At 42.5% G+C, this 144,179-nt stretch overlaps 1 protein-coding gene across 4 annotated transcripts; it reads left to right on the top strand.

The window, feature by feature from the left end:
- Positions 1–53,960: 53,960 nt before the first annotated feature.
- LOC135883017 (core histone macro-H2A.1) lies at positions 53,961–126,730 on the top strand. Of its 4 annotated transcripts, none has more exons than XM_065410052.1 (9): positions 53,961–54,074; positions 68,825–69,025; positions 92,955–93,061; positions 94,998–95,195; positions 97,927–98,034; positions 113,043–113,133; positions 116,966–117,055; positions 120,315–120,489; positions 125,992–126,730. In XM_065410052.1, exons 2-9 carry the CDS (start codon positions 68,854–68,856, stop codon positions 126,155–126,157), a joined length of 1,107 nt encoding a protein of 368 aa, XP_065266124.1. In that variant the 5' UTR covers positions 53,961–54,074; positions 68,825–68,853; the 3' UTR covers positions 126,158–126,730. The 4 variants fall into 4 exon arrangements, with proteins under 4 accessions (XP_065266124.1, XP_065266122.1, XP_065266123.1 ...); XM_065410050.1 differs by lacking the exon at positions 113,043–113,133 and adding an exon at positions 111,368–111,467; XM_065410051.1 differs by having other exon boundaries at positions 97,924–98,034.
- The last annotated feature ends 17,449 nt before the right edge of the window (positions 126,731–144,179 follow it).

Here is a 144,179-nt window from a genome sequence, read left to right as displayed (position 1 = left end):
ATCTCATTAAGGCATAGAAAAAAACCTAGAGCTTTGGAAAAGATCAAGGAAACATGGGAATTCCCACACTGGGTCAGATCCAAGCTTCATCTAGTCCAGGGGTCGGCAACCTCTCAGAAGTGGTGTGTAGAGTCTTCATTTATTCGCTCTAATTTAAAGTTTCGCGTGCCAGTAATACATTTTAACGTTTTTAGAAGGTCTCTTTCTATAAGTCTATAATATATAACTAAACTATTGTTGTATGTAAAGAAAATAAGGTTTTTAAAATGTTTAAGAAGCTTCATTTAAAATTAAATTAAAACGCAGAGGCCCCCCAACTGGTGGCCAGGACCCGGGCAGTGTGAGTGCCACTGAAAATCAGCTCACGTGCCGCCTTTGGCACGCATGCCATAGGTTGCTTACCCCAATCTACTCTAATATCCTATCTCTGAGAGTGGCCAGATGCTTCAGAGGAAAGTGTAAGGAAGAACTAGGGAGGAATAGTTGTGCATGCTGTTCTGTTGTAAGACCTCTAAAGCAGTGGTTCTCAAACTAGGGCCGCCGCTTGTTCAGGGAAAGCCCCTGGCGGGCCAGGCTGGTTTGTTTACCTGCCGCGTCCACAGGTTTGGCCGATCGTGGCTCCCACTGGCCGTGGTTCACCGCTCCAGGCCAATAGGGGCTGCAGAAAGGCGACCAGCACGTCCCTTGGCCCGCGCCACTTCCTGCAGCCCCCATTGGCCTGGAACGGCGAACTGCGGCCAGTGGGAGCCGCAATCGGCCAAACCTGCGGACGCGGTAGGTAAACAAACCGGCCCGGCCCACCAGGGGCTTTCCCTGAACAAGTGGTGGCCCTAGTTTGAGAACCACTGCTTTAAAGTACTGGGCATCTCTGATGGAATGGAGGTCTGGCTGTCACACAAAACAAACTGGAGGTCTTCTCTATATGATGCAGTAATGCACACTCCGGGAGGCAGGAGTGATTTCTAAAGCGCCCTAACGTGTGGTGCATTAATTGGTCCGTGTAGACCTTGCTGGTGTGCATTAAAGACTCCTTAGCGAGCTTCAGCATAGTGCTGTTTGAAATAAATTTCTTCACATTTACCTGAGATCCATTAAGTTACAAGTATCAGGGGGTAGCCGTGTTAGTCTGTATCTACAAAAACAACAAGGAGTCTGGTGGCACCTTAAAGACTAACAGATTTATTTGGGCATAAGCTTTCGTGGGTAAAAACCTCACTTCTTCGGATGCATAGTTACAGCTGAACTTCCATGACAACCACAGCCATGTGCAAACACTGGTACCAAGTGAATGCCCTGCTTTGAGTGCGTAGGCACCTCCCAAAGGAGTAGCCAAACTTTGAGACAGATACTTGAGACTGAAGTATTATTTCCAAATATTAGGTACTGCATCCATCGCCACAGCACCTAACAACAACAGATTGCTTCCACAGAACCCTGAAGACAAACACATGAAAAATGATTTGGCTGGAATGATCTGCACACGTACAGGTTTGCCAAAAGTCAGCAAGAGTAACAATAGCTATGGCTGATTAGCCTCAGGCAAGAAAAACCCAAACTTCCTGAAGTCTCACTTCACACAAATATTTCAACACGGAACAATGCAACGCTTGTCTATCAGCAGCCAGGCAGAGATCGAGAGAGACAAATGGCGCAGAGATCAACTGACACTTAGCAAAACAGTAGGTCTTAAAACTTAAAAAGGTCCCTTGGAAGTACTGTGAGCCGTTTTACATGGTTGCTGCTTTGGCTATTCTCAAAACAAGCACGCATATATATGCATGCACACGCACAGATGCGCACACACTCCCACATTTATATTTATAATAGTGCAGAGCACTGGTTTAGAAACAAATTATTATGAGGACAACAAAAAAAGCAAAGAGGTAAAAGAAGGACAATATGAACAAAATGTTTAAGGACCAGATTGTGATATTCTTACTCACACTGAGTAGCACCTTCCTCCATTGTTTTCTATGGGATTTCTCTTGGTGTATATTACCATTCAGTGGGAGTAAAGATATCACAAGCTGGTCTTAAATGAGTTGAGTATGGGCCTGATTCTCCTTTCACTTACACCAGTTTAGCGCTGCTAACTTCACTGGAGCAAACCCTGACTTGCCTGCATGATTCAAAGAGGAATTGGGGGGGGTTGGCCCAATTTTCAAGAGCACTCAGAACTCTGCTCTTCAGCATCGCTATTAACAGGAAAATACAGGGGATAAATCTAGAAAATTAAATATACATTAGCTGCTTCAAAACTATTTGCTAATAGCTGAATGGTATTTTCAGGGTGAGCAGGGAGTAAGAAAGCGTGACCTGTAGGTATCTTGGCTTTTATTTTGTATTCTCACCAGACCTGGAGAAGGCCCTGGAAGAATGGGATAACACACGCACACTTGACGCTGTGATGGGACGTGAGGGATTGTTTTGGCTGGAGTTAAGGGCTTGAATTGAAGGGAAGTTGTAGGGGAAATGCTGTTCCCCTTGTGAGAATGAAATCACTATCTAAGAACTATAGGAGAGATGCAGGCGAAGAGGAGCTTTCCTTATTAGACAGGAAGGACAAATGGGTCCACGTAAAATAACCCAACTTTTCGCCCCCAAACGCAGACAGTTCAGATTAAATTTGTTTCCTCCCACCCATAGGCATAGTTTGACTTCTGTATTTGGGGAGGCAGTTCCAGGCAGGCCAATGAGGCTGCACATGGGGGGACAAATACCACACCTGCCTGAGGCTTGCAGTTTGGGGGGGCAATGCCCCCCATCTCCCCAAACTACACCCATGCGCCCATCCTCACCAAATGTCCACATGTCTCAACACGACCTGCTTTTAGGTGGAATTAGAAGCAGAAACACTGATATACCATAAGAAAGGCCATTCCTGCAGTAGTCTGACCTGACCAAGTACTGAAAAACTCAGGAGAATGCCTGTTATGATAAGATTCCCAGTTCAAAGAGGGTTTGGATAAGTTTTTGCAGGGATCCACACTTCTAGTGCTTCCAAACCTTCAGAGAGTACTAAACTTCACACAACAAGGCAGCCTTGGCTAGAATTCAAGGGAGAGAGTAGCCTAGTCTGTGAAGAAGGGAACTTCTCAATGGCTGCTAATCTAGATTAACACATTACGTGTGTCAGATAGGCTGGTTTAGTAGCCTAAATATCATCTGTACAATCTCTAGTTCTGCAGGTTCAAATCTTGCTAGGGTTATCCTCCATCGGTAGATAAATTGACCTCCATGTCATTTATGATTTCAGGGTCTTCCAGAGGACACCTTAAAAGCAAAGATCCTGTCCACACTGCATGGACATAGTCAATCGCCCAGGCCATATCCAAAAATGTGTGTTGGATGTCTATCCACCTGTGGCCCTCTACCACAAAAGTGATTACTTCATCACACTTCACAAACTACATAGAAACAAAGTGCAAGATATTATGGAAAATATCATTCTTTAACCTGTCCTGATCTTTCCTTGTGACGTCTCCTTTTCATGGAGAATTGTTATTGTATTACATGTTCTGTCAGTATTATAGTCAATGAAGATTGGAACCAGGTAGGGAATTAATCATCTTCATCTGGCATCTCCACCCTGTCACTATTGAGTAGTGCTCCTATTCTTTTTCACAAGCATTACAGCCATTCTAACAACAAAATACCCACTAGGTTTTTTCTACCTATCGCTGCCACTACACAATACGCAGTGCAGTTTTAATTCTGAATCATCTTTTTGGGGGGGTGGGAAGGGGATTTCACACTTTTGCCCATTACGTATGCACACTGAGTTATCAGAAGGAGGTTTAACATTCTTCCAGCGTTGGGAAGGGGGAGCCAGCCTGTGGATTTATATCTCTGAATTTCAGTGGATGTGAAGGGTCTGAAATCCCACTCATGTTTCCTTTTATTGATTGCTCCCCAGGTGAAGGAGTGGGAGTTTGGGTAAATTTATAACTAGCTAGTGAAATAAACCTCACATCTACTGAAGATATTGCATTGAACAGGAAACAAGCCCACAGAAATTCATTATGTTCCCAGAATTAAATGAAAACAATATAGTTTATGGACCATAGAAGGCAGTTAAAGTTAAAATGAAACAAAAACTCCCTGGCTGCAAAGGAACTTCTTGCTGAGTCCTGGATCTCTTAGAGCAAGCACATTTCAGTTGGCAGTTTTGTGTCATCGCTTCAGCATTCAAGATCTTTGAACTGCATACTGTAAATTGCAGCAGAAAAATACAGATACACTACTGTGCCCTTATGCTCCCAACAAACACCAAGTGATACTCTGGAAAACTAGCAACGGTGTAATGTCAGACAACACAAGAAATACAACATGCATATCAGCCTGAAGTATAGTGCCATTTGGATTCGTGATCTAGCCAAGTGGTCAGGCAAAAGAAGTCATTGCTTGAGAGTCATTGTCCCTTGACAGCAAAAATATTTAGAATGAAAAGGACATGACCCAGAGCTTTTTCAGCTAGCATCAGAAGTGAGCTCCTTACAGAAAGGTCCTAAATATCCTATGAAAACTCTCTTCAACCTTCAAACATTTTTTTTAAATCCCCCCACCCAAAGGGAATTCACCCAGAAGGCAATGAAAGATGTGTGTTGGAGTAAACACCACGGAATATTTGTAATAAAACAAATCTACCAAATAATCTAAATAGTACTTACAACGGAAGTTGTATATACACCTAGTATTTGTTGGCTCCAGATTTATCCCAATAGAACAGGTATGTCTGTGTCATACCGTAGGATAGGATCTAGCACTTTTGACTGCCATTTTGCCAGTGGAAATAATTAACTTCTGATGACTGGGGCCAGCAGGAGAGTCAGTATAAAATCACAAGCGACAAAGGGAAAAGTAATCTAAATGAGCCTGGATTATTACCAGTTGTACATCCCTTTCTCCATAGTAAAGGGATGGGCATTAGAATGATCATATTAAAATCCATTTCACTTGGAGCAGTTAGGAAAAGAAACTAGAACCTGGGGCAGAGGGCGAAATAGAGAAAAACGTTAGCCTCTGCCACAAATTAGGTTCCCTAGGAAAGAATATTTGAAGATCTCAGTCTAGGAGGCCAGTAAGAGCTAGGGCTCTAAATGGATAAATCACACCCTTAGAGAATATTGAACATGAACTACAGATCTCCTGCAACTCAAGTATCATTGATATAAAAAAGCACAGAAGGGGTTGCAGAACATGATCTTAGGAGTAACGCTTGCTTGAAGTACCAGAGATTTATTACAGGGACAGTGTACTGTGGAAATGATAAACAGTGTTTCTGTACCACAGGCAGATGCTGGGATATAAAAGAGTAACTACAGGTTTGAATATGTATTGAAAAATTAGCTTTAAAAAGTGACTGGTTCAACCAGTCACATGAATGTGTAACTATTTAGCGAGACTGCACATTCCAACAAGTCAGTGACCTAATCAGAATCATCCTGACTGAAAATATACATAACTGAGCCCACAAGGGGGGGGAGGGGAAATCACGGCTAAGGATTGTATTCCATGTAATGCTGCTGACTTCCGTCCACTCACACCTTCTTGGCTATTTGTTTTTGTCTTGCCCCTGTTTGTCTCCTCCTAATGCATTCAGCTACCATAGAGAGGGGTCGAGTACTGTGTAGATACCTTTCTTCCTATACTGCACTAAACTAAGATTTCAATCTTGCTCCCTGTGAAGTGAATGGCAAAACTCCCACTGAAATCAATGGAATACATTTCCCTTTCCCCCTGCTAGTCAAGGGACAGCCCAATGAGATGTTAATGCTTGGGAGGCCCTCAACCATCTGAGTAGACACCCCTGTCATCTTCTCAACAGCTGAGTATGATGCTTTGCCAGGGAAGGGTAGGGACATGAAAGAAATCCAGCCCCTGGGTACTCTGCATACTGGTGCAGGTAGGAATAGAGAGGAGAGAGTGGTGCTGGGGAAACCCACAGTAGTTCTCTGAAATTTTAGAGCAGCACGTTTGCCCCTTTGGAACTTACTGACATAAGTTTCCCCAGCATTTAATGCCACTCCTCCCCGGATTCAGGGACTCAATACTCTGCTTTTGCCCTCGGTGCTTCTGTTTCTCTTTTTCCGTTCAAAATGTGCTCCTGAGAACTCTAATGCATGATTGCATCATGCATCAAAGAGTTATTTGGCGAATAGGCTCTTTGTATGTGGAAAGGTGTCTTTCTTGCTTTGATGAGAGAGGTTCACAAGCATACAAACAGGATAAACAAATCTAATCGTTAAATTTGCTTTGAATGTACGTCATTTTAGCCCTGTTTTGCAGACTTGAGAGTGTGAATAACATTGAAATATCTTATGAGTACTATTAGTTACCAAAATTTGTATTTTTTCCATTAACTACAAACACCAGAAGCTAGGAAGTGCTCAACGAGACCTTTTCATCCACTTCCTCTCTGCTGTAGTGCCCACTACCGATAGGCAAGGTTTCTTCCTGACCCCAGATAACTACCAGTTGGTTTCTAACCGGAAATGGGAAAGTTTGTCTAGTATACATTTTAAATCTTAGGTAATTGTAGGTGTTCATATACACATGAATGTATGCGCTTTTGAATCACGCTCAGCTCTTTGCTGCCTTGCAGCAGCGAGTTCCACCAGTTAATTATACATCGTGTAAAAAGTTATTTCTTTTTATCGATTTTAAATTTGTTGCTTTTCAACTTCTTGGGGCACCCCCTTGGATAACCATAAGTGCCTGATGTACCTTTTTCCCCCTCTTTTGGGAGGCAGTGTGACCTAGTGGATAAAGCACTAGGTGGGGATTCAGGAGACCTGGATTCTATTTCTAGCTCTGCTCGTTGTTTGCTGGGAGCCCCTGAGCAAATCACTTCACTTCAGTTTCCCCATATGTAACATGGGGATAAAGATAATTACTGCTTTTGTAATGGCCTTTGAGCTCTAGGGCTCAAAGGAGCTAGGTATTATTATTTCTGTTTACTATTTGTTGCTTTATACAACTATATCACACCCATTTTTCCTATATGCCTCCTCTCTAAGCTAAATAGTCCTTTTCATTCTCTTTTCATATGGACATATTTCCAGGTCCCTAATTATTATTGTCACCTGTCTCTGCACTCCTTCTGTTTCTGCTATATATATTTTTGAATTGGGATGACCAGAATTGCATGCAGTGTTCTCAGAGAGGGTGCCCCTTCTATCTATATAATGGCATTGCAATATTTAAATAGTGTATAGAATATATTTTTATAGGTGTACAAAGATATTTTCTTTTGTTATTTGACCAGCTCTTGTAAGTATCCAAAATGAACCCAAACCATGAAACCTTTGTGCTTCACTCATTTTTAGTATATACCAAGACTGGGCTCTTCCTTTTCCTTGCACTTCGGGTGTTCAGCAAGACACTGGCTCTATAGTACAATGCTCTCAAACCTGTGCCCACCCCCAGTCTGCACTTGAATGGCAACTGCTCCAAGAGTGACTTATGGAGCTGAGCTGCTGAGGCCAGGCAGTGGCAGGAAACACATGTTAGAAATTAGTGTGTGTCTGGTACTGTCTCCTTTCTCTGTTTCTCCAGGTGGCTGAGCAAGAATGAGAGCAAGAACATTTTCTGAGGCTGACCCTGGTTAATGTGAGCATAAATACAGGGTTAATGCCCAAAGGATGGCTGATGAAGAAAAGTAACCACGATGCGGAAAGTAATTCAAACAATTCCCTGAAAAATGTGCACCTTTGGCTTGTGTTCTGACAACAAAGAGCAAGGATTACTGTGAAATAGGAGACGAGCATGTGTTATGTTACTTATTCCTCAGGAAGTAAGTCAGCACCATCAAGATGTTAAAACTCTTAGTGAAACTAACTCTGTCACTATTTTTAATCATACATGATGCCCAGCGTAAAAGATGGTGTGTCCAGTCCCCTCTGTTTGAGTACAAATGGCTTTCCTGAGTGGACAGATAATGTTTTCTTGAATGCTTACAGTCAGACATATCCTTAGGGCTTTCTAAACCTGCTGGAGTGGAACAGAGATCCTGCTGCTAGATGTTTCTTCATAGTCAACTGCATAGTCATTGTGCCTCCATCTTTGGCCTTTCAGTAAGAGTGCTCTCTCTCCTCCACGTGAAAGCCTTCCAGTTACAGTATATTGAACCCAATTCTTCCACGTCCAACATACATCACATCCGACTGCATTTATGCCCTTTAGGATCCAATTTTAACTTCTATGCTGGACAACAGGACTCCACTTCAGTCACCACAGAACCACTGGTAGCAGCCCACAGTGTGGGCACAGTCACTATATAACCATGAATAAAGGCTCATCTAGTCATTGGTATAATAGCATTGCGAAACGCTGGCCACTAAACATACTCTCTCCAGTGTTCCATCCACAGCACATGGGACAGCCCCTGTATGTAGCCAGATTCATCCCTGTTGTTACTCCAGTGGTGTAATGTTACTGGAGTTGAATTAGGGACGATTTTGGCCTAGAAACTAAATTTGTTTCCCAGATAGAGCTGCTGTTATCTAACTTTGTATTACCATTGATTAGTGGTATAAGCAATGATCAACTGTGAGACAGTGACTATGGGATGTTTATGTAAGTCAAAGTAATTATCCATCGTTTCAGTTTGAAAGACCAATGTCCCGCACTTATGAGCTTGTACCATTGGGACCAGATTGTACATTCATATCAACATACAAATGCATTTATTTGAACATGTCATTAAGAGGTAAGGATTATACATTCACATAAAGGCACCAATGCCTTTTTATTTTTTTAAAAAAAGGAAACTAAGAGCCTGACCCAACTCTCACTGAAGTCAATGGAGAGCCTCCTACAATAGGACCTGCTCCAGCTCCCAGATGCAGTAAAATAATATATTAGTATAACATTAAGATGTCATTGATAAAGGGAGGTGAGACAGAGTTCTAGCAACAAGTTAATAGATACTATGTTATGGCAAATATGGTGTATGCCTCCTTATATCTGTGATTACCAATGTCCTGTTATAAAAGCTCTCATTATGAAGAAGTGGCCATTGTATGGGCATATAGATTGTGGACACCTGTAGAGCAGAAAGAATGTAGAACTGTTTCTTTCCATCGGTGGGGCACATGATATTGTGTGGGTACAAGTTGCAGATTGGCAGCTAGGCCCTTTCCACAAACATTTGATTTCAGGTATTTCTCTTGAGCTATTCCTTAGACAGCTGGTAGTCCTTATTAGGATGGAAATAGCCTAGAGGATCTGGTGCACTGTAACTTTCTATCACAGCTCTTTTGACTTGTGAGCAGGACTTGTGAGCAGAGCACAGTCATGTCTCCTCTTTAATTTACTGCCTGTTTCACTTTTGTGGGAAACAACGGATTAAACCTGCTCTTCAAACAAATAATGACATGATCAATTAAATGCTGATACTATCAGTCCATGTGCCCATATTTGCTAAGCTTTCAGCTGCAGGCAGTGACACATAGGAGTTTGCACACTGTGAGTGCCCAGTAGAATTTATTAAAAAACAAACAAACAAAAAACTATGGGCCATACATTGGCACCTTTACTCACATTGAGTAGTACCTTACTCTACAGGTGGGATTCACAAAGAGAATTTAATGGGAGCTAGGTACTTAAGTACCTTGTGAATCCCACTCTACAAGAAGCTCACTAAAGTCAAGGGGACTGGTCTTAGAGGAAGGTGCTATTCAACACCAGTAAGGCAAAGTAAGGAACATGGGGGTGGGACACAGAATCTAGTCCTCAATGGTTTGAGTTTTAGTGATAAGAGTAGCCGCTAATAATGAAAAGAAACATTCACATAACATTTGGCCAAACATAGGGAAAAAGCTGAGTTCATATTCATTCTGGCACCAGTTGTACATGACAGATTTACAGCACTGTATGTGGATGAGCATTAGGAAATGAAATCCTTTCTCCGCACAGGCGCTTTCAGCATGAACAATAGGCAAGGATATGAATACTCCTAACATTGCCTATAAATCCTGATTGAAGGTGTACCAGGCAGAGTTAAGAGAGTGCTTGCTTGGTTACTACAATAGATTTCAATTCATTTCAGGTGAAATGAAATGGAAACTAATACAACATAGGTTTCTAACCAGTCTATAATGGAATATTCTCTCTCAGCAAACACAAAAATATATCCAATACAGCTCCGCTGTCATCTTCAGAGTGCTTTAAATGGAAATACATCGGAAAGTCTTAATGTTTTAGCGTTCCTTTGAGCAACTTACATCTCCCCTCTTTCTGCCCTGGCCATTCTCCCATTTTAGTGTTATGTCATCAGAGTGTGATCACCAGTAGAGATGGGATTCAAAGCCAAAAAAGCATCCGGGCTATGGAGACATGTACCCTTACTGTTGGCCAGTTGTTGTGTCGAGCTTCTGCTATCCTGTGCTCCATGGGATTCTGGCAGCTCTGTGCTGCATGAGCAGATTTAGATACATGAAATCCTACTAGTAGACACCGACGTACTGCTCTGACTGTCCTAAATGATACTTAGAGATTGTAGATGAAGGGATCGATTTCAATCTAGAGCACCTAAAATTACACACCCCTCTGTTATCCCCTTAAACTGGGGTAGGAGACCCCCCCCCCACTCCCCATCTACCTAATATCCCTAGAAAACACATGGGCTTTGCAGCATGCCTGGGAGTTGAATAAATCTGATGGTCCAAATGAGGGGAAACACACTTCGTAAACAGGGGGCTTTGATGAGAACGCCCGGCCGCCACTTCCCCCCTGTTTATTATGAATTCCAGCTTAAGCCCGTCTGACGATCACAAGTGCAGCAGTACGGCACTAGCAGAGCGGGAGTCTCTCAGCTAGTCAGGTCACACAAATCATTTAAGACTGCACAGGCTACAGCCAAGGCCTTGAATTCCACCCAGAAACATCTTGGCAGCCCGTGCAGATCCCAGCGCTCTGCTGTAACGTGCTCCTGGTGTGAAACGACACTTAACAAGTGGGCAGCTGCACTCAGTTTCCAAGCAGTCTCACGAAGCAGCCCCATGTTACAGTAATCCAGTCCGGAGATGACAGATGCATGAAAAGAGGTAGCCTCATGCACATCGGAAACAAATGGCCACATTCATATTGCCAAGCACAGATGGGAAGAAGTGATCTTGGTGATGGCTGATATATTGGCATCTAATAGCAGCCTTGTGCCTAAAAAGCACATGACAGTTCCAAATGTTTAAGCATATTTCTGGACAATAAAAATAACTTGCAGGAAATGTATGTAATTTTCTTGCTTAGATTCTCTCCCAGGAGAAAAGGAAAGGGGATTCTGTTGCCCTCCCAGGAGATGAGCAGTCCCTCTTTCCAGTATCTGTGGGCGAGACATACTATAAATGTCTAACTGTCCACACAATACCATTGATGAGCCGCAAAAACCAATGATGGTAACAAGTGCCTTCCTTAAAAGCAGAAGGTGGAGCATGGTTGTTTCAGACATTAGGCTTTGAGCCTAACCAATATTGTGACACAGGGCAATGACTAAGCGTTGTTTGGATTTGGATCAAATCTATGGGATGTGTTTGGATATGGGTTTTGGTTCAGACTCATACCTTCTAATAATACCCAGCTTTTATGGAGCACTTTTCATCAGTACATTTCAAAGTGCTTTATCCCCATTTCACAGATGGAGAAACTGAGACAAAGAGATGAAATGATTTGCTTAAGGTCATCCAGCAGGCCAATGGCAATGCCAGGAATAGAGCCTAACTCTCCTGAGTCCCCATTTAGTGCTCTAGCCAGGCCACCCTGCTCCTTGAACAGACTATAGATATTGGAGTTGGCTGAAAAATGGGGGAGTAAATCCAGGATTTTTTTTTTAAATTTGCCATCCAGCTCTAATGAACATATATACACAGGGCCCACTTTAATAATGTGGGACCCACTTTCTGGTGCTCCAGTTTAATACTATGATGTGCTCACTTCAGGTGTCTCAGTAGCCATCTGACCCTTCAAATATTGGACAAGGATGTCTTATCAAATGCCCATGTTTTAAAATTGGGTTGCCCATATTTAATGTTCAGGAACATTAAATATCAACAAAGCTCACTTTCCTCTTTCAATCTGAAGGAGTCAAAGGAAGAAATAACCCATCCCAGTTACCATGCTTTACTGAGTTTGGCACCCTTATTTGAACACTGGAATATTTGAAGACATTCCTCAACAGCTGTATTACAGTGTTAACAATCTATTAATTGAAAGAGCACATAGATTCAGGCTTCACAGACTTTCTAATCGTCCTGTATGCCCTGAACCATACTTGAATGAGGATAACCTTTTCCTGACGTTCTGCCTCAGGAACCGAAACAAGGGAAGTCATCTATATAAATAGAACAGATTGCTCTGATAGCAGCTAACAGACCCGTGCTTGTGGAAACCATGTGCATTGCAGATAGAACTGGATGGTTCCATAAAGGAGTCTGCACACCTCATTACTGTAAATGAGGAATAAGCGGCTAGGAGGTATTACTGCTGAAAAGGATCTGGGGATTATAGAGGATCACAAATTGAATATGAGCCAACAAGGTAGTGCTGCTGTGAAAAAGGTTAATATCATTCTGGGGTGTGTTAACAGGAGTGTCATATGTAAGACACGGGAGGCAGAGGTGCCAGAACAAGGGGGAGGGGCAAGGCCCTCCCACTTTTGAAAATGGCCCTGCCCCTCCTCTTCCCACCGGGCCCCCCGCAGCCAGGCCAGAAGCTGGAGCCCGTCCCGGCCCAGGTAAGAGTGGCCGGGGAGCTTGGGCAGCTGTGGGGAGCCGTGGACCCTCCACCTGCCCTGGGCAACGGGCCTGGGGAGTGGAGAGATGGGCTGGGGGCTGCTCTCAGGGCCCCCACCCTGGCTCCAGCTTCCCATGAAGAGGAGGGGCCGGGTCAGGGCCACGGAGTGGGTGGGGCCTCATGGGCCCCCCACTTTTAGGAAGAATTCATCACCCCTGATGGGAGGTAATTGTCCCACTCTGCTCGGCCCTAGTGAGACCTCTGCTGGAGTACTGTGTCCAATTCTGGGTGCCATACTTTAGGAAAGATGTGGATAAATTGATGAGAGGAGAGCAACAAAAATAATAAAAGGTTTAGAAAACCTGACCTATGAGGAAAAGTTAAAAAGACTGAGCATGTTTAGTTTTGAGAAAAGACTGAGACAGGACCAGATAATAGTTTTCAAATATGTTAAGGGCTGTTAAAGAGGACTATGATAAATTGTTCTCCCTGTCCACAGAAGGTAGGACAAGAAGGGAGATTTAGATTAGATATTAGGAAAAGCTTTCTAACTATAGGGTAGTTAAACTCTGGAATAGGCTTCCAAGGGAGGTTGTGGAATCCCCATCACTGGAAGTTTTTAAGAACAGGTTGGACAAACACCTGCCAGGGATGGTCTAGATTTACTTGGTCCAACCCCAGCACAGGGGGCTGGACTTGATGACTTTAAGGTCCCTTCCAGCCCCATATTTTCATGATTTGTCACTGATTCTTGTAGTTAAAGCAGAGGAGATTCATGTGCAAGACAATCGTTATAAGCAGAGCTGTGAGAACCACCAATTTTTGGTTTGCTGGCTGTTCTGAACTGATTTTTTTCCCCTTCAGATCAAACCAAAACCAAAATGTTCGGCAAATCTAAAAAGTCAGAAAAATTTCATTTCGGGCAAAACAAAATATTTTATTCTGATTTGGGGGCATTTTAACTTTTATTTATTAAAGCAAAGGAAAGGAAGGGCTAAATTCAAAAATCCAAGGGAGGAAGAGGTGCCCTCCCTCAGACTTATAACCAACAGCGTAGCAGGGAGGACACTCCCCTGAGTGGGACTTGAACGCAACTCTCTCCTTTCCCCGATAAATGCCCTAATGACAAAGCTATAGGACAGGGATCGGCAACCTTTGGCATGCGGCCCATCAGGGAAATCTGCTGGCGGGCTGGGATGGTTTGTTTACCTGCAGCGTCCGCAGGTTTGGCCAATTGCAGCTCCCACTGGCCGCAGTTCGCCATTCCAGGCTAATGGGGGCTGCAGGAAGTGGCGTGAACCGACGGATGTGCTGGGAAATACCCAGCCCAGAATCTCTCCTGTTGAAGCTGTTCCATTTTGTATAAACTACGTAAATAGTCACTGAGAGAGAGGAGAGAGAGAGAGAGAGAGAGAATGAGAATGACTCTATAACCCAATGGTTATAAGGAGGCAGCAGCTCCTCCTTCTCGGTTTTATGAATAGCATCTAAATCCCCTTGTAAATCTAGCCCCCCTTCCCTGCCAGAATAAATCAAACTGTTTCTTTTCATTTCAAGTGAAACAATTTGTGGAAATTCACATGAAACCGCAAAATGGTTTTGGTCAAATGAATCTGCAAATTTCAACAACAAAATATTTTTGGCTGAAAAATTTCGCCCAGCTCTAGTGATAATTCGGAATTAAAAATGGAAAACAAGAGCTAACTTAGCTTTCTGCAATGTCTGGATTCTGCATTTTCTCTGGACTCAAAGTTCTTTTGAATCAGTGGTCAACTCTCCAGACTAAAGCAATGGAGAAAAATATAGCTACGGTTGCAAAAACTAGAAGGTACAGGAAAGGTTCATGGTTTCAACGCATTCAAGTTTTAATAGCGGAAGCTGGTGTAAAGATGACTCTGCTAATATACAGGTTTACTGAAAAAGTTTGTTTTCAGTAAACTAAACTTATTTTCTGAAAATTACTAGAAAAATGCTTTTTATATAAGAATAAATTAGATTAAACCAAAGGCTCCGCATTTCGAAGTATGTAACGTGAGCTTGTCAGAGAGCACCTGTGATTTAGATGTAAATATTTCAGTTTGAAATAATTATGGAGTATTGACACAGAGAATTAGAAGTGCAATTCAGCTTGGATGAGTGCCCATCACTGAAGTCATCACTAAACACTGAGGGACTGATCCAACTAAATTAGTATCTGAGACTGCTGGTCCAGAGAAACTCCACAGGACTGTACTGCTATTTAATAGTACAGGACATTACTTTAAACCAGGGGTATCATTTCCTATACGGGAAAGGGGCAGTTGCCTCCCCACAGACCTTGGTTTGCCCCCCTTCCCGACTTTTCATAGGTTTATATGTTCCCCTGACTTTGCAGGATATAATAATTTCTAAGTGAGATTTTATTTAGAAATTTAAGGTAATTAGAGTAAAAAGTATTTATATGCAAAAGGTGAAAATCTAAATGAAAAGTTTTTGGATTTTTTTTTCTTGTCAAAAAGAACAGGGGTACTTGTGGCACCTTAGAGACCAACACATTTATTAGAGCATAAGCTTTCGTGGGCTACAGCCCACTTCTTCGGATGCTGTAGCCCACGAAAGCTTATGCTCTAATAAATGTGTTAGTCTCTAAGGTGCCACAAGTACTCCTGTTCTTTTTGCGGATACAGACTAACACGGCTGCTACTCTGAAACCTACCATTTTTCTTGTCAGTTCATGAAATTTTTTGAGATTTACTTTTCATCCCATTTCAGGACAAGCAAATTTTTTGAATTGCGTCAATTTTCCTGGGGTGAGAAAAGGATACAGCTGGGCAGCAATGGTTAAGTACAGGGGTTCTCAAACTTCCTTGCACCGTGACCCCCTTCTGACCACAAAAATCACTACACAACCCCAGGAGGAGGGATGAATCTTGAACCCGCTTGAGCCCCAGGGAGTGGGGAACCGAAGCCCAAGGGCTTCAGCCCCAGACAAGGAGCTTGTAACCTGATCCCCACCGCCCAGGGCTTCAGCAAGTCTAAGCCAGCCCTAGCAACCCCATTAAAACAGGGTCACAACCCACTTTGGGGTCTCGACCCACAGTTTGAGAACCGCTGGTTAAGTATAATAAATTCTGTTAACAGAGGCTTTTTCTTGGGAGCTGGATGCAATTTGTATTCTTTTTAATTCACGTTCATTAACTGAAAATGTACACTTTGAATTTGAAAAGTGGCCCATTTTACTTATATCACATCTTGAATTATTTGTAATTAATTTTGGAATGTCATTCATTTTTAAACAGAAAACCACCAGCTTTTTGAGGAAAGGGAAATTTGTTTCATTTGGTGCCATTTTCACTTCATTATTTTATCTTTATGTAGCTACAATGTAGAGAAAAGAAAGGAATTAAAATACCTGTGCCTGAGAAAGATTGACCTAGGGAGGTTTTAGGAACATTTAATGTTTTGAATGGTCCAGAATGTGTGAAATTCAGCCTGGTCAACTTATGGCCCTGTTTCAGCAACGTACTTAAACACATGCCTACCTTTAAGCATTGAGTAGTGGTGTTGACCTCAGTGGAACTACTCAGGGGTTTAAAGCTCGGCATATGGTTAGGTAACTATGTAAACTGGGGCTTAAGTGGGACTTATATGGTGTCTAGACCTTGTGTGAGCCATACCATTGCTTTGATTTGCACCAAATATTCTTATAACCAACCAATAGCATCTCTCAACTTAAAGAGAAATACACTTAAAGGCAATAGATGAAAAGTTATTGTTGCGAGATTAATTTCCTTTTCCCCTTAAAAGGAGCAGAATGCTATCTGTGAATTTTGGATACTTTCGGACAAGGGTTTGGATATGAACACTGCCACTTGCAGTGAAAATTGTACAACAAACAAAAGCTTATGGAGCTCAGTTCTGCAAAGCACTTAAGCCTGGGCTCAATTTAAGTACATGAATCATTCCACTTTCTTGGTGGAAGCCCCTTTGCAGAGTTCATTTAAAATGGCGCCTGGTCAAAGGACTAAGAAGTCTACAATAAAGAGCAATCCCTGCCATGGCAGGGAGATGGACAAGCTGATCTAATAGGCCTTTTCCATTTTTAATATTCTGTGGAGAGACTGAAGCCGTGCAGCAAGGACCTAACTTGGAGAAAGCGGAGATTTGAATTGGAATCCAGTGCTGAATTTGCTGGCTCAAAGCCATCTCAAAGGTCTGTGTTTTTGGGGGGTGGTAGGTAGTTCTCATTTTGATGTAGTGGCTTCCAGCAGATAACTCACCAAAAGGGGAAAAAAAGTGACAAATGTTAAAGCATCAGTTTAAAACTGTATTTTTCTACTCAAGCCCTATTGCTTCGCTTTCTATTTTCCTTGATGTACCAATACAGTAATTTCATGGTTCATATTGCCCTCATAAGTACTCTGCAAGCCTTTGTACAAAACTAGAGTCAGTGCTTCTTCCAAAGGAGTTGTAGAATTTAATTAACTCTGCTCCATGTTTGCAGTCCTGTGATTTCTCTTACCTTTAACGTGAACTCACATACGGATTAAAGTGAAATAAAACCTACAATTTGAGTTCAATTCAAAGCTGATTGGAAACATGTATTACCTTTCCTTGACCCGGCAGTGAGAAGGGAAGCTATTATAGTTCTTTAGTGAGCTTGTAAACTCTTTAGTGCTGTGGCAGTTTTAATCCTGCTGAGAGAAAATTTGATCTGGAGAATAAATTGCTTCCACTTTATTTTTGTTTTTTTACAATCACAGTTTAGATAGCAAATAAGCAGCCGGTTAGTTTGGAATCAACGAACAAGAACATTGCAGAATCCAGACGGTGCTTTCAGTTTGAATACTAAATAACTATAATTAATAAATAAATGCCCCAGATCATTCAAATTACAACATACAAACATGGGCTAGAAAAACTGAGACATTAAGGGCTCAGTTACATAGTGACCATGTGGCTGTTTGTCCAGGAAAAAAAACTAACTTAGAAATGGACAAAACTTCCAATTATCACTTTCTAATATTGTTCAAACTGCAGCTGGAATTTTTCATGCATTCTTTGGAAGTTTGCACACATTTTAGTGTCAGGAAAAAGAAAAGAAACTGGCCACAAACATTGGAAGTCAAAACTTTACTGTGGAGTCAGTGAAATCCTGGCTCTACTGAAGCTAGTGGCACAATCCCTATTGACTATAATGGGGTTCACCTAGAAAGTCTGAGTCAGACTAAATATATTTAGATAGAATGTCTCATTACATGTAACAATGTCATCACACACTCTACTGTAATAGGGTGACGAGAGAGCAAGTGTGAAAAATCGGGATGGGGGTAGGAGGTATATGATTCCGATATAAGACAAAGCCCCAAATATCAGAACTGTCCCTATAAAAATTGGGACATCTGGTCACCCTATACTGTGATGACCCACTGGAGCACCACTGGCTGCTGCAGCTTGTCCTCACATTGGTACCCAGACCCCAGGATGGCAGCTATACCGACCAGCACATACCAGTCTTGCATGATCTCATACATTACAGAGCTTGGACTGCTCCATTGATCAATATATTAGTGTTTGTAGGCCACGATCAGCTGCTAGTGGGGCTTAAGAACAGTGTGGGAAAGTTCTTCTATGAAGCTGTGATAATTTACACCATTTGAGGATCTGACCATATCCTGTTAAAACGAAGCAGATGGTCCACTGATTAAGGTACTGGACTTGGTGTTAAGAGGTGGGTTCTGTTCCCAACTCTACTTTTGACATGCTAAGTGTCCTGGACAAATCACTGAAAACCAGATTTGTAAAGGTATTTAGGTGCTTAAATACCTTTACAAACCTGGCAATTGGTCTCTGGGTGCCTCAGTTTTCTTATCTGTAAAAGGGAGCTAAAGTGCTTTACAGTAAGTAATACTGAGACACATGCATGAAAAGTCTTATTAGTGAGTTTCAGTCTTACAAAATAGGGATAATCTATAATGTTTCCTTTCATTCAAAATAGATTTATTGTGCTACAAAATGGAAACACAAAGTACTTCATAGGAAGAACATAATTGTATGATGCATTTTAGTATGGAGGAGAAGGAAAATATTGGCATCTAAGTCAGATCAGACTGGAGATGATTCTATGTAAATAGAGCACTCAGAGAGAACTACCTGGATATGTTTTCATCTCTAACATCTGTTCCTTCTGACATGTACAGACTTCAAGGAATAATCTGCTGTCTTGGGTGCATAAAGCTCTGATAATGAAATTATAATACCAATATAAAAAATATCAGTACTTAGTACTTTACAGAGGTTAGCTTACTAATCTGTGAGGTAGGGAGTATAATGAGCTATGTGCCTCACAGAAAAATTTGTGTGGGCAGGTGGGGAATGAAGACACCAGGAAGAGTTTTCCATTGGAGAGGCTGAGCAGGGGGGTAGGGTGGAAGTAGGTTGCCACTCTTAGAATGGGCAAGGGATTTGACCCCCAGAGATTTCATGGAGTCTACAGGAAGCCACAGCAGTTATGTTGCGTCTCAATGCCAGTGAGCTGGCGCCAAGACGCTTTGGTTCCCTCCAGATGGGAGCATGTCACCAGGAAATTCACTGCCTCCTGCCACTCCTACAATGTTTCTCAGTGCAAAAGTGGTAAAGCAGAAGAGTTAAAACAGACTCAGGCAGATTCATCCCTGGTTGCCAACAGGCAACAACGTGTTTTCTCCAACCAACCCTCCTGCCCTCGCCTCACGTACAGATGGCTTTCTGTGGGGCTAGAGCTGCGTCCCTCAGGGCAGGCAAGCTAACTCAGCATTATTCCTCTCATCTTCTAAATGGAGAAACAGAAACACAGAAAGGATAAGTGACTCACCACAAACCGTTAACCCAGAAAGCGCTGTAAAGGCTAAAGCAGATTTCAATGACCGTGACTACAGTGCATGATAAACTTGATATGGTGGAGCAGTCCCACAAAACAACATCAGCCCCAGGTTGTCCCAAAAATAGATTATTGTAAATGGGGAGGGACAAATCTTTGCCTAATGAGCAATGATAATGCTCCGGCCTTTGAGAGGCATTCATCCAAGAAGCTCATAGTGGTTTACAGACATTAAATTTCACCAAACCCTGTGAGCTTGGTAAATATTACACTCGCTTAAAAGAAAGGGAAACCGAGGCACACAGCATAATGACTGGACCAAGGTCACAGCAGCAAACATAGGAACAGAACACAGGATTCCAGGCTCCTGATCTCATTTTCTAACCACTTGGTAATATCCCTTCCAATGTATTCGTGTACAATAACTTGCCAATAATCATTATTAAATGGCCTTTTCATCCATCAAATCTCAAACCATTTTAGAAGGGAGGGAGGGATCATTCTCCCCATTTATACAGGCATGCAAAAGGAGGACCAGAGAGATTAACCTGTGACTCACTGAAGGTCAAACAGAAGAACTCAGAAGTCCTGAATCCCATGTCTGATCTATTCCAGCACGCTGCCTTCCTAGATGAAGGTTCTGGAATAGGAATCTGCAAATGTTGATGATTCTAAAGTCCTGCCCCAGATGACTCCAAAATTTGCCAGTTGATCCAGAAACTATCACCTGGATTTTCTCACTATTCATACCAGATAAAACACAGCTGTTGTTCTACAACGTGCCAAGTTGTTTTGTAATTGATTCTGGATCCCCATTATGCCCCCACCCCCAGGTCATGCACCGGGGTCTCATCAGTGTGAGAAAAAAGTTCTAAAGACAAAACTTCAAATTTTCCCCCACTATATCTGCACCATTCCTAGAAGAGGATAAGGCCCAATACAGATCCTGAAGGAACTCAATTCACAGTCTTTATAGAACAGGGTTTATTGATGCAAAGTATCTCAGGTACTGATGTTACCAGCTAACTACACTCCCACTGGCCCCAATTTTGCTTTAAATCATTAAACAAGGTCTGGCCCAGAATTCCTAACCCCTTTGATAGGTGAACGTAAACTACACCAGTCCAAAGCCCCTGATCCACAGCCAAAGCTAACTCATTAGTACCAAAGAAACAGCAGTTGTAACACCAGTGTTTTTCTTGAAATGCTGACTGCAGTGGGGATATTATATGAGGAATGTTTAACTGGAATATAATTTTTACTTGGTAGGTAATAAGCCTATGAGGTCTATAATTGCTTGGGTCTTACAGATGGCAAGTTATTCAAATGCACTTATTAATTTTGCATACCTACCACTGCCTGGTGGCCATGCAATTCTCAGAGAGACAAAGGGAACATTTCTGTGAGTGAGAGACAAATCAAAAGTGCAGCCTAGATATGCAGAATGGAATGAGTAGGTCTGTGCTCATGTTATGGACTGAAGCGCTGACAGAACAATCCCTGCTGTGTCTCATCCTTACCCTGCAAAGAGAAGGATACCTCCCCCTCTCCTCAGCTAGCTCCATGCAACCCTCCCATCCCCAGAACCTGCCTGGTTCACCTCAAGACTGTTCTGTCTTTTTGTACCTTTATCAGCTGCCATCTCACAAGTGGGCTCTGCCTTTTCTCTCCCAGTTGGAAACATGGGGGGAGGGGAAGAGTCATTTGTTGTAGATTTAAAGTTTTAAAAGAATGGATTTTAAAGCAGGTGAGGATCATATGCTGACAGCATCTTCCCTGTCATGATTTCAGTTACGTTTAAAAAGCATCTCTTTAGAGAGGAATTGGGAAAGCACACTGTTAACTTGCTCCATATTATCGACACCCAGCCAAAAGACATGGAAGGCCAGGCTAGCACCAGCCCTGGGTCCTGAACACACTTTGTTCAGGAAATAGAAAGTGGCCAACACTGTGAGTTGAAGTGGAAGAGTCCACCTGATCATTAAAGTGCTCCCCTGCTTTGCTTGTTGCTACAGCCTTTGGTCCAGATTGCATGCAGCCCACACATAATTTCATAGGGCTGGAAGGGTGAACCAAGACACACCCCACCCTGCTCATTGCTTGCAGTTAAATGCCACAGTCTAGCCCTTAATGTTACTAACCCCCACCCCCAAAGAAGGGTCCATTAATTTAGTGATCATGAAAGTGAGAAGCTAATAGCACCGGCTAGAGCTAATGCTGCACTCTGAACAGAAGGGAAGGTTGGGAGGAATACACAAGTGTGGGAACATGGAGGTCACTCCAAGTGTAGGAACACTGCTAATTCAGGCCTTGGCCTTGCCCACATAGGATGCAACATCAGTATGTGGGAGACGGGTGGAATTAATTGTCATACCCAGTGAACATAAAGGAATGAAGTTAACAATGGCACTTCAACCGGGGCAATTGGATAGGCTGATTGCCATGGTACCCAGCATTAAGGTAACCTGCGGCCGCGGGCTACATGCGGCCCGTCAGGGTAATCTGACTGCAGGCCACAAGACATTTTGCTGACGTTGAACATCCGCAGGCACCGCCCCCCGTAGCTCTCAGTGGCCGTGGTTCTCTTTTCCCGGCCAATGGGAGCTGTGGGAAGCAGCGGACAGCACGTCCCTGTGGCCTGCCGCTTCCCACAGCTCCCATTGGCTGGGAACAGCGAACCGCAGCCACTGGAAGCTGCGGAGGGCCATGCCTGCGGACAGTCAATGACAGCAAAATGTCTCGCAGCCCACAATCAGATTACCCTGATGGGCCGCATGCGGCCCGTGGGCTGCAGGTTGCCCACCACTGAGCTAGAGTGGCAGGCTATGAATACTGTGTGATATGTCAAGTTTTAACAAGACGTTGTCTTGGCCTAGGGACACCTTTGTACCTCTGGACACCTCCACTAGCTTCTTAATTTACATTTCTTTTCTGACCCTGCTCTTTTTCCCTTAGGATAATCATTAGAACTGTGAAATACTTTCTGGAACATTAGAAACAGACCTGATTCTTGATGTGCATGTTTCTTTGAAGGAGGATATCTGGTTCCCATTTGTACCCTCTGTGTGCAGGGATATGGGTATGGATAATATGCTGTCTAGCGATTGCAGATTGAAGTAAATAACTCTGTGATACACAGAAAATACACTGAATTCCTGCTGCATATAAGGCACATTTCATGCCTAAAATTTAGAAATGCCCCATTATTTGCTGATTGCTCTCCTATTGGATGTGAACATCTCTTGGCTGGATAAACAACTGACGTGAAAAAAGCAGATTGAAGAATGCCTCATTTGACAAAGAAATGAGACCTGCATTTTGTGCCTTTGTTACCTAATATAGAAATACAACTAAACCTGCTGAAAGATTCAGCTCCAAGTTGAGATGATTACTCTTTGGTTCCCTTCTTCTCACTACTATCTTAAAACACACACAAACACACACACACACAAAAGTCAGTGTGGCAGACATGACTACAGTTAGGGACTTTCTCCCATGACTATTGCACATTGCAACCTCCCCCTGATGTATCCATGTCATATTTATTCACAAGGCTCGTATTCTGCACTGCATTTTTTGGATGGCCAAGGTTCATGCTACAGATGGCCCAAAACCAGAACCTTGAATCTGAACCCCTTTGGATTTCCAGGGGATTGTATTAGAATCCTCAGATCCAAGCTCACTCCCACCCACACTTGGCTCTGAGCTGGAGCTAAACCACAAGTGGCCTGTTGCCACTTCCCTCTTCACATGCAGCAAAAATTAGTGAGAATGGCTCAAAAGATGTTTGGTGTCATTGAATAAAACTCAATTCTCCAAAGGCTAGCTTGAACCTCATCCAGAACTGGAATCTTACTCCAGTTCTTCAGCCCATGTCTAACCCAGTTCTATCACATAACTTACATAATAACAGGATCAATTCTGGGCAAGAAATATCACAGCTTTTTAATCACACAGAGGAAAAGGTGCATCTAAAAAACCCACTATCTTCTTTTACCCCTGGACAGAGAAGAATTCTCTCCCTCTCACAGAGTATAACCTGGGTGAGGGGGACACTTAAGCCAAGCTATTACAGCTTCTTCCAAAATTGTCATCTGCCCTCCAACTGAGTAATTTCATTCCCCAACAAAGTTCTATCTATGCATGTCTTTTATGAACCAGTTGGCACTGCCACTTATCCACCTCCTCCTCACAAACCCTGCACTTAGTAGTTAACAAACAGGAGTCTGTCCACCTATCAATCAATATGCTTTTCCAGCCCCCTGCCCCCATCAATAGAGACTCTACTGCCCACTGCAACAGAGACTAGAGCCTTTATACAAAATATAAAAGGAATGCATCCTCACCTCTAGGGCACCTCCTCATGCCTGGATGCAGCATTGCAGGGGACTTCATCTCTCAGACCCGGCCTCCAGTAGCCACTTCCATCATCCCAATGGCCAGGCCCAGCTGGTGTCTTCTCCCAGCTCCCTCTCTGGGTTTTCTGTGGCTCAGACCTCCAGCCTTCCAGAGTACAAAAGGTCCAACTTCAAGTCTAAATCAAACACTTAAACCAATAGTCCTTCAGCTCCACTCAGGCTCCACTGAAGTCTTCTGCTTCTCAGCCCCCTGCTGAGATGCTCCTCTCTTGCTTCTTCCCCAGCAGGATACCCCTATTGCTTCCCTTCACCAGGGATCCTAGCAGTTTACCTCTGAAGATCTCACTGCTCCTTTTAGCCCCTACAACAGGTTGCCCAGCCCCAGGAATCTACTGTGCTCCCTGTGGGTCTCTTTCGCCTGCTGCAGGCCCTAACTCAAGGCCTGACCCTGCAGGAAACCTACCCTGTTTCCTATGGGTACCTCACCCTGACTTACTGAGGCTCTTCTCCAAAGGGAACTTCCCTTGTTCCTCCCTCTGCTTCATTCCCAGCCCTAATTAAGCAACGCTGTCCTGTCCCTGCTTCACCACCACTGCTGGAGTCAGCCTTTCTAATTAAGCCCCGTTACAGCCAGCTGGGGTCACTAATTAGCCCTTATGTTCCCAGCTCATCAGTGAGGCTGAAAGAGCCCTGCAGATTCTTGGGCAAGGCAAAACCCAGCTTTCCACAGAGGGCCAGCCAGCCCATGACATCAAATTTATTGCAAATCATCTGATATGCCAGTCAGTCGTGCAGTTCTCATGTTATAAACAGAGCATGGTCAAGGATCTGTTTAACAAAACCAACTAAATATACACACACAGATGGACTCCGACAGGGAAAAGTGTATTTAATTATGGGGCATTCCTCAGTTTTTAGGCCTAATAATTGAGTGCTCCTGGAAAGAGCTAAAATATGTAAAATAGATAGAATATGTTGTTTTATGTTAAAACGCACAGAGATGGAGTGCCCTTCCTTGCATGCTGATCCAAGCGTGGTCTTCCGCACCTCAGTTTCCTGGCGGGCAGAGAGTGACACCGGGCAATATGTTTCTTTCTAGCAGGTCAGTGACTAACCTTAGAAGAGCTCCAGGGCAGTTTCAGCCTCCACCTGCATCATGTGTGTCACACACCCCTCTCCATCCTTTGTAGTTTAAAGAAATCCTATTTTATAGCTATCTGAAGTGTAATTTTGCTCATGTCCTACAATCTCGCCATTCGGTTTGAGTTAAATATCAAACAGATGTACGTCCATTTTAAAAAAATGTTTAATATTCGAGAGTCTGGCCTCATAGACCAGGAATCAGAGGGGTAGCCGTGTTAGTCTGGATCTGTAAAAAGCAACAAAGAGTCCTGTGGCACCTCATAGACTAACAGATGTATTGGAGCATAAGCTTTCGTGGGTGAATACCCACTTCGTCAGACGTCTGACGAAGTGGATATTCACCCATGAAAGCTTATGCTCCAATACATCTGTTAGTCTATAAGATGCCACAGGACTCTTTGTTGCTTTTTATAGACCAGGAAAGCCTTCAAGAAATAGATTAAAAGGTATATTAGTACATTTTAAGGTGATTTTAACTGTACATTGTTCAGCATTAAAGGAAACAGATCCAGCAAGCCCTAAAGTGACAAGCGGGGGTTGGGGGAAGATATACTGTATTAGTTTGACATGGAAATTAGACCTGGGACAGGGTGGAAAAAAATCCACCTGGCAAGATTTTTTAAAAGGCTATTCAGATTCACAGGTCCAGGGATAGATCGATTGAAGTAACTGAAGAAACAGGCAAGAATAAAAGGCACGTAGGTGTGTGTGCTCTCTCTCTCTAAGACAAACCACTGATTACCAAATATCTTCATGGAGAGAGTGACAGCTTTCAGGCTAGTTTTATATCCCATGACTAATGAGAAAACTGCAGAGCATTCAGGTTTTTCAAAGCCAGTTCTTGGCATTTGAATAACTCATTGTGGCTCCAATGAAAGTATCAATCAATCCAGTAAAAACTTCACCTCAGCTCTCTTCCTGGCTCTGAATATAAGGCTGATGGAGAAGAACTGCATTAAACATTCCAATCCTCCTAATATTTCTTGATATTGCTCACGTTTAACGTTCAAGATTAAGTTACCCGACTCCCATAATCTATAACAGCCATCTCCTCTGTTGGTTAAGGCTGAAATTAAAGTATTTCCATGTGTCTAGTTGAATTTCTTCACATGTAGTAAAGAACATTCTTCACTGACACAGGACTTCAAATTACATTTACATTCCCAAAGGCGGTTTGCATAGCATTATTTTGAGGCTGTGTCATTTGAAGTCTGTGGCACTGGGGAAGAGAGCTGACACTGTTCGGGAGCCGCAGTGCCACTGGTCCTTTACAAAACTGGGATTGTCTGCTTGTGCAGTCCATGGAGATGTAGCTAGCTATCACTCCATTGGACTGCAGCAGCAGCAGCACCTGAAACGGGGAATCATCTGAAGTCGTTTTACTTCATGAGTGCTTAAAGGAAATTATCATGATCCTATCCAATTCATTTTGATAGTTCAACCAAGCAGAATCTGTATGAATAAGAGATCTGAGAGGATCTTGCTGTGTAACTCTGGGCAAGCCACTTGGCCACAGTCCAGCCCTATACAAAATACAAACAAGGGTTCACTGGCACAGCAGAGGCTCAGGTCAACTTTGCCCTTCCCAGATTATGTGCTGCTCCAGAGGGCACGGCATGGCCCCAGCACAAGTTACAGAGCTGGTACCTATGGGTTATTCTGCTTTGTATGCTGCCCACTACCACTGCCATCCCCAACATGCCTCTCCAACTAGAGCAGGGCACAATGTGGGACAGGGGAGGGCTGCCTGATTTGGTCCTGCATCACCCATGCATTGAGGGAATTCCTCTGGGGGGCATTATGGTGTTCAGAGGCTGGAATCCAACCTAAGGCCTTTACATGGCATTTGTGTGCCTTTTAGTAGTGGTCAGCACAAGAGTTGGCTTCCGCTCCACTTTTGGTCAGAGCCTAGTAAATGGACTTTAACGGTGTTTCTCATTTAAACAGGAGACTCCACCATGCATTGTGAGCTTCATTTTGAGAGAGAGTCTTTGCCAACAGACCAGTGGAATCACATACATCAGCTTCAGGCATGAACACAGCTTCATTATTAGCATTAAAATATTGTCACTCATTCATTTACAGTCAATACATCCCACAAAACAATAAAACAGTAGGACGAACGCTGAAGGCCCGATACTTTTTTCCTGTCTGTGTAATAAATTATTAAGCTGTTAAGGCTACTTATGTGGATACATCCGCAGGAACCACAAAAATCTGGGTGCACCCATTCTATATCAGTGTGCCCCAATGGGTATCTGTCCACACAGTGGGGTGAACCATCCATGCAGTGAGTAGTTGGGGATTCAGTTGTCTAATTTGCATGCTCAGCTCTGGTTACAGCTGGTGCACACGCATTTTTGTAGCTGTAACCATTACGCATTCTTTCAAAACAATAAAACTTTGCCATGCGTTTAAGAGGGTTTTAATGAGTTTTCAAATATAATTTGAGGGAAGTTTACCTTTTAAAAAAACTCTTCCTAAAGCAATACAACAAAACATGTAATATGTGAACTACTTCAGTGGGGAATCAGGTGGTTTTAATTCTTCGTGAGAGTGTTGGTAAGCTTTTGGGGGGCACAGATTATGATGGATTTGGAACTGCTCTGTAACAATTTATGAAAACTGTATGTAGGCCTAGGTATTGGGATGTTTACTCTATAAATACACTGCTTACTGCAATACGGAGTCTGTCTGGAAAAACAGGCAGGAAGCAAAAGGATGGCCCAAAGTCAGCCACCCCTCAGGAAACAGTTACGGGCTATTAAGGGACAAAGCCAGAAGCATTGGCTCTCGGGACTCTGGTTTGATCTGCTCCTAAGCCTACAGGACTGGTTTGGACCTGAAGGGTCACAGCATGGGAACAGAGAAACCAAAAGAACCATAGTGGGCTTTCAAAAGGGACCCTCTCTCAAGAGACAGATCGTAGTTGTTCGGGGAAACCAGACTGAGACACAGTCACTGTCAGGGGGTTTCTGAAGAAGTTAGGCCTGCCTTGGTTACCATGGGGGTATGGTAAACCTTTAGGTATGAATGACATGTGTGTAGATTGTTTGTTTTTTTGAAATCCTTTTTTCCTCTAATGTTTTGTCCTGATTACCAAGTGCACTGATCACAGATTCCAAAAAGAAAAATCACAGGTGCCCAAACATGGTCAGACCTGCAGGAGAAGAACAGTGGACACACAGGAGATGTACATACCCCAGAGCCTAGTCTAAGAGTGGGAGAAATTCCACCTGAGGACAAGGAAGGGGATGAGGCCTAACATCTGAGGAGGTGCACTCAGAAAGACCAGAGAGGGGACAGAGGGCAGCTAGCCCTGTAACTGTGACAATACTTGTATTCTGTTCAGTATAGAGCCCATTATTGGCACTTAGCAATAAATAATAACTGCATTTATCTCTGTTTTCCAGCAAAAGAGTGAGAGAATAGATATATCTATATGTCTTCTGCTTTGCTTTCTCTCTGATAGATGTTAAAGGATATTTCAGAATTATCAAGTTATGTATGTGTTAGCTAAAAGTCTAGCTAGCTAGCTATTTATACCATGCTCAACACCTTGGTATCGGAGAATCTGCATTCACTGAGCCATACATTGCACCACTCTTGATCTCCACACACCATCTCTGTTGAAGTTAATATGAATTTCCAGTGGTAATCAAGATGCCCCAGTGTAAATGTGTATACTTAGATCCATAGATTTTAAAGCCAGCAGGAACCATTATGATCAAGGAACACTTGTTTCCTTGTTGATATGTTTAGTACAAATATACTTATCGAAGCACTGGCGGTATCCACTCCATATTATCCAGTGTGGGATCTTCAGTCATTATATTACTATTGTTTTTGGATATCTTCGCTTGCATAAGACCAGCTCAGCTCTTTGAAGGTCGTCTCACCCCTTTATTAGAACCCAATCCAATTCCCATTGAACAGGGTGACCAGACAGTAAGTGTGAAAAATCGGGACAGAGGGTGGGAGATAATAGGAGCCTATATAAGAAAAAGACCCAAAAATCGGGACTGTCTCTATAAAATCAGGACATCTGGTCACCCTACCAGTGAATAACCTAGAGTTAGATCGGACCCTTGGATATTAGGCTTGGATGTTAGCCAAAGTCAAGCAGGAAAACAGAAGAAGTGCAGTAGAGTATGCAGCCAAGTAGGGAAGCCAAAAATACAATCCACCAGGATCTAATGGTGGTTTCTAAATTCAGTTCATTAAATCAGGAGGATCCCATAAAACTAGCTTTTCACCCTTTCCCCTAACTATTGAAATAAAACAATGAAATTATCGCTGCTCGCTGTACCTGTTACTTAGCTCAGTAGGATTTTCCCATCCTCTGCCAAGAACAAACATAACAGCTGCCAGAATGTCAATGTGTGGTACTGAGCCATGAGCAATCATTGATTCCAAACCATCTCATCATAATCCTTGCCTCCCCACTAGAGGAGTTATTCATCGGATAACCAGAAACACCTGGGTACAAGGAATTTCCTGTTGCAATTCAGCCTTAATTTCCTCAGATAGTAAAATCCTAAGGCTCGCAAAGGTGAAAGAAACCAGCAGTCAATCAAAGTAATCACACCACCATCACCACAGCAGTGACAGTACATTCTAAATTAAATTTTAATTCCCACCTGATGGTTCACTATGAGTTACTTTTATTCAAACCATTCATCTGACCCACCTCTGTATTTCAGATGATTTGTTGGGGTCCCTTTAGTTATTAACACCATTCCAAGTACCAGAACCGCCGTCTCTGTATTTGTGATCAGAATTGAAGTGGGAACCAAAGAAGAAAATTTACGTAGACATTAGCCCTGCAGCTACGATAAGACTACACTGACAATCTAACAATGTGGAGCAAGGAACAACAAACTATTCTTGGGCACTAAGTGGGCAGAAAAAACCATATCACCAAGATACAAAGGTCAATCCTCCATTTAAAACATGAAATACATTGAGATAAAAATGAGAACATTTGTTTAAGTCTGGAGAAATGAGCTCCAGTCCTGAGTTAGATCATGAATGAAAATTAGTTTGGTCACATTATTCCTGTCGCTGGTAGGGTACACCATGAGAACAATCCCCTAGTTTGGCACAATTCCACTTGACTTAGTCTCTGCTTAAATGAATATCAGGATCAGGTTTGAGGTGTGTTGGCAAAGCTATCTGGAGGAACTTTGTGTAGTGCTTGTTTCAAACCAGTGGGTTTATCCTCTCATCACTTTAATAAGTAGTATAATGACTCGGACGTCTTAAAGGCCATATTGTCAAGGGGATCTCAATGTGACTTCTTGTTGTGTATGCTCATAACTGCGTGCATAATCATTCACATGCACAGAATTAGAAGCTGTGTTCGGAAATTTTGTCCCTAAGAAAGTTGAAGAGAACAAAAACAAAACACTTTCAATAGGTCCGCAGGAATTCTTGAACCAAAAATTTCTATCTCTGTTTTTTATTTGACGAAAATGCGAATCTATATAGTTACAAAGTCTATCGAAAATAGATTATTTAGCCTACAAGATGCTTGCTAGCAGACTATGCTTTCACCATGCAAAATTTGCAGTTTTGAAAATAATTAAATCTTTTTCCTTCAATATAATTATGGAAAATGGTACAGCTGCCGACAAATTCTGATACCTTCACAGAGATACAAGGCAATAACCCTGTCTAGCATATTAATAGATAGCTGCCAATTATTCATCAAGACAGTGAAACACCTACTCATTTTAAAGATATTCCTAGGTCTGATATGTAGCACCGAAAGAACAAACATTTTAACAAAATATATTGCAGTGCCAGCATACCCACAGATCAATTTAACGTGGCCTTTCTGGTACTGCTTTCGTGCTTATTGGGTAGAAGGCAGGTACATAAATCTTTTAACCCTATTAAAATCACATTGGACCAAAAGATGCTTGACAAGTTAGTAGCCTGCATGTGGTACTTAAAAAAAAATCTCTTAAGAAATATTACAGTGACAAGCTTTGAAGAAAAGTGTTTTAAAGGAGCCAATATATTTACATTTGAAAATCAACTGCTGAGTAGATGGAATAGCAATTTTCAATCACTGGTTTGATAGCTAAATTGACTTTATATCACTTGAATGTGTCTTAGTGGTGTTAGTGTAAGGCAACTGAGATAATATCCACGTATCAAGACAAAGCAATGAGAAAGGGTGCGTATGGAGACAAGAAACGCAGCATCATCCGAAAATATGATGTCTATCAAAATCAATGGAGAGAATGTCTGAAACCAAGACAGAGGAATCAGCAACCTAAAGAAATAGCTTAAAATATTTTGCCAACAGTAAAGTTATGTTCAGAAATTAAATGAAATTCACATTGGAAAATGGAATCTGAAGCATATAGAGAAAAAGCGATCCAATACGTAGACACAGGTCTTTTCCACTTCTGATTTCTATTGGTTAGTGCAAATTAAAAATATAGGAAAGAGAGATTCTCAGGGCCATTGTGATATAAAATATGTATCCACAGGAAATCTGCCAACCCACTATACAGGGAGGGAGAGAGAAGTGTGTCATAGGTTGTGTGTCCTATGCCCATTTTTGCACTTTGAAGGTCTGATTTTCCATGGCCGTGCACCTTGTGCAGTCATTTACACTAGTGCACAGTGAGTGCTAACCAGACAGAATGGGAGCATTTTAAACCTACTTAGCACACATCACTATTGGAACAAAACACATAGGAATGTTGGCTGGGTCAAGATCTGCAAAAAAAGATTTTCCTTGAAAACAAGTGCATTTCCCACAGGCAACACGTGCAACCTATATGTCAGTGATAACATGCTGATTGCAGGGGATGTGCTTGATGGGCTGTACTGCATATATACAACGGTGCCTTTTGTGCATTTAGCTATTTTTTCTTATTGGTGCAGTGATATGCAGTATCAGTAGGTGAGCATCTTCACCAAACAGAATGTAAAAGGGGAAAGCTTAACAGAGGGTACGAGTTGGCAAAACAAGGAGCAACGTGGTAGGAATGCTAAGCACAGCCGTATGGAAATAGTTAGGGCCTTTTTAAAGGTCAGGAGATCTTTCTCCTTTCCTCAAGCTTCTCCTCCACGTCTGTTTACGTAATAAGGCTGAGGGGCTTTTTAAAGAAAAAATTAATGATTCTCTGGGTGGGTTTTTCCAAGCTTCTGGATGTTTGCAGCACACTAGGTTTGCCTCCTGGCCTATTTGAGAAATGTTTATCACTCACTATTCTAAACAAATTTCAAAGCATGTGTGAGTTGCCAAGCAACAAAAGAAAGTTGGCTGCCGTTTCTTGAGTATGAGCACAGCAAATTGGGTGTCACTCTACTTACTGATAATTTGATTAATTACCTTCAAGGAAATGTCTGACGCTAAGACCACAACAATCACTTCTGCTTCCACAATACAGGATCCGACCATGGTTCCTTTCTTTTCTTCTTTCTTCCTCTCCCTCCCTGCTACCTCCTTTGTCAACCACTGTAAACAACACCAGCCTCCTGCCTGTCACTCAGGCCTGTAACCTGGGCATCACCTTTGGATATGTCTACACTGCAATTAGACACCTGCGGTGTTTAGCAGTGGTGTAGACATTCAGGTTGTAGAGTCCAGGCACCAGCCTGAGCTCAAACGTCTACACCGGGATTAAACAGCCCCTTAGGACAAGCCCTGTGAGCCCAAGTCAGCCAGCACAGGCCAGCCACGTGTTTTTAATTGCAGTGTAGACACAATTTGCTCAGACCTCTCTCTAGGTCCTCACATCCAGGTTATGTCTAAGTCTTGCTGATTTTTCCTTTATAACAGTGGTTCTCAAAGTCAGTCTGCCGCTTGTTCAGGGAAAGCCCCTGGTGGGCTGAGCTGGTTTGTTTTCCTGCCGCGTCCACAGGTTCGGCCGATCGCGGCTCCCACTGGCCTCAGTTTGCCGCTCCAGGCAATGGGGGCTGCGGGAAGGGCGGTCAGCACATCCCTCGGCCCACGCCGCTTCCCACAGTCCCCATTGGCCTGGAGCGATGAACTGCAGCTAGTGGGAGCCGCGATCAGCCAAACCTGCTGACGCGGCAGGTAAACAAACCGGCCCAGCCCGCCAGGGGCTTTCCCTGAACAAGCAGGGGACTGACTTTGAGAACCACTGCTTTATAACATCTCTAAGATCTGGCCTTTCCTATCCAGCCACACAGCTAAAACTCTCATCCAGGCTCTCACCATCTCTTGTCTTGACTACTGCAACATCCTTCTCTCTGGCCTTGACAAATGCAATTTTGCCCTGCTCATATCTATCCAGAATGCTGTTGCAAAGACCATTTCCTAGCCTGTCCCTTTAACGTCACCTCTCTCTTTGCATCCCTTTCCACCCTATCATCTCTCACTCACTATCGGGTTGTCGACTCCTGCCTCTGATTGGCCCATGATGCAGCCTCCATTGCCCACTTGTTACATTTTCAGTCACACACTTCCATGCTTTTTCCCATGCTGCCCCTCATGCTCAGGAGGTACTTTCCGTAAACATCCTCAAAGCGGATTGTTCTCCTTCAAATCCCTCCTTAAAACTCTCCTTCACCATGATGCCTAAACAAACCAGACAACAGTTAGGTTGCTGGGGTGCTGAGATCATTGCCTGCCATGCTGACCAACAGAGTCTCATTGTTTTCTCATACCCCCCCGCCATCGGTCTGTATCCATCTTATACTGGCTTATACTTAGATTCTAAGCTCTTTGGGGCAGTGTCCATCTTTTTGTTGTGTGTTTGTACAGCGCCTAGCACAATGGGGTTCTGGTCCATAAGTAGGGCTCCTAGGTGCTGTGGGAATAATAATAATAATGTGTACCTCTAGCCAGGGGTGAAAGTAACTTAAGGGACTTACCTGTACGCAGGGCTGGGGTCCTGAGCAAGGTGTGTGTGTGGGGGGGGGGCCTTGGGGAAAGGGGGGGGGCCTTTAAATCTCCAGGCCCTTTAAATCACCGCCATAGACCTGGAGCTCCTGGCCGCCGCTGCTACCCCGGGACTCTGGTGGCAATTTAAAGGGCCTGGGGCTCTGGCTGCGGTAGCGGCGGCCGGGAGCCCCGGGCCCTTTAAATCACCGTTGGAGCCCCATGGTAGCAGTAGCTGCAGCGGCGGCTGGGAGCCCAAGGCCCTTTTAAATTGCCAGCCTGGGGAAGTTGCCCAGTGCCAGTACGGTCAGCTGTGTACCGGCTCTTGCCAGTATGCCGTACCAGACTGTACTGGCTTACTTTCACCTCTGCATATAGCATCTAGTGCAATGTAGCCCCCGATCACAGTGGGGATCTCTAGGCACTACTGTAATACAAATAATAAATAGTTTAATTAACTGGGTGATGCACAGGACTCATGGGAGCTGGAGTCAGGATGCCCACACTCAGATACCACTAGAATAAACATGAGAAAACTACACAGAGCGATGCCAATTAGGTCACCTGCCTTACCCACCACACACATCCTCACTATATATTAGTGTTGCTAATTATTAGTATTACTGTAACACCCAGAGGCTCTAACTGAGATCAGCTCACACAAGGAGTCTGTGCTAAAGCTGGAAATTGAACCCACATCTCCTGAAGCCCAGCCCAGTGCCTTAACCACACATCCGTCCTTCCTCTTACTACAAGGACCTTTTGGAACAATTTTCTTTTGGTCTTATTGTTATGCTCTGTCTCCAGCAGTATGGGAGCTAAACCACTCAGCCTCACTTTAAGTTCCTGCGTAGCCAGCCTACTCACCAGATGGCACATCATTAATGGCATTCTAGGCCACACACCCCCGCAATGGTCCTCTTAGTTTTAATTCAAGTGGATGAATTGTGAAGTGTCATGCATGCTATTGGTGTAACACACATTAATAATAACTATTGTTGCCTCACACGGCTTGTCCCTGCTGATAGTCCTGATGCAACCATTTCCTATGCGCTAAAGGTGGCTACTTTTGTGTCCTCCATTACCCATTGTAGAGAGGTGAAGTCAGGGGCATCCAGGACTGCTTGAAACCTTTATAAAATTCAAAAAATTAATTTTAATCCCCACTAGAGGGTGCAGAGAGTCAATAAAAGTCAACCACTCTCTACCTTATCTCTGGTCTCATCTTGAAAGGCATTCTCCAAAAACAGCACGGTCCAAACTGCCTAGCTTTCCTCCTGCAAATCCCTTCTTCACAGACATGTCTCTTGTAAAGCCCTACATAGAACTCCAAGGTTTACTCTCTGTATTTGGGTTTGTACTATCGCCCAGTATATTAACAAGGCCTGAACTGTTTTCTCTGTGCCTCAAGTAGATTTAAAACTTTCTTAGGCAGAGACCATCTCTTCCTATATGTCTGTTACAGCACGGAGCAGAGGCAACACTAGAATGACATTAATAATGCCCTTATGGAAAGGTCCGACATGATTTAACAGACATTTCCTTTCTATAGGTGTCTGGAAACATGGAATTTAATAGGACATCACATCCTTTCTATATGATAGGATGGTTCAAAAACTGTATAGAAAAGAGATAATTCTCACTTCAATTTTGTTGTTTTTTAGAGTAATTTCTGCTTTGCATACCCCCCATTTCAGGTTTCTGAACCTCTGACCATAAACTAGGAGTCTCCCATTACTATGGATCAAATATCCAGTGTCAGTGAGCAAATTATTTAAAAGAGGGTATGAAGCACATGCAGCCTTGATTTCTCTAACATAAACACGACAGCATGTAAATTTAAAAACAAAACCCTACCAAAACAACACCCTCTATTGCACAATTCTCTCCCTGGGGAAAGGATGAGACAGAATGAATCATAAATGATTCATGTTTAGTCACATAGCTTGATGCAGTACTGAAGGCATTCAAATGCTACAGTCATGAGGGTGGTATAAGATCCTAGACAGAACAGAATGCAATTCACCCAGGAAGCTTGCAAGAAAATCAGGAGTGCAGTAACCTATTAGTGAAAAGAGTCCTAACTTGTCAGTCAGAAAACAGTGCTCCAGAATATCTACATCTAAACAGTTCTGAAGAGTTTCCAGCTCTCTAAACACAAATCAGATCCAAATAGGGATGATGAACCAAACAGCAGCATTCATTATTTTTTATGTTGTCATTTATTCTGAGACATGTAATGAATGTAATAATAATAAATAATAATAATTATATATATATATATATATAATTATGTATACACCTCTACCCCGATATAACGCGACCCGATATAACACAAATTCAGATGTAACGCGGTAAAGCAGCGCTCGGGGGTAGGGGGGGCTGTGCACTCCGGTGGATCAAAGCAAGTTCGATATAACGTGGTTTCACCTATAATGCGGTAAGATTTTTTGGCTCCCGAGAACAGCGTTATATCAGGGTAGAGGTGTATATATATATATATATATATATATATATATATACACACACACACACACACACAGACACACACACACACACATATACATACACACACACACATTTTCAATAAAGATTTCAAATTACCACAATCAAAGATCATATTATCTTATTTTCACCAAGAAACGTACCTGAATTCAATTTTTTTTAAAAGGATCTAGATTTATTCTAGATATAAATTTAGTGCAGGCAGCAATACTGAGAGAGGTTAAATGGTAAAGAAAACTAATCTTTTAAGGTAATATGAATCATAGAAAAAGAGGTAGTGGTACAGTGATAAAAATCACAGCTGTAATTTTCCCCCTCACAGAACTGATGCCTACGGGCTAATCTACACCACTGTTGGTGCCTCAATATTACAGTGATGGACATGTTATAACTGTGATTGAGTTGGAGCCTGCAATTTCTATAGGTCTTGCTTGTGAAATGAAGATGAGAGAGAATGCAATCTGCTCCACAGTAAGCAGTTTGGTATGGCCCTTGAGCTACTGCCAATAGGCTTACAGCCCGAAAGTGACACCCTCCAAGTAAAAATCACAGGCCAAATTGCCTACTGGTGTAAACTGGAGCAGCTCCATTATAGGTGGTGCTCCAGGGCCGGCTCCAGGCACCAGCACAGCAAGCTGGTGCTTGGGGTGGCCCCTGGAAAGGGGCGGCATGTCCATGTCTTCGGTGGCAATTCGGCGGCGGGTTCCTCAGTCCCTCTTGGATGAATGAAGTGGCGCGGGAGAGCAGCCGACGAAGTGCCGCCGATTGCGGCTTTCCCCCCCCCCGCCGCTTGGGGCAGCAAAAAAGCTAGAGCCGGCCCTGTATTCAATAAACACATTTGCTTACCTATGTTTCTAAGATCACCTTAGATTAATATAGTTGAAATAATTTTAAAAATCTAATTAAACTGTAGCTATTTCTATTTATTGTATGCATTTCTGTCAGCTTGGAAAATAGTAATAGAGCAATCATATCATTTTTATTTGTAGCCAGTTGCCAGTAAACCAATCTCCTGATGCCAAATGTGAGGTGTTCAAAAGCTAGATCCAAAATGTGGGGGCTCCATCCCCTCTATATAGTTCCTGGTCACTGTGACATTCAGATTCTTATGCTTTCGTATAAGACTGCATGCATCTGACGAAGTGGGCATTCACCCACGAAAGCTTATGCTCCAATACTTCTGTTAGTCTATAAGGTGCCACAGGACTGTTTGTCGCTTTTTTATAAGACTGCAGTATTTCCGTTGCAAACACTTATAGGAGACCATTTGCTTCTTTAAAAAGCTGTTTCCACTGGAGTTTTTTTCAATGGTGTAAATATTAGTCTTAAGTTTTGTAAGAGCCAGATTTTAGGGTCAAATTTGAGCTGAAAAATATATTAGAAAATTACTAGTTTGCAAAAACTCAAATGCTCATTCTCATGCAAGATATATATAATGACAATTAAACCACTGTGGCTCATTTAAGCACAGGACGTTTTTAATCTGAATGTCTTCAAATCTATTTTAGGTACTTACTTGGCCCTCATTACCACAGCATCTGAGCAATTCGCAATCTTTTATGTACTCACCCTCACCTTCACCCCCTCACTGCTACCAACACAGCACCATGATTTTTGTTTGATAACTGTTGTGCCTTAAACTCACTTGCAATGCATGTGGAGTTTTCAACACTTTCATTATGTGGTATTGCCAGTGAGTCCTTCTCAGTCTTTTCTTTTCTCTGGTAGGTAACCCTTTTAGGAACTAACAAGAAAACTTGCAATCAATAAGTTAGTTCAGCAGAATCAATAAGTGCTTTTTCCCCTTTTATCTGTTCGCAGAACTATATTAATTGACCGCTTACTTTCTTTTTCATTTAGGAATACAGACAATTATTTAACCCTTCCACATGTGTCGATATGAGTGAGATTAATAAACTATACATGCCACCCTTTGAAACAGCCTATCAGGCTTACAGCTAATGGAATGTAAAGTGATCTTAGGGTTCTTAAGAACTTTCAACATTTCTAAGCCATAGGAGGTACTTTTCATGATAAAATTCTGAACAAGGGCTAAAGAATATGCATGGCTCTCTCTCTCTCCTGTTTTACTGTACTCCATTTAGACTCCACCTGCTGGTTGAAACTGTTAACTTCATTTCTTTACATTAAGCAAGGACATTAGCAGAAAGAAAGGAAACTATTTCCCCTCAGTAGTCCCAAAGGGTGGCTTTGTAACACATCTCATCTAAAATATATAGATCAAGATTTTATAAAGTGACTAGTGATTTTAGGTACCCAACTTGTGACACCTTAGAGGGACCCAATTTTCAAAACCAATAGTCACTTTTGAAAATCTTGGCCACACTATCCAGGAATATTCTGAAAATTCCATGGTGCTGAGGAGGAGGAAGATAGTTATGAAAATAATCATGAATTTGCTAATGAAGTTGTGAGCTACTAGTTTGAATAACTAGGTATTTGTATCCAAAAAACAGAATGCCATCTCTTGCCAAGTACATTTTCCCCAAATGTATTACATATAATTTCTTACTGATGTATATATATCAGATACATACATACAGAACACATGATATATACATATGTTAGTGATGGTAGCATGTTTATTTCAGGGTGTTGACACAAAGCTATATATATTTGGGGTTCAACACACCTGCATTTTTTACAAGATCACACATTGAAATTAATTTGTTTGCATTCAAGATCAATTTGGATTTTCTAAAATCTTTTTTTTCCTTTCAAAAAAGGAAGTTCAGTGGAAAAATAATCTATATCAAAGTTTAAAAAATGTTAGGCATCCAAAATGCAGAAGTAGGTGAATTTGTTTGCACAAATAAGCAATTTGCATGTGCAATTATGGTATTTTAGCATCCAATTGCACACCTCTCATTTCTGAAAACTGGCCCTATGTTAGAAGAACATTATCGTGCTAATGAGATATACAAGACTGACAACTTGAAACACACAAGTGTCAGGAAATTTAGAAGTTGATTTAAAGGTATTTACCAGAGCTATAGGAACTACACACAGTGAATAATTTAATTTAGTTCTTTTTTCTTTTCAAAAAAATAGACTTAGATTTTAGTGTTACATACTCAGTTATTCAATGAACAGTTTATGTGAACATTTTTCAACCTATGCATCGTTTGCAAACTATCTGCCATCATTATTACTTTGAGTATTTATTTGTTTTTCATAATTCAAACTGTGGGATTGGTCACCACAATCACATGGGATTGTTTCTACTGTCTGCTTGATTGATTTTCAAACCCTGAGAGAGCCTTCAAGATGGCCATATGACATGTGAGATGGCCATGTGAGATAAATTGAGATACATGGTTGTTCTCATTGATATTCACATCACTTTCTGAAAATATTCTTACAAACAAAATATTCTTACAAACAAAAACTTGATCACATGCATTTGCAGAAAGCAAATAGGAGAGGCCGTATATCCCAAAGTGAATGTGAGGGGTTAATTCAAACAAGCAATCACAAATACTTTGCTACTGCATTAACCTAGCTCTTGTATTTACACTATGTATGACATACGCCTACTCGTCCCTAATGTGCCAAAGCCATGTGATAATAAGATGTAAATTGAAAAAATATTTCTCCATCTGTCCTCAATAGCTGTTTGCACAGATTCACCATGGTGACATTCCCCTGTCTTTGTAACAGGTAGGACAGCATAGGAGTAAGTCATGTAGGATGGTAGGGTCAAAACATAGGACAACGGGCAACTTTCCTCGATGATGGACAACAAAAAAAACTTTTGAAGTGATAATCGAGATGACCCATAGAAGGTGTGAGGAGAACTTATCATGGGGAAATAGATTCAATTAGTGTAATGACCCAACCATTCCCAGTCTCTGTTTAAACCTAAGTTAATTGTATCTAATTTACATATTAATTCAAGTTCAGCAGTCTCTCTTTGGAGTCTGTTTTTGAGACTGGGAATGGTTGGGTCATCACACTAATTGAATCTATTTCCCCATGTTAAGTTCTCCTGACACCTTCTATGGGTCATCTCGATTATCACTTCAAAAGTTTTTTTTCTCCTGCTGATGACAGCTCATCTCAATTGATTGGCCTCTTACAGTTGGCATGACTACTTCCACCTTTTCATGTTCTCTGTATGTATAAATTTCTTCTTTCTGTGTGTTCCATTCTATGCATCCGAAGAAGTGGGCTGTAGCCCACGAAAGCTTATGCTCAAATAAATTTGTTAGTCTCTAAGGTGCAGGGCCGGCTCTAACTTTTTTGCCGCCCCAGGCAAAAAAGAAGAGCGCCGCCCCGCCGTCCCCATCCCCCCCGCGAGCGCCGTGCAGCCGAACCCCCCCCCCAGCACCACGCCGCTGAAATCTCCGCCCTCCCGAGCACCACGCCGCCCGAAGCCCCACCCCCGAGTGCCACGCAAGCCCCCACCCCCCCAGCGCCGCGCCGCCCAAAGCCCCGCCCCCTCCAAGCACCACGCCGCGCCAGCTCCCGCCCCCCCGAGCGCCGTGTCGCGCCAGCCCCCCATCCGAGCGCCACCCCCCCATCCGAGCACCGCGCCAAGCCCCCGCCCCCCCTCCGAGTGCCGCGCCAACCCCCGCCCCCTCCGAGTGCCGTGCCGCGCCAATCCCCGCCCCCCCATCCCAGTGCCGCACCAGCCCCCCCCCCATCTGAGCGCCGCGCCGCCCGAAGCCCCACCCTCCGAGCGCCGGGCCGCGGAAACAAAAAAACCCTCCAGCACTGCCCCTACGAACCAAAAATAAATAAATAAATAAATAAAAACCTGAGCGCCGCCCCGTCCCAAGGTGCCGCCCCAGGCACGTGCTTGGTGGGCTGGTGCCTGGAGCCGGCCCTGCTAAGGTGCCACAAGTACTCCTGTTCTTTTAACAAACATACTGCGTTGCTGAAGTGTAGCACTCTGGCTATCCCACCCAAAGCAGGACATATAAATACACTACTATCAATAAACCTGTGGGAGAATTAAAACAGTCGTTGGATAGCTCCATGAGTGTAAACTCTTTTAAAACACAAGTTCTGAACAGGTAACAAGGCACCAAGGCTTTTATTCAGAAATAACTGGTTGTGATTCGTACCCTGAGCCATCTGTTCGCTGTCAGCCCACACAGCATATTTTGAATTAACAGTGCAATTTACTGGGACCTGCTGACCAGTTAATCAGCATTGCTAGAAGTTTTAGCTGGCAAGAGAGGTTGGGCAGTGCAGCACAAGTGAATTACTCAGGTAAGAGATATTTCAACCCCTGCTTCCTTTTTTTTTTTTTTTTTATTAAACTTTTCTCGTTTCCATATAATTTGGGGGGGGGGGAGGGAGGAATCTGCAATCAGGGGACAGACATTTCATCCAGATTTTTGGAGACAGGCCAAGAACAGCACCAGAGCTTTTCATATAGATCACATCATCTCATTTATATTCATTAATGCAGCTCTTTCCAGTCTTTTAATATGAAGTCTTTATATAGATTTTTAGCCCCACGTATAAGACATCTACATAGAGGGTGACACTGTGGATATCACTTGCACAGCTATACGAAGGTAACAGGAGTGTACAGTACTGTGATGACCTCGGGTTTCTTTTGACCCAGTTTCGAATACCTGCTGCCACCACCAAGCTTCTCACTTGGAAATTTTATCTCAGGGCACTTCTCCCTCTTCTCCTTTGTTACAAGAACTCCGTCGCCAGAAGCAGGAGTCCTCTGATAGGCATGGTAGGTGTTCGAAGGCCACTGAAGAGATCCCCATTCACTCCAGCTCCACTCCAGACTGAATTAACTAACTTGTAATTTATTATTTACGATTTACAGTTATTTACAAACCTACGAATGAACTCTGGTACTGACCATCTGGTAGTGCCCACTGGCCTTTTCAAGCCCCAGAAAGTCCCATTTCATACCTCAAGTTCAGGCTTCCCTTTCATATACAACAGAGTCCGATGTTCTCCCTACCTGGTCTCACCACTGCCATCTCCACTATTCCTCCACTCCTCAACCCCCCAATACCATTTCCAGGAAGCATCTTCCTAAATGGTGGGGTGGCAGCTGTGCCCCCCTGAGGCAGCATGGCTCAGCACTGCTGTCAACCTGAACCTGTGTCTAACGGGCACAATTGGGACCACAATCCTTATCTCCCCATCACAAACAAGTTCACACCCCATTAAATTAATTCTTTCCATGCCCCTTCCGCTCTCCAAAGAAAAAAATACATCAAAAGAATCCTCTAGGATTTGATGAATCTATGGCACTGTGTCTAATCCCAGTACATTAGCCTTCAATAAACTCTGTGTCCTTCGTTTTCTGTGCCAGTTAGTGACATTCATGTCTGCAAGAAAGGTCTTGCCTCGTTTCAAGACTGGTTTGCTAAATTCATGGGATGAATGTGAAAACCTTCCAGTTTCATTGCTAGCACTTTGTTGTGGCTTACTGCAATTATCTTGACTCTCTCATGAGTTATGTTCTATCAAATATCTGATGTCCAGCATGGATGGGTTTTTTTAAATTTACTATTGCTGAGAAAGGTGATCTGATTTTGCTCTTGCAGGCAAATAAATGAGTCAGTTTTAAACAATACTTTTTTATTTGAAATGAAGTAACTCAGAGCTCACTGTGCCTTCACTAAGCTCAGGGGTTCTCAAAATATTTCATATCAGGAACCACATTTTAATACACATTGTCTCCTGGGTGCCTCCCTTTGCATTTGCAATCACTGAGACTCTCTCCTCTCATTTGGAATCAGGTAAAATCCCTGTGTCAACTTCAGCTATTGCTTACATGGAAAATTAATGTCAGGAAAGTAATATATGTTAATAGGATTTAGCAGCTGAAATAAGAAGTATCAGCTAGTACCATGTGACCATTCAGCTTTCCACAGACTACCCCCAAGTGTTTGGCAGGCCACCATGGATCCATGGGCCACAATTTGGGAACCTCTGACTTAAATTATTATTAAATGCTGGCTCTTACATTCTATACATTTTTAGCACAACATTGGAATAGTAATGAACTTTTCCCTGCCACTTTACATTCAAAAATATTTGTATAAAGAACTGATTTTCAATACATGCCAGCACACAAATCTCTCTGCTATATGTGAAACCTGATTCAGGTCACGTATGTGTGACTGAACATAAGAATGATAAATATGATGAGAGACAATTCTTTATTTTTTGTGCTCCGATCTCAGTAAGAACAGGCCTCTTTTGCATTGGCGATGAGGCCAGCAATTAGACTTCCTGGTGCCAGAGTGTCAAACCCATTGTAATATTGCCACACAGTCAGGGCCGCCCAGGGAGGGGGCAAGTGGGGCAATTTGCCCCAGGCCCTGGGCCCCGCAGGGGCCCCCACGAGAGCTTTTTGGGGCCCCTGGAGCGGGGTCCTTCACTCGCTCCAGGGGCCCCGGAAAACTCTCGTGGGGCCCGGGCCCCCGGAGCGTCTTCCGCTCCGGGTCTTCGGCGGCAATTCGGCGGCGGGGGGTCCTTTCGCTCCGGGACCCGCCGCCGAAGTGCCCTGAAAACCCGCAGCGGGGGGTCCTTCCGCCCCGGGACCCGCCGCCGAAGTGCTGGGTCTTCGGTGGCAATTCGGCGGCGGGGGCCCCCCGCCGCCGAAGACCCCAGGCCCCCTGAATCCTCTGGGCGGCCCTGCACACAGTTGTATAAGAACATAAGAATGGCCCTATTGGGTAAGACCAACGGTCCATCTAGACCAGTATCCTGTCTTCCGACAGTGGCCAATGCCAAGTGCTTCAGAGGGAATGAACAGAACAGGTAGTCATCAAGTGATCCATCCCCTGTTGCGCATTCCCAACTTCTGGCAAACAGAAGAAATAGCTACCATTGAATTTTCCACCTTACTATTAATAATAATAAAACCTAGCTCTTATCTAGAGCTTTTCATCAGTCGACTTCAAAGCACTTTACAAAAGAGATCAGTATCATTATTTCCATTTTATAGATTTATTGCCATTCTACAGAGATCTTATTGCCATGTACGGCATTCAAAGCACCCATCAACTGCACAAGATACCTCACTGACCTTTTTTTAAATGTGTGAAATATGTCACCATTGTTTCCAATTTTCAGGATTCAAAATGGACCCACTTTTCATTTCTGCAAAATATTTTGATTGAAAATGTTTATAAAAGGTGTTATCCAAGTGGTTATCAACACTGTTCATTTTACAAAAAAACATGGTCTTGATAGACAAAAAATACTGATAATTATTTTGATAGCTTATTCCAGAAAATTTTCAATAAAAAGTCATGAAAATTTTCAAATAAAAATTGTATGCCAAATATTTCATTTGGGTGTGTGCGGGGGGAAGAGTCCCTTTTCCAATAGAAAAACTTACCGTAGTTCAAATTTTTTTGTTTAGTTCTACTCATAACTATGTCTATCTACCAGGCTGTCAGAATGAATGGGGATAGAAAAGAAAGCTGAATAAAGGTCCACAACAGTAAAGTATCTGACTTTGCTGCACCCAACCAAAGAGTGAGAACTGTGTTTTTCTCCGACAGAAGGTAATCCTCAGTGGGGAATAAGAAGGCAACAAAATAAATGTCCTCTATCACAAACTGCATCTGAACTAAATACAATATGGCAGCTGCCTCCAGCAACAGCAGGCTACTAGAAATGTAAAGTGGACAGCACTGTAAACCTAATCGTTGCACTTAGAGATTCATAGATTTTAAGGCCAGAAGTGACCATTAAGATGACCTAGTCCAGGGGTTTCCAAACTTGGTTCATGGCTTGTTCAGGGTAAGCCCCTGGCAGGCCGCGAGATGCTTTGTTTACCTGAGCATCCGCAGGTACGGCCGCTCGCAGCTCCCAGTGGCCACGGTTCACCGTTCCCGCCCAATGGGAGCTGCGGCTCTGAACATTGTATTTTGTGATGGCATTTGCACATTGCATTGAGGGCATTTGTACATGATATTTCAGCAGATTGTTGCAATGTAATAAAATCATATCAAAAACTCCTGCATTAGTATAACAAACATACACAAAAATCCAATGATGACAAAATCCCTAAAGTTCAGAATCTGGATAAATATCCTAAAATGCAGATCCTTATCTAAGCCTAGGGGAGCTTCCACCATACACAGCCCTTCCCCCCACTACAACCATACATCCACTGCCTTTTCTATCCCAGAGTAATGTTCCCATTTCTATCTCCCCATACGGTGTTAAAGGGCTAGTTGCCAATACCCTCAATTCAGGCTGAATAGCACTTTATTCCACAAATAGTCCCACTGAAGTCAACAGGAGTATTTATGGAGTACTGATGCTAAACTATTCATGGAGTAAAAGTTGGCGGTATGAGAGACTGTAGATTATAGACACTTTAAATTTATGTTGATGGATCTTAGAGCTCTGGATAGATGCTTTTTAGCAATATAAATCTAAATAAATACACAGCAAAATAAGCAGAGGGAATAAAACCGGTTAAGCCCTATATTTGGTTGATACTTGAGGCATTGTAGTGTTTCCCAAATTTTTGAAAGCTGCGTTTAGCCTCCCCCCACTCCCTGCCCTTCAGGCAAATTAAACCCATTGTGCCCTTCATGTGTTGTTAAAAGAAATCCAAAATGAATGGTCACTTAAGTAGATTGGGTAGACCTTCAGAATACGATGATTTGTGTTTTGATGAGATAGTTAATGCTGACATTTAAATGAATATCAGTGGCCTTTGAGTTGCCATTGAAATAAATGGGGAAATTCATAACTCAGTGCTACTGTTTCAGGCTCTCTGCAAACTCAGGAAGATGTCACTGCATCAGTTACACTCAGGTTATGTTTTAAAGGTTTTCTTCACACCCATAACAGCTAGAGACTCCCTTTAAGAAAACTGAAAGATGAAAACCTACAGAACAACTGAGATGCCCATCTGCAACATCCTCCAAGCTTTGTAAAATGCTGTTGGATTGCTATCAACTCCCAACAGAAAGTCATTGCTCTGCTTTTTAAACATTGGCAATATTAGTACTGTATAACGACCTCCCAATAGCAATTTTTTACTTATTTTTTTAAACTAAAAGTTGTGGGTCACAACAGCAGGTTGGGATGGGCAGAGAGAGGTACTGGGAGCATGAATTCTGTTCTGTGCGAGGGAGGAGATGCTGCCTGGGTAGCATTATCAGTAACAAGGGGGATGAGATAGGTTCTGGGGTAGATAAGATGAGGGGATGGGAGGGAGGTGGTGGATGTGGATTACAGTTAGGGCAAAGTATGCTGTATTCTTGGCCATATCTGCAAAAGCACTACAGACAGTCTAGGGGTGTATCTGTGTCCTTATGGAAGTTAGGACACTGAATACCTTTGTGAATCTGGGCCAACGTGCTTGGCTATGCACGATCGTGATATTTTCTTTAGCAGGGAGTCTTTGTCAAGAAAGACCGAATGTATCCTTAGTGTTTGATTTACAGTAGCAGTCAGAAAGTGCAGTCGTATCAGGGTCTCGTTTGGCTGTGTTGTACATATACGCTAGAGTAGTTAATCTGTGGAACTCATTGCCACACGTTACCATTGGAGGCCAAGCGCTTAGCAGGATTCAAAGAAGGACTGAATATTTATATGAGACCATCCAGAGTTATAATAGTAAAGTTTTTAAAACTCCAACAGTTTGGAAAGGATATAAACCCATACGCTTCAGGGCATAAACCAATCTTTAACTGTTGAGGGTTAGGAAGAAATTTTCTCTATGGGCAGCTATTAAGTGCCTTCTGCAGGGTTTCTTATACATTTGGTGCTGGCTAGTGTTGGATAAAGGACACTGGATTAGATGGACCATGAGTTGAAACCGGTATGAATGTTCTTGTGTGTCCTGGACCAAAGAGCTTTCTGTTGGCTGGCAGGTGGCATGTCTCTTATATGAGTCACTGAACTTTGCAGCTAGCAGTGTCTGCCTCACCTTAGTCCAGCCCCCACACCGCAGGACCATGGAGAGAAGGTGGGAGGGCTGCCTGCTCCTGCTCTCACAGAAGGCAGTAGGCATTTCGATGCAAGAGAGAGGAAATGCTCTGGTAAGATAGGTTTCAGAGTAGCAGCCGTGTTAGTCTGTATCCGCAAAAATAACAGGAGTACTTGTGGCACCTTAGAGACTAACAAATTTATTAGAGCATAAGCTTTCGTGGGCTACAGCCCACTTCTTCGGATGCATGCATCCGAAGAAGTGGGCTGTAGCCCACGAAAGCTTATGCTCTAATAAATTTGTTAGTCTCTAAGGTGCCACAAGTACTCCTGTTATTTTTTCTGGTAAGATAGTGGCAGCAGCAGGAGGGTAAACTGTCTCAGCAGGCTGTCAAGTGTTGGGTATCTCATGTGACGGTCAAGGGGCTCCAACTCTCCTCACCTTAAAATCGCCATTGAGGTGCCTGCTGAGCCAGCAGCCTCTTTGCTCCCTGATCCCCATACAGCAGCAATCAGGGTGTGGGAGGGAGCACGGACAGGAGGAGGCAGCAAACATGGGCCCCCAGGTGCATTCAGCTCAATGCCCAGCAGCCCCAGTGCCTCCCCCAGGGATGCAGCCTATTAACTCCTGCAGCCATGAAGTTATTGCTCCATCAGGGTAGCATGCGGGCCTGGCAGTGCACGGAGGGGGCAGGTCCTTTTGGGAGGCCTGTGCAAGGAAGGGGGAAGTGGGTTCCTTGTATATGGCCCCCTCCCACTGCATAAAGACCTGTCACACGCTGGAAGGGGGGTAGGTAGCAGCAGCGGGGGCTGGGCAGTAGAGGGGCAGGTGGCATTGGGAGGGGTGCATGTCACAGGCACAGACAGGAGGGAGCTTTGCCTGAGCAGTAGGGCACAACTGCAGCCCTTGTAATCACACACACACACACACTCTCTCTCTCCCCCCCCCCCCCCCCCCGAAGTGCAGCACTTCCTAGACTTCAGGACATCAGGCAGAGAATGAGACAGAGCCACAGCCCTACCTGCCTCTCTGTGCTGACCAGTTGGTGATGCAGTAGGGAGCAGGCTGCACCCCAGGAAGAAGAGCAGCAGCAGGCACGCTCCTCTTGCATGATGACAAGGTACACGCAGACGTGTTTGCATCTCTAACACAGAATTCCTCTTGGGAGCTGTGTGAGGAGGCAGGGGGAGCGGGGCACTGTGGGTGGCCATAGCTGCCCCGGGTGAGGGTGTGTGTATCATGTGACTGTGTGGGAGAGAATTAGAGACACTTTCTTCTAACACTGAACAAGGAACTTTATTCAAATACGGAAACGTTTTCCCTCAGCTTCACTACAGCCTTCTGCTTCCAATCTCCCCAGCCTCTTTAGTAAGGAAGCCAGACAAGATTTAAAGAAACCGAGCACACTGTGCTGCAGCACAAGGCGTGGGTAGTGGCAGGGAAGAGGGAGAGAGCCAGTCTTGTGGGGAGTGGTGCTGAGGCACCTTGCTGCGTGCTCCACACCATATTAGTGGGGGAATTCCTCTGCTGTGCTGACTGCCTGGCTCTAAGTGGGAGAGGTAATGAGGTGTTGTCATGAGGACTAGATTGTGCACTACATACTTTTTCAGATGATGGAGGGGAAGAGGCAGGGAGGGAACAGGGTGCTGGGCAATGCATGCTGAGTCGGTCACAGCAGGAGGAGAATCCCTGCAAAGGGAAGCACGAGGTGCTGAGTTAGGCCCTGCGCCAGGGGAAGGGGTATATAGGACCGGTCTGTATTGTAGGGAGCAGCAAGTGCTGCTGTGCTCGCCCCCCTGCGTGAGAAGCAGCAGGAGATGGCACTGGGGCTCTGTGTTTTGCCCGCAGTGTGGGTGGCAGGCAGGAAGAGAAGCAGCTGGAGAGGGTGTTGGGCTCTGCGGTGTGCTGCTGCACATTCTGTGGGTAGGGGAGCTGTGGGGGAGGGAGGGAGAGAAAAGGGGGGTTGGGGCCTCTAGGGTTTTGCAGTGTGGGTAGGGGAGCTGCAGGGGGAGAGGGAACAGGGCTATTCCATGAATGTGATGGCTGTGCATAGGGTGTGGGGCGATGCAGGGGCAGGGGGCTCTGTGCACAGGGTGGGTGAAAAAGGAGGGTCCGGGACTCTGTGCACAGGAGGAGTGGGAGGGGGGCTGGGTGTTCTGTGCACAGGGTGGGGGGTAGAATTGGAGCAGGGGGCTCTGTGCACTGGGGGGTGAAACAGGGGGGCTCTATGCACAGGGTGGAAGGGGAGAAGCGGGGGGCTCTGTGCACAGGGTGGGGGGAGAAGCAGGGGGCTCTGTGCACAGGATGGGAAGGGAGAAGCAGGGGGTCTCTGGGGGAGGCGGGGGTCTCTGTGCACAGGGTGGGGGGGAGAAGCAAGGGGGCTCTGTGCACCAGGGGAAGGGGCAGGGGGCTCTGTGCACAAGGTGGGAGGGGGAGAAGCAGGGGGCTCTGTGCACAGGATGGGAGGGGAGAAGCTGGGGGTCTCTGGGGGAGGCGGGGGTCTCTGTGCACAGGGTGGGGGGGAGAAGCAGGGGGACTCTGTGCACTAGGGAAGGGGTGGGGGGCTCTGTGCAAAAGGTGGGGGGAGAAGCAGAGGGGCTCTGTGCACAGGATGGGGAGGGGAGAAGCAGGGGGGCTCTGTGCACCGGGGGAAGGGGTGGGGGGCTCTGTGCACAGGGTAGGGGGAGAAGCGGGGGGCTCTGTGCACTGGGGGGAGGGGACAGGGGCTCTGTGCAGTGGGAAGGGACAGGGGGCTCTGTGCACAGGGTGGGGAGGAAAGTGGGGGACTCTGTGCACAGGATGGGAGGGGAGAAGCAGGGGGTCTCTGTGGGAGGCAGGGGTCTCTGTGCACAGGGGGAAGGAGTCGGGGGGGCTCTGTGCACAGGGTACGGGGAGAAGCAGGGAGGCTCTGCACTGGGGGAGGGGCGGGTGGCTCTGTGCACAGGGTAGGGGGAGAAGCGGGGGCTCTGTGCACTGGGGGAAAGGGGGTTCTGTGCACAGGGTAGGGGGAGAAGCAGGGGGCTCTGTGCACAGGATGGGAGGGGGAAACAGGGAGTCTCTGGGGGAGGCGGGGGTCTCTGTGCACAGGGTGGGGTGGAGAAGCAGGGGGACTCTGTGCACTAGGGAAGGGGTGGGGGGCTCTGTGCAAAAGGTGGGGGGGAGAAGCAGAGGGGCTCTGTGCACAGGATGGGGAGGGGAGAAGCAGGGGGGCTCTGTGCACCGGGGGAAGGGGTGGGGGGCTCTGTGCACAGGGTAGGGGGAGAAGCGGGGGGCTCTGTGCACTGGGGGGAGGGGACAGGGGCTCTGTGCAGTGGGAAGGGACAGGGGGCTCTGTGCACAGGGTGGGGAGGAAAGTGGGGGACTCTGTGCACAGGATGGGAGGGGAGAAGCAGGGGGTCTCTGTGGGAGGCAGGGGTCTCTGTGCACAGGGGGAAGGAGTCGGGGGGGCTCTGTGCACAGGGTAGGGGGAGAAGCAGGGAGGCTCTGCACTGGGGGAGGGGCGGGTGGCTCTGTGCACAGGGTAGGGGGAGAAGCGGGGGCTCTGTGCACTGGGGGAAAGGGGGTTCTGTGCACAGGGTGAAGGGGAGAAGCGGGGGGCTCTGTGCACTGGGGAGAGGCAGGGGGCTCTGTGCACAGGGTGGGGGAGAGAAGCGGGGGGCTCTGCGCACTGGGGGAACAGGCAGGGGGCTCTGTGCACAGGGTGGGGGGAGAAGCGGGGGGCTCTGCGCACTGGGGAAGGGGCGGGGGGCTCTGTGCACAGGGTGGGGGGAGAAGCGGGGGGCTCTGCGCACTGGGGAAGGGGCGGGGGGCTCTGTGCACAGGGTGGGGGGAGAAGCGGGGGCTCTGCGCACTGGGGAAGGGGCAGGGGGCTCTGTGCACAGGGTGGGGGGAGAAGCGGGGGGCTCTGCGCACTGGGGGAGCGGGCGGGGGGCTCTGTGCACAGGGTGGGGGGAGAAGCGGGGGGCTCTGTGCACAGGGTGAAGGGGAGAAGCGGGGGGCTCTGTGCACTGGGGGAACGGGCAGGGGGCTCTGTGCACAGGGTGGGGGGAGAAGCGGGGGGCTCTGTGCACTGGGGGAGCGGGCGGGGGGCTCTGTGCACAGGGTGGGGGAGCGGGCGGGGGGCTCTGTGCACAGGGTGGGGGGAGAAGCGGGGGGCTCTGCGCACTGGGGGAGCGGGCGGGGGCTCTGTGCACAGGGTGGGGGAGAAGCGGGGGGCTCTGCGCACTGGGGGAGCGGGCGGGGGCTCTGTGCACAGGGTGGGGGGAGAAGCGGGGGGCTCTGTGCACTGGGGGAGCGGGCGGGGGGCTCTGTGCACAGGGTGGGGGGAGAAGCGGGGGGCTCTGCGCACTGGGGAAGGGGCGGGGGGCTCTGTGCACAGGGTGGGGGGAGAAGCGGGGGGCTCTGCGCACTGGGGAAGGGGCGGGGGGCTCTGTGCACAGGGTGGGGGGAGAAGCGGGGGGCTCTGCGCACTGGGGGAGCGGGCGGGGGGCTCTGTGCACAGGGTGGGGGGAGAAGCGGGGGGCTCTGTGCACAGGGTGAAGGGGAGAAGCGGGGGGCTCTGTGCACTGGGGGAACGGGCAGGGGGCTCTGTGCACAGGGTGGGGGGAGAAGCGGGGGGCTCTGTGCACTGGGGGAGCGGGCGGGGGGCTCTGTGCACAGGGTGGGGGGAGAAGCGGGGGGCTCTGCGCACTGGGGAACGGGCAGGGGGCTCTGTGCACAGGGTGGGGGGAGAAGCGGGGGGCTCTGCGCACTGGGGAAGGGGCGGGGGGCTCTGTGCACAGGGTGGGGGGAGAAGCGGGGGGCTCTGCGCACTGGGGGAGCGGGCGGGGGGCTCTGTGCACAGGGTGGGGGGAGAAGCGGGGGGCTCTGCGCACTGGGGAAGGGGTGGGGGGCTCTGTGCACAGGGTGGGGGAGAAGGGGGGGGCTCTGCGCACTGGGGGAGCGGGCGGGGGCTCTGTGCACAGGGTGGGGGGAGAAGCGGGGGGCTCTGTGCACTGGGGGAGCGGGCGGGGGGCTCTGTGCACAGGGTGGGGGGAGAAGCGGGGGGCTCTGCGCACTGGGGAAGGGGCGGGGGGCTCTGTGCACAGGGTGGGGGGAGAAGCGGGGGGCTCTGCGCACTGGGGAAGGGGCGGGGGGCTCTGTGCACAGGGTGGGGGGAGAAGCGGGGGGCTCTGCGCACTGGGGGAGCGGGCGGGGGGCTCTGTGCACAGGGTGGGGGGAGAAGCGGGGGGCTCTGTGCACAGGGTGAAGGGGAGAAGCGGGGGGCTCTGTGCACTGGGGGAACGGGCAGGGGGCTCTGTGCACAGGGTGGGGGTAGAAGCGGGGGGCTCTGTGCACTGGGGGAGCGGGCGGGGGGCTCTGTGCACAGGGTGGGGGGAGAAGCGGGGGGCTCTGCGCACTGGGGAACGGGCAGGGGGCTCTGTGCACAGGGTGGGGGGAGAAGCGGGGGGCTCTGCGCACTGGGGAAGGGGCGGGGGGCTCTGTGCACAGGGTGGGGGGAGAAGCGGGGGGCTCTGCGCACTGGGGGAGCGGGCGGGGGGCTCTGTGCACAGGGTGGGGGGAGAAGCGGGGGGCTCTGCGCACTGGGGAACGGGCGGGGGGCTCTGTGCACAGGGTGGGGGGAGAAGCGGGGGGCTCTGCGCACTGGGGAAGGGGCGGGGGGCTCTGTGCACAGGGTGGGGGGAGAAGCGGGGGGCTCTGCGCACTGGGGGAGCGGGCGGGGGCTCTGTGCACAGGGTAGGGGGAGAAGCGGGGGGCTCTGTGCACTGGGGGAGCGGGCGGGGGGCTCTGTGCACAGGGTGGGGGGAGAAGCGGGGGGCTCTGCGCACTGGGGAAGGGGCGGGGGCTCTGTGCACAGGGTGGGGGGAGAAGCGGGGGGCTCTGCGCACTGGGGAAGGGGCGGGGGGCTCTGTGCACAGGGTGGGGGAGAGAAGCGGGGGGCTCTGTGCACTGGGGGAGGGGCGGGGGGCTCTGTGCACAGGGTGGGGGGAGAAGCGGGGGGCTCTGCGCACTGGGGAGCGGGCGGGGGCTCTGTGCACAGGGTGGGGGGAGAAGCGGGGGGCTCTGCGCACTGGGGAAGGGGCGGGGGGCTCTGTGCACAGGGTGGGGGGAGAAGCGGGGGGCTCTGCGCACTGGGGGAGCGGGCGGGGGCTCTGTGCACAGGGTAGGGGGAGAAGCGGGGGGCTCTGTGCACTGGGGGAGCGGGCGGGGGGCTCTGTGCACAGGGTGGGGGGAGAAGCGGGGGGCTCTGCGCACTGGGGAAGGGGCGGGGGCTCTGTGCACAGGGTGGGGGGAGAAGCGGGGGGCTCTGCGCACTGGGGAAGGGGCGGGGGGCTCTGTGCACAGGGTGGGGGAGAGAAGCGGGGGGCTCTGTGCACTGGGGGAGGGGCGGGGGGCTCTGTGCACAGGGTGGGGGGAGCAGCAGGGGAGGCAGGAGAAGCCGCGAAAGGGGGGGCCGCGGCCCGGCAGCGAATAGGGAGGGGCGGCGGCTCCGCACACTGTGGGCAGCGGGCAGTAGGCGGCGGCAGCAGCACCAGACCAGCCTGCCCGGCCTGGCACAGGCGGGGGAGGGGATGTGACGAGGCGCTCGCGGTGCATTGTGGGAATCCACCCCGGCGCTCTGGGGTCGACTTGTTCCAGTTCACACGGCGTCGGGCTGAGCCCAGGGAGCGGGGCGGACCCAGGGACCGGAGACATATCGCTGCGGCGGGGAGCTGCCCTGTAAGTCCCGGGCGGGTTCGCTCCCAGGCTCCGGCCGGTTACCTGGCCCGGGGGCGGGGGGCGGTTGCTCTGTAACGTTCCCGTTTTGCCCCAATTGCCGCCGCCGGACGGGCTCGCCCCGCACCTGGGCAGCGGGGATCTGCCCCGCGCTCTCGGGTTCAGCTCCTGGCGGCTCAGAGCGGGGGAGTCCCTGAGCCCGTTGGCAGCTGGCGCTCAGGGGAAGAGCAAAGAGCTTCTTGGACCCCGTCCTGGGAGTCAATGGAGGGGTTCCTGGCTAAAGCCAACACGCCCTTCTTCCTGGGCTGCCTTTCCTAAAACCAGGAAATCCACCCCGTTCTCCCCAGGGTGGTGGCAGTGGGATTGGCTCCCAAGCAGGGGGATGGGAGGAAGGTTGGAAGGAGTCCAGTTAACACCCGGAATTATAGTATGTTGCACAGTGATTTCAATGAATGTGTATATGTTGAAACAAGCTCTTCCCCCAGTTTCCTCCTTCTCCTTCCCACCGGGTCATTGGACAGGAGAAGATTAATGTGCAGCGACTGCCAAAAAGAATGGCAGAAGAACAGTGGGAAGACATTTTTGGTACATTTCACTTCAGCCCGAGGAGACAATGGCACAAAGTTGTTTATGATCGCAAAATGGGAAGGGTGTCGCCTAAAAAGAACTAGCTGACATTTTAAAAAGATAGAGGAACCTCGAAGTGGAAGAAGTAAATATTGTACAAGGAATGGATACTGCACACATTATTTTAGGACTGTCACTTCTTTTAAAGCCTGTGCAGATCTTCCCGGCAAACACCTCACAATCCATGCACTGTGCGCCTGGGTGTGGGTGTTTCTCACATGGGCTGCACCCTAACCATGTTCTGTATTGCATGCTGCAGGTGAATACAGGTTTCTCAGTCTCGGGAATAAGGCATAAGACAATGTACATGGATTTAACTGGAAAACTGAATGCTATGCATGCATGTGTGTGAAGAAGAAAATAGGAGGAACAAATGCACACAAATTCTGTGTATTTAATCTCACAGTCGTCTTTTTGTTTGCAATGCAGTCTTTAAAAGTAACTTTTAGAATTCCCCCATGTATAGTTGTAGCAGAGATTTGGGGCCAGATTTTGTTGAGTTAAACTGGTGTAAATCTGAAGTGACTCCATTTTTTTGAGTTATGTTTGAATGGTAGCACCTTATGATTTCATATTTTGACCATTAGAATGAGTGTAGCAATTTTTCCTAAGATTATAGTATGGCTGTCATGTAGCAACAGGTGTGTAAGGAACTTTACAGCTGAGGCACCTCCCGCATTCCTAAAGGTTTGATAGAAATAAATGAGCCAAATAGCAAGTTAGTCGGTAATTAGAGAATCAACAACTGGGTTCTTATGCACAGAATGGAAATAAGAGATTTAGGCATAAACACAGCAATTACAATTTCTCTGACAAGCCCATTTATGTTATTTTAAATGCTTGTTGGTTACTGGGAGAATTTATACTGAGTAGACATTAGACAGCATATGTAGTCAATTACAGGACAATTTCCCTAGACTGTTGGTGTTTTTATTTTGATTTTTTAAGCAGTTGAAGGAATTACCTTTAAATATTTTAGGGCCAAATTTTAATTCCAGGGCACTTTGTTGTTATGATATAACATGGCAAAAACAATGTAAAAAAAGTGAAACCTTTTAGGCCACTTGAACTCCTAAGTGAAAACTTCATTTTAAATAAAATATGCTTTTGTCCGTTGAGTTGAATGCAAACTATACACACCAAACCAAATTCTGCTCCAGCTTTACAGTGGTGTAACAGAGGAGAACTTGACCAACTGACATAAACACTGAAAGGTACTCTCAGGTGTTCCTGATTTTTGCTTAGTGTTAGCAAAATTATAACTGCTACAAACATCAGTGTTTAGAAATCAAACATTCAAACATTTATATAAAGTGAAAATAAAATTCTATTGGTGCTGCAGGGCAAATTCCACTGAATAACAGGTTGCTCCTTAAAAAGACCCTTTCGCTGCTGGACAGTTGGAATATTAACACTCCAGAACAGTAGTTTGGATCGAAATTTCCCTCTCACACAATAAGGAAAAGGTGATGTATAGTTCACCCTACCATTTAAAGGCCCCAGTCAGTCCCCCTGCTCTGGGAGGAAAGGAGAAGAAGGCCTCAGAATTTTAAGAGCTTCTGTTGAGAAGAGAGGCACTGGCCCAGTCAGAAATCTGGGCAGCATTATGCTTGAAAGCAGGCACAGTGCTTTCCAGAGGTCTAAGCTGGGGAATGGGAGCATAGCTCCTCCTCCTCTTTACCCGACCATCCCTACTGGATGTTGCTGGGGTAGAATAGGAGGGAGGGATGGTCCATGGTTCCATCTCCTTCTCCCTTCCCAGCCCACACTGGTGAGACTAACGCCAGCATTCGCCTTATATATGTAGTTCTTAACAGTCAAAGGAGTTAAGTGTGAGGATCACATTGTGCCTGGCATCTACTCAGGGGCAGGTCCTTGTACCCTCTCCTCCATTTGTGCACAGGGCCAGGCAGTATTCGTGTCTATTTTAAAACTTATTCTACCTCAGGATTTTGGCTGAGAGACATCCACATCAACTGTTTATTGCATTTTTGCCTGCTTCCAACACAGTGGTTGTGGTGAAGGAGTTTCAGAAAAATTCTTTACCTGAAACACATTGTCTTTCTGGACATATATCCCCAGTTCTTAATTGGTTCAATGATTTAAAGTCCTCTCTGTCTTAATTTTATGCCTGCTCATGTACATACAGCATTTCTCTTCCAAGAGGCTTCTTTTTTCCCCAGTGTCAGCACTTCCAAGAGTGGTCAACAGAGACAACAGTATATTTACATTAGTCTAATTATTTGCAGCAAGAAATGCCCAGCTAGGAATCATAGCAGGCTGTTAATGCCATTCACAAAGCCTTATTTATTTATTAAAAAGGGAGCAGTTGCCTAAATATCTTGCAGCTCTGTAAAAAGCCCTTTTGTCAATATGCTAAAATTGTGTAACTATTTTCATTCTTGCACACAAACTTAGTGGAAATAAAATGACCATTAGCGTAAAAAAAAAAAAAGTAAGTTACCTTTGTTAGAAATACTTACACTTTCATTTGTTATGGAACCTCAATAAAATGGACAACCATGGAGCACTGTAGTTGAGGAGAATTTGTCTTGATAGAGTTCTTCTATAGATAAATCAATTTTGAACTGTATATTTTGGTGTAATGTTTTTAGATTAGAAATTAATGTAGTAGTAGTAGTGTATGGGGTTTGTGCCCATTCTTATCACTTGATTCTTCCATCCTGATTGCTGCCTCTTCATAGGCCAAAAATAAAAAAGTTACTGCCTCACTAGAGCACTTAGTTTCATGTGAAATCACATTGTTATATCAAACCATTGCTTGCTTACTTGCTGATATAACCCTATTTATTATTTGTATTACTGTAGGTCCTAGAAGTCTTAGTTAGGGACCAAGAATCCTATTGTACTAGGCTCACATATTAGAGACCATTTTATTCATGCTTTTAGACACTGTGTTTTATAAAGTATTCCTAACTAGCTTCTGATTAGCTGAAGCACAGAGCAAATCTGCTATCAAAGATTATCAGAATGCAGCTTTTCAAGAGTAGTACAGTGAGCAATATATGGTACATCAGATGAAATGACAGCATGTACATTGTTACTCATTTGGGATGATGGAAAGAAAATGAATAGTATTGCAACAGAATTAATCTCTGCTGGAGCAAAAAAACAAACATCTCTCTTTTGCCTTGATGGTGAGAGAAGGAAGGTGGGGAAGGCAAATGCCCCTGCTTCATCTTGATATGTATCCAGTTGCAGGAGAACATTATCCTGTGATAAACATTCCCCTTGATATGCTTATATAAGAGCTAATGAAATCTGTCATCTTTGTTTGGTGAATGCAATTAACATGTGGATGTAAGCATCTAATCATACTAGTTACTGTCTCTGACCTGATTAGTATGAATGCTACTGGCTTGACTAAAATAGTCACTTAAGAGTCAGCACTTGATGACTATCAGGGCTGGCCTTATCATGAGGCGAACTGAGGCGGCTGCCTCAGGTGCCAGACTGGGGGGGGTGCCACCAGGACCCAGAGTGTAGAAAATTGTGTCTGCTGCTGGTGCATATGTATTCTCTCTGCTCTAGATGCTCAGAGATGGTGGAGTGCTGTGCTGGAGGAAGGAGGGCACAAGAGACATAACAGGCAGGCAGGAGAAAAGGTGAGGATGTGAGTGGTGAGGAAATGCCTGATCTTCCAGTTAGTCAGAGTGAAGGTGACCTGGCAGCTACTGCAGCATCCATATCTCCATCTCAAATGGAAGTAACCATGCACATTCCCGAAGAAAAGTGTAGATCAGAGAAGAGTGTGGTGGCGGCGCAAGAAACAGCTGCTGCTGAGTTTAGTTCCTTAAGTCTGGATGATCCAGGACTGTGGACCCACTTGAGCAGTAGCTTGAGGGACTTCCTTGTACTGCATGGGCCACAGCAAGTGAAAAACTTCATGTTCCCCAAAGACAATGAAAATAGAAGTTTCCATCCAACACATTACTGGCGTGAAATCCCCAATGGTGACAAAGTGGAGAGGCCATGGCTTATGTACTCAAAAACCCAGAATGCTGCATACTGTTTTTGTTGCAAACTCTTCCAGTCTAATGTTCCAGCCACATTGGGTTCTACAGGAACAAAGGACTGGAAAAATCTGGCTAGAAATCTGGCATGCCATGAGAAGGCAGCAAATCACCAGAGAGCATTCCATAGGTGGAAAGAGCTTGAGATGAGACTAAGGTTAAAGGCCACCATAGATGATCAGCATCAAGATAAGATTGCATCACAGTCTCTTTACTGGCAAAATGTTCTGAAAAGGCTCATTGCCATAGTGAGAATGCTTGCTACCCAAAACCTAGCACTGCGTGGCACTTCATATCAGCTGCATGTGCCAAACCATGGAAACGTCCTTAAAATTGTGGCGCTGATGGCTGAGTTTGATGCTATACTCCAGGAGCATCTAAGAAGAGTCACCACCCAAGAAATGTACACACACCACTACCTTGGCAAAACAATTCAAAATGAGCTCATACAGTTACTGGCAACAAAAGTAAAACAGAAGACTGTCGGAGAACATTTTCTAGAATTTATTGACATTGATGATACTACAGGAGCTGGTATGACAAATGTGATTCTTAAAAAGCTGGAAGATACAGGAATTGCGATAGCTGACATGAGAGGCCAGGGGTACGATAATGGTGCCAACATGAGAGGAAAGAACAGAGGAGTGCAGACACGGATCCGAGAGTTAAACCCTCGAGCTTTTTTTGCCCCATGCAGTTCTCATTCATTGAACTTGGTGGTCAGTGATGCAGCATCAGCTTCTAGTGATGCTGCTGAATTTTTTAATGTAATTCAAAGCATCTATGTATTTTTCTCTGCATCAACTCATCGATGGCAAATTTTGAAGCAACATCTGGGACCATCCTCTCTGACACTGAAACCACTGAGTGCCACACAATGGGAAAGTCGAGTGGAGGCGATAAAGCCTATCAAACACCAAATTGGGAAGATAGATGATGCCATAGTTGCCATTATGGAGGATAATGCTATGACAGGATCTGTTTATGGGAGAACAGTGGCAGAGGGAAATGGAATCACCAGAAACATACATAACTTCAAATTTTTGTGTGGCTTAGTGTTGTGGCATGACATATTGTTTGACATAAATGTTGTAAGCAAGAGACTTCAAGGTGTTGACCTTAATATATCTGGAGCAATGGAACAACTGGACAAAGCAAAGTCATACCTGCAGTCTTACCAGTCAGATGAGGGATTTCATAACGTTCTGAAGACTGCACAGAAGTTGGCAGAGGAACTTCACACTGAAGCTATTTTCCCACCCATTCAAGAATACAAGAGTCACCGAAGAAGAAGACATTTTGATTACGAGGCATGGGAAAATCCCATAAGAGACCCCAAACAACAATTCAAAGTTGAATTCTTTAACCAGGTGCTAGATTGTACAATACAGTCAGCTGAAGAACGTTTCATGCAGCTCAAGGAACACAGCAGTATATTTAGGATGTTGTATGATATTCCAAAACTCCTCACTATACCTGAAGAAGACCTACACCAGAAATGCAGGGCACTAGAGACAGTTGACACATGATAACATGCACGATATTGATGCGAGTGATTTAGGTGATGAACTGAAAGCCCTTTCAAGATACATTTCAGCAGGATCAACTCCAAAGGCTGTTCTGGAATATACGTGCACAAATAAGTTGACCACCCTCTTTCTAAATGCTTTTGTTGCTCTGTGCATACTTCTAACACTTCCTGTAACAGTTGCCAGTGGAGAATGCAGCTTCTCCAAGCTGAAATTAATAAAAACACATCTGTGCTCCACAATGACACAGGAGAGGCTGGTCGGCCTTGCAACCATCTCAATAGAGCATGAGCTGGCCCAGACTGTGGACCTTCAGCAGGAAGCAGTTCAAATCTTTGCAACCAAGAAGACACAGAAAGTACCACTTTGATTATTCAAACAGATAAAAATGCCAGTGTTTACTATGCAGACAAGAAAAGTTAACTTTCAAACACCTGAACAGCAAATGTAAGTGTTACTTAAAATTTTTGAACAAGGCATTTAAAGTTGTTAGTTCTCCTTTATTGGGGTAGGTAGCAGAGCAGTACCATGAGAGGAGTAGAACAGGAAGAAGGCAGAATTGAAACCTTTCAGAGTTTTGGCCCAAGCGAAGGGGCATGGGGGCGTCATTTGAGCTCCCCGCCTCAGGTGCCAAAATGTTGTGGGCCGGCCCTGATGACTATTAATAGCAAGTTATCAGCTTGACCCTCTTACCAGACATTAAGTTAGTATTGGCTAAACTAATGTCAAATGCAGGGTATGACAGCCACCTGTTGTTGTTATGTACCTTTTTACGAAGATGCGCAATGTGTAATATGATTTGTATGAAGCTTAAGCTTTCAAACAAGGAAGACATCAGTGTGCATCTAGAGTGTGTATTAAAAGTGTGCCTTTGATGGCAATGTATACATTCTTCACATGCAGTGTTGAATTCAACCAAGAATATCCTAGACCGTTTCAAGCAGGAATTAAAGAAGTAGAGCTGAATTATCCTGACTTGCATAGGTACAGCTGAGCATTGAGCCTATTGACCTCAGTGAACTTAAAGCTGATTCACACTGGTGTAGGTCAGAGAAGAGTAAAGGCCATCGCTTGTGTTGTTCTTTTCTTTCTTATTAGTTATTTTGATGGGGTGATGGAATCCTCCTTTAAGAGCTTGATCCACTGAAGTCAATGGAAGTCTCACTATTGCCTTTGATGGTTATTGGTGTAAACATTAAGCTTTAAGAAAATTCATGGCTGAACCACTGTCTGGTACATTATTAGGGATCTAACTCTTCTAGTCTGTCTTTATCCTTGATCCAGAAGTATCTGTAATATAAATCACATACTTTTGCTCTATGTCAGTGTGTCACAGTCAGAATAGAGAGTTGTATTCCCTACACATTTGGGGAAGTTTGCCAAATATTGCAATGGAAATGCAGTGGAGAAAGAAGAGGAATGAGCCTATTACATGTATTCTCTGAATTTTTTTTTCAAATCTTGTAACAACTGTTGAGTGCACTATGAAGTTCCTTTTGGTTAGCTTTACCTTGTGTGACCACTGACTAGCAGTGACTCAGCAAACTGCTATAGGTTTCATGAAAGTTGGCAGCATTTCAGAGATTGTAGTTTTACAGTCAAACTGTTTGTGAGCACCATGTAAAGTAAAATAGAATTTTCTTCAGCATCAGACCTACGGTCATTCTCTTTACATCTGTATTTTCAATAAGTATGTTTATTTTGGCCATTGCAAGTTAAATCCGTCCTCTGCCTCCCGCCCTCCAGCCTCTTCCAATCATGTACAAGCTATACAACCTGATTAGCACAAATCCATAGTTAGAATGGAAGGGATCTTTTAAAACTTTCTTATTTTTATTCCTTTTATGTTAAGCAGATGCCAGAATAAAGGAGGGTATTAGAGCTTTAACTAGGAATTCCCTAAAACTTTTTTGCATTTACAAATTGAGTAATTCCATGTATCCATAAAACAAATAAACTCTTCCTCTCTGGCTTGCACTATATTTTTCTGATTAGGTAATCAGTGGTTGTCTGATCACCTCACTGTACACTTATTTTTTGATTCTCAGTGTAGGTCCATGGTTACCATTAATGTTATCAGGAGCTACTTGTGTTCATGCAGAAGTAGTGTTAAAGCAAGCGTAGCATGGAAAAAATACTACCCATTGTGTATATATCACTAGTAGCTATATCACTAGTAGCTAAGATCCCATGCTGTCACATGGATGTGGCAGTTGGGTCAAGTAATCCACCATCTGTGCATTCTCCCTCATACAGCCAATGAAACTGTTGCATGCAGACTAGCTGTAGAGTAATGGTGGTGGTTGGTTGAGTTATCTCTGATATCACAATGGTCTAGCACTCTTGGCATGGCCCAGATACTCATCTTGCACAGGTTTACATCAAAGTTAAAATGGATGAGAATTTAAAAATTGAATGGTAACAGACCACAGATCCCAGTGATGATCGAACTTGGTGATATACTGAACAAAGAGAGCTCTCAACCATGCTTGTAGCCGTTTTCATCACTTCACACTGACTCAGACATTTTAGGCTTCAGGGTGACAATCCTAGACTCAGTCTTGTTGTACACATTGCATCTTGAAGGTGCTTACTACTAGCACAGAAGCCTTGAATATAGTACATTAATGGGAAGATTATTCCACTGAGCAAGAACTACAAGATGGGTTGGAAAGCACCAGCCAGGCTCTTTCCTGCTGCCTTTGCTCAAGCCCGATAATGGAAGTTGAATTGATAACTTACTGCCAGTTGTCATCAATCGTTAACTACAACCTTAGCATCACTCAAATAGACTCTCTATATCCACAATGACATAGGTACAATCTGTTTCCACATATGAAGGAACTACTTTCATAACTCACATCTCCATCTCTCATGAGTTGAGTCATTTTCTTGGTGGTAGAAATAAGAGTGTAATGCCATGTGGTCCCATTGTACTATACTTCGCGGCTCTCTACCACGACAGTCCGTGTAGGTCTTCAGTTTGTATTTTTAAAAATCAGATACGCTGTATGTAACGCCAATTCAGTCAAAACGTCAGAAAAATTCTGTTTTGCTACACACTTTACTCTTATGAATTGGGCTCCAAGTGTTAACCACTCAGGGCTAGATCAACCCCCATTCCCCCACTCCCAGTAAAATCCACAGGGGCACTAAGGGAAGGAAAATTGAGACTCTTTCAGATTCCCCTCCAACCATTCCGAAGGAGAGACTGCCCCATGGAGTAAGTTGCCAGATTGCATAAATCCAGAGATCGGAGCCACCTGCAGAGAGGCTTTCTGGGAACTCTGGCATCTATTTCAGTGAAGCCACATTGCCAGAGAATGGGAGCCAAGCTACCAGGGTTTCCATGGGCACAACTGTCCCAACATCTCCTACATGGGGGAGTTTCTCAGCTCAGACAGGACACAAAATATAACCTGAAGTGGTGTTGGGTTTTCCTAAGAAACTCCAGGGGGCTGCTGGGAAGATGTGCTCCCCTGTCCAATACCTCATTGCTGCTCACTGACCTATCCTGTTCCATGTGGTAGGGGTGAGACATGCACAGAGGTCCTACTCAAATTCTTCTGCCCATTCTCTGGGTGTCAGAGCTATAGGAACAAATATACAGACACAACCATTTGGATTGTATATTTTTCAAAAGTTTCTAGAGGTCAGAAAATAGTGTTTGAAATTAACTGTTTGGCCAAGTATAAAAATCTCCCATATGCCAGCCTTTAGAGAGGTATAGCATACTTCAAACCATAAGTAATGCCACTCTAAATTTCACTAATGACTAAAAGGTCCATTGCAGGTTGGAGTTTTTCAAATTGATGAACAAGAGGGAAACCTTAACCTGCTAAGCCAGACTGGGCACTAAAGAGATAAAGCCCTTGGAGCCGCTCCTCGTAAACTGTTGTGGAGTAGATTGGCAGAATAAACTTCAGCCCAATGGGTGAAGTAGACTCCATGGAACATTCATATACCCCTGCCAATTGGAGGGTGAGTGGAAAGGAGAATTTATTCAGCCCCAGCATTTTTGCAGAACTGGGAAGTTCTGCTTCACAGGGGTCCTCTATATAGCTGTGGAGGAGCCTAGATTTGCCTCTAAATAATCACCATTTAGAAGCAAGGATAATGCATCACAAGATGCATTTTTTCACTTACCATGACAGTTAATGTTCAGTTTTCATTTATGACCATGCTTCATTATTAAATGTTCACTTCACTAGTAAATGTTCTGTTGTAGAGTTGGAAAAATGAAGTCCTGGTAGTATGGCACCTCACTACAGCCTCAGCTAAGAAATCCTTGCTGAGAGACTGTCAGATGTTTGCATATTTTAAATTGTGTGAATCAGCAAAGTTTACCTGTATTTATAAAATAGCTGGTATTTTGTTTTCCACCAATAGCTTTGTTTGAAAACTATTTACTGAAGATTCCAGCATAGAATAGCACGTGCATAAATGTTGCTTTAATTGAATTAGAAGTACTTCAGAACATGCCATATACTTCTGGGATTTCTTATTCATAGAATCATAGGACTGGAAAGGACCTTGAGAGGTCATCTAGTCCAGTCCCCTGCACTCATGGCAGGACTAAGTATTATCTAGACCATCCCTGACAAGTGTTTGTCTAACCTGCTCTTAAAAATCTCCAATGATGGAGATTCCACAACCTCCCTAGGCAATTTATTCCAGTGCTTAACCACCCTGACAGTTAGGAAGTTTTTGCTAATGTCCAGCCTAAACCTCCCTTGCTCCAATTTAAGCCCATTGCTTCTTGTCCTATCCTCAGAGGTTCAGAAGAACAATTTTTCTCCCTCTTCCTTGTAACAACCTTTTACATACTTGAAAACTGTTATGTCCCCTCTCAGTCTTCTCTTTTCCGGACTAAACAAACCCAGTTTTTTCACTCTTCCCTCATAGGTCATGTTTTCTAGACTTTTAATCATTTTTGTTGCTCTTCTCTGGACTTTCTCCAATTTGTCCACATCCTTCCTGAAATGTGGCACCCAGGACTGGACACAATACTCCAGTTAAGGCCTAATCAGCGTGGAGTAGAGAGGAAGAATTACTTCTCGTGTCTTGCTTACAACACTCCTGCTAATACATCCCAGAATGATGTTCGCTTTTTTGCAACAGCGTTACACTGTTGACTCATATTTAGCTTGTGGTCCACTATGACCCCCAGATCCCTTTCCGCAGTACTCCTTCCTAGCCAGTCATTTCCCATTTTGTATGTGTGCAACTGATTGTTCCTTCCTAAGTGGAGTACTTTGCATTTGTCCTTATTGAATTTCATCTTATTTACTCCAGACCATTTCTCCAGTTTGTCCAGATCATTTTGAATTATAATCCTGGCCTTCAAAGCACTTGCAACCTCTCCCAGCTTGGTATCATCCGCAAACTTTATAAGTGTACTCTGTATTCCATTATCCAAATCATTGATGAAGGTACTGAACAGAACTGGACCCAGAACTGATCCCTGCGGGACCCCACTCATTATGCCCTTCAAGCATGACTGTGAACCACTGATAACGACTCTCTGGGAATGGTTTTCCAACCAGTTATGCACCCACCTTATAGTAGCTCCATCTAGGTAGCATTTCCCTAGTTTGTTTATGAGTATGTCTGTTATGTTTATTCCTTGCTTTCAATAAAGGCCATCTTTTTTACACACCATAATTAGCCAGCTGGCAATGGAGACCACCTACTTCCACACACAAAAGGGCCCCTGTGGGGAAGAAAAATTATATTTCTCTACTTCTGCTTTTCAATTAGAAAATGAGAGAAACCAAAACCCACACAGCTTTTTTTTCAACTTCCTCCCCTGCGTTTCCAATGCTTTGGTTTAGTAAAAACATGGATAATATTTTGTTAAAAGTTTGATGGAGTTAGCATCTGTAGAATTGATGGAAACCCAAATTGAGACTATTGACTGTAAAAAATATTTGATAATAGGGCTATAGTAGGTAGAAAAATGTTTATACAATTCCAACTTGGAGCCGACAAAGAAACCACACCATTTTGCTAAGCGCATGCAACGAGACAGCACTTAGTAGATGGTACTGTTTTAAATCCGATTTTGAAGTTGATGTTTTAAAAGGGGATGTAAACTAATTTGGGCAGTTTCCCCAAAGCAACAAGGCCAGCTTTTGCTGTCATATTCACTGAAGAGCTGTTATGGCAACTGGCTTCGTTAGGTGGGAGCTAGCAGAAGTGGTTTGATATTTTTTCCCCTTCAAGGTTGTCTGACTTTGTTTTTGAACAAAGTCAGTTTCATAACGCTAATATAACCTGTGTCCAAGTGAATAGTCTAGAGCTAGATTTTGTTTGCCTTCAGCATGAAACACTCATTGATTTCACACAGTCTTTCATGCAGGTATTGAATTGTTGAGTAATAGAGCCCTCTGTGAAAGGGGGAGGGAAAGGGAATGCTCATTAGGTGTTTAAAATAAGGTCTTAGTCATAAGAAGTAATCCTGACTTGAGACTGATGCAATCTGGAGCTCAGTGACTAGTTGAGATGTGAAAGTCTGCAAGGTATGTCAGCACACATCAGAAGTCATATAGCCAAAGTTGCAGAATTTAAAAATATGGTTGGGTGAACCTATTTTGCCTAATTTTGAACTCAGTCATTGTGTGTTCACAAGTTTGACACACATGTTATTAGGTTTGTGTTCCACTGTAAAGAGATTGCACAGAAATAAATAATCCAGTAGATGAACAGAATGAAAAATGGAGCAGAGAATTGGCAGAGTGAAAAATAAACTCAAACTGTGAAAAAAGGAGAGAAAAAAATTGCACTGAAAAACCTGTCTAAAGGGTGCTCATTTGTGCCAGACTGGATTTGGGGCAGCAGATGGAAGGACTAGGGGCTCTATTGCTAATACACCATTGGTTTCCCTTTGTCTAATAAAATATTTTTTTTAAACTGAATCTCCTTTCTGAGAAAAAAAAATCTCATTACTATATGTATATAGTATATAGCGGGCGGGAGGGGGGGAAAGAAGAGAATCATGAACCGGTTTTACAAACCACTAGCCCAACCCCCCAAAAATAGTTTGGGAGCCTGGGAGCTCTCAGGCTCAATGAGGCTTTGCTTGTTTCTGTTTAAAAGTTATACTCTGGCAAATATCAAAAGGTAAAAAGGAATTTGGCAGAAGTATCAGCAGCAGGTTTCTGTACCGCAGTAAGCTAAAATACAGTTATCCGACATCTGTCATGTGTGAATAGACTAGTCATATTAGGGGAAGAAAGTAATCAGATTGAAGTTCATCAAATTCCTGGAGTCGATGTCTTAGTGGTCTGAGCATCAGTTTGGAGATAGCTAGATTCCTAGGAGTTCATGTCATCCGTCTGTCCTTCCAAAACAGCTAAACTACAGGAGTTATAGTTCACTATGCATGGGTCTTCTGGGGAACTTAAAACTGAGTGCTGCTCTTCTGCAGGGACATAGAATCATACAAGTGAAGGGCTGGAAGGGACTTTGAGATTATCTAGTCCACCGTTTCTCAAACATCATTGCACTGCGACCCCCTTCTGACAACAAAAATTACAACGTGACCCCAGGAAGAGGGACTGATGCCTGAGCCTCACCGCCCCGTACGGTGCGGTCAAAGCCCAAGCCCTGCCGCCCTGGGGAGGGGCCAAAGCTTGAGGGTTTCAGCCCTGGGCTGGGGAGTTGTAACCCGAGCCCTGCCGCCCAGGGCTGAAGCCGAAGCCTGACTCCTGCCACCCAAGGATGAAGCCCTTTGGGTGGTGAGGCTTGGACTTTGGCTTCAGGCCTGGGCCCCAGCAAGTCTAACGCCAGCCCTGGCGACCCCATTAAAACGGGGTTGTGACCCACAGTTTGAGAACTGCTGATCTGTGCTGAGGTAGGACCCTTTATACCTAGACATCTGTTGCTTGTATATCTGGCCTTTACAATAATTTAATCTGGATAGGCATTAGTGCAGGCAGTTACCCAGTTTTGTGCACACACAATCATGGTAATTGCACCTGCACATTAGCAGCACAATTATATACTGTAGTTAGAAAATTTAGCCAATGGCTTTTTCCATCAGAGAAGAGGTTTGCTCAGTGTCTTTGATCAAAATTTTCCCTCCCTTCACTCTCAAGCCCTCTTTTACTATGACTGCCATGATCCACCTCAGAGATGGCAGCATTCAGTGATATTTATCTATGGTAAAATCCTTTAGGATCTTCAAGGATGAGAGGAAGCTCTAGATGAATGTAAATATTGAAAGGTCTGATTTCTCACCAGCCAATCTCTGGATCACACATTTTGTATTATAAACAAAGTTATGGCAAGTAAACTTCACCATTTTTAAGGAGTATCCACTACAGAACAACTTGTAAAACCTTATGTGGATATGTTGTAGGCACCTTTGATACAACTTACTTTGAAGTTGGCATTTGAAACAGTTCAGCATATGACATTTTAGCAGTCCAAAAATCTGTTGATTTTGTCACTGATGAAAAAATGAGTTATTCTGGCATCCATGGAAAGAGTACAATAGTTATCTGAAAGCATTAAGTGTTGTATTCCTTACTGGTAACCTTATCTTTTCCTTTGTTTACAGTGTGCTGTTCTAGACCCAATATAGACAAAATGTCCAGCAGGGGTGGAAAGAAGAAGTCAACCAAGACTTCCCGCTCAGCGAAGGCTGGAGTCATATTCCCTGTAGGAAGAATGCTACGTTACATTAAGAAAGGTCACCCGAAGTACAGAATTGGTGTTGGTGCCCCTGTGTACATGGCTGCTGTACTCGAATACCTTACTGGTAAGTTTAATAGAACAATTCAAAATAGCAGCAGTGAGAATGAATAATGCATAAATAGAATTCCTACAATATACAAGCAATCAGAAAAAAATGGCTTTCCTGATTTATGAATGGCTAAAATAAGATCTAGTTTGGTAGTACCTATAGGCCCAAACTACCAGGTCCAGACCTAGATCAAAGTTTCCTTATTTTGATGACATTCTAATCCATCGTTTTGGTTTTGTCTGTTATAAAATCCTCATCTTGCGCATAGCCTTTCTAAGGGATTCTCATGGACCTCAGTGAGTGTTAATTGAACCCTCAATGCTGTACTCCTGTTTGCTCCCATTCTTGCACCTTATCTTTTTGTTCATGTTGTATTTGTCAGAATGTAAGCTCTTTTGGGCAGAGAACTTGTTTTCTTCCATGTTTATCATAGAATATCAGGGTTGGAAGGACCTCAGGAGGTCATCGAGTCCAACCCCCTGCTCAAAGCAGGACCAATCTCCAGACAGATTTTTACCCCAGTTCCCTAAATGGCCCCCTCAAGGAATGAACTCACAACCCTGGGTTTAGCAGGCCAGTGCTCAAACCACTGAGCTATCCCTCCCCCTCCCTGCATTGTACAAACATGAGATGTATCTTAACTTCCAAATTCAATCCTTTTTGGAGGTGAACTGCTCATTTTTGCTGATTATGAAGTTGAGACATGTGCTTTACTGTTAGACTTCATCAGCAAACTTGTGCTTGTGCACTCTGTCCAGCTGCACCAAATCAGCACAGCTTATTTTCATTTATAGTCTTTCTATTGCTCCCATCATTAGAGTACACAAGGACCTTAGAAGCAATTAAATTATCCTCACAATGCCTTGGTGGGGTAGGGAAGTGTTATTTTCCCCATTTTACAGATTAGGACTTTGAGTTGCACAGAGATTACATAACTTTTCTATGGTTTCATAGGATGAGGCAGAACTGGAAATAGACTCTGGATCTCCTAAATCCAAGTGCAGTTCCTTACCTACAAGACAATCCTCCCTGTCCTACAAGTCTTAGAAGTTTCACATTTGCTTCTAAAATCATTCTCCCTCTGGCATTAACTTGAAATGAATCTTAAATGTAATGGTTTCAGGTTTTTAGGGCTAATAAACTTGACGTTGTACACTGAATTTAAATAATCAGGAATAAACCACGTGCTCAGATTGGTTTATGGATCCTGTGCATATGGGTTAGATGCTTCAATGAGAATCAAGATTCAGCAGAGCCAAATTGGTGCAAGAGCTCTGAATTACTAGCAGTAAGGGCAAATGAAAAACCTGCTTTGAGTCTCATCTCTCTCTGTCAACACTTCCACATAGTAATTGCTTTATTTGGTCCTCTGCAAGTGGTCAACAGCTGATGCTTTAGAGGAAGGTATGCCATCTCTATAATTCACTTGATCAATTGGGCAAGAGTCGGAGGAATTAATTTAACTGCCTTTTCATGAAGCTTGCAGCATGCAGTAAAGCATGTGACTTAAGCCTGTTGTTTTTTTGTTTTTTAAGTTAAATTGATGTCGCTCTCACCACCAAGACTACTCCTGCTTGTGGTGATCTCAGAGCAGCTACAGACACTGCCACAGCAGATGCTGGAGGTAGGAGACAGTGAGTGAAGTCTAAAAGCATTCTACTTCAGTGTGGTTTTTCTTTTCTTTTTTTTTTTAAACCTCAAAAGGAACTTACAACACATCAAATTCAAAACGTTCACTCTACACTGTTCCTCCTTTAGTAGCAGACAACCGTTCTGAGGCATGTCTGTTGACCAAAATATCAGTGGTAGACCTGACTTTTAGGCCTGCCTCTTGGAGAATTCAGTCTCTCTTTAGAACATAATTTTCAAAAAAGAAGCTTAGCAGATTGATGGGGTGATTTTGTCAGCCAGTGGTTCATTTCATTAAATAGCTAATAGTACAGGTTTGTTAGAGTTGTAATTGTTGCTGCACTTTTAAGGATAAATTTAATGTATATTTAAAAAACTGAATAGATACCACATGGGCAATGTAAATGTGTTAATTCATATTCAAAAGACAACATATGCTGCCAGAATCCTTCAGTTACCTCCCATTGAATGTGTGTTTATAGAATAGTTTTATAGCATTTTTTTTTCTTAATTTGCCACACTTGACGCAAACTTTGCTACTGGTTACATTCCGGTTGGAACAACAGGGCTATCAGGTGTCAAAACTAAATGGGTGTGTAACACTGTATTTAAAGTGTTCATACTATCAGCTTGCTTTTATATGCTAAAAATAAACCCACTAAAATGTTATCTGGGTTTATATTTTAAGCTTTTTATAATATTTTGGACTACCTTAAGTAGTTCTGTCAATTTTCTTTTCATTCCTACCAGAATTTTCTCTCTCTTACTGGAATCCTCCTTCAGAGAGTATAGATGTAATTGTACTAGCCAGCTGTAAGTTCCTGACTCCTGTGAGCATTCTGGGTACTTTTTGCATCTCAGTCATTTATTTGCAAGAATGGATTATCATAGTACTGATGTGTCTTCTTTCTACCAGGCTTTTACGTGGTGTTAGAACAATTTTCTGTGGCTTCTGTTTATTAGTACTTCCGTTTGCACAGCCCATAGTTGTTTGTCTGTTTTTTTTACTGGTGAGTCATTTGGCATATTGCCTGCTAACCTCTGAGAATTGAAGACATATAAGGACTAGTAATTTAAGGGAGTTATTGGTAGTCAGCCTGATTCATGTGCATAGAAACTATTTCAATTACCTTGTTTTTCTGCCAGCCACCAAACCTTCCCTGCCTTTCTATATTTTCTTGCAGATTGATTGTTTTCTCTTTTTGCTGGATTTCTTCTTTAAAAGAGCTCTTAAACTCTGTGGATTCCCTTTGAAATGAAATCCTCCCCCTCCCCCCATTGAGGCTTCACCTGAGCACCCCCAGCTGAAATGTCCCTTAAGAAGAAAGTCCTGTTAAGCAGAGCAATACAGGTGTGCTTGAGGTAGTGCTAATGAGCGGCACATGTTACCATTTAAATGCTTGACTTAAAGGCTTTCCAGGGCAGGGATAGCTTAGGCAATGGAGAAGAGAGTGGGAAAGGAAGAATGTTTCTTTAACATCTGTGCATTCTGGGAAACCTGATTGCAGGGGATAAAAGAGGTGAACCTAGAAGGAGGGGGGGGGAGAGGGAAATTGAAGTATGTTGAATTTAGGGTTTTCTTGTGTGTTCATGTAAATTATCTTTACATTTAAAAAAACATATAAACATATAGGAGATAGACTAGTTTATTCCAGAGCAACTATATTCTCTACACTAAGGATTGTGCAGGGAGTGTTAGAATTCTTTTGCTGTAGTTTTGTATCTCTTCTTGCTCCATGAGGTAGTTTTTGTTACCTAATCTCTAACATTTCTTCTCCCCTTTGAATTGTAACAGTCCTGTTTCTGCCATTTCTATTTGTATCAGATATGGCTGTTCTTGTACTCTGTTTGATGTTCTGTGAACTTTACAAAATTTATATGATTGGTATACCCCTTCTTGGTTAAAGGTAGTTAGTGTTGTCTGCTGAAAAGTAGAAGAGAAATATAAAACAAAAAAGTTCATTGCCACTAAAGAGCTTTTCAGTTAAATGGAATGTCTAGAAACTTTTCGGTATGACCCATTAGCTTTCAGCCAGTGGTATTGTATAAAGAGGACACGGAGACAGTCAAGAGAAAAGGCTAATGGAATTTTGAGATTAGGTTTTGTACATACAGATTATGGCTCTTATTTCAATCCTTTAGCACTCAGACTGGTTAAAAGCACAGTAGACATGGGCCCAAGCTGTGAAGTCTAATTTTGGAGTTAGATCTGAATTTGCCCAAAATTTGGGTGCTCAGATCTGAGGTTTTGGTTTGGCCTACTGCAGAGAGGAGGCCTCAGCTACAAGGTTCAGTCTGTGCTTTGAATTTCCTAAAGTTCACAGCTATTTAGGTTTAGGGTTCTGATTTAGGTCCAACTCTAGTTAAGAGTTATTCTTTATCCCCTTGGCACCTTGAAGGATTTAGTTTTACCATGTTTGTATTAGCACTTCACCCCCAGGCATACTGTACTGACACACTGTATTTGCATCCTTTTTTTCCCCTCTGTCCCTTATCTTGATGCTTCCCAACCTATATTTCGTTTTCTGCCTTTCATTACTTACACACACACACTTTCTGAGCATTACCACACTGCCACTAACAAGAAAGAATATGGCCCCTGCTTTGAGCTGAAAAACATGTAATTTTGATAGGCCATTTTTCAACTTGAGGGATAGAAAATGTACCATGAGTGTTCTAGCAGCTCCTTTGCAAAGGCTATCCGGTACATCTTACTCATAGACTCATAGACTTTAAGGTCAGAAGGGACCAATATGGTCATCTAGTCTGACCTCCCGCATGATGCAGGCCACAAAAGCTGACTCACCCACAACAGAATCTTCCAGCCTGCGACCCCTGCCCTATGCTGCGGAGGAAGGCGAAAAACCTCCAGGGCCTCTGCCAATCTACCCTGGAGGAAAATTCCTTCCCGACCCCAAATATGGTGATCAGCAGAACCCCGAGCATACAGGCAAGATTCTACAGCCGGACCCTCATTTTACCCGCGATGGCCCGTTAATGCCTAATTGACTAAAATCACATTATCCCATCAAACCATTCCCTCCATAAATTTATCAAGCCTAATCTTGAAGCCAGAGAGGTCCTTCGCCCCCACCGTTTCCCTCGGAAGGCTGTTCCAAAATTTTACCCCTCTGACGGTTAGAAACCTTCGTCTAATTTCAAGCCTAAACTTCCCCACGGCCAGTTTATATCCATTCGTTCTCGTATCCACATTACTACTAAGCTGAAATAATTCCTCTCCCTCCTTGGTATTAATCCCTCTGATATATTTAAAGAGAGCAATCATATCCCCCCTCAGCCTTCTTTTGGTTAGGCTAAACAAACCGAGCTCCTCGAGTCTCCTTTCATAGGAAAGGTTTTCCATTCCTCGGATCATCCTAGTGGCCCTTCTCTGTACCCGTTCCAGTTTGAGTTAATCCTTTTTAAACATAGGAGACCAGAACTGCACACAGTACTCCAAATGAGGTCTCACCAGCGCCTTGTATAACGGAAGCAGCACCTCCCTGTCCCTACTAGAAATACCTCGCCTAACGCATCCCAAGATCGCATTAGCTTTTTTCACAGCCACGTCACATTGCCGACTCATAGTCATCCTGCGATCAACCAGGACTCCGAGGTCCTTCTCCTCCTCCGTCACTTCCAACCTATGCGTCCCTAACTTATAACTAAAATTCTTGTTAGTCATCCCTAAATGCATCACCTTACACTTCCCACTATTAAATCTCATCCTATTATTGTTACTCCAATTTACAAGGTCATCCAAGTCTCCCTGCAAAATATCCCGATCCTTCTCCGAATTGGCAATACCTCCCAACTTTGTGTCATCCGCAAACTTTATCAGCCCACTCCTACATTTGGTTCCGAGGTCAGTAACGAATAGATTAAATAAAATCGGACCCAAAACCGAACCTTGAGGAACCCCACTGGTGACCTCCCTCCAACCCGACAGTTCCCCTTTCAGTACTACCCGCTGCAGTCTCCCCTTTAACCAGTTCTTTATCCACCTCTGGATTTTCATATCGATCCCCATCTTTTCTAATTTAACCAGTAATTCCTCGTGCGGCACAGTATCAAACGCTTTACTAAAATCTAGGTAAATTAGATCCACCGCATTTCCTTTATCTAGAAGGTCTGTTACTTTCTCAAAAAAGGAGATCAAGTTGGTTTGGCACGATCTTCCTTTCGTAAACCCATGTTGTAATTTGTCCCAATTGCCATTCACCTCAAGGTCCTTAACTACTTTTTCCTTCAAAATTTTTTCCAAGACCTTGCATACTACAGAAGTTAAACTAACAGGCCTGTAGTTACCCGGGTCACTTTTTATCCCCTTCTTGAAAATAGGAACCACATTAGCTATTTTCCAGTCCATCGGTACCTCCCCCGAGTTTACAGATTTATTAAAAATTATTGCCAAGGGGCTTGCAATTTCTCGTGCCAGCTCCTTCAATATTCTAGGATGAAGATCATCCGGTCCACCCGATTTAGTCCCATTTAGCTGGTCAAGTTTGGCTTCCACCTCTGATACTTTAATGTCAATTGCCCCTCCTTTATTCCCCTCTGTCCCGCTCCCTCTATTCCTAAGCCCTTCATTAGCCTTATTAAACACCGATGCAAAATATTCATTTAGATATTGTGCCATGCTTAGATTGTCCTTAATCTCCACTCCATCTGCAAGCTTCAGTGGCCCCACTTCCTCTTTCTTTGTTTTCTTCCTATTTATATGGCTATAAAACCTCTTACTATTGGATTTAATTCCCCTCGCGAGGTCCAACTCTACACGGCTTTTGGCCTTTCTCACCGCATCCCTACATGCTCTGACCTCAATAAGGTAGGTTTCTTTGCCGATCTCTCCTCTCTTCCATTCTTTGTACGCTTTCTGTTTTTTCTTAATCGCCCCTTTGAGACGCCCGCTCATCCAGCTGGGTCTAATTCCCCTGCCTACTGACCGTTTCCCCTTTCTCGGGATACAGGCCTCGGACAGCTCGTGCAACTTCAGCTTGAAATAATCCCAGGCCTCATCTGCCTTTAGCTCTCTAAGTATGTTAGCCCAATCCACTTCCCTAAGTAGTTGCCTTAATTTATTAAAGTTGGCCTTTTTGAAATCGTAAACCTTAGTCACAGTCATAGTTTTATTTCTGTTAACCCTTCCATTTAGTTTAAACCAAATTAGCTCATGGTCACTCGAGCCAAGGTTGTCCCCTACAACCATTTCCTCAACGAGGTCCTCACTACTCACCAGCACCAAATCTAAAATGGCATCCCCCCTCGTCGGTTCAGCTACTACTTGATGAAGGAATTCATCTGCTAGCACGTCTAGAAACATCTGAGCCCCATTATTGTTACTAGCATTTGTTCCCCAATCTATGTCTGGGAAGTTAAAGTCCCACATGATCACACAGCTCTTATTAGTTTTTACTTCCTTAAAAACATTAAATAGTTGTCTGTCCGCATCCAGGCTAGATCCCGGCGGTCTATAGCACACCCCAAGCAGTATCTCAGGGGAGGCTCTAGTAGTTCTTTTACCCAGTGTAATTGTTGCCCAGACAGACTCCGTCTTATCCATTCCATCACTTATTATTTCTTTACATTTTAGCTCATTATTGACATACAATGCCACACCCCCACCTTTACCTTTTTTCCGGTCATTCCTAAACAGCACATACCCTTCCATACCTGTACTCCAGTCATGACTACCATTCCACCACGTTTCGGTTATTCCTACGATATCAGGTTTCATTTCTCGGACCAGGAGCTCCAATTCCTCCATTTTGTTACCTAGGCTTCTCGCATTGGTGTATAAACATCTTACCGTATGCTGTCTATCCTTTCTCCCATTAGTTATGCACTTTGGTACGGACCCTGTAGTGTCTTCCATGCAGCCTTTATTTTTCTGCAATAAAAAAGACAGGAAAAAGGAATGTATCATTAAATCTACAGTTTGGCTTCTGCTTTCAAGCTAGTAAAACGATCTTCTTTATCTCACTTTTCAATATGCTTGACATCTGAAATATCATCAGGTCAGACAAGATCCCTTCACTACTCTAAAAGTTGATTCACAAAATACTTGTGCTTGTCAGCACATCCAACCTACGTAGGTTTCTACGAACATCCTTAATGCACATCTTTATTGTGCATTTCTTTCAAGGAAATAATGCATAACATCTACAATGCACCAGAGGCTAAAGCATGAGTGGGAGAAGAAGGAGGTGCAGGCATATATTTATTTTGCCAAAGGTTCTGAGGCACGTGGCTGTGAACACACCAGCCACACACTAAAGCTACAATATGAAATGAGTACATCAGTTCTACATGGATACTTCAGCATCTCACATCATCATTTTGTAATTCATGTTTGTGACATCCCCTCCTTCGATCCAGGCTAGTTCAGACAGTGCTGCCAAATATGCAGGGGAGCTAAGTCAGGACATCCAAAATGCTTGCTCATGCTCCAGAGCCAGTTATGTGGATTACAGACTGGTTCATGTGATGGTAATAATCTTAAAATCCTTGAGGAGTCTCCTCACCTTATCTTGGCACTGGGGGTGGCATGTTGCTGGCTTCTCTCCCTTATCCTCTTCAGCAGGAAACTACAATCCACCATGCCCCCAATTTCCTCTGTAAACTAGCACACTAGTTCTGGAATACCCATGCCTCCAGTTGTCTTGGCATAAGAGATTATGGCAGTCCAAGAAGTCACATATTGAATCTTGGGTCTCTCAGGCAGGACCCCCATTGAAATGATGTTGTTCTTGAACTGGCCTAGCCTACACCCAACCACATATTTTTCCTTCGGGCCCATAATTTGCAGGAGTTGTTACGTCTGTATATTATGAGTATTTTGACAGAAACAGAAAGACACTCCTTGACCCTCAAAAAGGAAAACAGAAATCTCCCGTGCATGCTTTAAAGGCAGCAAGAAACAGTCCTAGGTGATTTTTTTTGTTAACTGGCTCCTCTACACAGAAAACAAATTTCAGTTGCCAAAATGTCACAGCATATGAAGAGAGGGAGAAGTGTATAAAACAGCAGGAGAACAGGAATACAGAAAAAAAATCAGACCTTTTGATTTATGTTTGTTCTGCACTTACCGAAGTCAGGTAGGAGAGAACGTGAAATGTCTGTGTTTTCCATTTTTTTTTTTTTCTTGACTGGATTTTATTATCTGTCCATGTATTTTGTTAAAATATAAAACAAGTACCTTCTGAATTCCAGAGCTAAAATTCCATCTCTGGGGTTCTGGTGACTTGAGCTTTGTTCTCATGGTTATGACATCAGTAGAATTTCTCAATGGAGTTTCAGGTACTCCAAGTCAGTTGCCTGCTGTGTCTTCTTGATTCATTTTAGGTGTGGAAAACTATTCCAGGCCATTGACTGGCTGAAAAATAAGTCATGTTCAAGTCCAATACGTTTAACTGCTCGCCCCAAATGAACACTTTGTATGATGTCCAAATTCATTAACTTGAACTGCTGTTCACCTCTTGTGTTCTGCTTGCTGCTCAAAAACTACGCAGGCTCATAAAATAGGAATACAACTTAAATATATTTTATTTTTCAAAGCAAATGCCCCAGTGAACTTTTTTCTGGGGGTGGGGAGAGAAAGTGGGTAGCCTAGCATTCCACAATAAATAAATAAAAAATCAGAAGGTTAGAAGCAGATTGGAGTTCCAAGTTTTCTACGGGTTATTGTTAATTGTAGCACCTGAGGGGTAAAATTATCCATTGACTGTTCTTTTGAAACAGTTAAAACATTTTCATCTCTAGCATGATACATTTTCTTCCATTCAAACAGGCAACTTTTAAGAAATGATCCCATTTTTGGCTCTGCTGTGATCTGATTGATTCTGGCATAAGCCATGCACTCCAAGGCTAGACTTAAGCATGATCAACTTAAGAGACTTCTAGGGTCCGCGTGCTTCCTTCAGAATGGGAAAAACTGAGAATTCAGGGGAAACAGTGTCGCTAATCATACACAAAGTGATGTCTAATGCACAGTGCGAACAAACTGAAAAAGAAAAATGCGTTCCTCTAGCTTCTTTGAGTTCTTTTTTGTATTGCAACTAGAAAAGCACCATTAAAGGTTGATGTCCTTTTTTGATGTTTGCCCTAAAAAGGGCCATTTTGTTTGAGATGGTTGCTTTTTAGGCCACGAGGCCACTGATCAGCAGTCAGACACCACGTTGGTGACGTTGGTCATGCTGAAGCACTTAACAGAGGATTGGATGAAGGTTGCCATCTTCCTCCCTTAAGCTCTAGTAACCTTAGCTGTCCTTTGTAAACATTCACAGACAGAAGTGGTTTTTTTAAGTTGATGGTGTCTCTCTTACACTGAGTTGTACCAGTGCCAGCCATGGGCTCGCTAAAGAACTGTAGTGGCAAAGCTTCTTTGTAACATTCCACTTTCTGTGTTGGTTCTGTGCCATCCTCCATAGCAGAGGTGAGACTGTCACAGTTACTTTAGAAAGCTTTATACTTGTAAAATGTGCCTATTTAACTTTAAAACTTTGTAATGTTATCAATTAAATGTTTAACAGTCTTCCCTTCCAGCCCTATAAATGCATGAATCAGAGTGCTTCCGACCTATATAAATGAAGCATTTCCTTTCTCCTATAAGCTTTGCTCACTTTGGCGCCGATCCTGTAAATACTTGTGCACATGCTTAACTCAACACACAGGAATAGTTAATTTCAGCTTCCCAGAACAGTGTGTAGTTTGGACTGTTAAGTAAAATAATGAAAACAAAACGGTTTCATGTACTAAACCTTCATAGTACACAATGGAAAATGCTAGTAAACAAAGCTATAGTTCAAAGTATAAATTTACCCATCGCAAACCAGATTTTGATTTATCTTTTTGGAACAGTGTATGGGACAATACATATGGTTGGCTGCCTTCTGATTTCAATCATTGTGATTTATTTCCTCCCTTCATAAATATTAGCCTTGGTTAATATTTACCTCCTTGAGTCTATAAATCTTGATATTGACAGCAGCAGAAGTTGATATTTATTTATTTTAGTGGTAGTATCACATTTACTACTTACCTTCTCTTCCCCCCCCCCCTCCCTAAAACTTCAACACAAAATGAAAACTGTGGTATATTTTGCTATACATTCTTTTCTGTTCTAAAACCCTGCCTGATCTTGGAAAAAGGGTATCTCTTACTATTGAGAGAAATCAAAAACTATCTCTTCGTACAGTTTGTGGTGCCTCTTTTCACCTCCTCCCCATTTGGGACTGACATCCCAGGACAGAGGAGTGGGAAGAAGGAGGCCATCCATTGTTGTGAACTATGTAAACGTTTCCTTTATTCTACACCTCCTGCCTTTGGAGGGCAGTGCTCAGGGCTAAGCCACATGCAGGCTTTGACTTGTGACTGAGAGGACAAACTCTTTTTCTGAATCTCATTTAGTATACACATATGGGATTATGCAAAGGTGTGTACACACTTCAGCTGATGGCTAGACAGCTCCTCTTCACAAGTTAAATTTGACATCAGAATGACAGTTTATGCAAATGCAACTTCTTTTAAGTCAGCATGTCACTTTCCCAAATGAATTTGCTCTGAATGAGTCAATATTTAAACTCTGTCCAGGCAACATATTTTAATTTGTGATCTTGAACCCCACATTAGGCTGCTAGAAAGAAATGTGATCTGAACACAAGACTAGAACATCCGAGTTTTAATCTCTCTTATGGCACACATTGAATGAAGATGTTACAGTAACCCCAGCTTCCCCACCTTTTAAAATAGGGGTAATACTCACAAAGGTCTTGTTAGTATTAATTGTTAATGTTGATAAAGTATTTTGAAGAAGTCAAGTGAAATAAAAGTATTTCTGAATCAGTAAAGTCCAAAACCTGTTAGAGAAGCAAGCATATTTAATTCTTGTGTGTGGAAGAGTTGCCTGTACTTTTGTGCAGATGAAGTTCTTCGCTGGCCCACATTGTGAAGGCTCCCAAACCTATTGCTGCATCTCCTCCACTTTCTTGAAGGTCTGTGATCATGAAAACTTTTTAATGGCAGATGGATTTGATCTGCAAAGTTGGAATCTGGTTGTGAATTTACCCAAAATTTGAGAGTGCCTTGTTCAATGGTTGGGGATCCAGATCATCATCATGATGAGAGGCCCTAACTTTGAGGTTCAGGTCAGAATGTTGGTTCAATTTCTGAATCCTCCATCAAAGTTTGAGATGTTCAAACTTGGACTTTTGGTCACATCATAGAGAAAGAGGACAGTTGCACAGTTTGTATCTGGATTTCTAGCCAAACTTTCTCAAAGTTTTCAGATCTAGGATTCTGGTCTTGGAAAAACTTCTTCTAATCATTTTCCTTCTCCAACAATGTTGTCCAAGCCCCTTTGAGCTCCAGTGACCCTGGGCTTTACTCCCTCCACACTAAGAGCTGACTAGTCCCCTGAGTTTAGTCAGAAGACTCCAGTCTCTGGGCCTATCAATCCAGCACTTGCTTACCATGAGCACCAACTTCATTTAGAAGAAAAGAAATCAAGGTGATGTACCACCAGAAGAACACCCAAAGTAGTAAAATGTGGAAGTTTGCAACTTAACTCAAATGGAGAGAGAGACCAATTGTGGCAGTTTTGGCTTAAATATGCTACATCGTCACCACTGCACTGATTGTATGAGATGAGCAGGACAAAACAATACTGTATAACCACATTAACATTCACTTTCAGAATAACATACAAAGATGTACTGAGTGCAAAAAATTGTGCTTATTATGGCCTCCAAGAAGAGTATCTTTTGATACAGAAAAGATTTGGGGCATGGAAAGGATGATGGGATAAAATCACTTTTTTATTATTAAAAATCAAAATATTCTCAATCATTAGATCTAGTTTCTTTTTAATCTTAGAGGCAGTGGCTAACTGAAGTGAAGCAGATACTATGGTGTGGAGAATGGTATGAAACTCGGAGAGCAAAGCAGTAAAAATATTATTAGACTTGGCTAGATAAATCTTGACTTTATAGCTGTAAGAACTCTGTTAGGTTAGTGAAGTCTTGAGGGTTGACTTATGACCTTACTATGCACCAATGCCTTGCTATGCCTAGCATGCTTACACGTTATCTCAGCACAGATATGCACATCCTCTGTACACACCCATATTCCATGCATCCTCTCTTTCTGCTCAAACACAGAATACGGAAACTCTCCCTTTGACATAAGTTGAGCCAAAAAACAGACATTCAGTATGAGGTCATCTGCTTTTCTTTCATTACTAATGCCACTGGCATTCGCTGTTTCCCCAAACTTAGGGCTTCAATGGATGATTGGCATCTACGTACGTACGTGTGTGTGTGTGTGTGTGTGTGTGTGTGTGTGTGTGTATAAATGCAGGTTTATTACATATGCCTGCAAAGGTCAAAGGCTAAACCAAGACCAAGTCTTAAGACATTAGTAGTCTTCTGTGCTCTGAACCAGCTAGGCCAAAACATACTGCTGTACTCGATCAAGTAACGTCTGGCAGCAGTTAGGTTAATCATGTTTGAATACATTTTTTTAAACATATGTAAACTGTTAAGAGTAAGTGTAAACTACTAGGGAGAGGAAACACCACTGCAAAAAAAAATTTTTTTTAGTTTGAGTTAAATAGGAATATGCCAAGTTGAGGGAAAGGAACTGTTCTGTAGGCAGGATCTGAACATTGCATATCAATTTGCATTTAAGCTTGAATTTGCTGTCAGAGTGCCCTAAAAGCTGAACTACTTGTACCTTTTTAAGTGATTAACCTGGAACTTTAAAAAGCCCAACAGTTGAATGATATTGATGCTTACAAAGAATAGTGGATAGCTTAAGAGTGTAGAAAGGAGAAAAGAGCTGAACAGAAGTTTGAGTCCGATCAGAACGGTTTAAGTGGAAGTGGCTTTTGTGGCCTCAGCTTGTATTTTATGTAAACATCAGTCTGTTATTTGCCTCACAAAACTTACAATAACTTGACAGAGTTAACAGTTTTTGCTCAACAGGGTCCAGTTTTGATATAGCCCAGATGCCAGTGCATGAAGGTTTTTTATCACGTTCCTAAGACTATGATTGCCTTGTTGAGGGTTGAGGTTAGTGGGTGAACACCAAGGCTTGCACAGAGTTTAAAAAAAAAAAAATCCCTTTAATAGATTTTCACTACATCAGATTTCTCTGACTTTGAGTCAAGGCTGAGAATTGTTGTATAGGAATGTGGGGTGGGGGTGAGGGGGAGAGTTATTAAATGATTCTACCGTTGCTGTTAAGACTAGAGGTTCCATGGGGGATTGAATGGAATATGTAGGGGAAAGAATTCAGGAAACTCTTAACAATCATACTTGATTGGGGTTGATTGGGGTAAAACCTTCTGGAACCATGTAAAACAATTCTGAACTCAGTAAAATGCTGATGGAAGGATTAATTTACAGAAATACAATAAACAGATTCCTTGTCATGTACTTGGCTTTGTAGCAAAGACATGTTTTCTCAATGGGATTACACCAACATTCACTTTTCTTTGATTTCTCAGTGTTGTTTTTAATTTTCCTTTGGTTAGAAGAGAAGCTTCAAACAATTTTCAAAAGGCTCTGACTTCTTTTCGTTGGAAGTCCTTTATTCAAAAATTGGCTTTGTCTCAACATGTCACCTGTTAGCTGTTACAAGCTGAATTTGCAAAGCTATGATTTCATCTCCCTGAAGAGAAGGTGGACAAAAGGCTTCCATACAGCAGAAATCATTTTAAACCAAACAAAAGGAAAAATCGTTCATCCAAGGAACTTGGAGAGCAGGCCTGTCAGCCATATTCGCATTCGGAAAGCAAGGCTAGAACCCTGAAAGCCAGCCAAATGGAAAGGCTTTGTCATTTAGACCAGAAAAGACTTTAAAAGACTCACATTCAATAAGGAGAAATAATATTTTTTGTTGAAGATGAAAATATAGAAACCACCCACTATCCAGAGGGAGGGGAATGGAATCAAATGGGTTTTCATCCAGGTCAAATGTTGCTACTGTGCGTGCTTCATTTAGGACTTCAGTGACTTGTTTTATTTTAACCTCAGAAAGTTCAGTGCTTGTTCCTAAATTCTTTAGACCACGGCAGAACAGTGAAACACCATAGTGAAGAAAAGTGTATAAGGCACACAACTGGTTTGTGGAACACACAAATGAAACTATTTCAAGAGAGAATTTTGTGAAATGCCCAAGATGTGAGCAATGCTGAGTTTCAATGAGTCTTCAGAGGCTCATCCCAATCCTCTAGGATGAAAATTCACTCTGAAAATCACCCTAGAATACGCTTTCTGTGAAGATTTCTAATACAACTTGGTTGTGGTTCAGTAGGAAATGCTGAGAGCAGCTTTTCCTGTGGTCTTATCTCTGACTTATGTGCAGAGGTGCCTTTTGTTTTCTCTTAAAACTTTTTTTTTTTAACGGAACTTTTAAAAACCTCAATAGCCCAAAAAATTAGTTCAGGTTTTAGGAACAGGCTCAGACCAGTATTTGTTACCCAAATCCGTTTGCCCAGTTCTAAATTTATAAGGGAATTTTTTTCAGTTGATACAAATGATACAGATAGTCATGGACACAGCATCTTAGCTGGATTGTAGTTACGAGAAATCTTTGTAACTTGCAAGACTCCACTTTCTTCCAATTATTTTAAAAATCTTAATGGACAAAATATAAATATAAATCAAACAAACCAACATGTTCACATTACAACTTATCTCCAAAGGCACTCCACTTTTTTGTTTCATAACCAACCATTAAAAACAGAGTCACATGACATCCAAACTGGTGTCTTGCATTACACTTTTCTTCCCCAACAATACACCTATCTCAGACGTTCTTTTACTGGAACAATGTTGTTTTTAAATCTGCAACTACAATAACACACATTTTTTAAAAACGGGGGGTGGGGGGGGACTGCTAGACTAGGTGTCTCAACCTTTTTCTTTGAGACTCTTTCCCCCCAACACGCTATAAAAATTCCACAGCCCACAATTTTTTGTGCATATCCAGTAGATTAAAAGCCAGGGCTGGCGTTGGGGGCTAGCAAGCAGGGCAGTTGCCCAGGGCCTCCTGCCACATGGGGCCCCGCAAAGCTAATTTGCTCAGGCTTCGGCCCCAGGTGGTGGGGCTCGGGCTTCAGCTTTCTGTCCTGGGCTCCAGAGAGTCTAATGCTGGCCCCTCTCTGGTTTATTTTGGCAGATCCCCGAAACCTGCTCGCAGCCCCCCAAGGGTCCCCGGACCCCTGGTTGAAAACCGCTGTTCTAGAGATCTATTTTTTAACCCTTATGTTGATTAGCTCTCGATTTTCAGAGGGACTCTGGATGAGAAAGCTTTCCTAAGCTTGCGTAAGGGTTTCAGAATCAGTCCCTTAAATGTTAAACACCTCCTGATGCTTGTGTGTTCCTTACTGAAACCTTTTTTTCCAAAATAAATATTTTGATATGCGATTCTTTTAGAAGGTGTATCTCAGATGTACAGCATCCTATGGCTCTTTACATAAGGGTTGCTATAGTAACTATCCATCTGGAAACAAAATGCTTGAGTAAATAAATGACTAGAATAAAGGTGTTGCACATCTAGCGAAAGCCTCAATCCTGTTTACTTACCCTCACTTTTGAAAACTGCTCTAAAATTATGTTGTTCTTCCAGTTGGGTCAATCTCTGTTTCTATGCCTTGCCTATTCAGAGATTGGGGTCCTCTTTGATTTCTCTATGTTGATATGCTGCCTTTTAAGGGAGTCCCACCTCTCTGACAGTATTCATGTACCAGCCATTAGCAGGTCTGGAAACTGTGCAGGATGAACACTACCTATTAATCAACACACCGTAAAGACTGCCTTGATTGCACTGAAATCTGGGGATGCAGAACATATTTGGTCCTTTGTCCCATTGAAATCTATGGGGAAAAGAAGGAACTTGTTGAAAATGTTAGACTCCTTTCTAGCCTTCCCCATAAATTCTGCCTATGGCACTGTTGAGAATGACTGTATTTTTTTTTAAATGGATATATGCTAGTGGATAGCTTAGTAGGCTGAGCATCAGGTTGGAAAGACCTAGACTCTTTGAAATACGAAGTGTGAAACTGAGCCAGCAGGGTCGACTCAGCTTTTAAGTCTTGTGAGGTATATAAATTGAGTTTCCTGCAGTTTGTGTGTGGATCTTTCAGAAAAGCCTTAAAAACTAAGGACATGCCTCTTTTGCATGGACACTAAGTGCTAGATGTTCAAAAAGAGGAGGCCCATCTCTACCAGTGCAATTGCATGCTTAGATTTGCACATGCATTTACCATGCGCCATGGACATGTGCAACACATCTTGAAGAACAACAGTTACAGAAGGTTAGTAACCATTTTTTGTATGTGCAAATAGCCAGGTAGGCATCTAAAAATGCTCATTTGTATGCACAAATACCCAATTTGTGTGTGTAATCATAGCTGTGCAGTATTTTTACATCTTTTATTTTAAAAGTGTGTTGCTAAACATCTAGTGGCACTTTCTGAAAGAGCAGGGCTTTGCCCCAGCATGTCTGTTGGGAAATGTCCTACTTTGGTTGTTAATCGCCTAGTCCCAAGGTAGCAGCAATTCAAGCAGGGCTGTATGTAGTCTGAAGTGCAGTGGGTACACCTCAGGGAATTACGCAAGTATGCGCCTGTGTAATTTCACGCATAAAACGTCTGACCATGCATTGTCACATAATATTACATAATATTCCTTAGCAGACAAAGACTATGAAAAATGTGGGATCACACTGAGAGTCAAGGGAGCATTGACCGATTTTTGCCAGAAAATGCCATGACAAAGATCCCAAATTGCAAATATACCCGCAAAAGAGAGAGTAAAAGATTTTCCTGGACAGGTATTGGAAGATGGAAGAAAAGTCTTTTGCAAAACATGCAGTGTTGTTCTGGACCATCAGAGGAAATCGACAATTCAGACCAACTCATCCAATCACAGAAGCTTTTAAATAGAAAAGCTGCATTGCATGGAGAATCACAAAAAATGCAGCGTACACTTTCAACATGTTTCAACACAACCACAATAGCACAACATGAGCGCTTAGATATTGTCCGTGACTGTATCTTAACATGAGCTGCTGCAAACATACTGTTATCTAAAGCAGACCATCCTTCCATATTCCAATTTCTAAACACTTGAGTGAAGAATGGTGGTGCAATTCCAGGATGTTACCAGCTTCAAGAGGCAAATGTTACAGATGTCTACAACACTGAGAGAAATAAACTTAAGGACAAAGTGAAGGATAACTACGTGTCAGTTGTATTCAATGAAATGACTGATGACGAGGGCTGCTATGTACTTAACCTTTTATTCACACCAATGGTGAAAGCCAGTACTGGGAAGGGGTCTTCCTATCTTGCTGACATGCACTTCTTGCAGAAAACAAATCACAGCACTGTGTCTCAAGCAGTCATTCAAAACTGTGCAAAGTTACAAAATTGTATGTGGTTGTGTTTGACACGGATATGCCGCATACATCAAGAAAGCTTACAAAACGGTACTGTCTGGATTGTTTCCCGGTAGCATCCATGTAACATGCTTTGCTCACATAATCAATCTGGTGGGGGACAGTTTTTTGTAAGCCATTTGAGGATGTCAGCGCACTGGTAAAAGCTTTCTCACAAATGTTCTATGTGGCAGGAGACAGGAAAATGAGGTACTTAAATTACCTCATGCAGAAAGTTCCCAGTATAACAATGGCACCAGACCCAGTAGCAACTAGATGGAACAGCTGGTTTACTACTATTCAGTACCAAGAAAAGCACTTTCAATATCAGCACAGCTTTGTTAAAGAAGAAATGGAGGTGTATGACAACTTGGCACCATATTCATTGCAGGAACTTGAAAGAGTGCTGTCAGATGAAACCCAATGTTTAATGCTGAAGATTGTGTTTTATCAATGAAATATCAAGCCAATCGTTGACCTAATGGCTATATTTGAAAGCCAGAGACTGTGCACTCTCTTTGCTTTTCAGAAAATGGACGAACTGCTGTTTTTCCTTGAGAGAGACACTCAGTTTTTGGAAGAAACCATTCAAAAGTTTCTCAGGACTGAAGATGTTAACAATAACAACTAATCAAAGTAGCTAGTTGGTACTCCTGTTTTATTCGTCTGACAATTCAGCTGAAAAGCTGAAGAAGTACATCCGTGATACTGAGAGTGGGCAACCCTCAATTAAGTTCCTAAAATGAATAAGGATTTTCAACCCCAGAAGAGTTCCTGTAATATCTCATGTGAAGAAGGATTACACCTCAATTCCTGGCTTCAGTGACATTTCAGCAGAGGAGTTTGCTTTGTGTACCGGGAAGGTGGCACCCGACATGATCCAGAGAACTCTGAAGTCACAGGAAACTGTTATCGCCATGTTTTGGTCATCAACAGCTGACCGTCTTCCGAATTTGAAAACATCATTAGCTTTCAGATACATAAATGCTATAACAAACACAGCTGATGCTGAGTGCAGCAACTCACTGTATAATCTTGTCCTCTCCTGTCGGATACATTCTCTTTCGGAAGACAGACTGAAAGAGCTGGTGTTCCTTTCTTTCAATCTTGGAATTAAAAAGATTTAAACCAATGGATTTTTTTGTTAACATAAGTCTTATTAATGCTTTTATTTTATTTTATTTTATTTTTACTTACTGTGCTAATATTTTGGTAAGCAGTATGAGACAAGAACCCAATATAACTGCACAATAATTTTGTTACATTGCACAGTACTTGAGGTACCGCAAGGACTCAAAGCATTCTCTTGTTTAATTGGTTTTTTGTATTGCACTTGGACTTGGAAAAGATGTGAGCATTTAAAGTACTGCAGAAAAAGGGTCGTTTTGCTGAAAATTATAAAAAAAAAAAAAACTAATCTCAGTTTAACAAGTCCTTATTTAACAACTTCATTTAGTTTTAAAAATCACACCTTCTGGGTCAAATTTTTTTGTTCAAGGAATGATAAAGCACTACAGTAGATTCCATGATAGTGGAATAAATCTCTTTAATTACTCAAATTTTGTAACTGACAAAAGTGCACTATCCCCAGGTTACTATGTGAGATGGGCCCGACCTAAAAGTTCAGATGCAAACTGGATAGTTAACTCCCACCCCAGAGTTCAGAGATTTGTGTAATTTTCCTATGGAGAGATTTTCATTTCACTTAAAATCGTGGAAAACTTTGAAATCTTGCAACTTACAATTGGTGTAAAACTGATGTTAGAGGAGAATGACTCTGGCCAAATTATTAGGGTGAAAGATTTTGAACCTTCTTGACCCCTAAGGTTTGGAGGAGGTGTTGATCTGGAGGGTTGATTTGGATCTGGCTTCAGTTACTAGGTTCTGTTGCCTGTGCTGGTTACATTTATAATATTGATAATGCTCAGATTCAATGTGGGAGGGGAGGGCAGAGAGGGCATCAGTGCTTGAGAAGGAACATGTGCTTGCAGCTTACTTTTGCTGTGCTGTGGGTCATTTCAGTGCACTTGTAGCTTGTTGGATTCTTGTTGGAGTGATGGCAGAGGAGTAGGGAGAAGCAAAAAGAAAAGATCCCCACTTCCCTCCCCCGGCCCTCTGCTCCAAGGCAAAGCTTTCTCCTTGCCTTCTGTGCCTGAAAAGGAAGTGAGTTACCTCAACTTCCCTAAAGGACCATTAGAAAACTGTAATTTCAAAATGAGTTTCCTGTCCAAGGAAGAGAGCTTAGCACTTACAAGAACAGTTCTCCACTGTAGGAGGCAGACATTTTAGTTTTATGAGGAACAAATAAAACATTCCTCCATGCTTTACAGGCATAACACTTTCTTAGGCTCTTTCGTTACAAAATGACCTGTCTACATAGTTATGCTGATCAGATGCAGAGAATAACATGGCACAAGTGTTAGCAGTGGCTGATGTCGTAAAGAGATTGGGGGGGGGGGAGGAAGGGAGGGCAAACAAAAAGTAGCACACTGTGTTATAGCCAATTCCCCCCCTTACCTTTCAGCCAGCACTAAACCCTCACACATAAGGATCACAATGCCTGGATTGAGGTGTTTCAGTTCTTTATTCCAGTGGTGCAGTCCTACCAAAATCAGTGGGGATGCACTAGGTGTTACTTAGAGCAGAATCTGTCCCTAGGAATTTAACACATTTCCAGTATCACAATAGATGTTTGAATTCTGTATTGATGCAGCTAAGCATTGTATGTCTGAACTTTGGCTCATGGTGAGTGAATGACAAGAGGATTATGCAGGCTTTAGTCTGCTCTCCTGGAGGTTTGGGGAGGTGCCATATCCTACTAGTTCTGATTTTTTTTTTTAACTGATTTGTTGTTTGTATGAAATACATTAATTCATATTGAAAGACCAAGGACATGAATGTTCTTTCTCTGTGCCACACTCAAGTCATCTACCCTTTAAGAACATGAGGATATTGAAAGCTTGCTGAAGTCCTTGATGAAACTGAACTGTAAGACAGGCAGAAGCAGCTATGAGTTTTCCAATAGGTGTCATAACTGGCTTTTTATGGGAGTCGTGATTAAAAGTAGCTGGAGAGTCATATTAAAATCAGTATAATATAAAGTCATGGACTGTGGCTATCTAGCATTGCTTTCTCAAGATTTACAGTGTTAGAGGAAAGTGATCTGATGTGAGCTTTGATATATTTTTTTAAATCATCTTTTATTCATTTCCAGGATACTGTCTTTATTCCCTTCCACTTGTCCATTAAAGCAAGTTTATGCTTCAGCTTTCATTGTGTATTCAGTTCATTTGTTAGCAGGGTGGAATGATTTCAGTCACCTGTTTTAATTTTATTTTGCATTTGTACGTTTTAGTAATTTTCCTAAAGAAAGGTTGATTCTCGTTATTTGGAGACCATAAAAACTTGTTGTTTGCAACTAAATATAGCCTTTATACTAAATTTGGTGCTTCTTTTTGCTAACCAGGAGGATACACTGTATTTATATACATTTGTTTAAGCAAATGTATATCTTAACTTACCTTTATTCAGAATCTTAATTTTTACATTTCTTATTATGTTAGAAAATGGTGAATGATGCATTATTTATTTACCAGGTGATGACTAATTTTTTTACTTGTGATTTGTGTCCAGCTCTGTGGATGGAAATTCAAATTAAATTAAAATACACAAAAACAGCATTTTAATTTTTTTTTATTAAATAAATCTCCCTTAAAATGCTGTATACATGAGAAAAAATTATCAAAGTTTATGAAAAAATGTTTTGTGTTTTTAAACTAACTGAATTATTAAACAAAGGAAGTATTATCTGTACTTCATGAATTGAACTAGTTATTTCTGGTCACCACGTTCTTCAAGATTTTAGAGCTAGTAGGTGTCATTCTCTTACACGTATTTTTTATTTATAGCTTGGAAGGGGAAAACAACCTTCCTGCTTTTTCAACTCCCAATTGATTTCTTAACTTTGAATGAACTAGTCATTGAATCCAGCTAAGTGAATAAACTAAAATGAAGAAAATATTCTCTCTATACTGCAGAAGAGGCTACTGCTGTCAAAAACAGGTTTAGCACTTCAACAAACACTGGTTCCAGGTGCTTAGCTAGTGACTTCCACCAGTTCAGTGGTTTGACTTTATTTTACTTAAATAATTGATTTTTATCCATCTTGGTTGTTCAAGGAAAGAGTCAGATACAGTAGCCCTGATGCTCAGTATTCTTTGATATAATTGTGTGTGGTAGACTGAAAAAAGACATTTTCCTTTAATTTCTCCTCTTCAAATATTACCACTCACAGGTTTGCAAAACCAATGATCCAAAAGCAGTAGACAAACAGTGTCTTTCGTCTCCCTCTGTACAGACAATCTAAAAGTGAGAGATAGCAATGGTATTTGAATGCGGAGCCAGATAAACATGAGCATGTTGCTGTAACTTCTGTATTTGTGCCCCATACTCTCTATTTTAATTACTTCTGGTTCCCTCACATTTTTTGCTTGAGGCTTTTTGAGCTGAAGATAGATAAGTTAGTGGATAAAGCACTGGCCTTTCATGTTGTAGACAGTTACACGGAAACAAGTTAATCCCCCCTAATTCCAATCAAGAAACCATCATACATGCAGTAGCTAAGTACAATTTGACATGATTGGAAATCTCTTCTAAAGAGATAATCTACTAGGAGTGAACAAACTTGACGTGTCAATTACCTCTCCTCTTGGAGGAAAACCTTTCCTTGAAGAGCCAAAAATCATTAAGTCACTGCCACAGCAAAGAGGTTTTGCATTTTTGCCTGCCTGCCTATAACCTAACTTAAATGTCTGCCTGCCTGCCTAATGGCACTACAAATGAGAAACACAGAATAAACATCTCATTCAAGTATGAAAAAAATGTAGGAGGAACAAAAGCCATCACCCAGGCTAGTGCTGAATGCAGCAAAAAGTTCTAGTTTTACGTGCACCCAGTACTTTGAAGTCTGGCAATAACAAAATCCTAGAAAATGTACAAAAAGTTAGTTCCGGGAACTCAACAAACAGTCAAGAATCAAGGTTTCTATTTAGGAGGACATGAAACATAACTATAGTTTAGATAGTAGGACTTCAAACAGGCATTTAATCTTCACTGGCACAAATATAAAAAGAGACAGTGAGAACTGTTGCGCTCAATCTCTCATGAGACCGTATTTTAGCACAGTTTAAAACAAGTTGGGCCTGCTCTCTCTGACATTGGTGCAAATTAGGAAAAACTCCATTGCATTCAGTGGAGTTACACTAGTGTAAAATTAAGAAAAGATCTGAATCCAGCCCTTTGAGTTGCACTAATCTCAAATGTACTGCGTGCATTGCTACATCTTCACAGATCTGTAAGTGCACTAATGAATTTTGTGAAACTTCCAGTGCTGTGCCTCCGCTCCAAGATTAGAGTCCATCCTCTACCATTTATGTTGTGTTCCCTGACCAAGTGAGGCAAATAGTTCTCAAAAAGTACACCTCTACCTCGATATAACGCTGTCCTCGGGAGCCAAAAAATCTTACCGTGTTATAGGTGAAACCGCGTTATATTGAACTTGCTTTGTTCCGCCAGAGTGCGCAGCCCCCTCCCCCCCCGGAGCACTGCTTTACCGCGTTATATCCAAATTCGTATTATATCGGGCCGCGTTATATCGAGGTAGCGGTGTACTACATAGTGCTTTAATGCAGTGTTGTTGTAGCCATGTTTGTCCCAGGATATTAGAGAGATAAGATGGGTCAGGTAATATCTTTTATTGGACCAACTTATTTGTTTGATTGTTTGAGAATTGACATCTTATAGCCCTGTTCACCAAACACCCATTGAATTTTAACTATCATATTTTAATTAAGAAGGGTTTATTTCCCCCCAGCGGAAATTCTTGAATTGGCTGGAAATGCAGCGAGGGACAACAAGAAGGGTCGAGTCACTCCTAGACACATCCTGTTGGCTGTAGCAAATGATGAAGAATTAAATCAGGTAAGAAAAGTCTCCATCATGTGAGGGCCAGGATTTCCTTTAGGGTTTCTTACATTATCCTTCCGTATTACAGAATTGTAATTCAAGACCTCTGCTTCTTGAGCAGGCCACTGGGAAGCAGTTCAGTCTTTCACTATGTAACTATTTAAAGTACTCCGCTTAATTACATTTCAGGGAATAAAATGTGCAATGCATAGGAGATACAACAGTTGCCTCCTCTGAGACACCAAGGTAAAGCCTCCTAGGAAACTGAGTCAGTCAATTCCTTTGAGTTAATATTCCTGTATGTATTCTGGTTATGTAGATCTTTCTTTTTTGTCCTAAAACTTTCTTAACCCATTGGGGCCAGACTTAAGGAGTAAAAGGGCTGGATTTTTTGAGATTCTCCATTGCAATTTACAAGATAGTCAAATTCAGACATAACTAGTATTTATTATTTATCATTTATTTGCATTGGAATACATCACCCAGAGGCACTAACCGGGATCACAGTCCATTGTGTAAAGTCCTGTACAAACGCATAATAAGAAAAATTCTCTGCTGCAGTCCAGTGTTCCACTAGCTGAAAAAACAATCTACTCCAGCCATTCTCCCTAGAAATCCCAAAATCATTCCTTTTGTGGGTCAGGGGCCTTACCTTATAGATCCTGAGCTGCAATCAAGGAGCACTCAGCGCAGATCAAGATGGGGAATGCAACAGGGGCTTTAAGTCACTTTTTGCACCCTCTCTAATTCAGGAGAAATCTTGATGCTGGTCTGGTCCAGGGCACTAATTGGAGAGTGGAGTTAAGGTTGTCTTTGGAATATGCAACTGGATATATTTCCCATGTACTTTTAGTTAATAGCATGCATGGACTCTGAGTGTATTTGAATATTTATCTACCTCAGTGGTTCTCAAACTGTGGGTCAGGACCCCAAAGTGGGTTATGACCCATTTTAATGGGGCCCCCAGGGCTGCCCGGGCGGGGGGCAAGTGGGGCAATTTGCTCCGGGCCCCACAGGGTCCCCCACGAAAATATAGGATTCTACAGTATTGCAACTTTTTTTTATGTAAGGGGCCCCCAAAATTGCTTTGCCCCAGGCCCCCTGAATCCTCTGGGCGGCCCTGGGGGCCCCTCGGGCCAGCATTAGTCTTGCTGGAACCTGGGGCTGAAACCCAAGCTCCACCCCCACCCAGGGAGGCGGGGCGTGGGCTGCAGCCCCCTCCACCCTCCCAGGTCATGTAGTAACTTTGTCAGAAGGGGGTCACGGTGCAATGAAGTTTGAGAACCCCGATCTACCTTTTCTTAACTGTTCTATTTCCATGTTTTTTTAAGATTTAGATTCTTTATAACGGTAACATTTCTGGATATATATATACATTATATACATACACGTGTTATAAATGTATACATACACGTTACCCTTCACTTGAAGTTTCTTGTTTGTTAATTTCTTTAGTTTTTAAAGATTCAGGGAAATGCAGAGTTTAAGGCTCCATACGCACGCCTGCCTCTCTCTCTCCCTTCCCCCGCCCCCCCGGCACTCCCTGCAATGTGAAGCTTAGGGTGCTCCCTTTCGAACACGCACTGCCCTGCAAAGCTCCTGAGTCCACAGATATGACTACCCTATTTTCTCTCTAATCTATAGCTGAATAATTTAGTCTTCATTGCACACATTTGACAGCATAGATGAAAAATTAATCGTGTGTGAGCACAAAAGACATCCGGGATGCATAGCAACATGCAAGAATCTGTGCATTTTCTGACTAAATTGTTCCGTTTAAATTCATGTTGTGTGGAAAGAGTTTCTTTACTTCAGAGATATTTATTGAGATAAATAAAGACATAATTAGGAATAGACCACACAGAATACAGTGCATAGTAATAAACACTGCTTGCTCTTTATCACTGTATAAATGCTAGAATTCATTATTTGCTACTTTATTTGCATTTAGCTATTGAAAGGTGTCACCATAGCCAGTGGTGGTGTATTACCAAATATTCACCCAGAGCTGCTTGCAAAGAAGCGGGGGTCTAAAGGAAAACTGGAAGCCATCATCACTCCACCCCCAGCTAAGAAGGCGAAATCCCCGTCACAGAAGAAAACTGTATCAAAGAAAGCAGGAAGCAAGAAAGGATCAAGGAAGTCCAAGGTAGAGTAATCTCTATATATCAAATCCGAAACATGCAACGCAGGAGCTGCTAAAAACTGGAGAATCAGAGAGACTAGAGGGGTGTGTGTGTGTGTATGTGTGTGTGTGTGTGTGTATGTATGTGTGTGTGTGTGTGTGTGTATATATATATATATATATATATATATATATATATATATATATATATATATATATATATAGGCGCTCTCTCTCTCTCTCTCTCTCTCTCTTATATATATATTTATATAAATAAATATAAAAACTACACACACAGTATAGCCCTATATAGTAAATATCCTTTAGGATATTTTCCAGTTCAGGGTGTGATCAGGGGTAGCAGTTTCAATAGTAACATAAACAATTACCAAAGGTTAAATAACAGCCCTCTCCCAAAAGTGTCTCAAAGCATGAAAGTCAGTCAGACTGGCACATCTGCTGTGAATATAGGCCTGAGGAGGTGGAGATTGTAGCTGTGGCATGGCAGGATTGTGGCTAGCCCATTAATGAACTAAACAAATCAAAAAATCTCATAAAGCAGCTATAGTGGCAGCTGTGCAGTGGTTGCACAGGTGTCTGTGCTCTGCCACTGCGTGAGAGGGGCAATTTAAATTTACTTGGATTTAGCATGGGGTATCAGTATTTGGCACTGAGAAAAAGAGTATTTGGATAATTCTATCAAAACTAAAATCCCATTAGAACAATATCATTTTTCCTTCAGTTGCAAATATAAAGAAAAAGTATAACATTTTAGTTTGCTGATTTCATTGGGTACCTTATCAATAACATTGCAAAGGCAAGCATTTTTTTAAAAAAGTAGATTTAATAAGGTTCTTCTCATTTAATAAATTTGCTGAAATTCAGAGATGGGTTTTGTTATCTCTTTGAAGTGGAGATAGGATTCTACCAGAGCAGGTAGTTAGATCTCTTTCTGCATGGAGAAGTCGTGATATTTAGCTTGCCTAAATACAGATTCTTCAGCAGATGCAGTGCCATAAATTTGTTTTATTCCGCATTTTTAGGTTGGTGTAATGAGACTCTTCTGAATTTTGAGCTGGAGACTTCTTTAATTCCTTCTTCAAAATTTGAAGAAGAAAAAAGAAAGTGTGTGGGCGGGGGGGAGGATGGCATCCAGATCATGATAAATTTCTTGTAGTAAAATAGGGAAATTCATTTTTGAACTTTTTTACTAGAGTTTCTATTTATAGAGGTTAGGAATTTCTTTCTAATTCATATGCATACATGCAAGGTTTAGTGTGTGAAAAACATTGTGGAAAATTACACATGAAAAATTCTGGGTGCACGAAAGTTCACAAGCATTTAATGTGCTGCATTTGAAAATGTTGCCTTCTCTGTTCAACAAAGACAATATCTTTGTCTTGAACGCTCCATTCTGAGGTCCTAATTATTTTCCTGATTTTACAGTTACTTTTTGAACTCTTGAATTTTCTCTCTCCTTGTAGAACACCTAGTAGTTTGCATTTGGAGTGCAGAGCTTCTAATAACCATGCACTAATAATTTCCTTAAATCTGGAATTTTTTTTCTTACTTGATTACAAAAGCAGGAAGTCTGTTGTGGGGGTCTGTTTTTCTTCCACACAATAAACTTCATTGTCTGCTTACTATACTAATATTTGGCTAATAATAAACTCCAAGGGAATTGAAATAGGAGCCATGAAAATCTAATTTTCAAAACATTTGTGTAATGTTTGGTTATGGTTACACTTCCTAGAAACACAAATATACTCCTGCATCTTCACCACCTTATTTGTTTACTCGCACACTCTGTTACCTATACTTTTTGGGGGAGTATAACACAACAGTAGCTTTGCTTTAATGTCCCAAGTAGAGGTTTGATTCACAGACGTATTGTTGAAGTTGTTGAGGCAATACATATTTATGCTAAATGACATTATTATTATTATTATTTTATTTATTTATTTTGAATTAAAATATTCCTACCTCTCAGTTTGGCAGCAGTTGAGCTAGTTGCTACAGCAGTTGTTTCACTGCCATGATTGACATCCCTTCAAAATGATACAGTTCTAATTTATATCCAATAATTTGATGCAGGCCAAACCTGTGTTGTTCTAGTTAAATAATCCAGTTAAATGGATGGAATAAACCCTGTAATTTTACTGGGTAATGGAAGATGACTTGGGCCAGGTTTGAAAAACAGAATTTTTCAGCCGGTGCCTACAACACCTCTAGTCAGGCATACAGCATAATGGAATACATTATTGATGTTATTTACAGTAACAGCCAAATTTTCAAATAGGTACCTAAAAACACAGCTGTGAAATTTGCAAGTGACCACTTTCATGCACAGATACAGGATTTCATCTGTGAAGAAGGCTCTTAGGAATGCCAAGAATGTCCACTTGCAAATGGGTACATTGCCCTTTTGCATTTTGAGAAAATTGTTAAAAATATTTTGGGAAATTTTAGAAGGCTAGTGAATTCTCTAATTTGTGTGATTTCATAGGCAAGAGGGGACCTCGGTGGACATGCAAACATTGAGGTCATTTCTCCTCTGGATGCATATGTATAGCTTCCTTTATTAACATTAATCAGTCACATATGTGACTAAAGGACAGACTCCAATACCATTGTTTGTATTAGTTGTTTATAGCATAATAAATATGGATGCGTGTATTGCATGTCATATTATCAGTATTATTGAACCATATTTCTCAGCCTCTGGTTAACTAATTAACTATATTTTTGCAAGAAGAAGCAGGGAGAAGTCAGCAAATCAGCAAGTGCTGATAGTACAACAGAAGGAACTCCTGCAGATGGATTCACAGTCTTGTCCACCAAAAGTCTTTTCCTTGGCCAGAAGGTATGTCTGTGCATTTTATAAGCCAATACCTATCTTGAAGTTTTGCTTAAGAGATACACCCAAAAAAGGCCTGTGCTTGATTAGCATTCACCCAGTCTTGTAGTTCATCTGCACATGCAGTACAGAGCTGATTTGGATAAGCATTTTTTAACAAAGAAATCCCTTGAAGCCATTTTTGAAAACGTTTTTTTTTTTAATAAATGGGTCTTCATGTGCGTAATTAACCAAACATTCTGATGCAGTGAAATTTTGCTTGCTATGAAACTTTCCACATTTTTTATTAGACGGCATAATTATTACAGCTAAGCTTCTCCCAGTGATGACATTTTGCTAAGGACAAAATGGCTTTACAAAAGAGCAGCCTGCTTTATTACCAATATAAATGATTTACAGGCTATCAAAACCTATTTAAAATATTTATTTCTAATAGATTTTTTTTTTTTTTTTACAAAAACTAATACTCTACAATAACGAATGAGGCTTTTACAAAAAGCTATTTATCAACAATTGTATTTACCCTGTGAGCATACTTTGAGAGTTGGGTATGTTAGGGTTTTAATGCTAAAATAGCACTTTAAAGAGACATTGTTAATTCAAGAAATGAACCTGGTCTCTTTTCTTGAAACCAGTCTTTAACTTATGTGATATACTATTTTGAAGTAATACTGCATCTTTCTTTTATCATTCAGTGGCTAAATCATTGTATTGTAAATTGTAAGTGATGAACCATTTTTGTCCCATCATGGAATGTCTCCTTTAACTCATTTTAATTTCATATCGAGACTGTACTCCATTGATTGTTGCCCAGCTTATCTGCTAAGTTCATTATGCATGCAAGTAACTTTATTTTATTTTCTGCAAATGGTTTCTGTATTTTACATGCAGTTTACACTTGCGGTCAGATTGTCATTTGAAGGGGAGAGATTGGCTGCTTCCCCCGGAATCTTTTTGAAAATATTCAAATTTTAAGACATTTTGATTAGTTAAAATCCAAAGTTTATAAACTAAATATTCTGTCTACAGAGCAACCAAGTTAAGGCTTTTGGAATTGATTTGGAATTCTTTTGTTCAAAATAGGAATTAATGTCATGGTATCACAGACCTGACCCTGATGACAACATAGCCAGTAGAATTTTGCTATCCATTTCAATGAGAGAAAGCTCTTCGGGACAGGAACTGGTTTTGTTTGCTGTTTGTACAGCAGCCATCACAATTGAATCTGGATCAATGACTGGGTCTCTTAAGTGATAACAATAATACAAATAATTAATAATAAGCAACTCTGGGCCCCAGTGCTCCTTTGATATGAATCACAAATATAATGGGTTTACCTTGCAGAGTTTACCTTCCTTTGTCCCCTTAACGGTGAGGGATTTCTAATCTTATGCTGGTGAAAGAGTGCAACCTAGCAACGCAATAGAACTCTAGACAACTGGTTCCATATTCACGTGGAACACAGCTCCCTGAGGGGTGTCCTGCCATTCGGTCTCCATGCAGCCATGCTCCTTTCTCCCTCTGAGCAGCTTTAACGCCTCGACAGGACTGCTCACTGCTACATCTTAGATTCCCCTGCTCAGTGCTACTGGTTTTAGCTCCTTTCTGCCCAGGCAAGTGAAAGGGAGCATCGGTTTCACTTTGTGTGCAAATCTAAGTGACATAAAAAAATCATGCCTGTGTATGGTAAGCACAAATCATGTATGAAGGAGCTGTTTCCCAGTGGCTGTAATTTGATGGGGCAAATCATGGCTCACATTGACATTAGTGGGAGGTTGCTTGTCTCTTGTTTGTAACGGGGAAAAAATGCAAACACGATGCAAATTACACCTCCTATGAAGAAAAACCCAGGTAAAATGTGCACTTCTGCTGATGTAGAGAGGATACATGTTGATATACATCACCTAGCTGTTAAAGGCCATATTCTGCTTTTGCCCCATATTAGGAACTGTTATTAAAGGCAGTGAGTGCTCAGTGCAGAAATCAAGGTTATAAAATACCATATTGTTAATGAATCTAAGAATTCCCTAAATCCTACTCTCCATTTTTATTAGGTTAATAAATAGAGGGCATTCTTACCTTACGTAAAGTGACAAATAATAAATCTGTTACCGTGGTAATATTTTTCCTAGAAAAAACATTTTGGGGACTAATTTGATTTTTCATGGATTCCTTTTAAGCCTGAAAACATGGAAAGCTTAAAAGGCAAAGATCTCACTGCATTGTAGTGTATAAAGAAGTGATATCTTTGAATGCATGCATTTAACAAGAACACAGGATAAAATAGTTAGTTTGTTTTGTCGGCTCATTGTTTAGGAATATTTTCAGAAGCATTCCCCAGAAATTATTTTTCAGCCGCTCAACATGCCTCAGTGTATTTTCCTAATGATCCAACATAGTGTATTTTTTTCTATATTGAGAAAAAACAAGGGCAGAACATTGGGCCTGATCTGTGGTTGCTGAGTACCTCAGGTGAAGTCCTGAGCGCCCTCAACACTCATAGATGCAGTGGGAGTGAACAGCCCTTTTCGCCTACTAGGTTATAGGCCCATTCTGCACAGGCTCGGTTGAATAAGAAAGGCTCATGGGTGTTACAGTATGTCTGTTGCTAAGATACTTACTGCACTAAAGAGGGCAAGCAGGTTAACAGACTGGAAGCTAATTGTTATTGTTAATGATGTTTGTCTTGACCCATTGAAATTTCAAACAAATCCTTTCATTCTGAAAATTTTACAGATTATTTATAAATAGTGAGTGCATTATCTTGGAATCAATTAAATGCTTCTAAGTCATTTCTACATGCAACTGCTGTTTAAAAAGACAATCTTAATTAAAACATTTATCTAAAGCATTAAGTCAGATACTGTGTTTCCAGAAAGAATCTAAAGTTGTATTGTTGTGGGGAGGGAGGAGTGTTTTTTTTTTTTTTTTTAAATCAGAGTCTAATGATATTAAATTTTCTAGGTCTTCTTGGCACAGCAGATATTTATTTTAAATGACTAATGCAGCCCAACAATGTGATGAGCACTGTAATTCTTAGAAATTCCCAATGTACAGTATTTTCAGAGTGTGGGGGAGGGAGAAGGTGTCTTTTTTTTTTTTTAAGGCAGTTAAGAGTCATGGAAAGTTACTGGGAAGGAGAGAGAGAACCTGGTTTTGCTTTCTTCAGCACTACCTTGCTCTTTCAGAATTGTGGAATTTTGTGCAAAAGGTAAATTATCCATAGCTCTCAGAATGCAGTTACCCTCATACTTAGAGGAGACAATGGGATCAGGAGGCTAGTAAAGGGGACTGAGAGTTATGATTCCTGGGTTCTAATTCTGACTGTGCCATTGACATACTGTAAAGCATTTCATCTTTCGGTATGTTTCCCCATCTCTAAAATGGAGATATATACATACATTCCTCACAGGGATGATAGCAGGCTTAATGCACTAATGATGGAGACCATTCTTCCTTAAATATTGATTGATTTTAGTTTTTCAAGCAACCTTCCATTGTTCTGGGTGCTCTTACAAAAATTTGCAATATAAACATTCAAAGCACCAAACAGATTACTGTTATGGCCTCTTAGATATTACTTTTATTCACTGTAATAAGAACAAGCACTACAAATAATAAATAAGAATAACGGGCCCAAAAGATAACTACTCTTCCCTAAAACCTATAATCAATAACCTTCAAATGACCCTTCTCCTCCCTGAATGCCTCTACAAGCATGTTCATGAGATCAGCAAATCCGGGATGTGGCAGACTTAAGGGGAAGCAAGGAAGTAATCCTATACTTGCTACCATGTCATCCATGATGCCTTAATGGGAAAAATCCTTTTTCCTGGCTCCACATTTGGAGGACAGAAAGGGCTTACTAGCAAGAACTGGGCTCTGTCACTGCAATATCCCCCAAAGATTCAATTACTGAGAACATTGTAGCACACACAGCAGGCTTGGGTACAGTCCATTTCTAAAATGTATTGTTGATTTTGAACAAAATCTTTAAGCAGCTGTATTAAGCTTCATTTAAATTCAGAGGTTTTCAGAAATTGTGTTGCTGCCATTTTCCATAGGGGAACCCCCCCTTCATTTATTAAAACATGTAGAAACCTATTTATTCATGTTATACAAACCTTAAAATAATAATCTAGTTGATTTTAAAATTACTGTCGCGTTCTACAAAAGATGCCTTTGTGGCAACCCAGAATTATTAAAATATTGTATCAATTAACTAGAGGTGCCGACACTTGTTTTTCTGGAATTGTTGACCAGTTGCTGGATTGGAAAACTTTAGTGGTAAGCATCTGGGTCTGGCTTTTCAAAGAGGCTTCAACTTGGTCTGAAATAGACATTTCAGTTTTGTGTGAGCAAATTAAATTGATAGGTAATTACTCAGTCCTTACTCAGGCAAAACAGCAAAGAATTCAAAGGAGTTTTGCCTGAAGTAAGGCCTGCCAGAGTTGGCCAAATAATAATAATTAGCACTTCTGTGGCACTTAACATTTTCTAAGTATGCTTTAACTAATTCATCTAATTAAATGTTAACTAATTAGAGGCCTACCCAGTGTTGTACATGCAAGTGCAATTTATGTCTCTTTTTAACAATGTGACCCTTTAGGGATCACTTCTCTTCTTTTGCCTGATATACAAACTTGTATAATATGATGCGTGCTCACATATTGGACAGTAAAATCGAGCCATTAGTCATCAGGATTTAATTCTCAATGAAAGCTTTTGATTTATATTGTAAATATATGACAGATACCTAACACTGCACAATAAGTGCCTAATTCAACAAAAAGTGTCGAATTGCTGCACAGTAAAAAGGCAGCACAAGACTGGATGATGGGTCTTTCGTAGGTGGATTTTTATAGTTAAATTGGGACGTACATTAATAACTAACATAAATGCATGAATATCAAGGGGACCCCAAAACTGAAAAACCAAAATGGTCTGGAGTTAATAAAAGTGAGGGGAGAACCCACAGAAATCTGGGAACTAGGGAACAAAAAGAGTTAACTTGAAAATGAAACAAACAAATATGTTCAGGCCTCTATTACAATTTAAATCCCATATGGTCAGCTGTTTATTTCAGTGTACGCAAAGCTTTTTTCAGTATTGGTTTGATTTGATTTAAAAAGAGAAAAACAGCAGTTGCTTGTAGTCATACTCAAGACTCAAACTGGATTATGTGAAAAGTCAGTAACTAGATGTGTGAAATATTACTGGGTTCAAATTTTTCCACATTTCATTACGAAGTCAAAAATGGGCCCATATTTGCACAGATGTTCAAGTATGCTAATTTTTGGAACTAAAATGGGCCCATTTTTTGAGTGAAGATTGCTTACAGGTTAAAATCATGCAAACAATTATGCATTGGCAAGTTTTTTAAAAACAACATTTCTATGTCTGTGTGCATAATCACATGAAATGAAATGGTGACAATTTTTGTTGGAAACGCCACAGCAAAAATTATAAATTTTGCACATCTCTAGGAATGACCTGTTGACTTTACTGGCATCTAGATCATACATTACACAAAACCAGTTGTGCAGTATATCGACACCTTTATATTCCCTCTCAGTAAATTAACTCACACACAGGAAGGAGATGTGCACTTAAAATTAAGTAACATGGATTAAAATACAACAGACCAAATTCAGCAATCGGTGGAAGTAATCTCTGGGTCTCAATATACTTGATTACACTGAAATGTTATACTTCATAGGTCAGATCCAAAGCCCATTGAATTCAAAAGGAATCTTTCCGTTGACTTCAGTGGCCTTTAGATCAGGATTTATATAAGTGAATGAGAACTTTGTCTTTAGATTTCTTTATCTATAAATATTTGATAGAAATTTAGCATTAGCTCAAATACATACTTGGGTGGCCTTCTGTACTGCGTAGTCAGACACTGAAAAAGTCACTTTAGGTGCATGGATAGCACCATACTGATCACATCTATAGGCATAATTATAATGTGTATATATCTGCTTATTCTCACTGTTGTGCTCTACAAAAGGGATTAGAGAGATTACAAGTATAAACATTATTGAATCATCATATTTTTAAAACATTTGCGTTAGTTTGGTGCTTATGATATCAAAGACTTTACAACACTACTACAACTAGGGCACAGTGTAGTTAAGCACAATTTTAAACTTCTCCACACAGTTTTGTCAAAGTGCTGTCTTCACTAGACTCTTGCTGTCCCAGTGGTGGGTACGTCATGAGCAGAGTCTGACATTCCATGTTCAATTGTCCCAGACTACAGAGTAGATACTCCCAAACTTGCACTCAGTAATGAACAAACTGCAGTAATAGTGTGTCACTGAGCACTTTTTTACAGATATGTTCTTACTGGTATGGTATTGTAACTTTAATTCTTCTTCGAGTAGTATACCTAGGGTGCTCGACTTCAGGTGCACATGTGCCTCTCGCGCCCTTGATTGGAGATTTTCCATTAGCAGTGTCCATTTGGCCTGTGCATGCACTCTATACTACCTTGTGCTGCACACCGAGGGTTTGTAGAGTTGCGCTGGCAAACCACCCTCAGTCCCTTCTCTACTGCCTCAGCCTGAGACAAACCTGTAGCATGTCTGCCTTTTATAAGCTTAGCGTGTTCTACAGTTGTTGTTTTAGTTAGTTCAGTGTTTCTAGTTAGTGTTAGTATAGAATTAGTTAGATAGTAGTGAGGGGTTTGGATTTTTTCACCCTTTTTTCAGAGAGCCTATTTGACCTGGCTGGGTATACCTGGCTCACCAGGTTTCAAATGCTGCCTCTTGTCAGGAGGCTCTCCTGGTCAGCGACAGCCACTCGAAGTGTATCCATTTGCTTCGGAGAGTCCCATATCGCCCAACCTCTCAAATTTAGCATGGAAGAATCGGGAGACCAAATGGAGGATGGAACACTCCCTTCAACCTGCTTCCAAGTCAAGTCAAAAGACACATCCCCCCACCCCCCATACATCTGTGTCCGGACAGATCCAGCACCCCTTCGACCTCAGCCCAGTTTCCCCTAAGAGGGGGAAGACAGCAGAGGACTCAAGGAACGCTCCAAAGAAGAGGAGCTCTGTCTCCCACCAGAAGGAGTCAGCTGCCAAAAGGCCCTGATCTCCCAGTCACATTATGGTGTCAGAGACCTTGACCTCTCAGCTCAGTACCCTGGTGGCAAAGGACTCTTCCTCTGGTTCTGGTGGGGCTGGGAGATCCCGGAGCGCTTCAGGGAGGCATCGCTCCAGCAGGCCCCCAGTACTGTTTGTGTAGGACAGGGAGGCCCAGGAAATACTCCTCTAGAATGGCATAGTCTACATCAGATTTACCATCAGTGCCTTCTCACTTGGCACCATAAGGACCAGGAAAATCAAAGCACCAGACACCTTCAGGCCCAGCACCTACGTGCTCCAGATCAATGGTACTGTCTACCCCAACTGTTGCATTGGTACCAACCCACTCGATATTGCAGGAATTTTATTACTCCAGGTACTTGTCAGTTTTAGATGAGCTGGAGTCCCCACTGCTTATGGGTGCCAAACAACTCTCGGTTCTGAGATCCCAGTCTCAAGATTACCATTGTTCTTGGTATCACAAGATTCTCTGACTTTTTTCTCCTGCCCCATCCCCCGCCTCCCGGAAAACATTGAGGAGAATGAAGGAGACATTCAGTCAGTCTCCTCGTTATCAGGGCAGGGGTCTCCTCTATCTCCATGCAGGAACCCGTACTTTGACAAGGATCCTCAAGCACAACAGGAATGGTGAGATCAGCCCTGAGTGTAATCCCCTCTTCTAGATGCCCCCCACCCCCAATGGCCTTACTGGGATCTTTGGGCGGCATATTGGCAATAATTTGCCAAACCTCCAGCTTCATTGCACTGAGAGGCTGGGGTCTCCTATACCATGCCCACAACACAAGGAGACCTTTGAAGAATAGGAGACTAGGGTGGATATGGAGGCCACCCCGCAACTCCTGTTTCATCCTTGTGTCTGGAAAAGTCAATCATGCCTCCACTAACATTGATGGCTGATGATTTTCGTCAGTTCCAGGACCTTTTGAAAAGGGTGTCTGACACCCTTTAGATACCTCTTGAGGTTAAAGACTCACAACACAGGCTCCTGGACATTCTGCAGTCAGCAACACCCAGCCAGGTTGCATTACCTGCTAATGGAGTGTTCCTCCATCCAATGATGACTATGTGGCAAACTCGTGTCACCATCCCTCCAACTTGCAAATAGGTGGATAAGAAATATTATGTCCCTCCCAGGGACTCAGAATTTTTGTTTTCCAATCCCTCACCTATTTCCCTGGTAGTGGATGTTGTAAATTAGAGGGGCAAACTGCATTACTGTACATTACTTACAATAAGGATCAGAAGAGGTTAGATCTCTTTTGGCTGAAAGGCTTACTCATCTGTGACCCTCCAATTTCAGATCTCAAACTATCAGGTGATCATGGCCAAGTATGACTTCATGTATTACAAGAAGTTTGCTGCCTTTATTGAACATCTTACATATGAGCATAGAGAACGCTTTCAGGCCATCATCACAGAGGATCAGTTATCAGCCAGAACCTCTCTCCAAGGGTCCTTAGATGCCGCAGACACTGCTGCCAGATCCATCTCCACAAGGCTAAGGGTGTCATGGCTCCAGCTGTTGAAGTTCCCAAGAGAGGATCAGAATACTGTTGAGGACCTCCTATTTGATGGTCAGAAGTGCTTCTTGGGGATTACAGATGAGTCCCGACACACACTGAAGGACCCCAGGGCCATGTTGAAGTCTTTGGATATATAAACAGCTAAGAACAAGAGGAGATTTTGCAGGTTTCTAACTGCTCAGAGATCACGTCTGGCCCAGTTGTCTGGATTTCACTGGGCCGCCAAACCCACTAGAAAGAAATAAAGATTCCAGAGGAAGAGAGCTCCTCACCCTCCTTCACTGAGTACCCAGTCATCACAACAATTTTGACAGGTCGGTCAAGGGTTTGATTCCTCACCTCTAGCTGGCAAGCTGCAAACTTCACTGACCTTCCCACTTTTGGAGACTGCCTTTCCCATTTCTAACAGGCTTGTCAGCGTATTACAACAGACAAGTGGGCCCTGAAGGTTATAACATTGGGCTACACCTTCAACTTTATGTCCCTCCCTCCCTGCCACTCCCCTTCCCCGTCCCTCTTCAACGAACCCTCTAATGAGACTATACTGAGTCAAGAAGTGCATTCTCTCCTTCATTTAGGAGCGATAGCCCCTGTCCCATCCCCTCACAGTGGGAAAAGGTTTTACTTGAAGTATTTTCTCATGCCCAAGGATGAAGGGTGGAGACCGATCTTAGATCTAAGATGACTGAACAAATTAGTGAAGTCTCAGAAGTTCAGGATGGTGACTCTGGCAGCTATAATCCCTTCTCTAGAGGCAGGAGATTGGTTTTCAGCCCTCAACATACAGGACACCTATTTCCATATAGTGATTCACCCAGCTCACAAGAAATACACACATTTTATCATAGGCCAGGAGCATTTTCAATACTAGGTAATTCCCTTTGCCCTCAGCTTGCCCCTTCGGCTACAAGGTGTTCTCAAAGGTTCTAGTGGTAGTAGCTGCTTTCCTTTGGCAAGAGTCGATTTTAGTTGTTCTGTATCTCAACAGCTGGCTACTTAAGGGCCAATTTTACAAAGTAGTGCTGACCTCCACCCAGGCAGCTCTTACTGTCTTCCAGGACTTGGGTCTCCAGCTGAATGTAAAAAAAAATCTCTTCGCTCTGGTACAGATAATGCAATTTATAGGGGTATACTTTGATTCATTGGCACCCAGACCCTTCCTTTCCATGGGCAGATTCATAACCTTGGCAAATCTGGTCGTGACAATTCAAGGAAATTCCTGATCCACAGTAAGGAACTGTTTACAGTTGACAGCTTTCACCTTTGTAACAAGATTTTGCCTTTTGCTGCTTTCAGGGCTGGTTCAGAAGGATCTATTGCTCAACTAGAGACAGCTTGGACAAACAGGTCACGGTTCCCCTCCAGAAGAACAACTCCCTAGTCTGGTGGAAAAATCAGCTCCATGTCTGCACGGCCATCGCTTTCATCCACCCAGCTCCAGCAGTAACTGTGACAGACACATCACTTTAGGGTGGGGAGCACACCTCCAAACCCTCTCAACTGAAAGGAAACTGGTCTCCATATCAACCTGTTGGAACTCAAAGCAGTCAGGAACGCCTGTCTTCAGTTGCTGCCGCTCATCAGGGGCAAATCAATCAGGATCGTGACAGGCAATGTGGCTTGCATGTTCTGCATCAACAAACAAGGAAGAGTAAGATCTCCTTCCATGTTCATTGAAGCTATAAAGTTATGGAACTGGTTCAGATCTCAGATTCAGATCTCAGCCATTTACCTTCCTGAAGCCCAGAATATCACAGTTGATATGCTCAGCAGGTGCTTCTCCCAGGACTATGAATGGGCATTGGACTAAAATCCTTCATGGGGTATTCCAAAGGTGGAGACTTCCAGAGGTGGACCTATTCGCCACATTCAAAAACAAGAATTATCCCGTTCTGCTCCAGAGGAGGCCTAGGTCACCATGCTTTGGGGACTGCTTTTCTCCTTCCCTGGATGAAGAGCCTGTTCTCCAACACCACTAATACAAAGAGTGATTAACAAGATTAGACAGGGCAAAGACAGGACTATCCTTTTAGTACCGACCTGGTTAAGACAGGCTTGGTATCTTTCCCTGCTTCACCCATGTGTCCAACTGGCATTCAAGCTTCTTACCATCTCTCATCTGGTCTCCCAGGATGCAGGTCGCATGCTTCACACAAACCTAGGGGTCCTCCACCTCTACACATGGCTTCTAGATGGCTCACAGAATTAGAATCCACCTGCTCAATAGGAGAACAACGGGTATGACTAAACATTAGAAGGGAGTCAACTTGAATTAGTTACCTTCAGAAATGGAAAAGATTCAACCACTAGTGTTACCATCACCGTCTTGTGCCTGAATTCTCTTCACTGTCAGCCATCTTGGGTTACCTGCTGGACTTGAAGAAATCAGTGTTATCAACTGGCTCTATTAGGGTTCAAATTGCTGCAATATCGGCATTTCATCACCCACTAGAAGGGTTTTCCATATTTGCTCACCGTATGTCCTCAAGATTTATTAAAGGTTTAGGGAACCTGCAGCCTGCTCCTTGCTTCATTTATGAAGACAGCCTTTCTAGTAGCTATCACATCAACAAGCAGGATTGGGGAGATTGGGGCCTGGCTGGCAGACCCTCCATTTATGGTATTTTTTAAGGACAAGGTCTCTTTATGGTTGCACCCAAAATTCTCACCTACAGTGTTGTCAATTCACATCTTCACTGATCTCTATTCATATACCAGTATTTTTCCCAAACCACATAAAACTCAGCAGGAGACCTCCTTTCATACTTTAGATGTGAGATGGGCATTGGCCTTTTATCTAGATTGGACCAAATAATTTCAGGAATCACCTACACTGTTTGTCTCATCACAGAGAGACCCAATGGGTCTATGATATCTACACAGAGGCTGGATCCTCTGTGTGTATTGTCACTTGCTGCGATGAAGCTGGTGCTCTACCTCCCCAATGGATAACAGCACACTCTATCAGTTCAGGCAACTTCTGCAGCTTTGGTCAACAACATTCCAGTGTCTGAAATATGCAGAGCTACTACATGGGCCTCAGTGCCTACTTTTTCTAAACACTGTGTTTTGGTCCACATCATCAGATCTGATGTGGAGCTTGGTACTGCTGTACCTTCTTCAATCTTCAACTCAATTCCTAAGCCCCCTCCTCTCTGTGGTGCTGCTGCTTGGGAGTCACCTGAGGTGGAGCAACCGTAGAGATGCTACTCGAAGAAAAAGAAGAAGAGGTTACCTTTTGCAGTAGCTGTGGTTCTTTGAGATGTGTCCGCCTCTGGGTGTTCCACTACTGACCCACCTTCCCTTCGGCTTTGTTGGACATTCAGATAGAGAAGGAACTGAGGGCGGTTCACCCGCACAGCTCTGCGTACCTTCGGTGCATGGCACGAGGTTGTATCAAGCGCATATGGGGGCCGAATGGCCATTGCTAATGTAAAATCTCCAGTCAAGGCTCAAGAGGTACATTGTGCATCGGCAGTGGGGCACCCATAGGGACTCACATCTCAAAGAACCACAGTTGTGGCACAAGGTGTATGTTTCTTATTTGAACATGACTTATGATTTAATGAACACTTAATATGCCTTGCTCAAAACATGTTGCTAGACGTTAAAACTATATTGCCTGAGATTCACTTGATAGTTTCATTTTTAAAGAACTTAAGACATAAATGTGAGGTTAATCTCCCGATGCCTGTGCTAATTGATTTCCATCACCCTGATACATACCAATGATAAATCCTCCTAATACTGATGGCTTTGGGGATGTCTAAAATACAGCCCTGTGCAGGTATAGTTCACAGGCTGCAGGCAGTTTATTTTTAGAAAAATATTTAACTAAAAGAAAAAGTAGAGCCCCTAAAAATATTCCACTGGATTGCAGCACAAGCATGCACCATAAACACCGCAAATATACAGACAGAGTCTTACATTTACTCTATATGCACTCTATATGCATCCGAAGAAGTGGGTTGTAGCCCACGAAAGCTTATGCTCTAATAAATTTGTTAGTCTCTAAGGTGCCACAAGTACTCCTGTTATTTTTGCGGATACAGACTAACACGGCTGCTACTCTGAAACCTTACATTTACTCAGTGATGCTACTTCACCAGCCCTTCTACCAATTTAACGCAGTCCTGGACAAATGAACATTTAAGCTACTAAGGTGCAGATCATGATGTCTGCTTCTGTGACTGAAAAGGAAAGACTGGCAGTGTCATTGGAAATAAATGCCCGATTTCTCCAAAACATCTTCACACTTAATGGATTAAGCAAAGAAGGGGAGACCCATTAAAACCACCATGTACTCTGTTAAAAGTCCTGGCCTGTCTAAAGAATTCCTGGCTCAACTTGAGGCATAAGAAGTCGTGAGAGTATCTTTGAGCCAGGAGTTCAAGGGGGAATGGTTTATCCTTTATCATGTCAGTGCAGGAATTTCAAACAATTCTGAACATAAAACATACACTGTATAAGCTCATTAACAAGAACATTGACTTCCTTTCCATATACAGAACAATGTTTGAGTCTTGTGTTTGAAATTGATTCTTTGTTGGACCAATAACCCCTTTTATGACCTGCACTTTATTTTGCGTATTTATTTGCAGTGATGCTATCTCCATCTGTGTTGCAAAGCTTACTTTTCTGCAGCTTCTCTGATTTCCCAGCTGTCCTGTTATTTCCCACCTCATGCTTTTCTTTTCAGCTGAACCTTATTCACAGTGAAATCAGTAATTTAGCCGGCTTTGAGGTGGAGGCCATTATCAATCCTACCAATGCTGACATTGACCTTAAAGATGACCTAGGTAAATGGGGAATGGGTTGACACAACTAATGGTCACATGAAAATTATGGAACCCAGAATTTATTCTCCTGGACTTCATGCATTAAAACAAAACTTCAAATTCTTAAGTGCTCAAGAAAGTAGAACCCGGAAAATTCAGTTAAGAAGCATGATTTGCACCAATTCTAAATACTTGTATATTAATTATTAGTGATTGTCTTCAAGTTGATTGCAATTAAAATAAGAAGTCATCTAAATTCCTTTCCATAATGCTCATAATTGACTGTTAGCTACTTTGAGGGGGGGTTCTTATGTGGATTCATTAAGGATAAAAATATTCTTTGTCAGATTACTTTCAAAATAAGCAGTTTCTCCATTCTACCTGCAATCCCTTGTTTTCAAAGTAGACACAGAAATTCGTAAAGAGGGATGATCAAATAATCCCCCAAATTGGCTTTCTGCCTTGATTTCATGTTTAATTCAATCAACTGGCTTGTATGTTTTCATTAGTCTTCAATTACCCCTCTCCATCACCTTCATATTCAGTTGAAAACCAATACTGATTTTATAGCAGCATAAAACTTGAAAATATATTACAGGGTACGGTGTATTGCTTTTATGGCTTCCACTCTGTTTCAAATAAAATATTACCCTTCAGCAGAAGTCTGTCTACTAAAAAAAAGTACTGATCTAGATGCACTTCATGTCATACTATTTTTAATACCTGTTCTTTTTTATTACTTTTCAGATTTCCTTAATGGAACAGTAAATTTGATTCCATTTTCACTGCATTTTATACATGAATATATATGTGTAAATTACCAAGACAAAGATACAAGAAAGCTGAGTCTAAGTCAGTGTTCATCTAATTATATAAAAGTGTGTGTATATATAATATTTATACTTCACTTGTTCAAAAACTATCTTATTTTTAAAAAAAACCACACAAATAAATGGACTACCAGAGGGAAAATGTTACATCATGCACGTATTTTTAAAAATGTAAAAAAAATCTTTAAAATCTAACTTAATTAGATGGATAAAATGTGGATTTTCAAAAAAATTACTCAGCTCTATTTTTAAAAGGACAACTCTGCCTGAAAATATTTTCCCCCAACATGAAGGTTCCTTTCTTTTTAGAAGCTGACAACATGATGAAAATTGCAAATTTAGAAGTGACAGCAATGGTGGCAAAAAATGGAGAAACTAATTATTTTGTTTGACTTGATGATCCAGAATTTCTTTTTAAACAGATACCATATTTTAGTGTCATGCTCTGTGGGGTGCTGGTATTAGAGGTTTCTGCAAAGTGAAATGGGGTTTTAGATGGTTTTAAAACTTTCAAAATGATCTCATGTGATTGCTCTGACTTGTCATCCAAACATTTATTTAACCATGTCATACTCAACATTCCTCCTCCTCTTCTCCACACACCCTTCTTTACACAGACTTGCACACACTACTCAGAATACTCTCTTGGCCCGAGGTTTGGAGATGTAAAGGTAGGAAAACATGGACGTTGGTACATGTGTAAATGTAGAGCCTGTCCTCGGTCTCTGTCCAACGTGGTTGATATACATTTGTTTACCTGTTGTAGTTGCAAGTTGTACAGGCTGACATTGCCACGATCGACAGTGATGCTGTCGTTCACCCGACAAACTCTGACTTCTACACCGGTGGTGAAGTAGGTAATGGAAAGTTCAGTGCTGCAGAGTTTGTATGTGTGTGCATGGTCAATCAGCAGCAACAAGCTTGTCCAAGCTATGCAGATCTGCATTCCTTTCTCGCTTCCAGCAGTCCTGACTGATCGTAAAAACAAGCGAGTAAATGCAAAGTCATTGGACAGCTCTGACTTGCATAGTCAGATCAGACTTTTAAAAGCAAAGTTATAGAACGCACAACCAAAACCAAAGTGCAAGAAACAGAGGTGCAGTGCTCATGTGTGCCCAATTAAAGGGTACTAGAGGATTGTTTGTTTTGGCTATGTAAATGCCTAGACTTGAATAAAGTTGGGCCAGACCCCTCAGATTTCTGACTTAGATCCAGTTTCCCCACTCCTCACCAAATGTGAGGTGTTCACATCTGACATCCTGGGGGTAGCCTGTCTGGAATTTCTAAACTCAGACGCTCAGTCATCTGGTCACATTTTACATGCAGCCCAATTGTATTTGTGGCTCTCATAAGCTGTTTCTGTATTCTCATGTACACTTGCATAGACATGCTAGACCAAAGAGAGAATGCAGGGAGGCAGAATGACTCAAGGAGTTCCATTTAATTTTTTATTCTTAAGATTCATTAAGATGTGTAACTCATTATTTTTAATCACATAATTCCCTGAGAAGCACCTTGTATCTCAATGATTTTAAAGCATTTCTCAAATTTTAGAATAGAAATGTAGACAGAGGAGGGAGCAAAAAAGTATTAGGCCATACTGAAACTGCCTGGAAAACTTAAGGTAGAATGGAATTATCCAAACTGGAACTTGGAGTGAACATTAAGGTTGCTGCTAAGAGTAGCAACCTACTCTTATAATAGGATGTGACAACAGGGATCACAGCCTCATTTTACCACTGAACTTAACCGCACAGGGCCCCTTAATGCCTGGGATGTTATTTCATTATTGGCTTCAAGGGAAGAGTGGCTCCTACAGGATCAGCACTTCCTACAACACCTTGGGGTTTCCTGAAAGACCTCTCTTCCAAGCAACATCCAGACAAACCCAATTCTGCATAGCTTATTAGAGCAGCAGAGACAACACCCTGAGCTGGTGCAGCTGTAGACTAGCTGGCTAAAGGAAATTACACAGAAGCCTCAAAAATAAAATACAAGAATATTCTGTATTTGAATAATATGCTTCTAAAGTCTATAAGGTTCAGCTAGCTAATGTACTCGTCTCTTACTTTTTGAAGAGATGCTTTTGAAACTAGTGGACAAAGAAACTTCTATGAAAAATGCACTGATCATGCTTTCATGTATGTTCTAATTACATCTGACTGCTGGAAGAAAGAATAAAAATGCACAAATGCTTAGCTTCCGATTATTAACTTTTACCATCCTTCTAACAATTAAATGTACTGTGGGTTTATCCTGAACATTATACAAGCCTAAATTTCTGTTTAGGCTGTTTTTCAACACTGATACCCATGCCTGCTTGGAAAGCATGAGATAATGACCTTACTCTCATGGAAGTAACACATATTTATGCCTATGAGTAAATAAGCCACTAATCTTGAAGCTGTGAAGCAAGACATTCACCAAGAACCTTACTAATGTAGTGGTAAATGTGCCCTTTTCTAGATACAGCTCATAATTGCACAAGAAGGTAGTGACGTATAATGCAAAAATTAAAACTTCACTATCCGTTAAAAAGGCTGAATTTAATTTAGGAATAAATGCAGAAATTAGTGTTGATCTGTATGAAATACTTTTTCTTTTCACCACATCTGCAAGGAGATAAGTATTTGGATTGTTACATGAAAAGTGAAACCACAATTTAAAAAAAATTGATTTTATAGATTTTGTTTTCACAGTAAATGAATCTTCATCAGAAGGGGTGGAAGCTCCATTTCTTGACACAATTAAAACTAATCTAGACAAAATGCCATTACGTATACAACAATGCTATAATGGCAGAGTGCTGTCACTCAGTGACAGCATATCCCTTTTCTCTCTGTAGATTCTCTGTGGTTGTGCTAGAGGGTACATGGTCCCTGCACAGTGTGTGCCCCAGTTCTGGTCAAATTCACTAACAGCCCCAAATGGGGTATTTCTGGGTGGAGTGAAAGCTCATTTTCCTTCATCCCTTTACACTCTAGAGTGGCTGCACAGTGGGCAGCGCTAGCTAGGCCTGTTAAATAGCAAATGGCACCCCCTCCATCCTTCCAGCCCTATCAAGATATGTTTTTCAAAGGCATAATACTTCTAAGCACCTCTACTCAGGTGGTGCAACTCCCCCTTATCCCCCGTTGGCTCAGACTTAAGAGTTCTCCCGATTCTACAACTATAGCTATAAAAATGTGCCATTTGGAACATAGCTAATGGATGTGCAGGTAACTTCTGAGCTATCATGGAGGTAATCAGGAAAATTGCACTCATTTGTGAAAATGACCCTAGACTAAAATATTTAGGTGTAAAGTTGAGATGTTTACTGTGAAGAATTTAAACCCTGAACTGATTTTGGGTTCATACTAGGACAAAATGCCAAAGGTCTGATTTTGCAGTCCGTACTTGGACAAAATGCCCAGTGTCCGTCAGTTATGGCGAAAGAGCATAGGATGCATACTTTCTAAAATGATTAGCATCCAAATGCAGTAGAATAAACTGCATTTAACAAAAGCAGAGTCAAAGTCAAAAAGTCAGTAGACAACAGTTACTTAACAAACTTTTAATATTAATTTTGGATGACATCTAATGATGTCAAAGCAAAGCAGGCTGCTGCAGTGCCGTTAGCTCTTAGAATTGTAGCCCTGTTTAGCAAAATGAATCTCGTAGGAGGGTCTCTGCTTCACCGAGCATACAATATGTGCATTTCCATCAGAAAATGCAGTTTTCCCCTCCCAGTCAGTAACATGAATGGGCTTCACCAAATAAATGTGTAACTCTACTACAGTTTCTAATTCTGATTTATTTATTTTTTTTAATCTGTTTTCAAAGTAATATCACCAATCAGAAACTTTGATACCACTTCTTACTTTGCCTATCTTATAATAAATGTGCACAGTGCTAAATGGTTTGGGGTGCTTAAGTAGTTAGGGAAATGTTTTCTTGGGCTATTTTTATATTAATATATGAAACTAGAGCTGCAAAATAAGATCTAAACCATTTCATGTTGGACTGCCTTTGTAGACTGCACCTTTTGTTGCCCTGAAACACTGCACAGCTCTCTTCCTCCCAGAGCGACAGTGTCCAGCTCCTTAGCAGTAGTTAGCGAAGTTCATTGGAGGAGTATGTTCCTTAGAGATTCTCCTTATTTCTGAGGCTCTTCCTCTTGGTTAAAGGTGGCTCAACAAGCTGGGCAGTTGCCAAGTAAAGCAGCCCGCTGCACTCACGAGACTGTTTCATTCCTGGTGCCACCTGTTGGGGTCAGGGATCAAGATCAGGTGAGTTTCAAGTTCTTATTGTGGCAAATTGCTCTTTAAAACAATTTATAAGAGAAAGGGGAACTGAATCCTAGGGGAAGAATTATGAACCATCAGTCACCATTAAACTAGCCCATGAAACACAGCACGGTACCAGGAACTATGTGGTATGGAGGCAACTAGGAATGTCACCACACATGTTGACATTGAAATCAGAATATGAGTGTTAGAGAAGGGATACAAATGTGAGGTCCTGGTGGGATTTATTTTTAAATGACTAGTTAACTCCAAAGTCCCAAAAGGTTTAGATCTTACTTTGCAGTCCCCAAAAAGATGTTTGGGCAGTAAAATCTAGGCTATATGACCACCTAAAACAATGAATCACATGTCTGCTTTAGCAACTCAGGGACAGATGGATAAACTAAAACATGTCTTTGTTCAGGGAGCACTTTGGAGAAGAAAGGTGGCAAAGAATTTGTGGAGGCCATCATTGAACTTCGCAAAAAGAATGGGCCATTGGACGTAGCAGGAGGTGAGGCTTAAATCTCTGAAAATGGACGAATAGAAAGTCTGCATGTGTTGTGATTTCTAGTTGACTTTCGTTTTGGTTTTATTGTATATTGTGTATAAATCAGTCACAAACAGACCTATTTGAACATAACACTTGCATGGGTTTCTCTCATATATTGATGTGTGTGATTGATAGCGTATGCCTGTATACATGTGTATTTATATACTTAAAGATAGTATTCTTGCTCTTTAAGGCCTCAATACAGCAAAGCACTTAAGCATGTGATAAGCACATGCTTAACTTTAAACACATTTTCAATTCCATCCTTATTCATCAAAGCACATACTTACATCCGATTGACCTTAACGAAACTTGAGCACATGCTTAAAGTTAAGCATCTGCTTAAGGGTGGTGTTGAATCGGGACCTAAGTCATCTGTATAAATGTGATTCTTTCAAACAGTTTATGAATTTTTCATGCCCAGTTATCAATATCTCAGTAATAGGAAAAAATCTTGCATATGGTCAATAAAGTTTGATGAATTGCAAAATGTAATATTAGGCCATCTGTAAAATTGTTGATATATGTTGTGAATAAAGAATTCTGATTCTGCCATCTGTGTTTACACTGTAAAAATAAATACAGTGCATGCAGTTTACTAAATGAATACTGACTACAACTAGGACAGAATTTATGACTTGGGGTATTACAGGAAAAATTATCACTGTTTATGTCTGCTGTTTATCTTCACTTTAAGTTGCTTAGTTTTTATCATGTCACACTCACTGCACTGTCCTCATTTGTCCAAACTTGAAAATGGAGACGTACATTTAAACATAATGCTTACTTTGTTACTAATGGTTCTTGTTTCATGAAAATTATAGAATGAACTGTTCCCATATTCTTGATTGACTACAGTACTCTACAGTATTCCTTATTGCTGTATAAACTCAGCCACACTGGGCTCAGCATAGTATCTGAGACTGCAGGGAAAAGTGGCTCTCAGTCACAAATCCACTTCCCCAATCCTGGGACCAGCTGGGCAGCCCGGGCTCTGTGAGGCCAGCAAAAAGTGCCACCTCCAGTTTCTGACCACCGGAGAATAGTGGGCTCCAGTCATGCCCCCAGCATCCCCTGGACATTTCCCCTATCTCTGGGGATTCCTGTTCCATAGTGGAGACTAAACCATGGTTATCTTCCTGGAGCATAGCTGTAACCGTAGCAGAATTCTGCACACAGACCTTGTATGTTTTATAGAAAACTGTAAAATACTTCCTCTTTCAAAGCACTTTAATTTGAAATAAGTGAAAATTGCTTTGGATAATTAACAGTTGTCCTCCAGAGTCCCCATAGTTCCATCAGAAGGCTCTCTCCATTTCAGAGACAGTAAAACTAGTGAGGCATGTCGGCACAGTATTTTCCTCTTGCAGTTTGAAGGTATTACAAGTGAAGAGAGGTACTGATTTGGTCACATCAGAGTCGCACGATACATAAAATTCCACTGACTAGAGATGTGTCAGCTGGCTTTATTAGATTTTTCTTGGATTTATGATATATTCTGAATCTGCCAACTTTTTAGAGCTAATTATGACAAAATTGCCTCGCCCTGAGGTTATTCAATATGTTGAGCATCTGCAGGCCCCAAAGTGCGCAAATGCTTGTGCTTCCATTGCCCCTTAGAATTTACCCCGCTGCAGTCAGAATTCCACATGCCAAAGTCTATTTTCTCTTTTTTTGCGGCACCTACAGGATAATATCCATATGTGATAACATGGCTCCAGGAGTTATTGTATGGAGTTGTTTTTACAATATGGCCACCATATTGTAATAACAAAGTGCTCCATAAACATTCCAGCATGGAAGAGAGAATTTCTTGCCAAGAGGAGCATTTGCAAGTCTGATTGTTAGAAGCAAGCTCCCATTTCGTACCCACAATTTTGTGGGCACAGATAGCTTCAGCCACAGATGCAATTAGATGTCTGTCTGACTGTGAACTGCTATTCAAGTTTGTATTGTGCGACTAACTTTGTACTTGAGCCTATGAATAGGCATTTTTTTAATGAACCAAAGTAAGTAAAATTAAATTCTTGTATTTTCCACCACTGAACTGCAGGTGCAGAATAGAGACACAATCTGGCCCTGAGCTCCCTGGTATGCACGTAGTCTGCTCCCTTCTCTGCACCCAGCCAGCTGTGCAGAGGAAGGTGAGAGGTGGTGAGGCTATAGCCTTGCTTCCTGCCCTGTCCTCTTGGGAGATTTGTGCTCCCAAGTCACAGGAGCCATCTCTGCACTCACAGAGCCTGGAGACTGATTGTCACTAGTCCATTTGTGGGGTGTCCTTGTGTCCCTTGCACATCAGTGCCAGGGTTGAGGTGCCATGATATAATTAGCATATAAAATGCCCTCTTCCATTCCCTGGCACACACAAGGTCATGTCTTCTGATATATAAAAACAATAAATCAAATGCTGTAAATCCATAAATCCATACTGGACAGTTGTCTCATTAAATAATGACAGAGGTAAACTAGAAAACAGCATTGTATCAGTCATCAAGGGTGAGGTGATGCATGCGACAGAGAAATTTTAAAGTAACATCAATCCAGAACACTCTATTGAAATTAGACAAAGTAGACTCACTCATACTAAATCAGAAACAGAGTGCCGCATTGGCAGGGAATAAAAGAAAACAGTTGCATAATTACTGTAGCTTTTCCTGTCGATTTATAGATACATCATAATCTTTGCATTTGATGTCATTTGGGCTGCAGTCTAATCCAAAGCTGGCTCAACAAATTGTATATTAACACCAAACCTCTAAAGATCACAGAGGTAGTTAATCTGAGACTGGAACAACATCCTGGCACATACTGTAACTTGACAGTAACATTACAATAAAACTACAGCGGCCCTGTAACAGTTTTATACTCCAACAGACAACCCAACTTTGTAACATACTATCTGATAAAATGAGAAGAAAGTTGCAATAAAGTGCCCACTTCAAATTTATGTCTCCTCTAAATTGCCAGTGATAGATTTTGTTCTCTATTCATTGAGGTCTATTATAGTTGTAACTTACAAATCACTCCAACAAAACGTAGTAGCAAATGTAAAACAGTCTATGTAATCATGTTCTCTCTTCAGGCTATTTGATTTGTACGATAAAGGATCCACTGGGATTATAGCAGTGTCTGTCAGCTGTTTACAGTTTTAATCACACTTCCACTTTTTTAATCCTGACAAGATGAAAGCAATTAAATTTCACTTTCTGTTTCTTACTAGCTGTTGTCAGTGCAGGCCATGGACTGCCTGCTAAATTTGTGATCCACTGTAATAGCCCGGGTTGGGGTTCAGACAAATGTGAGGAGCTGCTGGAAAAGACAGTGAAGAACTGCTTGGCTCTGGCAGATGAAAAGAAACTAAAGTCAATTGCATTTCCTTCAATTGGCAGTGGCAGGTAAGGTTGTCATGCAAACCTATTACCTAACTGGATGTGGGTCAGATTTTCTAATGCAACCCTACGTCCTCCAGGCCTTACTTGGGCATAACTCCCATTGCTGCAATATTGATTTATTCTTGTTCACCCACTCAATTCAGATCTCTTTAATGAAATTGCCCCTTGCTTGTAGACTAGTTCAACCAGTAAATCCCAATTGAAATACTCTAGTGAATCATAGTTCAGACTTGAGCAGGTTGAACAATAATCCCTGCAGAATCATAAAGTACACAAATACATTCACGTGAATAAAATGCATTTTTATGAGTGCATTAAAATATTTTAAATTAACACATTTTAATAATCTAACAAAGGGGCTCTATTTCAGTGGGGAATTGATTCCTGTATATCCTTCATACAGTGTAAAGCACTGTTGGATCCTTTGGAATAATTTGCACTATAAAATGTAAATTATCCCTATCATTTTTATTGAAACAGAAGGGATATACGTCATACCAGGTTTAAAAATACAAGTTAATAGCTCATACAGAAAGAATGTTGGCATATGTCACTTTAAGAGCGTGTAACATTATGCAGCTTCAAGGAGACTTTTTGTGGAGAACAATGTTTATGCAAAGTGTACTGCTCGACATGGCAGTCCTTACAAAACAGAACATGGTATATTTTTTTCTCAACTGGATGACTTACAGACTTGTTGTTACAAAGAGTGTATTGCTGTTGAATAGAATGAAATCCCAAATAATCATTCCATTCACATTCAATTGTGAGCCTGTCTGACTGACGGACAAGATTTTGGGGTATATTCTCTTGGTATGGGCATGTAATTCTCACTGAAGCCAATGAGAACGTTGGGGATTGCAGCCTTCAGAACATGGAAGATATAAATACTTAGGTGTTTTCTTTAATTCAAGTGGGTAAGTGGAATGTAATTAATTTCTATGAAGGAGAATATATTCATTCTGTCTCTACTGTTGTTTTATAAAGTAAAAAGTTTTTTGTTTTTTTTTTAAATAAATAAAGCTTTTTAAGGACAACAGACGCCAAAGGCCGCACATGCACACAGCTGTTCTGGTACAGACATCTGCCAAACAGACATCACCCAATAAACCCACGTAAACAGCTTCATTCTCTTTTATGGCTGAGGAATGGGATTATGTGAGGGCAGTTACAATAAATCATTTTGTACTTCAGGGGGGAAATAAAATCGCTTGCTTGTAGCAGTCAGATGCTCCGCTCGGGCCAACCTGCAGAGAGCACAAGTCAGGGGGTGCTGTGCAAAGGTGGCTTAAAGCTCACTGTAGCATGGCCCTGGGGAGAACCACGAGGGAGAGAAGTTCACTAGAGGTTCAGTGTGAATACAAAATCACCCCCTCTGAATGGGGTTTTATTCCAGGGGCTCTGACTTTAATCTGTATTGACACCAGTTTGGCAAAAATCTCAAACTGCAGTTTTACAAGAATTAAGCTCAAAATAAAATAATGCAATGCTATACAAGTAATTCCTGTTTTCCCTGAAAGCCCTTAACCTGGTCTCTGGTCAGCACCTCACTCCCCAGGTCTCTCTTTGCTCTTTCTAACACGTTGACCCTAAATAAACTCCCTCGCATCTAGTCAGCTTGCAGACATGAATGCCTCCCTGGTTATTATTATTTATTTGTATTACCCTAGCACTTACAAGCTCCAGTCATGGACCGGGACCCATAGTGCTAGGCACCGTACAAACACCAAACAAAACAACAGTCCCTGCCCCCAAGAATTTGAGTCTAAGTAGAGTTTACAATCTAATCCTGGAGCTCTCTTAAACCTGGGAATTAAGCCCCCAGAGCCCCGCCTGTATTCTCTCTTGGCATCTAATTGGGACACCATTGCGGTGGGGTGCAGCAGGATCCCTGGGGCGTGCCAGAAATTGTACAACCTATTTGTTTGTACACTCCTTTGCTCCTGGGACTAGTTTGCGTAAGTCCCCCTACTGTACCCCTGTAGTAGAAACAGCCTGAAGTCCCCTCTAATTTATATCCAGCTGAAACATCCACAAGGGACCAGAGAGGGAGCTGGGGAATGGTGGAGTACAGAGGCATACTGGCCGCATGCCCTGTTCTTTGCTAAGCCAGCAGCAGGGAGGGTGAGTGGTGTAAGAGCTCCTATGACAGCTGTGCACCACCATTGGGTTGTTCCTACATAGGGATGTGCCTCACTAGGACAGCTAAACTAGCTTTAGGAAACCTGTTCTGATAAGAGGGGAACAGCATGTGCAATTTCATGTCATCAGTTTTGAAATATCCCAGGCTTACTACAGGCGGCTTGTCCAATATCCCATTATATACAGTACAACCACACAGTGTCAGAATATATTTTATGATAAGGTGTTGTGTGTAATATGTGGTACATGGCACAAGCAATTGCCTTTGTCTTCTGGCTTTCCTACTTCTTCCAGTATATAATAAGAGGAAGAATAAAACGGTATTTATTGGCCAGATTCAATGTAGGTATAATCCAATGCTAAGTGATGTAGCACCTGTTAATGCCACGGGTGAATTTGGCCCTATATCTTCAAAGTGCTGGACAAACACTAACTAATTCCCAACACTGTTATGCAGTTTGTAAGTAAGGAGTAGTATTCCCCTGTATTACTAGTAGGTGAGTATCTCAGTAACGCCAATACTACAATTAGGCTTGGAAGGATTAGATTTTTATCGGTAAATATCGATAACCTTCGATTTCACCCTAGACACACAAACCGACAAAAATAATTTGCATTGATGGTAATTGAAATTTATAGATAAGTGGAATAAGAAAAATGCTGCTTGAGAACTTCTTAGAGTTTGATTTAAGGCTAGTTACTTTGTATATTTTGACAAAATATACAAAATCTAATTCTGCCAAGCCGAACTATAACATAAGCATTCTCTTTGCTTAAATGCAAGAGTGGCTTTAAAAAAAAAAAAAAAAACACCTTTCCTTTGCTATGTAAAACTTTCTTGGTGGGAAAAAAACAACCTTGTTTCCTTAGGGCCTGATCCTATTCTCATTAAAGTCAGTGGCAAAATTTTTAATGGTGCAGGTTTTTGACCCTTTCCTAATATTTTCCGAAAGGCAAAAGTAATTTAAGAGCCTAAATCATTGAAAGTCAGTGGGCAATTTTGAAAATTTTAGCCATTGTCTTTTTCCATGTACCAAGTACTGTTGTTCCCTATAATGCACGTCTTGTACAACAGAAAGCAGGCTCTATGGCTACTAGTCACTGACGTTCCACAGACTTTGTATTTTTATTCCAGTGCCGCTTAGAGGCCACAGCCAGTGTCCATGTTCCAAAGCTCTGATGTGCTAGGCACTGTGCAGACACACAGCAAGAGACAAAACCCTTGTCTAAATAGACCACGGTGGCCAAAGGCAGGGAAGAGAAGTGGGTACAGAGAGGTGAAGTGACTTGCCCAGTGGGCACCCAGCAGCTCACTGGCAGAGCCACCCCTGACTCTCAGTCCAGTGGCCTGTCCACTAAATATGCTGCCTCCCCACAATCCATCTACCCTCTCTTAGCAACCACAGTAAATGAGGGCCTTATAACTACCTAAGTGCCTCAATCTTTAATCTGCCTGTCAGGAAACGAAGTAATGCAGCTGTAGATGCTTTTCCCAGAAGTGGCAATAACTTCATGGTGGCAGCTGTGGGGCTGACGGTTAGGAATGAGAGGAGGCCCAGATGTTTCTCTGAAACCAAACCGTCAGAATGAAGGAAACCCTAACTTTTGTGCTCAAAGGCCCCTGCTCCCTCCAGCAATGTTGTGGGCCCACCCACACCTCTCCAGTAATCAGGATAGGACAGATACCCCCATAATCACCAAGGCCCGTGGCCTGCCATAATCTGTACTGCCTCCCCCTTTTGTGGCCATGAATGGGGTTCCTTTGGCTTTACAGTCTCTCTGGTTCCAGCGGGGAAGGGCAAAAAGACGCTGAGATAGGAGGTGGAGAGTTCTTTTTGCAAGCTCTCATTCCTCCAGCGCTGTACCCCAGCTCGATGGTATGTAAGGATGAGAGGTGGGTAGTTGGCTCTTTGCAACAGATCAGTGTTTCTACCAAGTGAGTTGAGCTGTGCCTATGTGGCCTTCCAAGTCTGCAGAGCCCAGAAGGTCACAGAGACATTCTCCTGGGTTGGGCCAATTGTTTCCAGTGGAGCTTAAAATGTGAGTGGCTTTTTGTGTATATTTCCCAATACAAGATATGCAAAAGACTTGTCACATATTATCAGTTCAGCCAACATTCAGATCTGTTATCCGACTGCTGCAATGTAACTAGGTGGTTGCATTTTTATTGTATTTTATTTTTTGAGACAGGAGATTTTACAAGTTTTTTTATAGAGCCAAATGGCTGTCATAAAATAGATTGGGTTGAACTGGAATCCAGATATATGGAAGAGGATGTGACCTAGAGTGGGGCAAAACATTTGTTTGAAATCTGTAGGAAAATTCTAGTGTAAAAGTATTGAACACCTGTGGCTGGTCAGTATAATTTTTACAGTTTCCTGTGTCGTGTAAATCTTTAAAAATACTTCATTCCATTCCATTCAGCTCCTTTCTTTACTTCTTCATTTCTTCTGTCACCTGTCTCATCTGATTAATCCAGCTGCTGCATAGTTACTATGCACAACTGTTTACATTAGGAGACTGTGGACCAAATTCAACAAACTTGATGCAGAAGGTTCAAATTACCTTGGCTTCAGCAAGCCAAGCCCCTTTTGCCTATCAGAGAGTCACCCAAGTAGAGAAAGGTTTTGCTGCTGCTTTCCATGAGTTTTCTGAAAACTGGGCATTTTCAGCCCTGCTACTACTGTAAGTATAGAATTTAGGAGACGAGATAAGAGGTAATGTTTAATTTAGGTGAACAAGTCTCTCACATTTATGCTCTTCTCCCATTGTGTAACTTACATGGCCTTAACTCTGAATTTCAGAGAGGCCTCATTAGGCCTCCTATTTGGCAAGCAAAAAGTATAGTAAGTATCCTTTATACCACTTAAACATCACTCTGTGAAATTCTCACAAGGGACTGGGAGTCACAACTACAGGGTTCTATTCCTGGGCCTGCAAATATCTTTATACACAAACAGCTTTGCTCAAGTCCTTTGGTGTCTGTGTGACTCAGTGTACCCATCTGTTAAATGGAGATAATAAATAACTTCACTGGGGTCTTGTGAGGCTTAATTCATTAACGTGTGTAGAGAGATTCAAGATCTTTGGATGAAAGTGCAAAGGATTATTGTTTTATGAGTATTTTCCTCCACAAACGTGTTTTTAATTACCGGTGCATTTGAGCTCTATGTCTCAATAGCTAAAAAACTGTTAAAACCTGAATTCCATTTGGAACTCGCACACTGTTACTTTGGAGGTTTAATTACCACACTACATACAAGAGATTTCCCAGATATTGTTTGCAAGCTGCATGGCTAGTCTATCGAAAGCTTTCTGTGCAAGTCCTTCTTTTCTTTTCTTTTCTTTCTTTCTCTCCCCTAGAAATGGCTTCCCGAAGCAAACTGCTGCCCAGCTGATCCTGAAAGCCATCTCAAGCTACTTTGTGTCGACAATGTCCTCTTCAATCAAGACAGTGTACTTTGTGCTCTTTGACAGTGAGAGTATAGGGATTTATGTGCAGGAAATGGCCAAACTAGATGCCAACTAAGCCTAGAAAGCTACAATACCAGCCCTCCTACCTATTCTCCCCACCCCCCGTCCCCAGTCCTTAACTCATTGTGAGGCAGAGCACCCCTTATTTTAAATTTTGCTCATATAGGGGAATAAAGGTTTTTTTGTTGTTGTTGGTTTTCTTTGGTTGTTTTTTTTACTTTCTAAAATGTTTTTATGTTGGCACTGATGATAGTTGGCATTACTGCTGTTAATGCACTGTATTCCAGGCATCGTCTGATTTTTAGTGTAATCTAGGAGATTTTATAATTTTATTTTAATGAAGTATGGATTGATGCAGAAAGTTGTTAGCAGTCTGTAGTCTTTTACTTGTGGAAGAAACCGGCAGATCCTATTTTGTAACTGTGGTGTGGTGCTTTATCAATACATCGCGTGGCGTTCCTTTCATTTAAAAAAAAAAAAAAAAAAACATGCTACAAAACTAATTTGTTTGTTTATTGTCTTAATGATGAATCTGGGGGGGAAAACAAAACAAAAAAACTCTGTTGTCCTTAATTATATTTTCAATTTGGAATTTGTGTGAATTGATTTAGTAAAATGTTTGAACTGTTACGGTTGGTGTGTTTGAATTATTTTTTAATCCTTTGTTTGATACACCTCGACGGTTTGGGGGGATGGAATGGGTGATAAAATGCACTGGACTTCCATCCAGAATCCAAACAAGAATACTTCAAACCTGGTGCCCAGAGGTGCTGAATTCCTGCAGTTCCCATTGACTTAACTGCACCTTGGAAAATGAGACCTTTGTCAATTGAAATAAGCGGTCTCATTTTCTGGTAGGTGCTTCAAAAGTCTCCCATGCAGTACCTGACTTCATTGTTTTTTAGCTTGAAAGTCAATAGATGTTTAGTTATCAATAATATTTCATCCCAAGCATGCTGTTATAATTTTTTTGAAGCCCCCACACTGTTCCCATGTGTTTTGAAGGTAGGCGGGTAATTTGTTAATCATTGGTACTGGATTATAAAAATCGATATATAGGATCCAGATTAGCTCCCGAGAGCTAATACTAGCCTGTTTTATGTAAAGGGTTTTGTGTTTCCCAAGTACAAATGAATCCCCTTGTATTATTAGTCCAGTTTGCATTTGGTTGCCATATTGTTCACACAGCCCAAATCAGATCCTGTAAATACACTCTTACTTTACAGCAGTCACTTGTTTGTACTTTGGGGGTGGGGGGAAGTTTCAAAAGTTATAGGAAACCTACACTATATTTCATAGGACTGCTAGCCCTTGTTCAGAAGTTTTGCCTTTGAAACCTTGCGCTCATTCCGTCTGTCTTCTAGACAGAAAATGTATGTTTACTCTTGTTCAGAAAATTATATTTGCTGATGAAACAGATTCCTTCAGATTCATTCTGGCCTGATCCAAAAGCCCATTGATAGAATGTTACTGACTTCAGCAAACTCAGAATCCAATCCTGTTCAGAATTTGATTTTAAGTAATTATCAGATACGTCTGATTTATGGTCACGTGACCTCTGTTGAGATTGTTTGTCACTGTGTGCTTGTAATTCCGATTATATAGAAGTGTTACAAGGTGCAGGAAGAATAGATAAGTTTTCAAATAAGAAATTATTAAGTAATAACAGCCTCAGTGGGGCTGTTTGTGATTTTTTGAGGGAAGGGGGATGGAGGGAGGGAATAAAGTAGATAATAATTTGAGCCAGAGAGAGAAAGAGTTGAAAGTTTAGTTGTCTTTTATCTTTCCTTAAGAGTGTCCTGCCACACATTCTTAAAGGAAAAAGATTGAACGTGGAAGTGAAAAAATCACTTAGAATGGTATAGGATTTAAATAAAATGTTTTACTTACTGCAGTCACATTAGAATCTAATCACTATGAATTCTAGAACTGCATTTTGCACAAACTCCACTAGATGTCACTAAAAGGATTGACAAATAAGTAAAAGCATAAAATACATTTGATTTAGATGTTTTGCTGCAGAGGAGTAAGCTGAATTTGTCAGTGCGGTTTGCATGGACTTTAGGTATATTTGTGACTTCCCTTAACACAGATGAGATGTATACATCAAAACGTGTGTGCACCGTGCTATTTACAACATCCACAGTCTTTTCTTTGCAGTTTATAATATAGTGTAATGTTTAACACCAGAATTGTTGATTGATTTTAGAGCAAATGTCATTTCCAAAGGGTCACTGAAAAACACAAATGTTTTCATTCAGCACATCCAACTTCAATTACAATTCAGATAGTTTCAAAACTGCTTAAAATACCTCTCTCCCTGCAGCCCCCCCCCCCCCCCCGCCAAAGTGTTGAACCAATATATAGTATTACTTCTACAGCATCAAGGCAAATACATGTTTTTCTGTTTGTTGAACAAACTGGAATACAAAATAAAAAGGCTAGTTTGTCTTTGGCTTAGAGTCTAATACACTTACATTGGGTACTCCACAAGCAGTCCTGTCGATTTCAGTGCAACTGTTTGTGAAGTCAGGTAGTCATCATCATGAGAATGGGAATCATAATCTGGCCCATTGTGAATTACACAGGATGTTAGTGAATCACAGTGGAAAAAGTCCTAATAGGCAAATGGCCCATCTCCATGTGAACAGAAGGTTTCTCCCTTGAAAAACATTTTTCATTGTTTTGTCTGCTTTAAAAAATGTCCCAGATAACATGTCTTCCACTACTTTCCTTGGCAGACAATTCCACAGGTGGATAGATTTCCCCTCACAGGAGGTTTCTTTAGCCTAAATTTTCCCTTTTTTTAAATTCCCTCCAACTAATCCTAATTATGGAACCTGATGTTGCACTCATTGAAGTCATTAGGAATTTAGACATTGATTTCAGAGGGGCAGTACTGAACTGTATGCTCCTTTGTATCAACCTAGATCTTTCCTCTTCTATGAATTTAGTCTAAGTCATGCCAATAAAAATGATCAGCCCATTTGAAATAGGCCCAACAAACTCTAAATAGTTGAAACTGATTTGGTAATTTTATTACTTAATATTTTAAAGGGACAGTTCTTAACCTAGCATGCATCCGAGTTGCTGCCTTCAAGCCTCCACACAGTTGGTGTCCAGTGCACTCCCACTCTGTGGATGCAAATGGATTAAAAACTGGCCAACTGATGGATCTCGATGTCATTGTAAATGGGAAATCATCATTGCATGGATGTGTTTCCAGTGGGATCCCAGAGGGACGGGTACTCTATTTAATATTGTTATCAGTGACCTGGAAGAAAACATAAAATCATCGCTGATAAAGTTTGCAGGTGACGCAAAAATTGAAGGAGTGGTAAATAACGAAGAGGACAGGTCACTGATTCAGAGCGATCTGGAACACTTGGTAAACTGGGCACAAGCAAGTAAGTATGCATTGTAATATGGCTAAGTATAAATGAATACATTTAGGAACAAAGAATGTAGGCCATACTTACAGGATGGGGGCTCTAGCCTGAGAAGCAGTGACCCAACAGATTCAGGCAGATCCTGGTGGATAATCAGCAGAAAACATGAGCTCCCAGTGTAATGCTGTGGCCAAAAAAGCCAACGTAATCCTGGGATGCATAAACAGTGGAATCTCAAGTAGGAGTAGAGCGGTTATCTTACCTCTATATTAGCTTGGTGCAATGGCTGTTGGAATACTATGTTCAGCTCTGGTGCCCACAATTCAAGAAGGATTTCGATAAATTGAAGAGGGTTCAAAGAAGAGCCATGATAATTATTAAAGGATTAGAAAACGTGCCTTATAGTGATAAACTAAATAGATTGAGCTCTTTCAGTCTAACAAAGAGAAGATTGAGTGACTGGATAACAATCTGTAGATATCTACATGGGGAACAAATATTTCACAATGGGCTCTACAATCTAGCAGAGACAGGTATAATACAATCCAATGGCTGGAAGTTGAAGCTAAACAAATTCAGACTGGAAATAAGGTGTAAATTTTTAATGGTGAGAGTAATTAACCATTGGAACAATTTACCAAAAGTTGTGGTGGATTCTCCATCAGTGACTATTTTTAAATCAAGATTGGATGTTTTTCTAAAGAACTGCTCGAAGAATGATTTGGGGGAAGTTCTATAGCCTGTGTTATACAGGAGCTCAGGCTAAATGATCACTGTGGCCCTGTGACGGGGCAGAGCGGCCCCGCACTGGTACCACAGGGGTTAATCCTTCCTTCCTAGCAGAGGAAGCCAGGCCCATGAGGCTCTGCTGGGCATGCTCCAACTGGAGAACCAGTATAAAAGCCTGCAGAGCTGCTCACTCTGGGCTGACCGCTGGAGGGGAAGGAGGCATGCCGCGAGCTCCTGAGGAGGGACAGCCTGCGCTCCAGGATCCGGAGCCAGCCAAGCCGGGACGCACCCTGATGCCCAGACAGAATACATCACAGGAGGGGAACAGACCAGAGGAACCCCCCGAAGCAGAGAACCCGGAGTTTATGGTAGGAAGTGACCCAGGGGAACTTCAGAGGAAAACGGCATTAGAGCCGCACAGACGCTCGGCATGTTTTGGGTGGATCCCCACCGAGCTGGTGGCAAGGGGAACTTGCCACTACCAGGGACCTGGGTCGGGACACGGGGGAGAGGGTGGGTCCAGGTCCCCCTACCACCCACCCACCATGGGAATCATACAGATTCTGGCCGCTAGGCCACGCTACCCTGCCTGCGAGGGAAGAGTTATATGGACTCTGGCCGTTAGGGCACACTAGCCCGCCCAACAGGTGATTGCGTGGAGAGAGGCCATTCGGCCGCATTGGGGCTCCGACAGAGAGGCGAGCACGCAAACTTGGGAGTGGTGAGGTTCCGACACCCCATCCCACCCCTGCCACAAAGAGGCGGTGTGCCCTTTCTGGCCTTGAAATCTATGAATTTGTAGGTGAACATAGTCCTAGATACACCTGCTCCTTCCTTGACCTGGTGTTGCCTCAAGCCAGAAAACAACAAAGCTCCAAACTGTGCAGAACAGCTCTGTAAGGTTCCCAAATCTGGCCTCCTCTATCAGCAAGGAATTCGGAAGTTAAGGATCCAGCAGCATCATTAATTCAGCCATGCTACACAATCTGCAATACGACATACATTTTCAGACCACAACAATACTGTATCAGGGGACACATTTACAGTAGGAAAAACAGGAAAAGAAAGGGCTACTACTATGTATATTGTGGCCAGGTTATTCTTGCTTCCAGAACCTTAACTTTTGCATTTCGTTTTTCAAATTTAAATGGGCAAGTTCCATTTGCCCCTTCTGCGCCCCCTCCCCCCCAAAAAAAAAACACATTCAGGCAGGACCAAGTATGGAAAGTGTCAGACCCAAAAGTGACTGTTTTCATAAGATTGTTTTTAATGTGCCTGTCACATGAATGTTTCAAAACAGGTTAAAAGGAAACTGTTTTGCAACCTTAACTATGGCACTTACTATTAATTCTGTCTGAAACCCTTTTATGACGGGTCTGATTCTTCACTCTGTTTTTACTCTGGTGTAACTCCGAGAACTTTCTACATTGTGCAAGAGAGAACTAAGTTTACTGCTGTCCTTAGCATGCATCAAACTACGTGACTTTAGATATTCCCTGTGCATATTACAGCCTACTATCCTCCCAAAGGCTCACTCATTCTACGCTGTAAGCCCATATGATTTGTTTATATGATCGAATGACTCTGTTGCATTCATAGTCAGGTTGCCATGCTAGGTCACAGCAGCAATTAGCTGTTGACAGCAGTGTTATTTTACCTTCCAAGAGGAAGTAAGTGAAAATGCAGTTTTTTCAAGAGGAAGAGTTCACAAGCATTGTGCAGATCTTCTGCCACTGGAATTTTTGTTTCCTGAAGTCCCATGTTATTCACCTGAGGGATGGAAGCAATGAATAATAAATAACATTTATATAACCCTTTTTTGCTAAAACAATTTGGGAATGGAAGATTCTTTGGAAACAGAACTGTGAATGTGTCTTATATATGACTGACCTTGACAAACAAGTATTCTCCTGCATTCTCTCTGCCTATGAAATGCAGCCCTCCATATCTCATGATTACTGTAAAATTCAGTAACACATCACACTCTTCTTATTTATGATTACAGATGGGCTTGATATGTTTTGGCAAATTACAGAGATGTGGGCCAGCCCCCAATGTTCACATCTGGATCTAGACTGAAATTTTCTCAATGCTGTGGCATGCTTTGTGCTAGAGATTTGGCATAAGCCCATATCTACTTCCTGCTCAGATGGGACATTGGACATCCTACCCTGAGAGAGACCGGGGCATGGAAGAAGGTAAGGGGGCTGAGGACCGATCCAGATAAAACAGGTGATGCTAGAGTTGCAAAAGCAAATGGAAAATATGGTGGAGACTGTACCTGTTCTGACATAGCATGTTTGTTTGCCACCTAGAAATCTGGTTGGATTTCCAACTGCTTTCAGAAGACCTGCTATCAGCAGTGGACAGGATGGCTTTTAGTCACTTTGTTCTGGAAATTGCTGCCTTCTCTTTTGGATGCAAACCTCGCCACCATGATTCGTGCCTCTGTGCAGGTTAAACCATGGTAACAATTTCCATTTGGGGGGCTACATCCTAAACCCACTTGGAAGCTGACACTAGTGCACTGTATAGTAGCCCACTTGTTAAAACCCACGAAAGCTTATGCTCCAATACATCTGTTAGTCTTTAAGGTGCCACAGGACTCTTTGTTGCTTGTTAAAACATGTATCTCACCATTAGCCTACTACACTGATGCTTTGTGATCTGCACTGGCCACCTCTGGGTTTCTTGCGGGGGAGGGGGGGTTTAAGGTGTAGTTTTAAAACCTAGGAAGCCCTAAATAACCTGCGGCCTTCCTGCCTGAAAGGTCACTTCTGTCCTTGTGCCGTACTGATCAGATTTGGTCCAAAAGGTAGAGCCCCTCTCGATGTGATAAAGAAACATCTGCTGGCACAGTGATCTGGACAGAAACCCAGCCTTTCTGGCTTGACATAGCTGGGATTTGTTGACCGTGCTACCATGATGAACCTTTTTAATGGGCTTGCAAGGAGAGGGTTGATATCTGGGGAGAATGATGGGTTTTCTTTTAATTTTTTGCTTAGCTGGTTATTTCCGGACTGTGTTAGATTTCTGTTGGTTGTTGTGTGTGTTTTTTAAAGAAACATGAAAGGCCCAAGAGCCTACCATTGGCATCTTTTTAACAGTGATATTATGAATTGAAACTCATGATACATCATAATGATGATATTTTCAAAGTACTGCGCTATTTCAACTGTTTCCCTCCTCTCTACTCGCTGTCACCAAGCATTGATCTCTATTAATCTCACAGACTAGAGTAATTAGGATTGTTGATTATACATAAGATAATTAATCGACAAATAATTGAGACAATTGACAAATTGAAGACATACTGCAGAGGCTCCTTAGTTATTTAGTACATTGTGTTTATATGGTCCAGCATACCCATAACCAACATGCCAATTAAGTACCATGAGATAAGAAAACATCTCTCTGGGGAAGGTTTCACAGAATGCTTGAATATATTGTTTGAAATTTCATAATTATAATAAAATAACCCTCAAGTAGCTCACATTAGGGCTCAGTTACCATGCTATATTAAAACTATAAATAGATAGTCTCTCGCTCTGTCTATAAATACTTAGGTATTTAGGAGAAAGCATGTTTCAGTCTACAGACAAACTGGATAGAAATCAATAGAATTACTCTGTATTCACAGAAGCGTGACTGAGATTGGAATCTGACCCATTGTTTTGGAGCAAAGCATGTTCGGATATGATTAGCTGGTCCTAAGCACCAAAAGAAGAACATAATTTCTTTGTTTGTAAACTTCCCATAACCACGGTATGTGTCTAGTGAGCCTGGGAATTATTTTAGGAACTCAGAAGAATTCCTCCTGAAGAGTAACAGGTGGGACAAAATAAAGGAACTGGGGATTCACTGAAACGCTGTGGGGCTTCCTTTGTAAGCCAAATATCTAAAGATTTCAGAAAGAAGAGTTTCCATTTTCTTGCATTTGTTAATAATAGCTGATGCTGTAGCCCCAGATTCTAGAAGCAATAGGAGCGAGAGAGCTCTGCTAGCCTGAAATATGACGTTCAGGGGAGTTGTGGGTACTGAGTACTTCTGAGGATCAGGGCCATAGTCTGCAGCAACTAGTCAGATACAATTTCTTTACAGACGGCAATAACAGCTAAAGTTGTAACAGCAAGTCAGAGGAAACAGCATAATTGATAGGCCTGAAGAGTGCAGGTAAGTAGAAGGATTGCATTTATATCCTGGTATGAAACCCAATGGGAACCAGACTAGTACACACTGCCTAAAAGACTTGAAAATTGCCACCAATTCCATTTTTGTGTTCTGCTCTACAGAGATTTAGTTCATTCCTCCATAGAATCCAACTTAATGCCTCCACAACTCATGTTTAACCATTATCACTAGCGACCGGCTCATCAATGCCTTTGCTCTCTACTGGGTTTCACAAATAGGAATCAAGGGGAGATGATACTGCTGTTTTCTAAAACAAATAGTGACAACATTTCACACTGTAGCCTAAGAAATCCCAACTCTTCCACACTTTTGCACCAGCCTGGCTAAGAGGAAATTTGATATTTTTGTACCTTGAAATGACTAGCCTTCTTAGGCTTAGGAGAATAAATTAAAGTTGAGCCAAAGTATGTCTCAGCTGCAGTGGATGGGCAGATTGATTTGCTTTCCATCTGGGAGATTAAATTCCACTTCCAAAAAAAATGGCACCCGCATAATTAGCTGTCAATCAAGTTGCAAAGAGACAGACTAGATGGGATAATTGAAAGCCCTGCAGCTTCTCATTACATTCTACAGTAGCACTATTTGCAAATTTCCACCTTGAGGTGCTTCTCAGAACATTGTCAGAAATTGTACGTATCCCTGCTGGCACATTCTTCTGAAGTGAAACATGAATATTGCGCAAAGATTGGATTTATTTTAAGTAACTTTCACTTAACCTAACTTTGTTGTAATATATTTGTCAACAGTCACTGACAGCTTCACCAGGCTCTAATTACCAGCGATCCAAACAACTGGAAGGACATGGTAGTTCTTCATCTATGGTTGTGTCCAGGAGGCATTCTATAGGCATAAAAATCGCTTCTCTCTTTTTTTTTTTTTTTTTTAAAGCAGCCTAGAAGTACCACTCCTTAATAGATTCACTTCTTTAGCAAAATGCAATTCACAATGAACCTGTCAGCATGTATGTTTCGTGTAAAATAATCAGTCCTCACATTTTGTGTTTTATTTCATGAAGCTAGAGCACATTTTAGATACCCCTGGTAGTAAAGAAAAGTTCAGGTGAACAATACTATTCTGATGACCAAGAACCTGATGCAAATCCGACTGAAGTCTATGGGGTATCTCCATTGATTTAGTTGGAGTTGAATCAGGTCCTGATAGAATAAAACACATTGAAATCATCTTCCTCCTTAAACCGTGGGGAATAAGGGCCAGGCATATTTTATATGGAAGATATCTCAAATATGTGATTATATCTAATTGATGTGTATATATACTAACAAATAATGTAGATGAGCCAGAAGAGATTTTTAAGTATGCTTGCCCACTCCTGGAAGCGCCAAAGTTCTCCAAACCGGAAAAGTTACTGCTTCTCACAGAAGCGGGGCTAGCATCACAGCTCCCATGCAGGAAACCTCCCCCTAAATTAGCTTGACACTCTCCGTTAATAAAGCCTAGCGGAATACATGAATAACTCTTTTAAAATTGAAGCTTCCATTATAAAGTACTAATTTATAACTTATATTCACCCTCAAGAGCACCGGAGTCCTGGATCCTCTTACAGGCATGGATTTTCCTCTCTTCCACTGGTGTACCCATGGAGTTTCCAGAGTACACATGGATTTTCCTCTCTTCCGCTGTTGTACACACAAACACTTACTCACCCCCCGCCCCCCAAAATCTATGGGGATAACGGAGCAGAATCAGGAGGGTAACAGGTGGTTTATAAAATTACACTGGTCTACAATTTTTGAGAAGTCGTCTGCTTCAGAGATAAAATGTGCTATTTATTATGTATTTTGATGTGCTGAATTCAAATATGACAATTAAAACAACTGATTGGCTACTGTTTCTAAGATATTTAAGTTTTTACATTTTATGTCTATGTATATTGTGTAGATAGTAGAGTTTTAATCATAAATTGTAAACCTAGGTCTTTTCATGTGTTTATGGTTGCTTTACATGATAATATTTCACCTGTCCTGTTTATGTAACACTTTAAAAATCAGCAAAAGGGTTATATAAATAAAATTTATTATGAAACAAAAGGCAAAAAACTATTATGTACATAGTTTAGTCCTATTCAGTGTCTACTCGGCGCTTCTTGGCTTGTCTCTTGTATTCATTAAATGGAGCATCTCTTGTCACTGTCCAGCAATAGTCTGCAAGCATTGATGGGCTCCATTTGCCCTGATAGCGTTTCTCTGTTGTCGCAATGTCCTGGTGAAATCGCTCGCCGTGCTCGTCGCTCACTGCTCCGCAGTTCGGTGGAAAAAAATCTAGATGAGAGTGCAAAAAATGTATCTTTGGTGACATGTTGCAACCAAGGCTTTTGTATGCCTTGAGGAGGTTTTCCACCAACAACCTGTAGTTGTCTGCCTTGTTGTTTCCGAGAAAATGTATTGCCACTAACTGGAAGGCTTTCCATGCCGTCTTTTCCTTGCCATGCAGTGCATGGTCAAATGCATCATCTCGAAGAAGTTCACGAATCTGAGGACCAACAAAGACACCTTCCTTTATCTTAGCTTCACTTAACCTTGGAAATTTTTCACGGAGGTACTTGAAAGCTGCTTGTGTTTTGTCAATGGCCTTGACAAAGTTCTTCATCAGACCCAGCTTGATACGTAAGGGTGGTAACAAAATCTTCCTTGATTCAACAAGTGGTGGATGCTGAACACTTTTCCTCCCAGGCTCCAATGACTGTCAGAGTACCCAATCTTTCTTGATGTAGTGGGAATCTTTTGCACGACTATCCCATTCGCAGAGAAAACATCAGTACTTTGTGTATCTAGTCTGCAGACCAAGCAAGAGAGCAACAACCTTCAAATCGCCACAAAGCTGCCACTGATGTTGGTCATAGCTTATGCGCCTCAAAAGTTGTTTCATGTTGTCATAGGTTTCCTTCCTATGGACTGCATGACCAACTGGAATTGATGGCAAAACATTGCCATTATGCAGTAAAACAGCTTTAAGACTCGTCTTCGATGAATCAATGAACAGTCTCCACTCATCTGGATCGTGAACGATGTTGAGGGCTGCCATCGCACCATCGATGTTGTTGCAGGCTACAAGATCACCTTCCATGAAGAAGAATGGGACAAGATCCTTTTGACGGTCACGGAACATGGAAACCCTAACATCACCTGCCAGGAGATTCCACTGCTGTAGTCTGGAGCCCAACAGCTCTGCCTTACTCTTGGGTAGTTCCAAATTCCTGACAAGGTCATTCAGTTCACCTTGTGTTATGAGGTGTGGTTCAGAGGAGGAGGATGGGAGAAAATGTGGGTCCTGTGACATTGATGGTTCAGGACCAGAAGTTTCATCCTCTTCCTCTTCCTCGTCTGACTCAAGTGAGAATGATTCTGGTGCATCGGGAACCGGCAGTCCTTCTCCGTGGGGTACTGGGCGTATAGCTGATGGAATGTTTGGATAATGCACAGTCCACTTTTTCTTCTTTGACACACCTTTCCCAACTGGAGGCACCATGCAGAAGTAACAATTGCTGGTATGATCTGTTGGCTCTCTCCAAATCATTGGCACTGCAAAAGGCATAGCTTTCCTTTTCCTGTTCAACCACTGGCGAAGATTTGTTGCACAAGTGTTGCAGCATATGTGTGGGGCCCACCTCTTGTCCTGATCTCCAATTTTGCAGCCAAAATAAAGGTGATAGGCTTTCTTAACCATAGAGGTTATACTGCGCTTTTGTGATGCAAAAGTCACTTCACCACAAACATAGCAGAAGTTATCTGCACTGTTGACACAAGTACGAGGCATCTCTGCTCACTTTGGCTAAACAGAAATGTGTCCCTTTGCAAAATCAAACACTGACAAATAAGAGAGCACGACACTGTATGATTTCTAGAGCTGATATAGGGCAATTTGTTCAGCAGAGTGATGTAAGCTTCGTTATGATTGCATCATCCATGACTTCTAGGAATAACATGATGCAATTCATATCATGTATGACGCAATACCAGCTTCAGATTGCATCATTCATTGTTTTGCCTAAAAAGCAAGTACTGTCCAAACCCAGTCATAGAGTTATTCATAGATCCAGTCAAAGATGTATTTTAGTCATTTCTGGTTTAAATTGAGATCCCTTCCCTTTATAACTCACTTATCCTCCGCCATTCCCAAGTCAAGGGTCGTATATACTGACCCAATAGCATATCTTGAAAACTAGAGCCAATCAACAATTTTAAGCATCATTTTCGTTCTCAGTGACCCAGAATTAGTAAAGTTTGACTACATTTATTTCAGAAGCATTTTGGCTGTAGAGCAGTGTTATTAAAGCGGGGCAATTACCATGGTGGGATGAAATGATACAGAAGTAACATGATGAGGAACACAATGTGATGACAGAAAATGCAGAATAAGCTGTTAGAGGCCTGTTTGATTACTGATGACACCCAGGCTGTGTCAACACTTCACACTATGAGCACCCAAAGCTACTTTTGAATCCAGCCAGAGTTTTGGGTAATCCATCACTTCAGGTTTGGGCCTAGTGTGTTCATGTATGTTAGGAAAGGGAAAATTGCCCTCTTTGTCCACATACAATGTCCCTTTATGATTTATTATACAGTCCTCATTTTTTGCCTCAATTACTTCAAACCTGGGTGGAAATGGCACATTCCTCGCCTTAATGCTAAATGCATGTAGTCAGTCAAAAAGAAAAAAAATGCTGAAAAATGTTTAAAAGGGACAGTGCTTAAGTTATTGCAGCCCATGGGAGCATTAACATATGTGCCAACAAGTTACTGTATGCGGCTTCAACATGCTTATTTATTCTGCTGTGCAATAAAACTTTGTCTTAAATAGAGCCAAAAACCATTTGCCATGGCAACCCCTCATCACATATGTGCTCCAGGACTACTTCTGAGCACCTTCTTAAAGAGAAATATATGGGATCAAATTGCCTGTGACCTTCGTGGCATTTTAAGCACCCAAAAATATTACCATGGACTGAAATATTTCCCCTAGATTTTTGAGAATCATTTTAAATAGCAGGCTGAAGCTGTTTGCTGTTTTCTTGCTCATTTCCCCTTAAGTGGCTTTCTAAAGAATCGAGAGGGAAAAAAAAGAATGATTATACCTGGCAGGTCTCTGAGTTGTTGCCATTCTCTTTTGGAACATAGCAAGAATTGGCTGGTTGTCTTTAGTTTCAAGTGCACTGTTGTTGTTTCTTGTGTCATCAGTCCTCCTTTGTATTGGCACAAGGAAATCGGTGTTTTCTTCCTCCCTCCCATCTGTGCTTAGCGTTCATTCAGACCAGCCACTTGCCTTAAATTCAGAGTGTGCACGTGTCCACCATAAATCCACATAAGGTATATCATAGTAGTAATGTTAAACTTAACAAAATTACAAGTATCGAGTACTGTGCAGTGTTGATTCTGGATGCTCATTCCAGTACTTGTTTGCCTTTTTACTTAATGAAACCTTAGACATGACTTTGTTTCTCACAATGAGGAAGTGGAGGTGTTACATTATACCTCAAGAATATATACAGTTGTTCTGAGATCAGAACAAGGTGAGAAGCAGATCTGTTGAAGGTCTCTGGGTAAAGATCAAAGGGGGGGAAATTAGGGTGACATCATGGTAGAGGTCTACTAGAGACCACCAAATCAGGAAGAGGAGATAGATGAGGCATTTCTATAACAAACACAAATATCCAAAACAAAAAATAGAAATGGGGGACTTTACCCAGATATCTGTTGGCAAGTAATATGGCCCAACACAAATTTCCAGTAAGTTCTTGGAATGTACGGGGGATAATTTCCCCCCCCCCCCAAAAAAGTGGAGGAAGTAACCAAGGAGACAGCCATTTTAGAGTTGATTCTGACAGACAGGGAGGAATTGGTTGTGAATCTCAAGGTGGAAGGCAGTTTGGGTGAAAGTAGTCATGAAAGGACAGATTTCATGATTCTAAGCAAAGGAATGAGAGCAGTGGAATAAGGACAATGGACCTCAAAAGAACAGACTTTTACAAACTCCGAGAACTGGTAGGCAAGGTCTCCTGGGAAGAAAATCTAGGGGATAAAGTTGTTCAGAAGACCTGGCAAATTCTTAAGGACACAATGTTACAGGCACAACTGCAAACTATCCCAATGTGAAAGAAAGATGAGAAGAATAGTAAGAGGCCAATATGGTTCGACCAGGAGCTCTTTAATGACCCAAGAATTGAAAAGGAATCTAAAAGTGGAAACAAGGATGAATTGCTAAGGAGTACAAAAGAATAGCACAAGCATGTAGGGAAAAATCAGAACGGCTAAGGGAAAAAATGAATTGCATCTAGCAAGGGATATAAAAGGCTATAAGAAGAGGGTCTATAAATATATCAGGAGGAAGAGAAAGATGAAGGAAAGCGTAGGCCCTCTACTTAGTGGGGAAGGAGAGCTAATAACAGATTGCATCAAGTAAGCTGAGGTGTTTGCTTCAATCTTCACTAAAAAAGGTTAATGGTGAGCAGATACTCAACACAATTAATATTAAGAACAAGGAGGAAGGAACACAAGCCAAAATAGGGAGAGAACAAGTTAAATAATATTTAGATAAGTTAGATGTATTCAAAGCAGCGGGGCCTGATGAAAATCATCCCAAAGTACTTGAGGAACTAGCTGAAGCAATCTTGGAACCATTAGCAATTATATTTGAGAACATATGGAAGACAGGTGAGGTCCCAGAGGGCTAGAGAAGGGCAAACATTGCACCGATCTTTAAAAAGGGAACAAAGAGGACCCAGGGAATTGCAGACCAGTCAGCCTAGCTTTGATACCTGGAAAGATACTGGAACAAATTATTGAACAATCCATTTGGAAGCACCTAAAGGAAAATATAGGGAAATAGTCATCATGGATTTGTCAAGATCAAATTATGCCAAACCAGCCTAATTTCTGTCTTTGGCAGGGTTACTGGCCTAGTGGGTAGGGGAGAAGCAGTAGATGTGATATATCTTGATTTTTAGTAAGGCTTTTGACACAGAGCCCCCTTTGTTCTGGAGAACTCCCCGTTGGAGCCACACTGCCAGGCAGCCAGTGGAGGCAAGAAGCCTTGGAGTCAGAACATTCTCATAAGCAAACTTGGGAAATGTGGTCTAGATGAAATTTCCATAAGGCGGGTGCACAACTGGCTGAAAGACTGTACTCAAAGAGTAGTTCTCAATGGTTTGCTGTCCAAATGCAGGGGAGGTATCTATCAGGGTCCTGCAAGGGTCAGTCCTGGGTCCAGTACTATTCAGTATTTTCATTAATGAATTGGATAATGGAGTGGAGAGTATGCTTTTAAAATTCATGGATGACACCGAGCTGGGAGGGTTTGCAAGCAATTTGGAGGACAGGATTTAGAATTCAAAACTATCTCGACAAATTAGAGAATTGGCCTGAAATCAACAAGATGAAATTCAGTAAAGACAAGTGCAAAGTGTCACCCGTAGAAAGGAAAATTTAAATGCACAACTTCAAAGTGGGCAATAACTGGCTCGGTGGTAGTACTGCTGAAAAGGATCTGGGAATTATAGTGGATGGTAGATTAAATAGGAATCAGTAATGTGATGCATTTGCAAAAAGGGCTAATATTCTGGCATGTATTAACAGAAGAGTGGTAAGACAGACACAGTAGGTAATTGTCCCACTCAACTCTGCATTGGTGATCCCTCAGCTGGAGTACTGTGTTCAATTCTGCATGCCACACTTTAGGAAAGATGTGGATAAATTGGTGAGTTTCCAGAGGAGGGCAACAAAAATGATAAAAGACTAAGAAAACCTGACCTATGAGGAAAGGTTAAAAATACTGGGTGTGTTTAGCTGTGAGAAAAGAAGACTGAGGTGGGAGCTGATAATCTTCTGATATGGTAAGGGGTGTTATAAAGAGGATGGTGGTCAATTGTTCTCCATGTCCACTGAAGGTAGGACAAGAAATAATGGGCTTATTCTGCAACAAGGGAGATTTAGGTTTGATATTAGGGAAAACTTTCTAATTATAAGGATAGTTAAGCACTGGAACAGGCTACCAAGGGAGGCTGTGGAATCCCCATCACTGGAGGGTTTTAAGAACTGGTTGGACGAACACCTGTCAGAGATGGTCTAAGTATATTTGGACCTGCCTCAGCTCAGGGTCTGGACTAGATGACCTCTCAAAGTCCCTGCCAGCCCTACATGTCTATGATTCTGTGATTCTATAATGCAATAGAGGAAAGTCACCATGGATCTCAGCAAAAATTTTGTTAAACAGACACCATACAAGTTTGACAAATACTTAGTGATAAAACTGCCTCCAACTGTGATTTTCCATAATGAGAGAATCCCTGCTGCTCTTGGATCATGTTTGTTCCTAATTGGATGCCCATGTTTTTTCTTCATATTTTGTAATGACAAACAAGATGGTCCTTATTTTACCAACAAAGGCCCAATCCTGCAGTGCTTTCAGACAGAAAACTCCCGTTGACTTCAATAAACTAGGCTAGTATGAGGGCTATAGGATGATAGCTGACCCTCATTTATAGGCCCTTATTTTTTTAACCCTATCTTTCCTGGTGTTTGTTCTAACAATGAATCTGTTACTGATGTTTGTAAACTCACTGGGATACCATGGGTCAGATCCTCAGCTGGTGTCAATCAGATTAGCTTCACTGGTGCTACATAGATTTACACCAGCTGAGAATCTGGCCCTATACGATTTTTCTTTCTCCTCTTCACCCACTCACCCCATTTTAAAATTATTTTTAGATTTCTACACCGCATCCATCAACCCTTTGAGTGCATGTCCATAATTCTGGGCCTAATCTCCCCACCCTAGAGTCATATGCAGAGAACACCACTCTGCATCTGAATCCCTCCTAGCAGGAAGAAGGAAAGAGTCGGGTACCTCTGTCATACTATCTCCTTCTCCCAGGGTGCCCATCTGTGTGTGGGGAGAGGGGACTGAAACATGGTAGGAGTGATGCCAGGGGGTACTCACATAACGCCCTTAGCCATCAAGCAGTACGGCCCCAGAAAGCTAAAACAGACGGAGATTTCATTACCTTGGACACAGAGCCCCCTCTGTTCTGGAGAACTCCCCATTGGAGCCACGCTGCCAGGCAACCAGCGGAGGCAAGAGGTCTTGGAGTCTGAACAGGAGAGCATGGCACTGCATGGATCCCAGGGGACCCCACTCCTTTGAGTAAATTATTTAAGAGGAAAACAGTGAGGGGAATGATGGAGTTTTGAATCCCCCATGGCTCCTGTCATGAATTTCTCCACAGGAAGAATCAATCTGGCCTTTAGAAATGTAACATCTCAGCCTCTAACAGACTGTGCGCACACACACACATCTAACACATTCACCAGCCTTCCCATCTTCCAGCAAAAGCTGGAGAATATAAGCTTTATGCTGTGCTGCGCTGAATCAATGGGGCTGGTGGGGGAAGGGAGTTCCAGAAGCAAGGGCCCTTCACTGAGAAAGTCCTGTCTTCAGTCACATTTAAGGATTGTTAGCAAGGGTGCCCCAGGTGACCTCCAATCTCAGGGCCATGCATAGAAGGAGAGGTGATCCCTGGGGTAACTAGGAGCCAGACCACAGAAAACACAAAATATTTGTTTTTGAGAGAGAAAGAGAGAGAGAGTTAAGCAAGACAATAAAACAGCCTGTTCATAATATCCGGTATAAATAGTACTAAATATGCTGATTACCGGTTTGCTGGGGCACAGAACAGGTCTGTTCTTTAAGCCTATCAGAATGTAATTCAATAATAGTTCAGGGAGCAATTATGCTGTTATTACAGTGTCTCTGTAA

This window comes from Emys orbicularis, chromosome 8 (genome assembly GCF_028017835.1).
Source record: "Emys orbicularis isolate rEmyOrb1 chromosome 8, rEmyOrb1.hap1, whole genome shotgun sequence".
In the NCBI taxonomy this organism is placed as follows: Eukaryota; Metazoa; Chordata; order Testudines; family Emydidae; genus Emys; species Emys orbicularis.
Note: the sequence above shows the minus strand (reverse complement) of the source record. Positions and strands in the feature narration are given on the sequence as shown.

Coding starts and splice junctions, on each gene's coding strand:
- LOC135883017 (XM_065410049.1), top strand. CDS start 68,854: ATGTCCAGCAGGGGTGGAAAGAAGAAGTCAACCAAGACTTCCCGCTCA. Junction 98,035..111,367: donor GTCTTTTCCTTGGCCAGAAG/GTATGTCTGTGC, acceptor TTTTCTTTTCAG/CTGAACCTTATTCACAGTGA. Junction 120,490..125,991: donor CCTTCAATTGGCAGTGGCAG/GTAAGGTTGTCA, acceptor TCTCTCCCCTAG/AAATGGCTTCCCGAAGCAAA.